This window comes from Biomphalaria glabrata, chromosome 5, assembly GCF_947242115.1.
Source record: "Biomphalaria glabrata chromosome 5, xgBioGlab47.1, whole genome shotgun sequence".
Classification (NCBI taxonomy): Eukaryota; Metazoa; Mollusca; class Gastropoda; family Planorbidae; genus Biomphalaria; species Biomphalaria glabrata.
The window spans coordinates 12,505,921-12,630,615 of NC_074715.1; the positions used below are offsets into that span (position 1 = coordinate 12,505,921).

General features: G+C 35.7%; 5 protein-coding genes across 9 annotated transcripts; 3 read left to right on the forward strand and 2 right to left on the reverse strand.

Moving 5' to 3' along the window:
* The first annotated feature begins 10,696 nt into the window (after positions 1-10,696).
* On the forward strand, positions 10,697-68,920 carry LOC106070870 (choline transporter-like protein 1). Its single transcript, XM_056029029.1, has 17 exons — positions 10,697-10,855; positions 19,087-19,488; positions 27,166-27,267; positions 55,995-56,143; positions 56,947-57,162; positions 57,710-57,888; positions 58,010-58,099; positions 58,469-58,614; positions 59,578-59,764; positions 59,924-60,089; positions 61,231-61,368; positions 62,163-62,272; positions 62,380-62,417; positions 62,870-62,998; positions 63,749-63,841; positions 64,004-64,099; positions 64,936-68,920. Exons 2-17 carry the CDS (start codon positions 19,444-19,446, stop codon positions 65,029-65,031), a joined length of 1,980 nt encoding a protein of 659 aa, XP_055885004.1. The 5' UTR covers positions 10,697-10,855; positions 19,087-19,443; the 3' UTR covers positions 65,032-68,920.
* Positions 68,921-70,282: 1,362 nt separating this feature from the next.
* LOC106070877 (UMP-CMP kinase-like) lies at positions 70,283-79,008 on the reverse strand. Of its 2 annotated transcripts, none has more exons than XM_056029030.1 (7): positions 78,880-79,008; positions 76,792-76,985; positions 75,393-75,539; positions 74,733-74,870; positions 72,738-72,814; positions 72,367-72,463; positions 70,283-72,009 (listed from the first exon to the last, which is right to left on the reverse strand). In XM_056029030.1, the coding sequence occupies exons 2-7, from the start codon at positions 76,876-76,878 to the stop codon at positions 71,968-71,970; spliced, it is 588 nt and encodes a 195-aa protein (XP_055885005.1). In that variant the 5' UTR covers positions 76,879-76,985; positions 78,880-79,008; the 3' UTR covers positions 70,283-71,967. The 2 variants fall into 2 exon arrangements, with proteins under 2 accessions (XP_055885005.1, XP_055885006.1); XM_056029031.1 differs by having other exon boundaries at positions 78,898-78,977.
* A 26-nt stretch (positions 79,009-79,034) lies between these two features.
* Positions 79,035-95,937, forward strand: LOC106070867 (SCL-interrupting locus protein-like). Of its 3 annotated transcripts, none has more exons than XM_056029027.1 (18): positions 79,035-79,150; positions 80,019-80,075; positions 80,328-80,432; positions 81,520-81,629; positions 81,899-81,996; positions 82,114-82,176; positions 82,715-82,962; positions 83,662-83,745; positions 84,066-84,152; positions 84,664-84,811; positions 87,062-87,171; positions 87,334-87,409; positions 88,246-89,779; positions 90,263-90,452; positions 91,132-91,189; positions 91,980-92,045; positions 92,460-92,557; positions 93,418-95,937. In XM_056029027.1, the coding sequence occupies exons 2-18, from the start codon at positions 80,056-80,058 to the stop codon at positions 94,178-94,180; spliced, it is 3,858 nt and encodes a 1,285-aa protein (XP_055885002.1). In that variant the 5' UTR covers positions 79,035-79,150; positions 80,019-80,055; the 3' UTR covers positions 94,181-95,937. The 3 variants fall into 3 exon arrangements, with proteins under 3 accessions (XP_055885002.1, XP_055885001.1, XP_055885003.1); XM_056029026.1 differs by having other exon boundaries at positions 80,022-80,075; XM_056029028.1 differs by having other exon boundaries at positions 80,022-80,075; positions 91,135-91,189.
* Positions 95,938-101,285: 5,348 nt separating this feature from the next.
* Positions 101,286-110,860, reverse strand: LOC106070876 (uncharacterized). Of its 2 annotated transcripts, none has more exons than XM_056028922.1 (4): positions 110,704-110,860; positions 109,211-109,285; positions 106,335-106,636; positions 101,286-103,445 (listed from the first exon to the last, which is right to left on the reverse strand). In XM_056028922.1, the coding sequence occupies exons 3-4, from the start codon at positions 106,630-106,632 to the stop codon at positions 101,527-101,529; spliced, it is 2,217 nt and encodes a 738-aa protein (XP_055884897.1). In that variant the 5' UTR covers positions 106,633-106,636; positions 109,211-109,285; positions 110,704-110,860; the 3' UTR covers positions 101,286-101,526. The 2 variants fall into 2 exon arrangements, with proteins under 2 accessions (XP_055884897.1, XP_055884898.1); XM_056028923.1 differs by lacking the exon at positions 110,704-110,860 and adding an exon at positions 110,355-110,377.
* A 181-nt stretch (positions 110,861-111,041) lies between these two features.
* LOC106070875 (mediator of RNA polymerase II transcription subunit 26-like) lies at positions 111,042-119,060 on the forward strand. Its single transcript, XM_013230856.2, has 3 exons — positions 111,042-111,269; positions 115,103-115,177; positions 115,610-119,060. The coding sequence occupies exons 1-3, from the start codon at positions 111,207-111,209 to the stop codon at positions 117,419-117,421; spliced, it is 1,950 nt and encodes a 649-aa protein (XP_013086310.2). The 5' UTR covers positions 111,042-111,206; the 3' UTR covers positions 117,422-119,060.
* Positions 119,061-124,695: the final 5,635 nt, after the last annotated feature.

Consider the following 124,695-nt stretch of genomic DNA (forward strand, 5'->3'; position numbering starts at 1 on the left):
ATCTATCTATCTATCTATCTATCTATCTGTCTATCTATTTATCTATCTATCTATCTATCTATCTATCTATCTATCTATCTATCTATCTATCTATCTATCTATCTATTCTTTTCTGCACTGATCTACTCTATTCTTATAATAATATTTTTAAGTTCATTTTAATTAAAGCATTTTGAAGCGGAAAGTTTTCTGAAGGACTTGGACACAAATCTTGCCCAGGGCCTCAACGTGGCTAAATCCGGCCCTGGTGATGTATAGGTATGAAGACGACGTAATGACGTATTGGACTAACGTGTTCGTGTACAACTCATTTGTTTTATTAAACCAGCAGAGAGAGAACAAAAATCTATTCCAGATGTTTTACATCCAGGTGTATAACATAAAGATGTATTATAACTAGGGGCAATAACATCCGGATGTAATATCTTTAGATTAATAACTCGGTACGCAGAAGGGGTTCTCAGTTTCTGGCTAGTGTCCCCATTAACGCAGTGCTAATAAAATAACATGAACAACAATAAGGGTGAAAAGAAGCTTCAAAGACTCAACGTCACACAAAGACATTGGTTTATATTCTCAATCTAATGAAGTATAAACATATTGTCACGTGATGTTCGCGGCAAGGTCTCAAGAGAAGTGTAAACAGAAAGTGTACTTACACTTTGGCTTCTCGAATATTTAAAATTCTGCACAGAGCAGTACAACATATTTAGGAGTCGATTAGAAATGAAATGATTTTATATAATTTCCGCTATGAGTAGTTTTGGAGGAGTCCAACTTGTTTCAGGGTCCAAAAAAAAATCAGTCTGTTCAGCTAATAAGTTACAAGATTCATGTTAAGTCTACTTTCGTGAGTTTGTGTATTTGAAATTAATCGGAATATGGATTGCAATGTGCATTATTGCTTGATATATAAGTGTTTGTTTAATCTTTTCGTGATATCTCCTTCAGGGTTAAAATTATTTAATCCGTAATGAGGAATTTTTTTATATATAAAGGCACATTTAAAAAAAAGTAAAATTCCCCTTTCAGAGTTTGTGATCTATGGGGCAGGTGGTGTAAAGGTCATCCGTTTCAGTGGTCCACGGTTAACGAAGGTGTCATGTGGCTAGCACAACGACCAACCACCTTTACTTCTGGGTAAATACGAAATACGAAATCCCGAAATACGAAAATCCCAGTCATCACCAGGATTCGAACCCGGAACTCTCGGTTCGGAAGCCAATCGCTTTACCATTCAGCCACCGCGCCTCCTCAGTTACATTGGGACATCAGATTTAACTGTTTAAGATACAATGTCATATTTACCAAACGATTCGAGTGTAACACTTATCAACAGCACAAAGTATTCAAATGAATAGTTTGGACTTTTATTTTAAAAGGTGGACTCCATTGTTGTCTGTTGACCAACTGAGAGATAAAGTCAGACACTGACTTGTTAGCAGAAGTTGTGAGTGTACCAGACGGTAATGACGTGTTGACACACCACAACAACAGTTTTGTGTAGAGATCAAAGTAAATAGCCAGACCTGGTTTTGTGGGGCGAACAAAAAAAAAAAGCAGAAGTCAGAGTTTGCGGATGTCCTACAAAGTCACCATTTATTTGATCGAGATTCGCTAATTGCTTTTAATGGAGGTCACTGTTTGATGTCACACTGGCTGCGTCGTCCCATTTTCATTCTCTGACTATTTCTCTCTCTGAGTATCTGTATCTGTCTCTGTATGTCGCTCTCTCCCTGTCTCTCTCTCCCTGCTCTCTATGTATCTCTCTCTATCTCTCTCTCTGTCTCTCTCTCTGTCTCTCTCTGTCTCTCTGTCTCTCTCTCAGCTTCTATCTTCATGCCTTTCTCTCCTCATTGTCAATAACCCAGTATCTGACTCTCTGTCTCTCTCTCTGTCTCTCTCTCTGTCTCTCTCTCTGTCTCTCTCTGTCTCTCTGTCTCTCTCTCAGCTTCTATCTTCATGCCTTTCTCTCCTCATTATCAATACCACAGTATCTGTCTCTCTCTGTCTCTCTCTGTCTCTCTCTCTCTGTCTCTCTCTCTGTCTCTCTGTCTCTCTCTCAGCTTCTATCTTCATGCCTTTCTCTCCTCATTGTCAATAACCCAGTATCTGACTCTCTATCTCTCTCTCTCTGTCTCTCTCTCAGTCTCTCTCAGCTTCTATCTTCATGCCTTTCTCTCCTCATTGTCAATACCACAGTATCTGTCTCTCTCTGTTTCTCTCTCTCTGTCTCTCTCTGTCTCTCTCTGTCTCTCTCTCTCTGTCTCTCTCTCAGCTTTTATCTTCATGCCTTTCTCTCCTCATTGCCAATACCTCAGTATCTGTCTCTCTCTGTCTCTCTCTCTCTCTGTGTCTCTCTGTCTCTCTCTCTCAGCTTCTATCTTCATGCCTTTCTCTCCTCATTGTCAATACCCCAGTATCTGTCTCTCTCTCTCTCTCTCTCTCTCTCTCTCTCTCTGTCTCTCTCAGCTTCTATCTTCATGCCTTTCTCTCCTCATTGTCAATACCACAGTAAACTCAGGTGTACCTCAAGGTACAGTCTTGGGTCCACTACTATTTTTAATTTACATAAATGATTTACCAAATTGCATTAGTTCAGGAACAAAAGTCAGATTATTTGCAGACGATTGCATAATATATAGAACAATAAAAACAACACAAGACACAGATATTTTACAAAGAGAATTAGATGAATTACAGAAATGGGAATCAAATTGGAGCATGTCTTTCCACCCAGAAAAATGTCAGTTGTTAAGAGTAACAAAAAAACTAAAACAAATTAATTCCACTTATCTTATTCATGGCAAACCAGTATCACAGACTAAAAACGCAAAATACCTAGGTGTTATAATAAATGAAAAACTATCATGGAATCCACATATTGATGAAACTACAAAAAAATCAAACAAAGCATTAGGATTTATTAAAAGAAATTTCTATAAATCAAATAAGAACATAAAACTAAAATGTTACTTAACCTTGGTTAGGCCAATAATAGAATATGCATCCTCCGTTTGGGACCCCTCAACTCAAGAAAACATTAAGAAACTGGAACAGACACAAAATAGAGCAGTGAGATTCATAACAAACGAATATTCACATTTGACTAGAGTAACACCTTTAGTAAAATCACTAAATTTAGAAAGCCTTCAGGACAGAAGGCTCAAAAGTAAAGTAGCAATCATACATAAAACACTGAACCATAATCTTCAAATACAAAAACAAAATTTAATAAAATACTCTGAAAGACACAAAGATAAAGGCACATTCCTCGTCCCATATGCTAGGACAAATTTGTACAAATACTCCTTCTTCCCTAGTGCTATTAGAGCATGGAATGGGTTGCCTGAGCTAGCCAGGAAAACCAGTGACTTGGCAGAATTTAAGTCATTGGTTAATATGCATGACTAAATGCATGACGCGTAGGACGTAATCATCTTCTTTTTTGAAGTAACGTCTGTATTATATAAGATAAGAAGATAAGTATCTGTCTCTCTCTGTTTCTCTCTCTCTGTCTCTCTCTGTCTCTCTCTCTCTGTCTCTCTCTCAGCTTTTATCTTCATGCCTTTCTCTCCTCATTGTCAATACCCCAGTATCTGTCTCTCTCTGTCTCTCTCTCTCTCTGTGTCTCTCTGTCTCTCTGTCTCTCTCTCTCAGCTTCTATCTTCATGCCTTTCTCTCCTCATTGTCAATACCCCAGTATCTGTCTCTCTCTGTCTCTCTCTCTCTGTCTCTCTCTCTCTCTCTCTCTGTCTCTCTCTCAGCTTCTATCTTCATGCCTTTCTCTCCTCATTGTCAATACCCCAGTATCTGTCTCTCTCTGTATCTCTGTCTGACGTCACCGTGGCTAGGCGAGACCATTCGTTATAGGAGGCCTCAACACTGACCTGCAACGTCACAACCTGTTGGCAGTTTAGACCAATAGCTAATTGACACGTCGTTCAGACCTGTGACATGGCAACGAGCTAGTGGTCTCTACTCTACTTAAGGATGTTTAGAATTTCGTATGTTTTTGCGAGGTCAGTTGTCACTATCCCCTCTATAATAACAAGGTATATAGTTTATTTTAGTTAGCTCCCTTGGTCTCTAAGCTTAGGTTTTCATATTTTTGTCAATAAAGAATAAAACTGGGCGATTAAAATCCACCCGTTGTCGGTTAAAATATTATTACGTGAAAAACGACCAAGTATTCATTCTCTGGCACTGCCAGGGGTCGAGCTTCGTTAAAGAGAAACAAAATTCATTGTAGTCCCTTTATCAGTGTCCACTGAGGAATTTTCTGTTGATGTCTGCAGCAGTACCGGCCTCTTACTGGCATCGAGAATCTTCTTAGGAATGTTATTGGCCTTGAAAGTATTATTATTATTATTATTTGTTTCATAAAAATTAGATATGAAATTTAAACACAAAGTTTGTAAAGAAAACAACCTTTCGATCTTGAACATTGTCCTTATTTGTTTTATCTCTACTCTGAAATACTAAATAGGCCAGTGCATAAACATAAGATACATTATCCGATACCGACTAAATAGAAACAAAAATAATCGCAAGAGACGATTCCCGGAAGTGCTTCGGGGGCGTGATTGCGCGCCATCTTACGTCTGCCGGCATGAAAAGATTTCTTTGCGGTATGTCTGTTCTCTCTCTCTCTCTCTCTCTGTCTCTCTCACTCTCTCCTTAACGTGTTTAAAGTCATTTATCTTACTCTCCAGACATTAGGACGAAGCCCTTATACGCCGTGTCACTGCTAACTGCTTTAATTGACAGCTTCAGATGGCACAGAAAAGAGAGCGGACATGTCAATGACAGCTTCAGATGTCGCACACATCCAAAAAAGAAAATGAAATGTCACAATAACAATGACGTTTAATTAAATGACACACATGACAAGTCTGAATGGCGTTGTGACATAGACATTTCGACAGTCCAAAAGCGCAATGAAATAAAGAGTGTGTGTGTGTGTCTGTGTGTTAGAGAGAGAGAGAGAGAGTGGGGGTTTAGCTCCTTTTGTTTCTTTAATTTCTTTAATTTTCCACCTCCTTTTACTAAAATTTAAACCCTTTTCGGAAAAACCCGATGACGTAATTGTCTAAAACTGCGTCATATATCTTTATTATTTTTATCTTCGCCTTGTCTTTATTGCTTAAGTCTGTACATTGTTTATATTTAGAAGTAGATGTTTTTCGGAGATATTAGTGGGTGGTTTGGGTTTCAGCTCAGTGGCGTAGCTAGGACGGAGGGAAAGGGGGGGGGTGTGTGTCCAAATTTGAAATGCCCCATGAGCCCCCTTTCAAGTGGGTGTCCGAATTTTTTTATTTTTTTTTACATTAAATATTATGCCATTATCTACAGTCATGATGTCGAATTTCAAAATGCAGGGGCCCCTAAAAAGCTAAGCCCCCCGAGCCCCCCAAATCCCTAGCTATGCCACTGGTCATAGTCGTTTTGTTTTAAATTATGGTTTAAGGTTAGAGTAGACCAAGAAGCAAAGATGGCAGGATGGACATGGACCCAGTTGCCAAGAAAAGAGTCTGATGTCAGAGTACAGTTGCGGCCCTAAGCTCCGCTGGGAGTAAAAAAAGACTAAGAAACTAGCGTTATGATTATCATTTGTATAGGCAAGGGAGATTATGTAAGAATTGTGACATTTTTTTAAAAAGTATTAGTTGGATCGAGACCAACCGTTCTAGTTGGCTCCACACTGACGTCGCAACCAGTGGGCAGCTTAGACCAATAGTTTATTGCCGCGTCACACGTGGTGACGTCAGACCTGTGACGTGGCAACGAGCTAGTGGTCTAAACTGCCCACACTTTGCATTCAGCGTTCTATAACGACTGGTCTCGGGTGGGATGCGTTAGCATATTGGTGATAGGCGGATTGCGTGTTGCTGTTTTGTTTTGTAATTTTTCTGTGTTTTTCTTTTTTTTTCAAATGCCCAAGAAAATTGAGTTTCATTAATCTCAAAGAAGGACTGCTAAGCTGTCAGAAACCTCTCTTCGCCTCTCTCTCTCTCTCTGTCTCGTCTCTTCTCTCTCTCTTTCTTTCTGCATCTCTCTCGTCTGTCTCTCTCTTTATTTTGCGGCAACATTTTCGCAGGTAAATAATACAATATTGTAACATGATTTCAAATTTTTAAAAATCTATGCCCTCAAGAATATGCCTAAATATTTGACAAGGCGTTTCCCATAATGCAGCTCTCGGTGCCGTCTGTAAAGTGAAACCTACTTTAAAATACACTTTAAACAGAATTTTTTTTATTTATTTAAACCCACGACACCTCTATCATTTTGACACCTTCCCCAAAGACCAATATGATAATTGACATATTAATAAAATCAAAATTAAACTGATGTATTGAAATAAGTCAATAACAAGTGTAGCCATGCAGACAGGGGACACAATCAATAGCACCTTATACAACTAAAATACACATTAAAGCAACGTCAACAGTCTCTCTTTCTTTCTTTCTCTCTTTCTTTTCTCTCTTTCTTTCTTTTCTCTCTCTCTTTCTTTTCTCTCTTTCTTTTCTCTCTCTCTTTCTTTTCTTTCTCTCTTTCTTTTCTCTCTTTCTTTCTTTTCTCTCTCTCTTTCTTTTCTCTCTTTCTTTTCTCTCTCTCTTTCTTTTCTCTCTCTCTTTCTTTTCTCTCTCTCTTTCTTTTCTCTCTTTCTTTCTTTTCTCTCTCTCTTTCTTTTCTCTCTTTCTTTCTCTCTCTCTTTCTCTCTCACTCTCTCTCATTTCTTTCTCTCTCTTTCTTTCTTTTCTCTCTTTCTTTCTCTCTCTCTTTCTCTCTCACTCTCTCTCATTTCTTTCTCTCTCTTTCTTTCTTTTCTCTCTCTCTTTCTTTTCTCTCTTTCTTTCTTTTCTCTCTCTCTTTCTTTTCTCTCTTTCTTTCTCTCTCTCTCTCTCACTCTCTCTCATTTCTTTCTCTCTCTCTCTTTCTTTTCTCTCTTTCTTTCTTTTCTCTCTCTCTTTCTTTTCTCTCTTTCTTTCTCTCTCTCTTTCTCTCTCACTCTCTCTCATTTCTTTCTCTCTCTTTCTTTCTTTTCTCTCTCTCTTTCTTTTCTCTCTTTCTTTTCTCTCTCTCTTTATCTCTCACTCTTTCTCTCTCATTTCTTTCTCATTTTCTCTCTTTCTCTGTCTCGCTCTATTTCTTTCTTTTTTTCCTCTCTTTGTTTGTCCCTCTTTCTTTCTTTTGCTTTTTCGTTCTTTCTCCTCTCTTTTTCTTTCTTTCATGTCCTAAACAAGAACAGCAAAAAGATTTAAATTAAATTAAAATTATTTGAATCCATTTATTATTCTATTATTTCATCCATCTCAGTGGCACTATAGCCCATGGAGGAGACCCGGCCTGCTTCAGCACATCTCTCCATCCTGATCTAGCCTGCTCGTTACGGCTTCAAGCCCGGACTACATCTGCCTTCATTTAATACCCGTCCTGCGCCCTCCCTTCCGCCACTGGCAAATACCAGTTCACATGTCAGACCTCCAAAATCGACCTGTCAAAACACGTGTACAACATCCATCCACACAAAAGACAGGACACACAAGTCACAAGTCAATATACAAGATGGCGAGATCACACGTCCCCTAAAATTAAACTCAACGGAACCAGGGCGGCAAATAATTTTAAAAAATTGCAATTTGATAAAAGCGTTTAGAGGCTAAATAAATAAAATAAAAAAAAAACGCGAGCAAATGACGTCATATTTAATGCCATACAATCAATAAATCTCTTCTTCCTTATTTTTGTACTCTCTAGCTCTAACAGTTTTTAAAAAAAGTCGAAACAAAAACGACACATCAAACAGACCCAACAAAATATTTGTCTTCGAGAGTAATTTGTTTCAATACGGGAAAGTAATCGGCTGTAAAAATGTGGTTCTAATTGCTACATTAAGAAACATCAATTGGTTAAAATCGTTCGTTCTATCTAGTCTATTAGTTACAAACGATTTGTCGGAAGGATATTTAAAGCAATTACATTTATGGCCTTGAATTTCACAAATCTGGGATAACCTTGGTAATTGTAATAATAACCAAAGAATGATTGCGAATGTTTAAATCTACTCAGAGTATATTAAATTCTAGATTGGTGATATAAACCCGACATGTCCGAGTATGTGTGTCTGCACTACATTAGTAAACTGGGTCTAGTCATATAGTATAGAAGATTCTTGTTTAGAAATAGGTCTATAAGATCCAGACTACGAAAACGGTGCGCAAAATGTTCCTGGACATCTATTTCATTAACTCTTTAATGAACACACGTGAATCCTGGTCTTCTAATTGTAGAACAAGAAAGGAAGATACCAGCCATGGGATGGAGATGTTAAACATGGATTCTAGGTATCACAAACACAGACCTTAATACAAACGTGGACATTCGAAACAGACTCACATCATCGACTGGGCCCCCATGATGACCACTGTGAAGCCATGCAGGTTAAGACTACGGCGATATAGTAAGATCTACAAGGGCTGTCATTGCAAAGACTTTTCTGCAGATAATAGTAGCAATAGTAGTGGTGAGAGTCAGAAAGAAAGAATTGATGGGAAGAACAAGGCAGGGAAGGGGCGTGGCTGTCAATGGAAGAGAGACTCTAATCCTGGCAAAACAGACATGGAGAGAGAGACATATACTTATACAATATGCATATAAATACATAAAACACTTAACCATAACTTACAAATAGAAAAACAAAACTTAATAAAATACTCAGAATGACAGAGTCACATTTCTTATTCCGTACGCTAGAACTAATTCTTACAAATGCTCCTTCTTCCCTAGTGCCGTTAGAGAATGGAATGGGTTGCCTGAAAAAGCCAGGAAAACCAAGGCATAGGCAGAGTTTAAGTCATTGATTAACATGCAAGACTAGATTGACACATGAAATGCGAAGGACGTAAATATCTTCTTGAAGTAACGTCTATTGACCTAATATATAAGATAAGATAAGATAAGACGGTCCATAGATCCACGGTCCAACACACTAAGAGACAAGGGAAGATGAAAGTGATGATTTTATGATTGAGTTTTGATTAATGAATAGTACCCTAAATGAAAACCTGGGAAAGATATAATGGTACTCGATGATAGCCCTGTTCAAACGTGTGCAATTAAAAAAAAAAAAAAATCCAGCGGGTCAGCACCCTGGGGCTGAACTCAGGTCGACCCACTGACCCTTCCAGACTCTAATCATCCCACTATTGTCTCTGACAGTAGCCATTAAACAAGGGAGATCAATAGTGAACAACACTATGGGTGATACCTATAATATAGTCTGATTAGAGCAGTAATGGAGGGTGATCATTTTCTGACCATTTATAATAGTCTAGGATATGAATTACAATTTTTTTTAAATATCAAGTCTGGATCTATCAGGACAGTTGACCCTTTGAGATTTGAGAACTGGGGAGGGGGGTTGCATCGGGAGTAACGTTCAGTGGGTCAAGGATGAATGAAAGTGATGTGTGGTCAGCACAACGACTACTCTCATTAAAATGTCAGGTACACTTTTGGCAGAGAATGTCTTTCGACGGCTGATAAATTATAATTAATTTTAAATGTTAATTTTCCCGAAGGAATTTTTTTTTTCAAATGTACTTTTATACAACCTCGATTTAAAAAGAGAAATCTCGGTACCTCTACTAAAATTTGAACCCTTGATCCTTGCATTAGTGTCAAGATACGGTACTCGACGTTTTGTCGCGGGCAGTTTAGTCGCGGATTTTTTGTCATGTGCTGTTTTAGCGCAGAAAGTTCTGATAATTTTTTGAAAAAAGTCCTTCCATTGCCTACGACTTTCACAATACTATATTATTTTGTAGACACCATAAATTGAATAAACACTTTTTTTTAGTTAACAAACCATTGCATAGATTTTTTTTCTATTAAAATTTTATTTTGTCTTTCGACAATATTAACCTCCCACACATACACGCACACACACAGCATTATGACGTTAAGTGACATGATAATAATTACACAACAAACATTAATCCGAAATGCAATGGGCAAATATAACTTTTGTTCTACACATGCAAATAACCACTGCGCCCGTGTTGAACCAGTGTACTCTCTGCTATGTACATATTCACTCATCATTCAGATTTTTAATAAAACAGAATATTGTGGCCTTGTGGAAGCTTACTTGTGACGAAAGATATTTTAGAAGGCATATCCCATGGATGATATGAAAGTTATCCAGGTAACTCTTGGACTTACTGTCAAAACAAAATTTATTTCTTTTGGTCAAACCTCAGATTTTTTTTTTGTGTTAGTTTAATAAAATATCAATCATTTTGCTGCTTTTGTCAAATCTGCCTATTGTTTCCCCTGATTTACTCTTAGTGTATTTAGAGACTACACCCAAGGGAGAGAATCGCGCCATCATTCGAAACGTTAAGTTTTTTTTTTTCATTTACACCCAGACTTCACGGCTGAAAACAGATGAAGTTCAAACTGTCAGATTCCCTCTAACAACAACAGGCACAATCTGTGCGCGTGTGTGTGTGCGCGCGCGCGTGTCTCTCTCACCGATGCTGTGAATGATGTATAGGGAGGATGATGGGGCGAAGGTGGAGCGCGAAGGAGAGAGGTGGTGAGCACGTCGCTGAGAACCCAGCCCCGCGCGAGTTCGTGAGAGAATCGTGACGACACCACGGCGGGTGCGGGGCTGCCTTGTGGAACCTTTTTGGCTTTATAGATAATACGCCTGACTGTCGGGGCCAGGAGTATTAGTCCTGTGTGTGTTTCCCCTCCTGATAAGACGTCATTCTACCGTTCTCTCTGGAGGATTCTTTCTGCTCATCTTCCTGGAGTTTGGAGGTGTACGCTTTCATATCATCTGGTAGGTAAATGGATGTATATCTTATCGTTACGTTTATACAAGCCTTGATTTGTCTAGATACTGTGTAAATAAACAGCTGCCACGGCTCCTCTTGCTAGAATTAACTCTTTGACTTGTGATAATCTGTTTGCTTAGAAGGAAAACAAAAAACAAATGGACTTATTTTATTTCAAATGGTAGTCGAAGAGTTAAATGAAGATAACTTAGGCGAGTTTAAGATATATCGCGTTAACCCATAACTTTCTAATGTGTGTATCTTACGCATCGCGTTGAAACAATTAAAGTTATTAGAGGTGAGGAGTTTAGGCAGGATAGAGTTAAGTACATACCGACTGAAAGAGATGATGGCTGGAATCGGGAGAAATGCCTCGTAAGTCGGAAAATAAAGTCGTCTTGACCAGTCTTGACCTAAGATTATGACATGACCAGTTCACACCCACATCTCCACAGCTATTTTCCCCCTCCCCTCCTGTTAGGATCGTTGAAGTAGAACTTGATCCTCCTCTTAGACACGAGAGTTCTAACTTCATTTTCCCTCAACATGAGACATGCCACTCACACTTGGCCACATCAGTCACGCAGACACGGCTCACGCGGTGACATTGGACATCATTAAATTGGCCTCACGAACGACCAATCTACAATGGATAAAGACCGATCTGATTTTGTCCATTAATAACACAACTTAAACATGTACTGGCCGTACTTGTCTTTGTATAAATAGTACTATACAAGTCTAGTTACTACGATGTTACATATTTTTACACATTCTTCTTAATTAGCCTAGTTACGACTATGTTTCATATTTGACTTTTTTTAAAAATTCCCTGTTTGAATCGAAATGGTACATCGGCACATGTAAATAGTTTCTGAACTCAACCTACATAGTAATAAAATGATATTGACTTCGAGTTTGTATATTTTAAAAAAAAGTGACAGTATGTTCCCTGGCTACACAGACTCACGTGTGACCTACACCATTGGTAACCTAGGGTGTATTTAGATCCTGGCTACACAGACTCACGTGTGACCTACACCATTGGTAACCTAGGGTGTATTTAGATCCTGGCTACACAGACTCACGTGTGACCTACACCATTGGTAACCTAGGGTGTATTTAGATCTAAGTTCTCTTTTCGCGGCCTGCGAATGTCCTCGGTGGTAGCTCTTTTTTTTGAGTCTACAATGTAGATTAATTACAAAATTAAAACAATTAACTTGAGTGTCATGATACTAACACAATGACCAACTGACTTTACTTCTCAAACGGATAGAGTTGGGTAGAGCTCTACATCATCTGCCACTATAGATCAAAAGGTCTGAAAGAGGTGCCGAGATAGATCTACATAGTAATGGAAACTTTTCTGAATTATTCGTAGATCTGGATCTATATAATAATGATCTTGAAATAAACGAAAGTTTCATAAGCATACTAAAACATATAGTAGAACTATGTTAGTGCCATGAATGGAAATGTGTTAAGAAGTTTTATATTAGTGTCGTGTTTAGTACGCCTGTGGTCTATAGAAATATTTGCAATGAGTTTTTTCAACGTTGCTTTTGAAAATTTAATTAGAAATAAGAAAACCAAATGTAAAACTTACTTCTGAAGAACTATTAAGTTGAATGTTATGTACTCGTGCCTGGCCGTGTGCCATGAGCTCATGCCTGGCCATGTATTATGTATTCATGCTTGGTTGTGGTGTATGCACGATTTGGAGTGTCATTTGGACTTCTTGACGGTCCCAGGTTCATATCCTGCCCGCTGCCACCCCCCGACATCTTGCGGGAGGTTTGGACTAGGAAGTGAATTATCTTCAACTCTGAAGAAACATCCGGAACATGTCAACTATTAAACAAACAATCCGATGCATGAAAATACAATAATATTAAAATATTCAACAATACTTCGCCACCCCACAGTGAGACTGGGGGCGCAGTGGCTAAGTGGTTAAGCGCTTGGCTTCCAAACCTGAGGTCATGAGTTCGAATCTTTGTGAAAACTGGGATTTTGAATTTCGGGCACCCCTGATTCCATCCAACTCTAATGGGTACCTGACTTTAATTTGGGAAAGTAAAGTCGGTTGTTCGTTGTACTGGCTACATGACACCATACTCATTTACCGTTGGCCAAAGAAACAGATGAACTTATCATAATCTACCCTATAAATCGCAATGTTTTGAAAGGAAACTTTTACTTTAATGTAGCCATAGCAACGTATTCTTTTACAATAAATAATTTTAAAAAAAAACAGCTTCTGAAAAAATATCTCATAAACGTTAAAAGTAAATAATTATACAAAACACTCAACACATTGCTATATTTGTTTTTTCAATGTTTGTTCTACTTATATTGATTCCAACTATAATGAAAGGTAAATAGATCTGTTTAGTGTGTGCTTTTCATAAACAGCTTCTTCGTGTTTGTATTTGTGAAAACTAAATAGAATTTTGAAACAAGCCCAAAGGGAAATGATGTATGCCCTGTTACTTGAGCAAACATACTTTTTTTTTAACTGTTTGTATCCTATGTCTTCATTAACCCTTTCCGGTCTGAGCCAAGCACGTGTTTCGGTAAATATTTATAGAGTTCGTATTTTTTTAATTGTCTGGCGTGAAATGGTGCTCTTAAGTATCGGGTATTCCCGCAGAGCACTTGAAACTGGTCCCGATTCAAGAATTAGAGTCTTATTTGTTGTATAAATAAGTTTGTTTGCGAAAGAGAGGAGGGGTGTTGTCATGGAGACGTCTTTGTTAACTCCTGAATATTTATATAACAGTTGTTGTTCTTTTTCCGTAGACATGCTTTGAAAAGAATAACATTTAACTAAAAAATGTAAAAGCTTTTAAAAATTTGCATACTAAATATGAACAAAGGAAGGCAATGAGATTATATATATATATTGGTACTCTAATATGTTATTACTCAATTAATTCATTCTATCATTTAAGGTCTACGAAAGACGATAGAGGAAGCTACAAAACTACTGTTTACCTCTATTAACTCCAAAAAGGTACTTGAAAATATAATAGCAAAAGTAGGTCTTCTGGTATTAAAATAAAAATATAAAAGGTCAATCTTCTAGTGAGTGTTCAGGTCACTGAGCTCTCCCCCCCCCCCCCACCTCCAAGTTTAATAAACCTATTTCTCCAACCTGTAAATTAAAACCTCATTTAAAAACTCAGAGCTCCTAATCCCAAGTGTGTAATCCTAGAAGTACAACGCTATCTATCAGATTTATCTCGACTTTAGAATCAAAGAAAATGAAACCTGAGTCAGGCCCTACAATTCTTATTTTCTTTTCGTCACAAAATATTGCATTATGTTTTTAAATATGCAGACTCGACGTTAAGTTACGAAGTCAGGGTGGGGGGATAATGAGAATAAACAAACGAGAGGCCACTTGTCTCGCCAGGTATTTGATTTTCTCTCTTTGAAACTTAAGTCCCTGGTCAAGTCTGGTGAGAATCTGAAGAAAAAAACAACACAGTAAACAGAGTGCCAGATGTGGATGTTGATACAGACAGACAGACAGACAGATAGATAGATAGATAGATAGATAGATAGATAGATAGATAGATAGATAGATAGATAGATAGATAGATAGATAGATAGATAGATAGATAGATAGATAAATAAATAGATAGATAGATAGATAGATAGATAGATAGATAGATAGATAGATAGATAGATAGATAGATAGATAGATAGATAGATAGATAGATAGATAGATAGGCTCCTAACAGCTACTACAACGACAACAATTCATACTACACATCTTTCTGGCACTCCAGCTTGTTATACCTTTTCACCCGTTCACTCCCATATCTATCACCTCACGCTGTGATTGACTTACTCGGGGTCACATTAGAAAGTAGTCAGCCACAGAATCCCAAATTCAAAATCCTAGTCCTCACCGAGATTCTAATCTGAGAGCTCTCGGTTCAAAGCCCTAGTGCTTTACTACACAACCTTCACGCCCCCCCCCCCAATAAAATTGGGGGATGTTAATTATGATAAAGACTGTTAATTGATTCTCTTCAAATCTGACTACATCAATAGCATTCGACAATCTTGATTGACATTACTCAATCATTATCTGACTACATTATAGCATTCGACAATCTTGATTGACATTACTGAATCATTATCTGACTACTTTATAGCATTCGACAATCTTGATTGACATTACTCAATTATTATCTGACTACATTATATTATACGACAATCTTGATTGACATTACTCAATCATTATTAATTATTACTTTTCATCAAATCAGCCCATCAATAAGATTGTCATTTTTTACTTCCGGTTTTTAAAGTTTCAATTCATCTCTAAATTTTAAAATCTCGGAGCATTTTTTTCCCCCTTAAAATCAGAATGTCTATTTCCTGCTGTCAATGATGTCATGAGAAAAAAAAATTATATTTCCTTTATTTTTTTCCCCATTTCTAGGACTACGGCCATCCCTGGGCTGTTTTGACCTTTTTTTTTCTCTCTCTCTCTCCATTTTTTTTTACCCTAGCCGTCATATCGATTTCAGCCTGTAGTTAGAGAGATATGCAGGACAGTGACAATATTGTTTCGGTCAACTGTTTTCCCAGAATTCCCGGCAACGGAGAACAATAAACATTGGACTTTGGAGGTTCTGGACACAAAAGGGAGAGAATGCGTTAGTTGAAAGAATTGTCCGCCCCTTGATTAGACCAGCTCTACACAGGGAAGGTGTTTTCATCAATAAGAGAGTTCTGCAGTGTTGGGTTTCTGGAATGAAGGTGGGGGGTGGGGGGGGGGTGTGATGGAAGATTAGATCACGAGAACTTTTAAACGGACAGGAAAATTGTGTTAATTAATCATTAGCAGTGCCACGTGGTTTGTTTTGTTTTTATAATTCGCGCGTCCGTGTTTTTAATTTACTGTGGGTCCTAGGTCGGGGCAGGGCCATTGGTGGAAGTTGGACGAATGAAAGTGTGCAATAATAAAAGTAGATGACATAACGATAAATAGATGGTTGAATAGATTTTAAAGTAAGATTGGCCGAAAGACTAACAGACAGCCAGACAGACAGATATATATATTGACGAGATAAGATAGATAGATAGATAGATAGATAGATAGATAGATAGATAGATAGATAGATAGATAGATAGATAGATAGATAGATAGATAGATAGATAGATAGATAGATAGACGGACGGACGGACAGACGGACGGACGGACGGTTGGACAGACGGACAGTCTGACGACAGATAGAGGGATGGATGAATAGATAGATGAATAGATAGATAGATAGATAGATAGATAGATAGATAGATAGATAGATAGATAGATAGATAGATAGATAGATAGATAGACAGACAGACACAGACAGACAGACTGACAGATAGATAGAAATATTGATGTCCCCGCAGACGTCAACACCTCGTCGTGACTTGCGCACACGTCTTTCTATTCTTACTCCCGTCAAAGATTTTTTCCTATTGACTCAGAGCCGACTCCCAAGACTCTACATTCCCTCAACCCCAGAACTCACTTAGAGCTGCAACTCTGCTAGAAACGTCGAAGAGAAACGTTCAATACCGCGCGCGTCCGTCCCCCAGCCCCCTCTCGTCCCCCCCCCTGCCAACTTCTTAAAGAAACATGTCAGCTTCTGCTGCTAGAGTCCTGTTAGATCCAATACATCTCTCTTATTAAGTCTATTTTTGCAAACAATTGAACGCAAACTGTTTTCGCTTGCAGTCGTGACGCTCTGCGAACGATCGAGCTTATTTTTAGCTGCTTTCGACAGATATAGTAACGCATGCATGTATTTTTAACGACATTTAACTCTGGCCTTGGTGTAAAATATATGTAGCGTGATTTGGCTCATCAATAAGTACGCACGTTGTCTTTGATACGCAGTTTGACGTGAACTAATACTTTAGGGCTCGGTACTCCTCTAGTAAAGCTTCACCTCGAGTCCGGAGATGAACGAGGTGTGCAGTATGTCACATTGTAAAACATTGCATTTCCTCCAGTGCTGGCGAATACCTCACTTTACACTTCTCTAAGACGTTAGTTACGACCATCTTCTGTTTTCTAACTCATTGGTTGTTCACACTAAACGAGGGGGGAAAACAAAATTCCTACTATATGAAACTGGTGACTGTTTCCAAAAAGTGAATATTTTACTCTTAATAACTGGTGAATGATAGATTTAATGTCGTCTGTTTCAAGATACAGGTGGCTTACTTTTAAGCGTGTTAATGATGCAGCCTTGACCCTGTTGTCACGATGCAACAGAGCGGGAAATTTTCCATGGAGTACTTTCTCTTCCAATGTGCTAATCTCATGACCTGCGTCACCTAAACCATTATTATTATTATGTTAGAAACGAATGAGTATTGACTGCCAGGGTCGAGTTTCGTTAAAGAGAAACAAAATTCATTGTAGTCCCTTGATCAGTCTGCAGCAGTACCGCCCTCTAACAGGCAACGAGAATCTTTTTAGGAATGTTAGCTTTTGATAAATTCCTGGAAGAGTTTTTGCCTATAACCTGGAAGAAGTTTATCATCACATTTATTGATACTGGGGAACGATTTGATAATGTCTATATTCATTTCTCTCGTCCATTTGATCCTTTTGGTTCCTCTTGTGCTACCACCAACAGCACCTCTCAGTTGTGTGGGGTGCGAGTCCGGGAGTTTGACCAATCTGGCCAACGAGCTAGTAATTCTTTTCCCAACCATATGCAATAACTGTCACATTTCTAGGAAACTTGTTGGAGCCGTCTTACAGATTTGTGTTTACTTTGATTTTAGGCAATTTAGCCCACCCAACCAAGAATTTTGGTTTTAGTTTCCAGGAATGTGCGAGTTGAGTAGAGGTATTGTAAAAAAAATAAATTCAGCGCGTTTAGTTGGGAGTTTGTTATATCAGAAAGTTTAAACTAACATTTATCTTTGCAAATATATTGCGTTCATTTTTTTACAAAATTGGGAGAGATGATGATTCTTTCAGTCATTTTTATCAAGAACTTGATTCTGAGCAGGCGTTTGTTTTTAGCTCACGGTTGTTACCGCCCCTTAATGGTTTCCATTAGAGAAAGCCAAAGGTTAAAGGTCGTGGTGTCATCGTCGCTACAAATGCGTCTGTAGGCACATCTTATCTCTCTCGTCATCAGTGGCGCCCTCTATCAACTCACTCTACCATTATCTCCCTACTCTTCAAACACACACACACATCTCTGCTCATCAGAATACTTCCGGTCGACAAGATAATTAACCTTATTTAGATCTATGCATGCGGCATAACTCACGTGGTGATTGGAGAAGGGGTGGGGCATGAATGGATGTGGGGGGCGTAGGTGGGGGGTGTTGTTTCGGGTCATCATTTTCAAGCCAGACACGTTAGGTATAATTGCCAGGTGATCAATACACCATTGACCAGTAAATCAAGCGATCTCAGGAGTGTGTCGATTGTGAGTAGAGGTCAAGGACCAGCCCATCTCAAACTGCCCAGTACAGACAATGTAAAAGTTGCAACTTTTTGTACAAAGTCTGTCTGTCTGGGTGGATTGTCTTACCCCGACTTCCCATTCTCGGATCAAGTTGAAATTTCTCACTATTATTCGTATTCGAAGGCAACAGATGAGCGTAGGCCTAAATCGTAGATTTTAAAGGAAATCTTTAGTTTGGGCGAAACCGTATGTAAAATAGTCCTAAAAAAATGACCAGTCTTTATGGTATTAATGTCAAATAGATCCAAGAGAAATCGATCAGCTTGAGCATGCTCCATTCACGTTATGGATATCTGATAAATCGACCATGTAAGACAATATGTTTGTTAAGCCGTAGATTCAAGAGAAGCGGGTCTGTTCTGGCAATTACTATGTCATAAACTAAGAAGAAGTCTGGGCAATGTTCTAACAGCATGGGCCAACATTTATTTCAGTGAGTGCAATTTGGATCACAGAGTCCTAAAAATCTGGCTTCCTTTAAAGCCTACTTTTAATTTTTCATATGCCCGAGGACCTATTTATTTTTAAGAGCCAAGATGACATAGGACCATGTCGTAGTAGGGTTCAAATCTGCCATGCACTCTGTGCCTGGTCATAGATTGATCTCTTGCTAAAAAATACATAGACATTTTCTGATTAATTTAAAAACAACTTTATAGTGTAGACAAAAAAAAAAGTTAATTTAAAAAAAAAATCTAAACTTTAATTCTTTGTATCTTTTTTTTTTCCAGACGACAAAAACACAGTTCGTTTGACTGAACAGCCAACAGCTCTTACAGCTTCCTGATTGAACAGCATTGAATACATTTATTGCTGTCCTGCTGTTGTTGCATAAATAATTCTCAAGTCTGTATCAACACGATCCAGAGAAGACACTCTACTGAATCACATACAGCTCAAGAGACTAAATAGTTACCTGTTAAGATTAAAACTAAACTGAGATTAAAATGGACTCAGATTAACATAGTTGGCAACACATCTCTCTCTTTTTTTGTTCTTGTTTATAATTCTTTTTTGAACGAGAGACTTAAACCAACCTTAAACAAAAAATTGCCAACTAAAAGTTTCAGTTCTCCTTTAGTTGTTGGATGAAACTCTCACTCGCCATGACGGGCTGCTGTTATCCCATTAAGGTGAGTTTTTGTGTGTGTCCAAATAAACGTTCTGCTTCCGTCTTTAAGGCAGCGTCTTAAAGCCAGATCACAGCCCCTGCCTTCTCCCCCTCTAAGCCTCCACACAGACGAATGTTTTCATTGGGCAAATGGCTTCTCCGGGATGGAACTTACCAGTAAAATCAATTCCAGAATTTGTAACCTTAAGTTTTGTTTTTTTGTCTCCCCTTCTTTCTTTCGTTTAAATAGAGAAGTGAAGAAAAAAAATATTCTCAGGCTAGAGGAGGGTTGGGGGTGGGGGGTGGGGGTGGAGGATAGACGCGGAATGATAAGGGGGAGGAAACCCAAGGGAGGAAAACAAGGGGAGTTCATGTCAGTATTGAGATTGTCACAATAAAGGGCAACCACTGTGTGTGTCAGCAAGTTGGAAGTAAGTAGGGCGGGAGGGGGGGGGGTTGTGAAGAGGGTGCCTCAAACACTGGGGAAAAAAAAATGTTTCAACACCGGTCCCGTTAATGTCCCTTGGCCTGATGAGCTCAGGTCAGCAAGACAATCACCGTCCAATAAATATTGACACCTAACTAGCCAGGCTGTCAGCTAGGCCATCGATCTATTGGTCCGTGCTACAAGGCTGTTTTAGAGCTGTGTTATCGGCCTTGGTGGTTGGGGGGGGGGGGGCGAGAAGACTCCACTAACAGTACACTAGCAGTTTTACAATTATTTTTTATTTGCACAGTTGAAAGCTAATGATATTTTAATTGTTTAAATAGTCTCACTCTATTTACACACTGATATGGGGCCGAATTTTTATTAGTCAAACATACTGGTCCAGTGATTTGGTGTTTGTATAGTTATGTAGTGCACCCATTAACTCTAAATAATAATGAGGTCTCCTGTTTCATTCATCATAATGCGGACATGTATAGGGTGAGGTGTAGACCGTGTAGCTATTGGACATTTTCATACATGGCGGGAAGCCTACTAACCAATACCTAAATATAGAGTTGAATCTAGGTGCTACAATACAAACTTGGTCCCTAGTGCTGCTATTCACTTATGTTTAATATTGTAATGAAACAACAACTACTAGTCTACCAATACCATGGCTTTATTCGACACAATTAGACTACAGTAAACAGTGAATGAAAACAGCACGTCTCACATAACACTGATGAAGTGCTATACACATACACACACTGAACATGAAACACACACACTTGGCATGACCTTCTGACACGCTGGACGCACGCAGAAATTCAACTCAGTTACACTACAAATGTATGTAGCCAATACCTAGCAAGCACTTTGGTGTTTACGGTGTACAAAATAGAGGCAGTGTTGATAAACCATGTATTATTTTTTTTTTTTTTTTTGCTCTGCGGAGTCAAATTTTTATTCGAAAATTTTATTTAAGTTGGTAAGTTTGAAGTTCATTCTAGCGGCCTTGACATTGTCAGTGCATTGCAAAGGCTGCCAACTATTTGTTCAAAGGACACAAATCTATTGAGAACTACAAGCATGTCCCCTTTTAATGTTTTGAAGTTCACAAAAGTCTGGTTGGCTTACAGAATCATGGGATACAAGTATACACAGGCATGTAGATGGAGGCCTAGAGCAGACTTTTTGTGATAGATAGATAGATAGATAGGTAGGTAGATAGGTAGGTAGATAGATAGATAGATAGATAGATAGATAGATAGATAGATAGGTAGATAGGTAGGTAGATAGGTAGGTAGATAGATAGATAGATAGGTAGATAGGTAGATAGATAGGTAGATATATAGATAGATAGATAGATAGATAGATAGATAGATAGATAGATAGATAGATAGATAGATAGATAGGTAGATAGATAGGTAGATAGATAGGTAGGTAGGTAGGTAGATAGATAGGTAGGTAGATAGATAGATAGATAGATAGGTAGATACGTAGATAGATAGGTAGATAGATAGGTAGATAGATAGGTAGATAGATAGGTAGATAGATAGGTAGATAGGTAGATAGATAGATAGATAGGTAGATAGATAGATAGTAGGTAGGTAAGGTAGGTTGGTCAGTAGGTAGGTAAGGTAGGTTGGTCAGTAGGTAGGTAAGGTAGGTAGATAGATAGACAGATAGATAGATAAACAGATAGATAGATAAATAGATAGATATATGATAGATAGATAGATAGATAGATAGATAGATAGATAGATAGATAGATAGATAGATAGGTCAGTAGGTATGTAAGGTAGGTAGGTCAGTAGGTAGGTAAGGTAGGTAGGTAGGTAGGTAGATAGATAGATAGATAGATAGATAGATAGATAGGTAGATAGATAGATAGATAGATAGATAGATAGATAGATAGATAGATAGATAGATAGATAGATAGATAGGTAGATAGACAGACAGACAGACAGACAGACAGACAGACAATGAATTTGTCTAGATAAACTACTGCAAGACAAGACGATTTTGAAATTGGACACCTTCGTGCATGTCTTGCCTTCCCTTAAATCCGGCCCTGTTTAGGCCGCTTGAGTCCTTTTGCTGTTGTCGAGGGTCGTACCAGCATCATTAATATGATGTTATAATAAGTCTCTAAAAGCCTTACTATGTCTTTAAAAAGCTTTACTTAAGCTAGAGAGGATCGATCTATTTATATTTACCATTCGAAGGCCTCATTAAGACTTCTTGTTCTGTTTGCAATACAAAGCCAATGAGAATATTTTAATTTCCAGACTTCTTTCCGCTCCATCGATTTTCCGAACCTCCCAACGCACGCTTTGACCAGTCGTGTAACTTGCTTGATCAACAATTTAAATGTGTTTTCCCAGCTTTTCCACTCTTAACCCCCCCCCCCCACACACACACGTTCCCCATCCCCCGCCTCTAAAAACCCTTTTTCGCTAATAACTTTTGGAATATCTCAAACCGGGGTGACCCACATGCTTAATGAACTGTAGTATCGGGCCGCAAGGTTCGTCAGCTCTCCGTAGAGTTTCTCTTTCTGCTCTGTAATTATTCCAGATTTCGCCTGAGGCTACAGCTCTTTTGCAAACTGGTCTGTGTCATGCCATTCTGTTTCTCCCTATTAAGCTATTTCAAGAGAGGTTCCAGATCTTGCAGTGGCTGTGTATCAATTTCTGATTAACTGTCGGCGTTTGCTCTAATGGAGAAATGACTTTGTTAATATTATTTACGACTTCTGTACTGGCGTATTCTTTTTATTCGTTTTTTAAACACCATTTTTGAAACTTATTTTTTACTTTTAAGTACTTACAAAAGTTTATTTTCTTTTTCTTAGTGTTTTGCCTCTCGTTGTTAAAATTCCGATAAAAAAAAAGACAAAGCCATTATTATATTTTTAGGTTAATCTCTTTTCAATTGTTTATGGTTTAATACTTGTGTATTATGATAACTTACAAATAAAAACTAATTTAAAAAAAAATTAAAAAAGCCCACAAAAGAGGCAAGATGGCCCATAAAAGAGGCACATAAAGCCCAAAAAAGAGGCAAAGAAAAGAGGCCTAAGGCCCAAGGATTCCTATGATGATAAAGCTAAAACTGAATAGCGCAAATTCTGAGGTTTTCTTTTTAAAAAAAAAGCTTAGAGAAAGAATAGAGGCTAATAAAAAACGGAAGCTTGAAAACCAAAGACGTTCAGAAAGTGTGCAGCCTATAAGAAATACTGCCAAAATCAAGAAAATGAAAAAGAAACATCTAAGAATGATTGAGACTCGGTGAATCTTATATTTTGTATATAGTGTGACTGAAGAGTGAATGACATGGGGATTAGACTTAACATTTGTCTGACTGATGTCGCGCTTTAAATAAAATCATTATCAAAAAAAAAAAAAAAAAATTTTAATCAGATTAAACAAATACCAATATTTGTTTCCTATATCATAGGGTATTATTCGACATTAATCTTTGGACTCGAAGACAAGCCGTATTATCATAAAACATAATTACGTCGTAAATGTATTCATGCGTTAATGTAGCCATACGAAATAAAAAAAAAAAAAAAAAGTAAAATTATTTTTTTAAAGGTTTTAGCACTTTCTAGCAAAGTAGAAACAATTTTTAAATTTTCTCCTTTTGTAGCACAAAATGATTTCAATATTGGAACCTCCTTAATGCCAACTATGTAATAATAAAAAAGAATATAGATAAATATATAATTTTAACAAGATCTCAATGCGTAGCGCTTGGTCAAATCGTCTTTATTTTAGTTGTCCATTTGTTTTTAAATAAGTTTTTTTTATGTCATAGATAGAGTAAAGGTCTAATGCTTCCTCTATATTGAAATTGAAATCGCTACAAATGGAATAAGCTGATAAAAGTTGATTCTGCAGTTTTAAAAATTGTGCTCGAAAAATGTTCATAGGTCATTATAAAAGTCTAGCGTATCAACACAACCTTTTATTTTGTACGCCAGTTACACCAAAAAAGTTTGCTATTTATAGCGTTTCCGCTATGCATGACAATCTGCAATTAAAGTAGCATTTTACTCTCTGACTTAGGACTTATTTGAACGCGAATGGGCAAACAACTAGCGGTGACAATATGGAATTGATACAAAGATCCACTTCTGAGATTATAGCTCTATGTCAGTACAGCTTAATTTAGTGTCCTTGACATTGTTTGGTTTGTGGTGAAAAAACCTCCAATACTGCAGAATTAGCAGCTATTAAGTGGCGTAGATAGAGTGGGGGAGGGGGTCCAAATTTGAAAATCCTCCCCCCCCCCGGGGCCCTCCACTTGAAGGGGTCCCCTAAATGAGTGTCCAAAAATTTGTTTTTACATTAAATGTTGCGCTATTATCTCATTTCATGATGTCGAATGTCGAAATTCAAGGGCCCCTAAAGAGTTCAAGACCCACCCACCCCGGTACCCCTAAAACCCTAGCTACGCCACTGTTCCAGCAAGGTACAAACACAACGGTTTCATACGATCCATGGCAATCTTCTTTGTAAACAATACAAGACTTTGCAACGCAGTACAAGAATTAATGCATAAGTCGCTGGCCATTAGTTTTTTTTCTGAAATAGAAGAGAACTTTGAGTTTAAGACCAATAAGAACTTTGAGTTTAAGACCATAAGAACTTTGAGTTTAAGACCATAAGAACTTTGAGTTTAAGACCATAAGAACTTTCAGTTTAAAACCGTAAGAAGTTTCAGTTTAAGACCATAAGAACTTTGAGTTTAAGACCATAAGAAGTTTGAGTTTAAGACCATAAGAACTTTGAGTTTAGAGACCATAACAACTTTGAGTTTAAGACCATAAGAACTTTGAGTTTAAGACCATAAGATCTTTGAGTTTAATACCAGAAGAACTTTGAGTTTAAGACCAATAAGAACTTTGAGTTTAAGACAATATGAACTTTGAGTTTAAGACCAGAAGAACTTTGAGTTTAAGACCATAAGAACTTTGAGTTAAAGACCATAAGAACTTTGAGTTTAAGACCATAAGATCTTTGAGTTTAAGACCAGAAGAACTTTGAGTTTAAGGCCATAAGAACTTTGAGTGTAATACCATAAGAACTTTCAGTTTAAGACCATAAGAACTTTTAGTTTAAGACCATAAGAACTTTGAGTTTAATACCATAAGAACTTTGAGTTTAAGACCATAAGAACTTTGAGTTTAAGACCAGAAGAACTTTGAGTTTAAGACCAATAAGAACTTTGAGTTTAAGACCATAAGAACTTTCAGTTTAAGACCAGAAGAACTTTGAGAAAGACAATACGGAACTTACGCTCACCATTAACCCTAATGTAAGATGCAGTCAGTAGATAGGCGGGTTTGTTCAGCCAAGTATAGTATTGAGTGTGTTTAAATCATTTTCCTTTCAATGTATTTTATTCTATTTCTACTAGTCACAATCCTATTTTTTTTCTTTTTTTATTCTATCTTCTGTTTGTGTTGCGAATGGTTCAATCTTTGTTTCGTTACTATGTAACTAATAAATTTGGTAGAGTTTTTTTTTCCCTTTCAACTCCATTTTATTCAATTAAATGTGCTTACCGGAATATTGTTTCGTTTCGTTTTTTTTTTATTCCTAAATTTGAAGAACTTCGCCTCTTTTTTTTTTCCCGCCACATCCGGCAGAGTCCCCCTTTGTAGCCTCGAGGAATCAAACTTTGGTTTATTTCTGCTAAGGGTTAACAGCGACAAGAGACCGGCTGAAGCAAGGGGGGGGGGGGGTGGGCAACAACAACAACAACAGAAGACAACTAAGTCTGCCTGGAACCGAGTTCATGTCTGGCCATATGAAAATTGTCTTTCTCGGCCTCTCTTAAATCTTCCTATTGAGGGAGAAAATTGCACAACAGGAAAAGGGAAGACACGGATAGGAAAAGAAACAGGGAGTTTGGAGAAAAAAAAATAGGGGAGGGGATGGAAGGAGGGACTTAGCAAGGAAAATTTGAGAGGATGAGATGATTTTCATATCTGGAGGGTAGAGGATTGGCTGGAATTTTAGATTCAAAGTAAACCGCCTGCTTCCGAGGAATAAAGATTTTATTATAAAAAACACAAATATTTGTGATAAGAAAACGAAACGAAACATTTTTTTTTCTATGCTCCATATATTTATTTATTTAATTTAAATGGTAAACGCACTCATCGATAGATAGATAGATAGATAGATAGATAGATAGATAGATAGATACATAGATACATAGATAGATACATAGATACATAGATAGACGTTTGAAATTCTTATTATAACACAACAAATTATCTTTTGTGTCTAGGAAGGGGGAGAGAGCGGGCAATGTATATGTTATATTTCATTTGTCATAATGTTTTGAAATTTAAGATCTAACCTCACATTCCTGTATCCATCATCTCGGTATTCGAAGAACAAGTCCGATTTTCCGGCCTTTCTTTAATTTTTTTGGCACTGTTTTTGAGGACCCCATGAGAAGAAACAAATGCCAAAAGTACTTAAAGTACCTTTAGTCCTGCCTAGACGCCCCACCAATAACAAGATATATTACATGGGCCGTGTCTCGATGGGCAAGATTGAACATAGAACCTCACTCTGCGTACAATTCAGAAAGCCTTAAAACATTAGACGCATGTGGTAGTTTAGACTCTAAGGCAGTCTAAGCACTAGCATTGTAAATCCATTTTGTAAAAAAGCTTAGCACTTTAAGGGTTAACAAATATGTAAGCCAAGAAGAGACCACATACTTATAGCTATCGATCCACACATCTTATTAAAACATTTAATGAACTAATTAAATTAGGGCCTCTAAACTTGATGAGCCGGCCCTGCCTTGCGTAGCATGCTGAGTTTGTACAGATGACCACATTCGACATTACACAGATCCCCTTGTATCATTTTGTGATTGTAGAAAGATTATCAAGAGATTATGACCACAAAAAAAAAAAAAAAGGATGATGATATTCTAAATCTGGCTTAGTGTTTCTGCTGTGATGCTTCAATCAATGCGGATCAAACAGAATCGCATGTCACGTGGTAATATTTGAACTAAAAATATGACAATTAATCCCCAGATGAACAACAAAAAAAAATGTTTACATTAAATAATTTGGGTATAAAATAAAGATTAGACATTTAAAAAAACAAAAAAAAAACAAACGTAATCTGATTTGTTTTTTCGTTTCATTTTATTCCCATGCTCCGTGTTTTGCCTGATGATGACCTTGATGACATTGCTGTCTGCTGCTACTTTGATAACGTCTAGGACGCCAAGGATCAAAAGGGACTTCTGAGCAAGCCCAGGCGGAATCGTGGATGTACTGATATCTTGGTGTTCCTGGTATTTGTATTCTTCATCTGTGGCTTGGTGAGTACCATTTGGTCCTGGTATCGGGGGGACATGCATTTAGTGGTATCTAGGCAACGCAGGCAGTGCTGTTATATAGAATAGATGCCATTCTTGTATCTGTACACTCACGTGTGCTTTAAATACTGTTTAGTTTCATGATTAGGTGGCTAGGTATTGTTGGATAGAGTTGTGAGCTAGCTTGGTAAGCTAATCTAATCTCACCATCTAGACACATGAATCTGAATAAAAGCTTGAATTTCTTATTTAAAAAACAACAACTAAAGATTTGTTACTAATTTATACAAGCCTTCCATACCAATATAGCATCATTGAAAATACAACTTTAAACTTATCCAAATCTATCGCCATGCACTCCTATATCTATTTTCCAGTCCTCACTTCCTGTATAATGTTGTGGGCTAATCTAATCTGTCTTCTGACTCTATCTCAATTATTACTTCACATTAGCCACAGAACATTACAAGTTAAAAACACACTTGATAACAACTTTCACTGTTATAAAATCACACCTTTATTTATCACTGGGAAATCCGTCTAGTCTTCATAAACGTCGCTATTTCTAACTAACATCCAAAACAAACTACTTCTATACTATCGCCATGTTGCTCTTTTGTCCGTCTAGTCTACTACGTCATTCGTTTGTCTTACTACGTCACTACTTTTACCGTCGCTAAAAAAAACAATACACAATATATTTGTCTAACAAAACTAACATACTCTCTAAACTATTACATAACACTAGTCCATGCAGGTGTTTTTTTTTCAACTAATCTGTACGTAATCCTTCATTCTCTAAGAATAGCATCTTAGTTCATATTATTACTGTTTACATCAGTTGAAAGACTTCATGTGACCTTTGTTTTTTTAAATACGGTAAGAAGTTCAATATTGACCTAGATCTATATTAAATAAAGATATTTTTTTTACAAACGTTATATTAGCTCTCTCCGTCTGTCCGTCTGTCTGTCTGTCAGGATTCTTGTACACTAGAATTACACTCCCATTCTCGGATCAAGTTCAAATTTTTGCACAATTATTCATATTCGAAGAGAATATATGAGTTACTAACAAATACAACATCAGTTAATTGATTAGTGGTAATTAATTAACTTTGTTGTTGTATACAGAAAAGGTGAGCTAAACCTCGCAGTATTGAAATGTATGGCAGTGATTGTGCCGTGTTTCTCTTTATATAAGTTTTTTTTTTTTTTTTAAGTATTTTAAATTTAGCTTGCTTGTTACTTCCGAAATTCATCGTATTTCGGGGTCGATTTGTTTAAAAAAAATAATTTTTTGACTTATCCCATTTCCCTTTAAAGTCAGAGTAACTGTTCAGGCGAGAACATTATAGCATTTATTATTTACAACGTATAGCGTTCGGGGGTTTTGGTGTGGTAAAATATGGAAAGTGTGAATTGTATTCTAAGTAACAGTGATTATAGAACTGTAGTTTCTTCTTTAACGCTGTCTGATTTTCGATGTCGTAATACTTTATCTCTGTTTTATATTTTTCGACATCATACTTAATTTTAGTGGTCGCCCAAGACACAACGTCCTGGAGTCTAATTTCATTGCTATCTTAGTCCTCACGTGACACAAAGCAATACATTTTATTTGCGTCTATTGGTCAGTTCGAAATAGCCCTGAATGGCATTGATACATACAGATTGCTGCTCAATTATTGTAATGTAATGTGCAGTTAAATAGCGATTATAATTTACCTTCTGGTTAAGCCCGGAGTTATTCACATTATGTATCTCTTGTTTCGATAAAAAAAAAAAAAAAAACATCCATGTAATATAAACAATTATTGGGTCCATGAGACTAGAACAAGTAACAAAAACAAAAGTTGTGTAAAGACAATTCCTTCTTTATGAATCTGATACACACACACACACACACACGAGAGTGATTACTTTGCTCTTAAAATCTAATGAATGAGAGAGAAAAAAAAAATTTGTAACCCCCCCCCCCCCGAACAAATATCCATTCGATTATTTGATTGGAAGACGATACTATTGGAATAGGATTATTAAATTATCATCTCAATGGAAACTATAGAAAATGGCTATATATCATAGAATTGCGTAAATATATAGGCCTGTGATTAAAATCCCCAAAATGGTATTACCCTATTTCTAAGCTTGAACAATAAAGATACTTTTCTAAGACAGAGAAGAGTGCTTTTCCAAGATACAAGGCGACTTCCCGTACAGCTTGAACAAGAGTTACGTACATAATGATCGGATAAGCTTTTGTTTCCGTTTTCCAGTCTAGGTATAATATAAATAGGATACAATGCCATTTTTATTCATATAATTATTTTTCTTAAACCATTCCTATCTCGAAATTCGATCATTCTTATTGTTAGGACAAAGAAATTCCTTTTCCTGTAAGGTTTTCTCTCCAACATTCACTAGTAATCTGAAATGCATTTCTATTGAGTCTATTCTGTATAACATTCATTTCCCCAAACATCTATCCCTCTAGCAGTCCTTCTATCCAACAGCCTTCCCTTTTGGCATTCATTCTAGCCAGTCAAACATTAATTAAGTCTGAAATATTCATATCATGCTCGGCTCTCACAAATATCAGATCCGTTTTGACACCGGCCTCATGCCTTGTAACTCGATTGACCTATTTCTATCATATATGCAGACATCAGGAGAGAAGAAGAGAGGGAGAGAGAGAGAGAATAAAAGACTGAATGAGACAGAGAGATGGAAACACAAAACCAAAGACCAAAAGAATGTAAGAAAGTAAAAGCAAGGGGTATGTAGGTAGAGAAAAGAGAGAGTGAGGAAAGAGCAAAGGAGTGAAAGAGAGAGAGAGAGAGACAGACAGACAGAGAGAGTGAGAGACAGAGAGACATGATTACTTTAGAAAACATGGCGATAGGAAATGGAAAAAGGAATGAAAGTTAAAGAAGAAAGAGAGAAATAAGAGAAAGAATTTTGAGAGAGAGAGATGAGTGGAAGAGAGAGAGAGACAGAGAGAGAGACATTTCGCCACCTAAAAAAAAAACATTAACTTCAAGTGGCGCCATCTACAATCTCAGCTCTAATTATGATGTACGAGAAATGTTGCCAGGTCCACAACGTTGTGAGTTTCTGTCTGAATTTAAAAAATTGATCCCAAAAAATATACTTTCTGCACCTTTTAAATACAATATATTAACAAGAAAAAACTTTAAATACGATCTAAATTTATAGGAAACATGATAATATAATATAATATAATATAATATAATATAATATAATATAATATAATATAATATAATATAATATAATATAATATAATATAATATAATATAATATAAAATGATTATGTATTCTAAAATATCCTATGTTTTAAGAAAACAAAAATTCATGGTAGATTTGTAGGCCTACATAGAACCAGATGTACATCAAAGAGGTCACGCTTAACAACGGGAGGAAGTAGTCTGTGCTATTTTGCGTCCCGAGAGATACATCTTCTCCCTTTACAACTTTTCGTATGACTAAAGAGGCCAATCCTTAATACGCAGCTGAGGTCACAGGCTGGGCATCTGTAATCACCAAGCACTGATTCACTTTCATACTTCTGTCTACTTCTAGTGTGTATGCCATCTGCAATCCAGCCACCCTTCTTTTATGTTCGCGCTCCATGTGGATCTATCCAGTGCCTCTTTTCCCCAACTGCTATTGTCGTTTCTGAAGAGCTTCATCCCGCGTTTGTATACATCAGTAAACCTTAAGAAGAAGTAGTACTAGAGTAAATAAAACACATACATATAGACACTTTGGAAATGAAAAAAAAACCCACGTAAATATTTAATGCCTCTGATTGTTCCGGGCAGTGTAAGCTGTTTGAGATCTGCGTGGTGGCTATTGGGAATTCAATCGTTTATCTCTAAGCATAACAACCAAAGTGTGGAGTGCAATGGCTATTGGGAATCGAGCTGTTTATTAATACAGTGATTTTTCGCGGTAGAGTGTTGCTCAACCATTTCTTTTTTTGAATGAGTTATAGATTGAAGCGTTGCAAAAAAAAATTAAAAAAAATTAATACGTTATTATTATTGCAAAGTAAAAGTGGAAGAAGAATTCTATGAGTGAACACGTTGCCAGATTTTCAGATGAAAGACAATGTAAGACAGATACGAGCAGTTATATCAGTAAATAATAAAGATAAAGTTCTGTTGAGGAAGTCGATGCAATAAACAAACCACCTTTTTAGGACATTAAATGACAAATATAACAAAAGGAGGAAAAAGAACGACCAAAGATGAACACCATACTGAAGGTGAAAAGATAACTGAAAAGAAAAGTAGATAAAACGAGTAACGAAAGGAAGAGTATGAGAAAGAGAGAATGAGAGAGAGAGAGAAAAAAAAAGAGAAAGAGAGTATGAAAGATAGAGAGGGAGAATGTGTGAGAGAGAGAAAGTTTGAGAGAAAGAGAGAGAGAGAGAGAGTAGGGGAGAATGAGAGAAAAATGAGACAGAAACGGCGAAAAAAAAAAAAAAAGTAGATAAAATAAGAAAGAGACGGAATCTGACTCTTTGGCGGGTACAAGTGGGAAACCGTTGTTGCCTCCCAAGTTCTCTGTTTGCTCAGGAGCGTAAAATGAAACAATGAACACAAATGCCGTAGTAAATGTATTGTCTCTACACTAAGAAACACTAAGGACCTTATAGTATAAGATCAGTTGTTGTATAGTTTGACTGGGCTGTACAGCGTATGGTAGAGAAGGGCTGTACAGAGTATGGTAGAGAAGGGCTGTACAGAGTATGGTAGAGAAGGGCTGTACAGCGTATGGTAGAGAAGGGCACAAATCTGAGACCAAAAATTAGCTAAAGGCAAACTTGAATCTACACCTCGGAAAGCAAATGTGTCGTATGTCGCAAAACATGTAGGTCACTGCCGGTTCTTCTTAGCCATGTAAAATATCGCATTCTTCCTTAATCTTCGAAATCTAAGAAAAAATATTTATTATTATTATTATTATAACGAATGACGCCCAAATACGTTTTAACTGTTCTGAGAAGCAAGACGTTATTAGAACTAAGAACCTCACTAAATAAGTGCACTGACTATAAAGTAATGGTGTAAAGAGCTATTTCACTTTCTCTCTCTCTCTCTCTCTCTCTCCTTTTCTTTCTCACTTTTTTCTCTCTCTCTCTCTCTTTCTAGCTTTCTATCTCCCTATGACTATCTCACTTACACCTCTGTTAACTCTTTCTCTCCCTCTCTCTCTCTCTCACACACTTTCTCTCTCACTCTTTTTCTCGCCGTTTCTGTCTCATTTTTCTCTCATTCTCCCCTACTCTCTCTCTCTCTCTCTTTCTCTCAAACTTTCTCTCTCTCACACATTCTCCCTCTCTATCTTTCATACTCTCTTTCTCTTTTTTTTTTCTCTCTCTCTCTCATTCTCTCTTTCTCATACTCTTCCTTTCGTTACTCGTGCATTGATTGATGCCCTCATTTTCCTATTTGTGGCAATGAGCGGAGTCGTTACCTACTCAATGTCGTAATAAACTCTAGTGTCGTAAAGTACTATCACCAGATGGTAGAGACATCGAGATCACGATCCGTGAAATGAATCTTTTGACTCAATCAACTCTTTTTTTGACTCAACTTTGCCATCGTCCTCTCGAAAACATTTAAAAACAGATTCTCTCGGATCAGATGTAAGAGAGAGAGAGAGAGAGAGAGAGAGAAAGAGAGAGAGCATGATATCAAGCTAACAAGCTCAACATCGCCCTAACTGTAATGAAGTCAGCGACAAGCTTGCGATGAAGTCAAAGAAAGTAGGACTGGTTTGTTTGTGTAACTAGCTCGGAAGAGTAAAAAAAAACCCACCTAAAACAAATCGTAAAATAAACCCAGAATAAACCATCTCTGTTTCACCATTAACCAGGTAGAAAACTGTGACAGAGAGATGATCTGTTTGTAAGAAGACGGAGACGGGGTGGGGGGGGGGGGGAGGATAAGAGTCTTGAAGCGTACGACTGTCTCATGTTTCAATAGTATATGGTCGTTTTTCGGAATGGTAGAAATGGATTTAAGTCCCTAAGCTTACGCAGAACTAAATAGGATTTTAAAATTCGCATAGAAAAGTAAAGCCTCTGTATCTATTACAGAATGCCATCGTAAATTAAGCTTACAGAAACAAGTAAAAATATCTTCTACCCAAAGTGAATATAGAGCCAAATTTTAAGTTTAGAACACTTTCCAGCACTAAAATCCTTAATAGATAGCATTAGCATATATAGTAGAGTCACTATTGCGGAGCAGGCATGTTTGCGGAACAGCTCGTCGAAATTAGTTAAAATCTATTTTATTTTGAAATTTTCTCCTAAACTACTGTAACGGTACTGCGCATGGTCCATTTCTCTACATTTCCAATATAAAAGTTTTCCTTTTACAGCAGAAAATTAATTTTGACTCCAGGTCAAAGTTGACAGGTGTGGAATCGTCCATTATTTTTCACGTACCAGGAGAACCGCATAGGCCATGGCTTAAGGCTTTTTAAAAATGATAATGACACATCACCTGCATGATACACATATTTTTCGGTTTATAAATGGATGAGGAAAAATTTCATATCATAGCTATCTACCAGGAATTCAATTTTTAAAAAATTAGGATGTTTTTATTCTTTTTTTACCTTTTTAAAGATAGTCACAATTGTGGAACACTATAGATGTTATTTATTTGACCTGCGCATTTACTATCATTTAGCTATTTACAAACTGATTTAGATATCGGAATTTAAATATGAGTTTGTATTAGTATACATAAATTTAAAAACATTTAGAGAATAATATTACATATAATATATAATTTATGATTACCATACGTCCAGCAAAAAGAAGACAAATCATAATACCATATATATATATATAATATTAATATAACAAAAAGAATAAAAGAATAGTGGGGAAAAAAACCTTGTAAGGAAAATCAGGGTAGTGTGACGTCAAATACAATTAAAGAAGAGGTAGAGAATCTAAAAGTGACAATGTGTTGTCTTAAGCTTTAATAAAATAAAATTAATGTAAAGGATAAGGAGTTCAAGTATTAGAGTAATAAAATATATGCTTTATATAGGCTTTGTTCCGACATTTTTACCGTGTTCTGCAATTGTGACTTCTTAAAAAATCCTGTTCCGTAATTGTGACTACCCATATCTCAGTCGAATTGAATGTAAAATTTAAATACCTGTTGAAAAACTAAACAAAGCGTCTATTTTTATCGGAAAATGGATGGGCAATGCCTAGATACTTTTAGTTTTTCCATAGGTCTAACCATTACGGAGCAAAAAATTGAAAACTAAAAGTAGCTGCAAACTGTTCCGCAATAGTGACTCTACTCTACTATAACTGAAAAAAAATCTCAATCGAATGAAATATCTAAACAGCATAATCTATTCGCCTTTTATGGTTACAGTGTAATTTAAAAAAAAAAAAAATTACGAATAATTAATTTTAAAAAAATCGCATCACTGATCTATGTTTTTATTTTAATCTCAGACATTTACCCTTTACGGTATATGACTTAGTCTTGAGTGTTTGAAAACTATTTCGAATTACATTTTTTAAAAGTTAATTAAAAGAAAAGATTGATTTATGTTTTATAACATAAGTTTAAAATATTGCACACGAATTTTATAATGTCGCCATCTCTAGTTTATGAAACCGGAACCAAACAGTCTTATTTATGGTCAATATGACTTCCTGGGGTCCTCTCGTGTTGTCTAGGTTCGGGACATCTCGTGGAATCCCGTTCTCGGCTTCGATTCTTCTCGTCCATATGTTACCGGCGAAGTAGAAAATCCGGCATGCTAAAGTATTCCTAGCGCTTTTAGGCAATTGTAGGAAATAGCTTCACCATTTCGTACTTCGCCTAGGTATTGTGTTTTGAGTAGCAATCCTATCGTATAGCATAGTAGTATCTCTTTATTTGCATGCTTGAATTCTATAATGTCAGCTGGAATGGATATTTCGTTCTAACGTATTGTTTTTAAATTTTATTTCTACCAAAATCAATATGATAATAATCTAAGATATACACGCTGAGTAGCTTTTCAAAATATGGCAAACACACACACAAAAAAAAATGGTTTTAATTAACTCATTAATCATTAATGTAAAGGTACCAGCTCGTTTTGAATGCTGAATGCTGTTGTGATAGTTGGAGAGTTAAAACTGGCAGGGCAACTCATTTCATACTGAATGTTAATCCAAAACATTGATTGCGTGTATGCATCAAACCCAGCAAATGAAATAATAACATTGCATGGAAAACTGCTTGATCTGGACAACACAGCGCAGTTTATCTCAGATATAGGACTTGTTATCTGAACCCCGAAACTTGATCATGAGAACAACAGCAACAAAAATAAAAGCCATAATAACAATGCTGTTTATTTAATTATAAATCAATTATGGCCCTTTTGTCATGCTTCTTCCATTTTTTTATATCTATACAGACAATTGAAATTTTAAATTACAATAGAAATGTTCACTTATATCTATACAGACAATAGATAGTATAACTTATATCAGTGTTTCCCAAACTGTGTTCCACGTAGCCCTGGTGTTCAGCGAGGCCTGAATAGGTGTTCACGAGCTACTGGAATAATTAACTAGTAGGCCATCACGTGAATCAATCTCTCTCTAAAAAAATAAATAAACAAAGTGTTCCAATAAATACCCAGAATGTGTGAAGTGTTCCGTTGAGATAAAAGTTTGGGAACCACTGACTTATATGATCCTTGTCCTTCTCAGTTATCAGTGCTGGAAATATCAAACAACTACCTAGACTGTCTTAGACTAATTAGGATCAACTGTTGAAGAAACGTTAAACCTTCTTTCTCTACGTCTGGCTGTGCTATAGAAGAACTTAAAAGAACGACAATATATTTACACTACATTATAAGTATGTTTACTGTAGCGAGCTGGATTTAACACTTCAAATAAATAACAATTTAAACAAATGAAAAGCGAAATATTAACGTTCCCATACCAACCGACGTAATCAGAAAAAGAAATCCAACCAGGCAAAATGTGCGTCAGCTCACCTTGCCTATAATAACAATTTTCATAAACAATAACGTTTGCCAGATTTTTTCTGACTACATACATATGCGAACGAGAATGAAAACCAAAAAAAAAAAAAAAAAAACAGGGAGAGAAAAGAAGATCACTGCTGATTATCAGAGATTATAGAGAGTATCCAATTGCTTCTTTTTTTCCCTTTATCAAACAATGTAAAAATAATATTTAAATATAAACAAAGCAAAACAAAAACAAATAATAAACACATTTTTGCTGACAAAGCCTATGTTTACCAGCTATGTTAAGAGACCCCAAATGACCCTGCCTATGTCAGTAGCGCTCTTACAACTTTTAGTTATTTTTGTGTGTGTGTTGTTGTTGTTGTTTTATTTAGAAAATAAAAGTATGATACCAAGATATTTGAAAAATAAAATTCCTCTTAAAAATATATGATGTAAATACTTTAAAAATAACCTCCCCAATTAATCAAAGCCTGCTATTAAACTTGTATTCATAGCTCTCCAAAATAGATCGAGATATTTTTAGAGACATGTACTCCGCTAATTAAAGGTGGTGTCAGAAATGGGAGTTTATTTATAGATACATTAATGAACATTGTCTACATGGCTAAATAAAATTACAGCATGGCGGGCTTATGTGATGGTATGGAGTGGAGCTAATGGTTTGTTTTTGTTGACATTGACATGAATCAGTGAGTCTCAAAGACTTTCCATTTAACGTAGGGATTAAAGCCACGAGTTTTCTAAAACGTTGTATGAACTGATTTAACGAAACAGGATAACGAGGGAGTGCTTGGACTCATTAAGCAAAGAAAAAAATGGATCTTCACCTGGACAAATTAATAATTAGAAACAAAGCTGTGTATGTGTTTTATGTGTGTGTATATATGTATGTGTGTGGTATAAACATTTCGCTAACAAATACAATGCTACGAATTGATGTAAAGAGGTCTAATATGTGAGTGGAATATTACGGGATGTTGTAGGGTGTAGCAGCTATGAGGGAAGCAGGTGGGGGAGATGGTAGAGGGACCTAAGTGGAGTAAGAAAGAGCCAAAGTGAATGAGAGAGAGAGAGAGAGAGAGACGGCACAGAGAGCTAGAGACAGAGAGGCCGAATAGTGGGAGAAAGTGTGAGTGCAAGAATAATAGAGACCTAAAGAGATAGCGAGAAAGAGACAAAAAAAGAGGGATAGAGGGAGAGAGAAAAAGAGTGGATTTAGAGAGAGATTGAAAGAGATAGAGAATGATAGTTAGAGTGATACATATTTTGAGAAAGAGAGAGAAAGAAAGGGAGAGAGAATGATAACAACACAGAGAGAGAGAGAGAGAGAGAAAGAGACAGAGAAAGGATTTAATGAGACAGAAAAATACAAGAATGCTAGAGAAGCATCAGGAAGAGAAGTGTTTGCGGGAAAAGAAAAAGAAAATTAGAAAGATTTAATGTGGCAGCAAAAAAAACAAACTAAAAATTTTGATAGTAAATATGATTATTGTTGGTTTTTTTAATTTAAAATTAAAGCTTTGTATTTGTAAAACTGTTTCTATGTCAGTGTATGTGCTACATATTGTTTCTTCCACCATTTTGTGCTTTCTTGTTCGCGTTTGTCCTGTTCCCTCCCCCCCCCCCCTCTCTCTCTCTCTCTCTCACACACACACACACAGACTATTGAATAGGCCTAAACCGAGACCAATCGTAACTGAAGGCCTGAAGACTGACCTGCAACGTCGCAACCAGGCCTTCTCGGCCTAATCCAATCGCCACTACAGATCACGTGATTAAATTGTCTTATCACACGAGACACGCGTAGACACACGTAGACACACAAGAGGAAAAAAAATACTATTTTAGAACAACAAAAAATATTAGAAACATTAATGTGTGTGTGTGTGCGCGCGAGTCTGTATAATCTGTCTGCCTAGAAAATCCTTGGATTCATTCTACGTCCCTCTACACTCCCACCCCCCACCCCACGTCTTCAAAAACTCTTGTTTTGTTTTTATCTCACCTCCCCCACCCCCAAACCACAGTGTTTCAATCTCCTTCTGTGATGGAAGCAAACATTCCAGAGAAAAACCCTTCTTATCTCCCCCCCCCTTTCCACTTTTTTTGTGTGTCCCCAGCCAAACTCGGACTCCTCCATTTTCTTTCCGGACGGCTTACACGCGGCTAAACATTTACGCAACAGACGCTTAACTCCGGAAACCCATAGGCGGGAAATCTCTCTAGGACAACATTCAGAAGTAATAAGGAAAAAAAAATTCTTTAAAAGAAAAAGAAAACCGGAATAAGAAACTCTCCACGTCTGCACCTCCTCCCTCTCCCCCCTTTTACTTAATTTTATTTTTCACACTCCATATTTCTTGTATTTAGAAAATGGATTATACTCTTTATAAACGGAAATTAATAATAAATATCTTTTCTTTAAATGTTAAAAAAAAAAATGAAGTTATTCTGTAATATTATTTTAAAAGTATAATCTGAAAATAGTATCATCAATGACGTCATACTTAAGTAAACAAACCAGCAGAAAAACTACACGGATTTCCCTCCCTTGCGCATCTATTTATTTCTATTGATTAAAAAGCTAGATGGCGAAAAAAAAAAAAAAAATAAAGCGTTAAATCCGATAATGGAATTTATTTTCTGTTTCTTCTCTTCATTAATGTCTCAGAGGGGAACCCTGAACTCGCTGGGATGTAGGACATGTTAGCGGGGAAACCACGGCTGAAAATAGCTTCAATTTTTGAGTTCTATCATTATAAATATATATATATGTATGGCAATTAATTGGCCATAAAAATCGTTGTTTTAACCAGTAGTTATAGATGCTTTGACATTTGGTAGATAAAAAAGCGATCCGGACGTGACGTCTTCTCGTCTGACAGTTGCCGTTTTAGGAATCAAGGGGCGATTAACTCTTGCTTATTTCGGAGTTTGTGGAAAATGGGTTATATGCCGCCATGGAAATCCTTTTTTTTTCCTTTGCCAACTGGATGTGGCGTGATGTCATATGATGTCATTTTATAAAAATATGATTTTTATTGAGCTGTTTGCATCCAGCGCTACGCTACTACGTTCAAGCGCGAACAAAGGGAAGACAAATCTGTACCGTACATTGCTGTTGGCAGACGTGATCAATGAAGCCACGGCAAGAAGAACATCCTTGCGCTTATCAGATTCGCAAACGCCTTCTTATTCTCCGCCAGCTTCACCCGGGACCGATGATTCTCAAACGATGAAGCTTGCTGTATGGGTATTGACTTGTTTATGGTTACATAAGAGTTCAAAAATAATAATAATGTGTTTGAGCTCTGCGTTCTTTAAGCGTATATACTCCAACCAGGGGTAGTAGGGACACTCAGCGAATCTGTTTGCGAGGAAGGGGAGGTGAAGGTATTCATAATGGGTTGAGGTAACGACAAATAATACTGTCATATATGTATGCATCTTGTTGAAACAATATTTCTAATGGGGGGCAGATCGGATAGGGTTACTCAGAAATCAAATCTTGCTTATTGTCAAATGAGGACAAAAAGACAAAAGAGTCTTAAATGAAGTTTCAGATTTGTGCACATATTGACGCAGAACGCCAAATGTTATGTATTTATTTATTTATTTGTTTTTGTTTTTTTTTGAGCTGGAAGTGGCGTAAGGCGTCACTCAAGCCTGTATGGGAGTCAATGGGAGATTAGGGTTAGGGTACAGAGACACACAGACACGTGTCTTGCCAGGTCACTATGAGGAGATGACGAGTAGCCCTGGGAGAGTTGATCTCCGAATGGCAATAGGATCTGATGGAGGTGACCCTTATGTCGTAAACACAATAGGAGTCTGACACTTATTTTTTAAATTGCCGGTGCTTTATTTTTACGACCATGAAATAAACATTGGGAAAGTACACATTTCAAACCTATCGATCTGTAGAGCATATGATATTAAGATCATCTATTTCTGTGGCCCACGGTTAACGAGGGTGTCAACTGGTCAGCACAATGACCAACCACCTTTATTTTTCCTCAACTAATGTCCGATTTTCATTAGATTTAGGTGAACTCAGAGGTGCCTTAAAAATCCTGAAATTCAAAATCACAGTTTTCGCTGTAATTCGAACCCGATGTCCAAGACCCTTCGGTTCTGAAACCAAGCACTTTATCACTCTGTCACCTCGCACCCAATGGTAAAGGAAAAACAAAGAAATAAAAAAAAAAACGACATTATTATTTTAGTTTGCGGTTACAATTAGTGTTTGAGAATCCCTGGTCATTTATAGTCATCACGAAGCCGTTGTCGTCAACATCCATATTACGTAATTCCATTTTTTCCCCCCTGCCATTGATTATTTTCCGACTCACCCCTGCACCTACTGTTCTTATTTTACTGCTTGTAATTACAAATCCAATTCTTGCCACAAGATATGTCGTGTGTCTATGTTTTGTGTTGTGTTTTTTTTCTTATGTACAAGTTTCAATCAATTCTTGTTTTTATCCTTCGTAAAGTTTACTCCTATTTTTAAATATAATTTAATATCGTCTGCTAGAGCTTTGCCGGAAGTCACAGAATGCCAGATTTTTTTGTTTGTTTCTTGCATTGAAAGTTTCTATGAAAAGATTGAAACGAAAAAAAAAATGCGTTTTCGCAATTTAATTAGATTGTTTGTTCTTTTTTTTTTGTCTCTCAATTAGATCTGATTATGTGTAAATCTGATACAATATTTATACGATATATTAAAATGTCCCTACGCCCAATGGCTTGTAAAGCGCCAATGAAGTCACTTGGGGCCACTAGCTTTGTGTCTAGCTAACACATTGAGTGAATCTTTGAAGATTTTTTTTTTTTATATTCTAGTCGAACAAAAACAAAAAAAAAAAGGTGGGGGGGGGGGCATTGTGAATTTCAACAATTGCGTGTGAGTGTCTCTATGTGATAGAGAAAGAATGAATGAGAAAGAAAGAAAGAAAGAAAGAAAGAAAGAAAAGAAAGAAAAAAAAGAAAGAAAGAAAGAAAAGAAAGAAAGAAAGAAAAGAAAGAAAGAAAGAAAAGAAAAGAAAGAAAAGAGAGAAAGAAAGAAAAGAAAGAAAGAAAAGAAAAGAAAGAAAAGAAAGAAAGAAAGAAAGAAAAGAAAGAAAAGAAAGAAATAAAGAAAAGAAAGAAAGAAAGAAAAGAAAGAAAGAAAGAAAAGAAAGAAAAGAAAGAAAAGAAAGAAAGATGTGAATGCCTTATGGACGTAATTATCTTCATACTGAAGAAACGTCCCTAATTGATAGGATAAGACAGAGAGAGAGAGAGAGAGATGGAAATGAAGGGGATTAAATAAGAGAAAGACTGTGATGGAAGGAGAGATAAACCTAGAGATGGGAGGAGGAAGAGAAAAACTACGAGAGTTTCTAAGAGGGTAAGAGAGAGAGGGGGGGGGGAATGAAGAATTGGTCTCCTTCTACTTTCGATGTTTTATGATCTCTTGTAAGGATTACAGCACACACCTTAACACATGTCTGAATAGACTATCGGTCCTAATGTACTAACACGTTTCATTGAATGCCTGGCTGTGAGGCAATAGCCGCTTGGCTGCCTATGAAGAGGGCATGAGTTCGAAACTCGAGCTGAGCTGTGTTTGCAGAGCACCTAAAAGGCAGCACGAAAGACTTCTCCCATTCTTCCCCTCCTCCACACGAAAAAAAAAAAAAGATTGGACAATTGAGCATGCTATAAACAGGAAGGATATACTGGACAAATTAAAGACATTCATTATAAGCCTTTCTAGTTTCGAACAAGTTTGGAATAGGCCTAAGTGTTTACATGGAACGCATAGTTGTATATTTGTCTCAACTTATAAAGAAACCAAAATGTTAATTTATTCTTATGTTTTTTTTTTGTTTTTTTTTTTGTTTTGTTTTGTTTTGTCACTTCATTCCGCATAGGGCTTGTGGAAGAGGAAATAATACCTGTTTTTTTTTTTAAATCGCATGAACTTTAGGCAGACGAGAGCATCACCATCGGTCCTTCATTATGGAACGAGTAAAAGCTAATGATGGAATTTGTTGCAGATTTAATCATAATTATCGGCCCTTTTTTTCGTAGGCCTACCAATACTTTTGCCCTCGTAATAACAAATGTAAGTTATCTGTTAGCATTGCAATTTAGATTCCACCAACGGGTTTTTAATGTGCTATATAACCCTGTACATATTGCCTCAATTGTTTGTATAATTCTTAAGCTTAAAAAAACGAGCAGACTCTATTTCCGTCTTAGCAGAAGACAAACATGCTTAGATTTAAAGTAGGAACACAAAACTCTAATAGAAAATCTATAACAGTTTTGTCAATTCAGAAGCTTAGCAGCCAGGGGTAGATAACTGCAGAAATTAGTGTAGTGACGCAACAGAGAGGAGACATTACGACAGTGTACATATTGATCTAACAATTTTGTTTCCTTAAAGTCCCACCCGTAGCCTCCCCAACCAGAGATATTTTTTTACTAGCTTTCCTATGGCAGTATTTTGTTTGGTTGTCTCTGAACGCTGTCAATAGTTTTTCTTCTATTCAAAGACACTAAAGTTCTTCGTGTCTTGTTTGGGAAAAAAAAAATTAGCGTGTCAGGATGGGAGAAAGTCATTAAATGACGTCACAGAGAAAAAAAAACGGGTGCTTTGAGCATTGCTTCATAGATCTAGACCAAAAAAAAAAATGATGCGGTGTTGAGTTTCTATGTTTACAGGGCATGAAAGAACCATTAATTAATAATGTTTATTGTAACCCTGCCTGGCACTATTAGACAAGGACAGGAAGACGCAGGGATAGAGTTAAAAAACAGGGCATCAAGTGATTAGAAAGTGCCGGAATTGTTGGAAACTAAGGAGCCGTCTTGTGTGCTGCCCGAAGATTGGAATAGGACCTGAAGCGAGCCGGGAAGGCTGTCGTTGGTCCGTATTCAGGTTTGCTGGGGAAAGGACTGTTAGAATTAGAAACAAGACTCTTGGAATGTAGAAGGCTGTTATGTGTTTGTCCTGGTGAATAAACACACGTATTTATTTACTGTCGAACTTTGTTGAGTTGCCTGTCTTAGATTTACTACAGTATTATATAACCCCTCAAATAAAGACAAATACAAATTCTACCATTAGGCCTGTATATTGAAGAAGTACCAGTCTGTACCACCCTAATATTGCCTACTTTGATCACACTCATAGACATACAAATTATCAAAATACTGCAACTGGAAATTAGTTATTATATAGTAAAATTCCCTTTTCAGACCTTGTGGTCTATGGGGCAGATCTGTTTCTGTGACCTACGGTTAACGAGTGTGTCATGTGACCACCACAACGACCAACCGCCTTAACTTTCCGCCAACTAATGTCTGCTACCCATTAGACTCATAGGCGCCCAAAGATCCCGAAATTAAAAATCAAAGTATTCACCAGGATTCGAACCTGGGTCCCCCGCTAAGCGCTTTACCACTCAGCCTCTGCGTCTCCACAGTTATCATATGAGTTTAAAAACTCTACACCCTTGCCTAAGACAATTAAACTAAATCAGGGAAAGGGTTAACTCTGATACATGATATTATATATCTATAACAAGAATATTTCAGACTAGCATATATTTTTCCAAATCCGCTCATGTTAAATCTGGTGTAAAGTTAGTCAACTGTTTGGAAACACTTAATCTACACATTTACACCCAAAATAAACATTGCAATATACAGAAAGACTTTTAAAAATAAAAGGGGGGGGGGTATAAAATTAACATGCCTGTCGGTCAGTTATTGGGGAAATATTATGTCAGTTTACAGGACACATTAGTTTATAATTCAGGTGGTGCCTGTTGCCTGGTCCTCGCGAGTGGATCTTTTGCTAGCGACTGTTGCCTGGTCCTCGCGAGTGGATCTTTTGCTAGCGACTGTTGCCTGGTCCTCGCGAGTAGATCTTTTGCTAGCGAAACAGACAAAACAATGTTTTACGAAGCTTAAGACATGACTAGAATAACTATCACCCCATAACTCCTTCAGGCCTCATTTTATGACTAGATAGAATATCTATAACATCCGAACTCCTACAGGCCTCATTTTATGACTAGAATATCTGTAACATCCGAACTCCTTCAGGCCTCATTTTATGACTAGAATATCTGTAACATCCGAACTCCTTCAGGCCTCATTTTATGACTAGAATATCTGTAACATCCGAACTCCTACAGGCCTCATTTTATGACTAGAATATCTGTAACATCCGAACTCCTACAGGCCTCATTTTATGACTAGAATATCTGTAACATCCGAACTCCTACAGGCCTCTAATTGTGAATAAACAACTATCAACCCCAAACTCGCAGTGGGCCCCACACTTTAGTCGGCCCCGCGCTAACGCTAGGTGTAAATTATTAAATTAAACCATTATAAATTATATATAATAACAGGGTTTCCGCTATCTCCTGATTTTCCAGAGCCTCCTGGAAATCTCCTGTAATTGCAAAATATATCAAGAAATCCTGAGAATCTACTGAAATTATTAAAATCTCCAGAAAATCATAAAAATCTAAATCTAAATTGTTATTATGTTGTGCTAATCCTACACGCGATAAACAAAACGTCATTGTCATCTTTCATTTAATAAAAAAATTAATGCATAACAAATGTAATTTCTAATACAAAATCTTAATTTTGACGTTATTCTAATCCCTACCCAGACTGGTCCTCGCGCAATCCATTTCGCATAGGACTCCGCAATTGTTAGTGCCGGCCCTGATAGCACCATAACAAATTAGTCTAATTTGTAAACAAGAGATATTTGTTTCGTTGCTAATTCTTCTTTTTTTTATAATTACAGATCTGCTTTCACACACACACACGAAATTACACATTTCTTGAAATAGATTGCGGACATGTTGAAAGCTAATAACATTTCTTTAATGCCAATTGCTTTTATACATGGAAATCAGATTCAACAAAAAATATTTTTAAAAATAGGCTTGGAAAAAAACATATTTTTAGATTTCTAAAGAAATGTTGGTTGGCCATCGAGATAGTGACGCAATAGTCTTTTAAATTATTGTTTACAAAAGTGGGAAGTGAATACTTCACTTAATTTAGAGAACATTCAATAAAGCTGAATTTTTGTATTGTCTTTTTTTCATTCTAATTACACAGTTCTTGAGTAGATAGATAGATAGATAGATAGATAGATAGATAGATAGATAGATAGATAGATAGATAGATAGATAGATAGACAGACAGACAGACAGACAGACAGACAGACAGACAGACAGACAGACAGACAGATAGATAGATAGATAGATAGATAGATAGATAGATAGATAGATAGATAGATAGATAGTTAGCGCTTTGAGTTAGGAGACTTTCAATGATCCTCCTAATGATAGACCGATACCCATTGTCTCCAGACAGAGTGAATCACGTCTTGTAAGCCAGTCGCCTATTTGTTAGTCAACTACCATCGTTCTAAAAATACATGAATATGGCTAAACAATTACCTTGGGTTGGATCATTTTCGTTGCCATGGTAATCAGGAGCTGTCGAACCAGGGTAGTAATTATTTCAATAGCAAAAAAAAAAAAAAGTGACTACGTAAGAGAACGCCTGCTTGCCGATACTTTGTTACTACTTTTGGAGCCACAGGTCTATGTATATGTGTTAGCGCTCGCGCCGAAAAAAGTATGTTTTAAAATAGGTGTAGGCCTAGAGATTACTATTGCTGTTTTAATAGACGGATTGGACAAACAGAGCATTGTGTGTAATAAATTTTAAAAGTAAAAAGAAAAACAAATATAACGAAACAAAAACAAAATTAAATGACAAAATTAACAAAACAAATATAAAAAACAAAAAACAAACAAAACACACATAAAAATAAAACAACAGCGAAACAAAAAGAAAGACAACGCAAAAAAACAAAAAAAAAACAACAACAAAAAAAAACAAAGATAACAAAACAAAGGTAACGTGCTATTAAAACAGATGTATTGTTGTCAGCTATCATCAGTGAAGTCTCTCTGCTTTACTGCATCCTGTATTCCTCTTTCCAGTATTTAGAAATCCTGCAAAGTTTTCTTTCATATTGCGTAGGGGAAAGAAGAAAGGAGTGGGGGGGGGGAGGTCCAGATTTTCAACAAACATTTTGAACACATTTTGTAACATTTCTTTTGTATGTCTCATCTTATAATGTTATGGTACGCTCAAGTGCACTGTGGTCAAATGTGGTCCTATCTCTTTTATGGTCATGTGTGGGAAGGTGGTAGGGATTCGAACTTGTGACTCCCCCCCCCTTTTGTTAGGTATCCAAGCGGCTTATTCCACTCAGTCCAACATCCCAGCGCTTTATGTTATGACATATATAGGTCTGTGAGTCCATTCTTGTCGTCTGGTGTGTCCTACATTCTCTATAACTTAATTATGGATTTACAGCAGTGTAGATTCAGAAACCCCATTGGCAGCGAAAAGCATGCTGGGAATTACTCCCTTAGAGCACGTGAGAGGAAGCAAGCAGTGAGTTTTAAGGTTGCCTTGTCCCCGTACAAGGACAGCCTTTGTGTCGTACATGTACCAGTTATCTCTGTATCAAATCCTTGTCCCAATCGCCTTTCGTGCAGAACTCTGCATTCGTAAAGAATGTGTTCTATTGTCTCATCGTCCTCCATGCAATGGCGACACCGTGTGTCGTAGTTCTCCTTCCATCGTCCGAGGTAAGCACCAATTGGACAATGGCCGACCCGGAACTGGGCTAGGACCGCCTGTTCCGCACGATTCAGTTGCCACCATGCATCTCTTTTGTCTGGTCTCCTCATTGCCCTGTAAAGCTCACGTCCCTTGTCCGAAGAATCCCAGCCATCGTACCAAAGTGCCAACAAACGTTTGTCGGCTAGGGCTTGTACACTTTGGTAAGTGCACGGCTCATCATGCTCGAGCGCCGTTGCGACCGCGGTTTTTGCGAGGTGGTCAGCCAAGTCGTGGCTGGCCACTCCACAATGGGCGGACACCCATTGCAAAGTAATGCTCACACAGCAGTGTAGAAGACAGTGCAGCCGCATAAGACCCCCCACCCTCTTAGTAGGATCCTCACCCTCTACGTGGGACCCCCACCCTCTAAGTGGGACCTCCACAAACAAACAAACCAAATCAAGAACATGTTAGAGCATGACTACTAACTTGTACTAAGTAATGATAACAAGAAGAAAATGACATAAATAAATGTCTTACAGTGACATGAATATTAATTTTTGACAATTCTAGCACTAATTAAGATCAGTTTCATTAAAGCCCTAAAAAAAAAAGGACAGGGGCCTCCACAATCAGATTCAGCCTTGTTTTAACGTATACGAATCCACTTTTATTGAAAACAATGCAGTTCGGTCGAAAAAAAAAGGAATGAAAAAATTATAAATGAAAACGTTCATTTAAACGACGGATTTATTTCGATCTGACATTTAGACGTAACTGTTGCTGCGTCATTGAAACGTCATTTCCCCCTGGACACACCCACACGCACTACCACTGGAATATGAAAAAAAGATATCCTGTCTCCAAAGAAACAAAACAAAAAATAAAATTTCTAATCTCCTTTAATCTCCTCACAATCCTTCTCTCTCAAGATTCACGTAGCAAAAGGCTGGAAGAAGAAGAAACAGTAAGAACCACAACTCGTCCGGTCCCAAAACAAACCGGTCAGCTTACACAGAAATAGCCTCCCCTTGCGCACCAAGTCCCCCCCCTCGTTTTCCCATTAACATGTTAATGTTCGGTAAAGAGCACTAGACGCTGCCCCCCTCCTCCCCACCCCTCTCAATTGATTAATTTCCACAGTACACGATTCTTGTAGTTCAAACTAATGTGGCAGTGTGCGGGGTTTGCTAGGGGAACGTGGTGGCAGTTGACTTCAGCCAAGACAATGCGCTGGTACTCTTTTGAGTACTGGGGCACTTCAAAAGATGGACCTAGAAAGACAGGCTAGAAAAAAAATTAAAAAAAAGAGAATGCGCAACGAAACAAATCAATATCGAACGACTTGTGCTTAATGGAGAAGAGAAAACGAAAGAAACATAAAAACAAAAACAGAACCACGACACGAAACAAAATTACTCCATTGTAGATTTGTGAATGGAAGCATAAACTGTATTTTTAGCATCTGGGAACACAATTTATAGTTGCAATAATTGCGATAATAAAACTACTCCACAATGGCCATAAAAACGATGAGAGAGATTGTAGATTTTTTAAACTCTTATTTTGTTCCGCAATAAATGAAACAAAAAGTGTAATTTTTTTTTAAATCGTTGAGCCCGGTTTGTTTTTCATTCAGATACGAACGTAAACTATTTACTCTGAGCTGTGCACTATAGATGTGTGTCTGCGGAGGAGCTGTGCACTATAGATGTGTGTCTGCGGAGGAGCTGTGCACTATAGATGTGTGTCTGCGGAGGAGCTGTGCACTATAGATGTGTGTCTGCGGAGGAGCTGTGCACTATAGATGTGTGTCTGCGGAGGAGCTGTGCACTATAGATGTGTGTCTGCGGAGGAGCTGTGCACTATAGATGTGTGTCTGCGGAGGAGCTGTGCACTATAGATGTGTGTCTGCGGAGGAGCTGTGCACTATAGATGTGTGTCTGCGGAGGAGCTGTGCGCTATAGATGTGTGTCTGCGGAGGAGCTGTGCACTATAGATGTGTGTCTGCGGAGGAGCTGTGCACTATAGATGTGTGTCTGCGGAGGAGCTGTGCACTATAGATGTGTGTCTGCGGAGGAGCTGTGCACTATAGATGTGTGTCTGCGGAGGAGCTGTGCGCTATATATGTGTGTCTGCGGAGGAGCCGTGCACTATAGATGTGTGTCTGCGGAGGAGCCGTGCACTATAGATGTGTGTCTGCGGAGGAGCTGTGCACTATAGATGTGTGTCTGCGGAGGAGCTGTGCACTATAGATGTGTGTCTGCGGAGGAGCTGTGCACTATAGATGTGTGTCTGCAGAGGAGCTGTGCACTATAGATGTGTGTCTGCGGAGGAGCTGTGCACTATAGATGTGTGTCTGCGGAGGAGCTGTGCACTATAGATGTGTGTCTGCGGAGGAGCTGTGCACTATAGATGTGTGTCTGCGGAGGAGCTCTATTTGATTTTGAACTAGAACATAAGTTTGTTTTACATGTTTCGGATGCTCCTTCAGAATTAAAGATGATTCAGAGGTGTAGCTAGGGTGGGGGAGGGAGGGGAGAATTTGAAAATCCCCCCGGCCCCCCACTTGAGGGGGCCCCTAAATTAGTGGGTTTTTTTTTACATTAAATATTAAGTATTACGCAAAATGCCGGGGCCCCCCAAAAGGTCAAGCCCCCTGGGCCCCCAAATGATTGCAAATTATTAGCTACGCCACTGAGATGATTACATCGTTGCTCAAACCAAACCTCACGTAGGGTGACGGCGGGTAGAGTTCGAACCACGGACTATTAAGACGACAGGCCAGAGCGCATACCGCACGACCGGGCTATAGTGGTGATATTACTGGTTGGGATTTATAATTTATAACTATATTACTCTTAATATTTTCAAAAATGTTTCATAATGACAATATACCGTGTAGACTCATATCAGTCATCATGTTCACTGCTTCTTCTCTCAGACTTTTTTTCAGGTTTCCTATATACATATATTTATACCATTTCAAAGTTAAAGAATTAGAAAATGTATATTTATATCGTATTCATGTAAATTACTATTGGGGTTCTTAAAAATGAAATATATTTTTTTCTTATAAGTGTTCTCATTTCATGATAGAAATATATAATAAAAAGGTACATACTGTGGGTAAATATCTATTTATGGTGCTTACTGTAGGGTCGGTGTAGTCGGGAAAAAATAATGAACTCGTCCTTAATTCCCGGTTCCAAAGACAGTCGCCTTTTTCTTTTTAATGTTTACAGGCTTAAGTATTTTTAGTATATCAATGAGCCTTCATTTAAATCAAGGAAAGATAACAATGTAACAAATTGATGCCAGATTATTTCCTCCTAAGAAAACTGACTTTAAAAACGAGCAAAATGCTTTAAAAATATATGTCTCTTAACAATGTAGAAGCTATTTCCATTATTTGACATTAAACAAGAAGATAATAACAAGTAATTAATTGACTAATTGGTTGTATTGATTCATATCTTGTCTATACCAATGATTAATTCTGGACTGTGCAAAGTTTCCACTTGCTCCGAGAATGGGTGTCTGACAAATAATGTGCAAAACGTTTTACCAGACAGACAGACAGACAGACAGAGGGAGTTGATACAAGCTTTGTAAAAAAAAAAAGGTTTACTGTCAATCTATCCACTCTACACTCCTGGTCCAGTGTTCTGTGACTCTACGTCTGATGCTGTTAGTATCATTAAGATCAACCCACGACTTTTTGGTTGTTTTAAGCTAGTATAGTTCGTGCAAGAAATAAAAAATGTTCCCTTGGGGATGACTTCCACCCACTCTCTCCCACTTCTACGTGGTTCGCCTGCATCCATTTCTGTCGCCAAACATCGAAAAGACTTGCCACTGTTGAAAGTAGGGGTAAATTGGCAGACATCAGCTGGTAGCTAAACCTTCAGTTCGTCTTAAGATCAAACACAGCTGACATTTTGGGGAGTTCAAGATGGAGATAGAGAAAAAAAAAAAAGAAAACAAAACAACAACAAAAAGAACTTGAAAAAAAAACATATTCGAACGCCAACGTGGCACTAGCCCATCATCATAAGTCCAGGACTTGTTGAGTGCGACTAATGGGGGACGGCCATTTTATATTCAACTCAGTTCCACCCTGCTTGTTGCATTAACGTAAATTGGCCACCACTCTTCACAAGTTATTGAGTGTCTGTGAGTGTGGGCGTGTGAGTGCTCAAGCCGAGTCCGCATGAGCGTGCCTGTGTGTGTATGTGTGTAGTGTTATAGTCTTAAAAAAGCTAATCAACTCGTGAACGCTACAAATGTCTTGGCATTCTTTATACAGTTCCTGGCCACGCAAGAGTTGATGATGTCATTGTGTGAAAAGGTCATCAATTTTTCGAAACTCTCTACTCACTTTGGGAATTTTTAATGACATTGCTAGCGACTCATAACAAAAGAAAATATTTAGTTAACACATGCGAATGGGCCAGAATAATCTTGTATGTACCTAATAATTGTAGCTTTTTAAAAATACAACAAAAACATTTTTCTTGTTTCCCAAGCAATCTCCCACCGGTGACATTTTTTTTAACGCAGTAATATTTAAGAAAATCTCTTATACTAGATCTAAACTAAGGTAGTTGTAATAGGTGGATTTTAAAGTGTATTGTATCCAACAATAGAATCTATATTTTTAAGATGATTTATATTATAAGATATTCTTGTTTAAAATCCTTATCAATTGTTGTCTGGGTTCGTTGTCTCTTTAAGCTTTAAATATTTTTTAAAGATGGTTTTTAATACGTGCAAGATTTTTTCACGAAAACCTGGACAAAGGTTGATCAAGATTTAGATCTTAGTTGATAGGGAAAAAACACAGACCTATATATAATATATATCTTATATGTAGGTCTGTGGGGAAAAAAACATTTCTGTGACATATTTTGAACATAAAATTAATCGATTCCTTCCTGCTTGCATGTACCGGATGTTCCTTCAGAATATAACATTATTACATCCTAGCCCTTACCTCCTACAGGGAATAGGGTTTAAACCCTGGACCATCAAGATAAAAGTACAGAGCGCATAACATACGACGAGGTAGCCATCCAGGCACCGCTTCCTTTGTCATCTACGTCAGCATATGAACCTAATATTGTCATTGTTTCCGTGGAAACACTACCTTGATCAAATATTGGCTAATTAAATGGCCAATATCTTATTTAGATCTAACATTGACTGCTAATGACTTTTTTTTTTTTAGACCGCACTGTGTAATGTATTCCTATAAGTTTGTTCGTGTTTTACTGACTTGTTAAAGATGCACACTCTTTACAGATAAGAGAGGGTGAACAGCGTTACTGCGGAGAACACTAGATGGCGTTTCGGTATTTTGATTTAGCTCCAAGTAAACTAGGACTTAATGAAATCTGACACAGACTCCACCTTGCCCCTCACTCCAAGACAGGTTGCATGCACAGTGTGTTAGATAGACATTCCCTTTGTGGCCATGGAAACCAAAGAAATACTCAAAACACAAAGTAGGCCTATACATATTATAGCAAGTTCTACGCCACAGTGCTTCTTAATAATTATTGCGAGAGTTTCCTGCATATTTCCTCATACAGTACGTGGACAGAACTTTTCTTTCTTTTGAAACGCCATTGAAAGTGGATATTGTCATAACCTTACTTTGTAACCATGACAATAGCCTAATGCCCGGGCTGGGTGGTATTATTAATTCATGCTGCATTTTAAATCAGCTGCATACATGCTTGTTCCTTCATTATTATCTTGATCAACATATCGTTTTGTTGTTATCAGTGGGGAAAAAAAGGGAGCTCATCATCTTGGAAGATGGTCACGGATTTTAATCACATATTATACGATATTCATTTTTAGCTAAGTCAAAAAATGTCTCTTATTTGTTAATATAAATAGTGGGTTTTTTTTTTTTTTTTAGGGAGCCACTGAAAATAAAGAAATGTACAATGTATATAAATAATTGATCCATAATGGAAGACTTTATAATGTTCCTTGTCTGCTGCCCTTTACGGCCTATGTTATTTAATAGTCATACTAAATCAAATACATTGCACAATGTTCAATACTACAAGTCTATATCATACAAATTGCGTTTGTTCCAATCCTCTGCAGTGAATGGTGAGAGCTAGGTTTAAACCACTAACACACTGAAAAAAAAAGAAATATGACATATCCATTATGAAATATGACATCCCATTTATGATATATGACATCTCCTTTATGATATATGACATCTCCTTTATGATATATGACATCTCCTTTATGGTGTTTGGCATCCCTTTTATGAAATATACATCTCCTCCAGGAAATATGGTATCTCCTTTAAGACATTTGACATCTCCTTTAAGAACTATGACATCTCGTATAATAATTTAATATTTTAAAACATTGGTATTTCGATATTGATCGAGTTTCTTCCTCTAAATTTAAATATGAACCCTTAAAGACAGTGCATCTACAACAGAATAAGAACCCCTTAAAACCCCTTAAAAACAAATACGCCCACCCCCTTTCGCACTTGCCTATAGATTCAGATACGTTGAAATAATAAGATCGCAAGCCAAGAGATTATGGGGGAGGGGAATGAATCGAGATACTGGGCTGTGGGCATGGTCAGTGGATAAGAGCTTCACCTAGTAACAGAGTGAAGAGCTAATAAAAGCCTCCCGTGCTTCTGTACTCCGCCCAGACCATGAGAAACAAAAAAAACTTGCTTGTGATTTGACGTCTGGTGTTAGTTAATGAATTACACCTCTTATCTAGATCCTACGACTTCATTGATAACCCTACTTTATTGTTAGTTATCTCGGGCATAGTTTGGCCTAGAATTCTGTTGCCTACCCAGCGTACTTGTAAAACATTTCTTTGATGTAAAAGGTAAACATCAAAGATTTATGTGACAAAAGTCAATGATTATAAATGTAAATCAAGTTTTTAAAAAAAAAAAGCTTATATCAGTGGAAAAACCGAACAATTACAGTGAATTACTGCCACATCTATCAATAGTGCAAGATTTATCTCCATTTTCTATATAAACAAAATTATTTCCTAACACTAATTGTTTAATTAGCTGGTTTTCTTTACTTTCGTTATCGTGTCTTATCATCGTCAATAAATAATTTTACAAAATTTCACTTTGATCCAAGTGGGAGAAATAACGTGTACACGATTTGTAGGGGCCTACCAGACAGACACACATACAGAGTGACTTGATAAAAAGACCCTGTTCCGATTAGAAAAAAAAATCACAAACATTTTGTTTTTACTGTAAGAGCACGTCTATACATGGGCGTGTGGTTAGCGCTTGGGGCTGTCGTGTCGATGGTCCAGAGTTTGAACTCATCTGCTTCCATCCACTGCCATCTTCCTGCCCGTCGTTTGGACTATTAGTAATCTTCATTGCAACGTCTGAAACTTAGGAAACAACACACAAAAGCATAAACAACACCTAACAAACTAATAACACAACTTTACATATTTCACTGTTTAATTAGTTGTTGGTTTATAAAAATGTAAACGAACATATACTGGTCGAAGATAGGGATTAGGGGATCCGGGGGGGGGGGGCTTGATCTCGTTAGATCCCCTGCATTCTGACATTCGACTTCATGACATGAGATAATGTCATGACATGAGATAATGACATGACATGAGATAATGACATAATATTTAATGTAAAAACAAATTTCGGACACTCATTTAGTGGCCCCAAATTTTCTAATTTGGACCCCCCTCCCCACCCTAGCTATGCCACTGTGCGATGCATCCATGTTGTAAAAAAAAAAAAAAGAAAAAAAAATTCCCCTAGACCTTTAATTTTTTTAAGTAAAAAAAATACATGAGAATAATAGGTGCTGTCAGTAATTGACTGCTAATTGCTGTTTTTCCAATACACACACAATTCTTAAAGACAATGGGCACCCTTTAAACCACAGTTACATTACATCTGGACGAAGTGGTTTGGTTCCATTGTCTAAAACTTTCATTCATGTTGTTTCAAGGTCACTTGTCACCTCTGAAGTACATAGAAGCCTAATTCATAAAGCACCTGTCGTTAGAGTGTGTGCGTGTGTAAGTTATGTATATAAATGTTGTTCATGTTTACATCTATATACATAATGATTGTTGCTATAGTAGTAATGCTGAGGTGGACAATTAATGTCAAACCTTGGTTAGGCCAATAATAGAATATGCATCCTCTGTTTGGGACCCCTCAACTCAAGAAAACATTAAGAAACTAGAACAGACACAAAATAGAGCAGTGCGATTCATAACAAACGAATATTCACATTTGACTAGAGTAACACCTTTAGTAAAATCACTAAATTTAGAAAGCCTTCAGGACAGAAGGCTCAAAAGTAAAGTAGCAATAATACATAAAACACTGAACCATAATCTTCAAATACAAAAACAAAATTTAATAAAATACTCTGAAAGACACAAAGATAAAGGCACATTCCTCGTCCCATATGCTAGGACAAATTTGTACAAATACTCCTTCTTCCCTAGTGCTATTAGAGCATGGAATGGGTTGCCTGAGCTAGCCAGGAAAACCAGTGACTTGGCAGAATTTAAGTCATTGGTTAATATGCATGACTAAATGCATGACGCGTAGGACGTAATCATCTTCTTTTTTGAAGTAACGTCTGTATTATATAAGATAAGATAACTGAATTTCCATTTTTTTCTTTGAGTCAATTTGGACCAATAAAATTATTTTATCTTAAAAGACAGTGTGAATATATTGCAGCTTAAATTTGTTGTTTTTTTTCCCTTACTTTTCTATTAGGCTATGCTTTTTTTTTCATTGCATATCTGATGATCATAATCATTTTTTCCCTAGCTTCTAAACCTATACTCTAAGTCTTAGTAGCTCTAATAACTCTAGATCTACTAGATCTAATTAGTAATCATTAGATCAACGCCATACAAGTTGATATTTTGAAAACGAAATCTGTATCTTCTATTCCAATTCAGATTTTCTTAGGAGCTTTTTCAATCAGCAAAGGTGATCCATTTAGACTGGTGTACGGCACAGACAGCTTTGGAAATACTTGTGATGAAGATAACTCAAAGAGGGCTATCACTGGAGTCAGTTATTCTGGGAGAAATCTCAAAGGAAGACCGTAAGTAGAGAATCATGTTCAAATTCTTCTAGGATTTGAAGAGACAAAAATTTAGATTTGAGACTGTCTTGGTCTAAATCTCAAACTTGCTCTATATTTAGATAACATTTAATTTATGGAGTTAGTGTATTTTATGAAACCGACTTCACATATCCATTAGCTTTTTAGACCATTGGGGCACCACACAAGATTTGTCGACCGTCTGTCTCCATTCCTCTCCGTCTTTTACCTTGGATAGAACCTCTTTAAATGTCAGGCCAGTCCATTCCTTTATGTTGTCTTCCCATCGCTTTCTCTGTCTGCCTCTTCCTTTTTCCTGGTACTGTTCCCTGAAGGAAGATCTTTGCAAGCCCCAAAGACCTTGTAATATGGCCATAGAGTTTTAGTTTGCATTTTCTTTTACAATAGTTCACACCTATCGTGGGTCAATGTGAATTGTGTCTATATAACAATCTTTAGTTTTGGATGTTAGTTCTCCTTCCATCAGTAACGCTCTTCAGTAAAAAAAAAATGCTTCGTGCCGACTTCGTGGTTCACCATATAAGTCATTAGAAGGCTAGCATTTAGAAGTCAGCTTAGGTCTAGATTAATGTAGGCTTCTTGGGTAATATTATCTTACTATATCTATTAATGGGTTAGCAGCCACAGGAAAGTCTTCATTTTCTTTGATAACTTAATTAGGCTAGTACGGCTAGTTAATAAGTTTTCTTATATAAAATAAAAAGTAGTAGTAGTAGTAGTAGTAGACCGTTGTAGTGCTTTTAAATGTTTTTAGTTGCATCATTTTACTTTTCACTTTTCAGATACTTGTTCTTCATGAATATTAAAGAGCCAGACTCCTCCATGAGAATCTGTGTGAACAAATGTCCTGAGAACGATATTCTGACACCAAGAGAGCTTTACGACTTCTCCCAGCAAACTGGTTCTCTCCTGTGTAGATATGACCTTGACCTAAGTGTCTACGTCACTGCTAATGGAAGTCTGCAGGGTCCCTGCCCAGTTTTACCTATTCACAAAAGGTACTACAAGAAATAGATCTTGTTAATTGAAATGCTTTTTTTTTTTTTTTGTTCTGAGGGGTTCAAATTATCTGACAATTATAATATTAAAACAAAAGATCATCAACTAGATAAGCATACACTTTAATATGTATAGGGCAAATAATGGAAAGTTATTGCTATGTGACTAATGCTAAACAAGGGTGTCAACTGTGCAATAACATACAGCTTAGTTGTTTCAAAACAGCCATATAAACCAAATTACATAATTCAGCCTCCACTTTAGTGGGATTTCTATTTTATCATATCTACAAAAAAAATTATTGTAGCCAGTATAAAAATATTGCATTTATTTTTTTTACTCATATATATATATATATATGTGATAATATTTTATTATAAAGAAGAATAAATGTATGTTCAGAAATGACCTACATATTATTTACGATCATAGTAATTGAACTTTTTAGAAGTACTATATAGAGGCCTTACTTTAACCACATGAACATTATATAAACAGAATTTCTCCATTTTTGCTTTAACATGTTGGATAATAACTATCTTACAGTGAGTCCCTGTTAAACTGGTGCATCCCGCGAGACATGGTTGAGATTGATGGCTGGCAGGAAAACAACATCGCCAACAACGTGATAGCATACATCAACAAGAGCAATGTATTTCAGAAAGTTCTTCGGGACCTGTACGCCAGCTGGACTGTGCTAACAGCTCTCTGCTTCCTGGCAGTCGGTGAGTCCAGATATGAACATTATCTACGTCACATCTTCAATTTCACTACACTAAGATAACTCTTGATTAATTAAATCACTTTTAATTAATGTTGTTTTTTTCCCCCATAATTTTTTTTCAGCATTCTCCATTCTGATGGTTCTTCTGATACGGTTTTTGGCTTCAGTTATCATTTGGCTTATTTTGACTCTAGCGGTTCTAGCCAGCATGGGTAAGCTATCTATCAAATCTCCTGCATTAACCGTAGAACCATACATGTTAATGGTCCTTGACTAAAGTGTTTAATGTGTTGTGCTTTTTATTGATTTTCACCCCTTAATAACTCTTCTTGGTTTGAAAAAAAAAAGGAAGAAATTATTTCAATTGACGCTATCAGCAATGCAATTAATCAAGAGAAATGCAATACATAATGATATTTTCAGTGCATGTTATTAAATCAATTAACTTAATTCAAAATAGCTGATGGAGAAAAAAAAACATGCTATTAAATCATTTATTATTAAATTTTATTTCATTAACAGAAAAATGTGAATTGAAATAATGAAATTTTTGAATGATGGAAACTGGCTTTCTGTTTCAGCTGGCTCTGCTTTTATTTGGTGGACATTCATTAGCAATAAAAACAAACTGGACATGGAGGAGACTCTCAGAGTTCCGCTACTAGAAGTGGATATAAACAGCGAAAATTCTTTTCTCCTATTCTCTGTAGTGTCCACAGTTCTAACGGTAAATATAATTAAAATCATTATTTATTCATTATTCTAGATGTTGAATAATAATAGTACAGTGTAAACAAAAGGGGGTCTAATGTAAATGAAGCAGTGAAGAGGAATATGTTCAATATACTAAAATATGATTTAATGGATGATTCGTAAAATCTTCATATTGTTTTAGATTCTTCGAAACTTAGACAAGTCAAATACTGCCTGTAATATATTAATACTTGGTATTTGAGTGAGATGTGGTTGAGTGAGATGTGGTTGAGTGGTCAGCAATTTATTGGTTATTTTAAGGTTGAGTCTGGATAAAGTCATTAGAAATAATATTTGACATTGGAGGCCTGAATTAAAGTCCCTTAGTGCAGCCAGTTCCTAAATAAGTAGGCTACCTGGTTTCTTTTAGCAAGAGTAAAAAAAAACTTGGTCTTGTTGGGAATATGTTAACTTGCTGTAGACAGGGCCGGATTTAAGGGTCAGGCAGCCCAGGGTCCTCCACAAAAGAGAAAAAATCTATATTTCGATGGGTCAGACAGAAACTTTACATTTTTTTCCCACATTTTTACCAACAATACCATACTTTTAATCATATAGTAGGCAACACTGTCATGTCTAAAAAGTGTCTGCTTATAGTGTGCTCATATTCTAATGATATACTTTGGCTAAACCAATAACATTGCTTAAACTCTAAAATTTTAGTTGTTGTTTTTTTTTTACTAAAATATGCATATTAAATAATTATATATTTTTTTAATGAGGGAAGAATAATATTAATTTACAATTACTTTCTTTTATAATATGGCATGCTTTTATATATCAATATTTTTAAAATTAATAATAAGTGGATTTGTATTAAAGTTACAAATTGAAAAGGGGCCCTTGGGCCTCCACATACCTAAATCCGGCCCTGGGTTGTTGGTATCATCCAGTAAGAATTGTATGAACTAGTGTTTACTTTTCCTACTGTCATCAGATCATCCTGCTGTTGATTTTGGTTGCTATGAGAAAGAGGATCTCCCACGTGGTGCTCCTGCTCAAAGAGGCTGGCTCTTGTGTCTCTGAACTGCCGCTACTGCTGCTTCAGCCTCTGTGGACTCTGTTGTTGCTGATTATGTTTTTTGTGTACTGGGTCACAGTCCTGGCTTACCTCTCCACATCAGGCATGTATATATATATATCAACATATATTTTTGTGTTTTTCTGAAGCCTTACAGAAATATTTTTATGAAAAGAACATTTTGTTCTTAAACATGTTATATTTCATTATCACAGTTTTAAAAAAATGTGTCCTGTTAAAGTTTGTGTTTGAATTTGTTCAGAAACACCTACAGTGAATGAGCACAGCTATGTGATGTTCACGAAACATGAGACCATCACTTACTTCTGGTGGTACCATCTGGTTGGTCTGATCTGGGTCAGCGAGTACATTATTAATTGCCAGTCATTTGTCATCTCAGGAGCAGTAGCTAGATGGTATTTTACAAGGTGAGCATATTTTGTGTTTTAAAATGTAACATTCTGAAATAAGAGATTAACTAGGTTCTATATTTTATTTGGATATCTTATTTTTCACTTATTTTATTTGGATATCTTATTTTTCTCTTATCTTCTTATCTTTTATGTTACAGTCGTTACTTCAAAAAAGAAGATAATTATGTCCTACGAATTTCATGTGTCAATCTAGTCATGCATGTTAATCAATGACTTAAACTCGCAAAGTTGTTGGTTTTCCTGGCTGATTAAGGCAACCCATTTTATTTTCTAATGACACGCTAGGAAAGGAGCACTTGACGCATTTTCTCTAGCTTATGGAATAAGAAATGTGCCTCTTTCTTTGTATCTTTCTGAGTATTTCATTAGGTTTTGTTTTTATCTTTTCTTGTCTTATATATTTTTATATTTGTAAATTATGGTTTAGTGTTTTTCTTGGGTTTGAATTAATCACTAATGTATTTACAGTAGAATTTCAAGTTAAATCTTGTCAGCATTCAATTTTTACAGTCTCATTAACTTTTTGTTACACTTTCTTCCCTTCACTTTCCAGTCGAGCAATTACCATTAACAATGTGTCCTGCTATTAAATTCTTTCTTATTTTCTACCTTGCTACCCAACAGTTACCAATGAGTTTATTTCCTCTTTGATTTCAAATGCACCTGGAGTTTTTTCTTCTTTTCTAAATGTTGAAAGGTTTCAAAAGTCTAAAATACATTCAATTAAAGTTTAATATTAGTTTTATAATTGTTTCTTTTCAATTATATCTTATTGTTTTGGCTGATTATTTTTCAAAATCCTTGCCAGTACTGTTTATTTTTTGTGAATTGCTAATTGTAGCAGCTTGGAAATTTTTATTAGATATGAAACTCCTACATTTAGAAAAAGTACTTTAAAGTCATAAGGTTCATATGTTTATAGATACATTTTTATCGAATAGCACTTGAAGTTCAGTCACAAAGAAAGGTTTGACCCTTGGAAACAAGGCATGCATTTGTATATTGACCAGGGATATAGTTAGTGAAATAACCATGTCAAGTATTGAACACTTCATTGTAGCCTTGCCCTGCATCAATATCCAGCCCTCAATGTTTAGACTAATCAATGTTTCCTCTCTTTTTTTTTCTTTATCAGAGACAAAAGCCAGTTGGGATTTCCCATATTGGGAACTATTGGCAGATTGATTGTGTTCCACCAGGGCTCTGTGGCCTTTGGTTCCTTACTAACTCTGGTGAAACTCCCCAAAATGATGCTTTTGTTCATTACAAAAAAGTGAGTACACATATCATCATTTTGTTTCGCCTGCAAACATGTGTTTATTTTTTTAAATTTTTACATCACTATTTCTTAATGTAATATAATGAATTCAAAATCTCAGCCTATGTGATCTAGTAAAACCTGGTGTCTGTACAGTACTTTATAACCAGTTATGATTGAAATAGGGAATGAAAGGAAAAATAAGAATGGACCTTTATCTGTGCCAAAGAGGTGCGGTGGCTGAGCAATAAAGTGCTTGGTTTCCAAACTGGGGTCACGGGTTTGAATGCTGGTGAAGACTGGTATTTTTAATTTCTGGATCTTTGTGTGCCTCTTGGTCTACCTAGCTCTAAATGGGTACCTGACAGCTGGGGAAAAGTAAATGTGGTTGGTCATTGTGCTGGCCACATGACACCCTCGTTAAACGTAGGCCACAGAAACTGATTAACTTTTTTTTTTTATCTGTGCCAAACTTGGGTTATCTAGACAATGAAAGACCTAGGGTTTGATTTATGATGTTATGGGTCAGTGTTTTTGCTAAGAATTGAAAAGGACTGTCAGTTCCCTTGTAACTATAAAGTTTGTGTATTGTAAATCATTCTTTTGCTCTAGATTAAAACTCACATAAAGTGTTGTTACTTGTCTTTCCCTAGATTTGAAAAAAAGTTTTTATGTTTAAAGTGTTGGCCACTTGTCTTGCCCTAGGTTAAAAAGTTGACTTAATGTTTTAAATGTTGCCCACTTGCCTTGCCCTAGGTTAAAATGGGTTGAGTTAATGCTTAAAGTGTTGTCCACTTGTCTTTCCCTAGGTTAAAAAGTTGTGACAACTGTTGTGCCCAAGGATGTGCCCAGGGCTGCTGTTGCTGGTGTGTAGAGAAGTGCCTCAGATACATTAACACCTATGCCTACTGTGTAGTTGGTAAGTTCAATACTAGTTTTGATTTGAATGTGCACAGATTTAGTCTCAATTATATTAGCAAGTAATGGATCTGTAAATAATTCTTATAAAACTTTTTTTTTCTTTAGCTATCAGTGGGAAAAACTTTTGCACATCAGCTAAAAAGGTAAGAAATGTTAAATTTTACTTTCTTCTTCTTCTTCTTCTTCCTCATTCTCAATTTTTTATAGGAGCCTTTCTATTGGTGTGTTTTGGGGCCAGTGTCTTGTTCAGGCCTCTTGGTAAAGAGAGCAGTTTTGAAGGACAAGGTCAGCATACTCTGGTGACACTCCACTTAGGCAGATTTCACTGGTTCCAATTTTCAGCTTCCGGAACATATGTTGTCTCATTCTGTTGTGTTCAGTCCTGGATCAAAAGATTAGACATTGATCTTATCGGAAGAAAGACTTTAAAAAAAATAAATTATTATTTAAAATGCACCTTTATAGTTTAAATTATAAAATCATAGTTAAAAAATATAATTTACTCTTGTTTCAAACATTATCACAGCTAGTTTTATTTTTAAAGTGAAAGTACCTAAATTTCTGGATTATTAAGTGTACATTTTTTTCTCCCCAGAGTTACTACATCTTAGTTAGCAACACATTTAAACTGTCTGCCATGAACAGTGTCTGCCATTTGGTAATGCTCATTACAAAAGTAGCAGTCATGGCAGCCACAACAGCAGTTAGTGTGATTTGGTTCAAGGTGAGTGTACATTGTATACTTCACCACAACATGCACGGCACAGTATACATTTCACAAATTATTGTGATAACTTTATTACTTACAAAGCCAATATTATATTTTACTATGCATGGAAGATCAATTGACTTTCTGGAGTGCTGAAATTTGTAGTGATTCATTCTATAGATTTCTGAACAGTTTCCACAACATAGGTTGCAGTGGCCTAAGACCGGCCAAGGCAGTAACAGTTGCGAATAGCATGTTTTAGTGGGGAATCAATGATGCAATAACTTAATTGATCATACCCTAAGGCTGCCTGGTTGTGTGGTATGTCCTCTGGCCTGTTGCTTGATGGTCACAATGGTCCTGCCTGCTGCCATCCCCAACCGTCCCTGTAGGAGGTTCAGGCTAGGATGTAATTATCTTCAAATCTGGAGGACACCAAAAACATGAAAAACTTTTTTAAAAAAATGTGTGTTGAAAGTCTTGGGCTCTAACGTCATAGCTGCCGGCAGTAAAAGTCAGGACATAAAGTAACAGCTAAATCACTGTACTCCTTAGCCTTGTTGGTTGGGGGGGGGGGATGGGGGGGTAGATAGTCTAGTCCAATCCTTATTAGCATTTAATCCTTTCCTTTGTTGGAGGGTACCTTTTATATAAAATGTTGATCTTAACATTGTGAACATTTGTATTTGATGTGACTTAGATACATGCTGTTGGAATCTGCTAAAACTATTCAATCAACTAAACTGTACTTGATTCCCTCCACAGAGTCAGGAAGACCTTCACTTCTACGCCATTCCTGTGCTGGTGGTAGCTGTATTCTCTTATTACATTGCTCATTGTTTCTTATCTGTTTATCAGGTGAGTGCAACATTTCTAGTCCTAGATTTTGTTTTTCTGTATTCTTCATAGATTTGCAGGAATTATATGAGCTTCTAAAAGTGCATTTGATCCTTTCAATGATTTGATATTTAGTTTGAGTCTTGAAAAACTGTGTACTAACAACTGTTTTTTTTTCATCAGTTAATTATTGATGCCTTGATGTTGTGTTACTGTGAAGATAGAGATATGAATGATGGTTCTTTGGAGAGACCTTTCTGTGGCAGCAAAGGCTTTATGGTAAGCTTCTCTAAGGTTCTTTTTCATTACATTTTGATTTAGCTATTGGGAAAAGAACATTATTTCACAGACTTAGGCCCTAAAGTAATTTTAAAAAGAGATGTTCAGATACTAAAGTTGAAAAAGTTTTGTTTTTAAATCCTTTCTTGTCATTCTCTAAATGATTTGATAGTATTATCTAATAATGCTTAACAAATGCTTTAAAGTTTTAAGGGTTGGGATGAAGGGTCTTGATATGCCAAAAACATGATTTCGTTATCCTGCTTTTTGAAAATACAATACAATCCAATCATATTTACTTGCTATACAATCTACACAGCCAAAAAAGAAACCTAAGTGTAGGTTAAATAAATTCTAATTCACATCTTTTGGGCATGTGTCTGTCATAAAGCGCTTATAATTCTTTCTTACAGCCTTAACACCTTCACCTCATATTCACATGTCCTTTAGTCTGTAGGACCGTTGTGGCACCACACAAGATCTGTTGGCCATCCTTCTCCATTCCTCTCTGTCTTTTGCCTTGGACAGAATCTCCCTCTATGTCAGGCCCACCCATTACTTTATGTTTTCTTTCTCTGTCTGCCTCTTCTTCTTTTTTCCTGGTACTGAGGACCTTGTAATTTGGCCATAGTTTTTAGTTTTTAATTCTATGGCTATATTACAATAGCCAGAACAACTGCTAATCAATTTACTTTAAAGCTGAATGGAAGTTCTTAAATTAAGGTCTAAAACACTAGTCTTCAATTGTATGAACATAATTAATGGAAATATTTGTTAAATTATTTCCTTGCTGTTTACTGAAAATGATGTTTATTATTTTTTTACTTTTTTTTTAGATTCACATGGCTGAGTGCAGTCAAGCCTTTAATGACCTCGTTAGAAGCCAGCAGAGGTCAAGTTCAGAGCCAGAATCAGAACCCGCCCAGGTCTGACCCTAGGCTCAGAGCTACTAGTGTGTCTGGATGTGCAAGAAAAAATGTGTAATTCTGTGTAGAGATGTGTTGCTGCTGTTTTGATGGATGGACACACACAAAAGTGTGTAGTGTGTTATGTAAATAGTGGAACCATGATTGTTACCTTACCCCCTCCATTTCAACTGTGCACATTCTGATGTGATGCTTGTAGACATTAGTGGAAGCTTATGTGTAGTGCACCTTGTACAACGTATCTGGGAAGGATAAGATTTGACAGATGAACTTTGTTGGCTGGATAAGTACATACACTGTGATGGTGAAAAGATAATTGTAGCTTTTCTCAAGTCAGGAGGACATGCTGACAAACTTAGTTTCAGAGCAGAACTTTAAGATGAACCGCAGGGAAAGATGTGAATGTGCACTATTCAAATAATTGGACAATTATTATTTAGATTGTTTTGTTTTTTTTAATTGTTTTTTTTTTTAGTTGTTTTCAGTTGTTGTCATTACATAAAGTGTTAGTAGTTTTAATAGTGGAGGTGTAAAAATTTTTTGTGGAAAACAGAAAAGGAATAATCCTAACTATAATTATATGAATATAGAAATACTAGAGAATGCCATTTTCAGAAAGTAAAGGGTAATTCCTCCTTTCTTAAAAATCCTGTTTATTGACAGAAGCCAAAACTTTTACAATATCTTTATTTTTGTATCAGCTAGAATTTTTTATCACAAAATAGCTGAAGATTTAATCATGATGTTGTTTTTATTTGATGTAAGATGATCCGCAGAAGGGTACAAATTTGAGAAAACTGTGATATTGTGGGGAACTATTTCGTGTGATCTTTTAAGTTGGTCAAAACTAATTAGTTTAAAAGATTTGTAATTGTATATTATGTGGCAAAATTAGTTTACAATAATCAGTATTTAAAAAATGTTGATGAGATTCACCTTTTAAAGTAAATACTAAAAAGCTTTTAATTTTTGGAAATCCATTATTAGATGGTAAAGTTAATTATTTTAAAAAATCTTGTCCCTTTTTATTAAAAATAGAATAGGCATTTTTTGCATCCAGCTTAAAAGCTGTAGACATTAGAGCTAACTTATGTATCATTCTTAATTCAACAACAGCTTATTCTCATCTTGTGTGTAAAAAAAAGAACTGTGATAAATTAATAGTACAATTTATTAACATTTTCTTGTTGGAACTTGAGGTAAATGAGGCTGATAATGTTCACCTGTTTTCTTGGTTAATTTTTCAAAAAGGTGTAGTATGCCAGCTCAGTGAGAAATAAGTACCTTTGTTTACCACATCAAATACCAAGTGCAATCTCTCAAATCTAAGGGGTTCAAAGGATGTGATTAGGATAGTGGATTTTTGTTTCTTTACTCTAAGTTGAGCATAATTTTAGTTTTATAACTACATGATAGAACTGAGAAATATTAGTGACAATATTATTACTTTCAACTTGTCAATGTTATGAAGGAAAAGACTTTATTGTTGTAACTGTACAGCTTTGTAAATATTGTGCATAGACGTTCTATTTTGTTTTCTTTAATGTTCTATGTATGTTGTCCTAGACCTGATTAGAATTTATTACATTCAAATTCACATGTATTGGTGCTGGTCGCCAATGGTTATTGATGATGATTCAGTATTTCCTTAATGTGAATGTTTACTCATTACCAAGCTGCATGCATAATTAATTGATGTAATATTGTTGACAGTTTATATGCATAAAATAACTAAGTTTCTCTTAGTTGCATTCTTATAGCTATGCCAGTTTTCACTTTGATTGGGTTCTATACTGTAGTGGACTTCATATTGTTAAGTTTGTAATGTACTTTCAAAACTAATGTTCCCAAGGCAATGCTGTGTTTCTTTTCACATCATTTAAGGAGGTTCAAAGTTTTTCTGACCAATAGTTTACATGAGCATTATGTGGCAAGCCACAGGCTTTCCCCCAGCAAAGGAGAGGTCACTCCATCTCTATGTGGCAAGCATATGTCAGATACCCATTTGGATGAATTAAGCATTGACCTCAAAACCTGTGTTATCAAGCCCTGGTTCTTTGGCTCATGGGTTGGCCAAAATGTCTTATCTAGCTGTGCTGTGGTCAACAAGTCATGTAAACTAGAACTGTGATCTATAGGGCAGATGATGTTACGGTCATCTGTTTCTTTGGACTAGGGTTAACAAGCAAGGTATCATGTGACCAGCACACTGACCAACTGCCTTTACTTTCCCCAACTAAAGTTAGATACCCATTAGAATTCAAAACCCCAGTCTTTATAAAGATTTGAGCCCAGGGCCCCAGGTTTGGAAGCCGAACGTTTAACCACTCAGCCACAGCACCCCCATGAACATACCATTATCAGCTCTTTAGACCAACCTATAGCAATAATAAATCTTGCGTTATATTTTATTAGATTTTATGTACTACCCTTTTAGTGTCTGTGATTGTTACTAGGTTCCCAAACGTTGTTACTCATGTCAATGTATTGAACTGTACATTTGATGATTTCTACATTCAGTGCAATAGCTTAATGTCTCCATTCTGCCATCATTTCAATGGCTCAAACCAGTCAGCCAAAATTTCTTCATTTGCTAAAACACTGCGCTCAATGCTGTACAGAGAGATGTGTGTTTGATTTATATTGAACTCTCTGTTGTTGTGTGAATCATCTTGGTGCCAGCTCTGGGGACCACTGGACTACATTTATGTGCAAACAAAATATATTTATTTTTATACTTGTTTGAAGTGGACATTGACTTGTATCTAAAGCAACTCTTGAGTGAGAGACAATATTTATCATACTATTTTCTGAGTTTTAATTTTGGCTTTTCTATATTAACTGTAATTATTTAGTTTTTAATAGCAATAAGACTTTCAATTTGTTACAAATATTTTTTTTTATTCTTACAATTTTTTTTTTCTTTCAAAATATTCTATCACACCTTATGAGTGTCTTTTCGGTAGCCACCTCAGAGTTTGTGTGAAAACACAGACTCTCTTTGTTTTTAAATTTAGAATTTCAGCTGTTTTCTTTTTATACTAATTATCATGCTTTTTTTCTTGCTCGATTTTTATGTTTAAGATTCCTATAAAGTTTTTTTTTTTAGTTTTTATTGTGAAGAGCTGCCTACAAGAAAGAAAGTTGAACCTTGACCTTGTAAATATTGTAAATGGTAAACTAAAAATAAATTTTTTATTTAAGAAAAGAGAAATATTTATTGAATGCAAATTGAACGATGTTTTAGCTTTTGTTAAATTATATATCTAAAATATAATCTTATACACTTATGCAATGTGAGCAGTAGGGATGGCTGTGAGATAAGAGGACTGTGATTTAAGTTTGTGCAACTGTGATGTGAAGTTCTTAGTCGTTTCTATTAGTATAATAGCATTGATCTTAAAAAAACTTAGTATGCTGGACATAAAACTTTATTGCTGATGTCTTCTCCTTTAAATTTTTGTTTGTTGGGCAGTTACCAAGATTCACTAATTTAGCCGGTTTAAATTATGAGTGAATCTATATATCTTCTTAACAAAACAAAATCTGCTTTGAAATATAGGCCAACTTGAAACATATATAGTGTTTCTTTTTTGGTGTGAAATGGGTTTAGTGTGGGTCTACTGGTTATTTTTGTTTTCAGAGTTATCTTTAAAATTATTTGATGATTGTAAGAACAAAAAAAGTCAAGAAGTCCTTGGTGACTATGAATGGTGTAAATATTATTTTAGAATGAAAAGAGTGAAACTGATGAATGCACTGTTTTCCCATTGCTTCTGTTACTTGATCAGATGTTTTGTTATACATGTGGTTGACTTCAACATTCAAATATCGCAAAATATATTTGTGTTCCTGGATCACATGAATGAAATTAAACATATTTTTAAAAGCTTAATTTGAAGGTTTTGTCTTCTTTTAAATACCTGCCAAGTGTTGTATACATTTTTAATGTCCTATGTTACCATCAAAAGATTAAATGGAAACAGTAAGCTAAAGGGAGAAAAAAAAAATTTAAATATGGATGTACATATTCCCAAAAATTCTCAAATACTGAAAATAATAGAAACAAGGTTACAAAGTTTGTGTGTAAAGTTAACGAGATCTAAATGGGACGGACAGACAGACCACTCAAAACTAATAGCGTCTTTTCCCTTTCGGAGCCGCTAATAAATCTGTCTCTTTCCTTTGTTATCCAGATTTTAAAAGAGAAATGAATATACTTCTGGTTAATAGGACCACATTTTGGACTTATTAACAAGCTGGTCTGATTACACAAACAGGTCTACAAAACAAGCTGGTCCAATAAAACGGGTAACAAGCTGGTCTGATTAAACAAGCATGTCTGTGTAACTAGCTGGTCTGATTACACAAACAGGTTGTGTAACAAGGTGCTTACTGTAGTTAACAATTTTGTAATTTGTCCAGATCTTTCAACTGGATTCAATCATATTGTAGTCAGAATTCTGCATTACCAATTTTTTATCTTTCGTACAACCCGTCCCCCTTTTTTTTAATTTCAAAGAATATTAAAAAAGAAACTTAGAAGTTTAAAATGAGACAATACAGTGTTCACAGTCTTGTATGATTAAATCATGTACACAAGTCTTTTGTGGGAATCACAAGAATCAACTGCTTCAGTTTTTCCCATACGTCAAATGCACAAAGTATGAAAGTACTAAGTGAAGTATTTTTATAAACAGTATCACTTTTAAGCACTGTAGAAACATATTTCTAATCCCATTCCTCGTTTTAAAGTAAAGTCCTTTTTTTATTACATAGTTTGCAAAATGGTGAATATTTCCAAATCTCTCCTCTTTTCATTTGGTTACATTTTTTTTTAGGTTCAATTATACCAAGACCACATTTCTTCATATCCCTTTCTCTTCTTTATCTCTATGCTGAATTTTATTCCTTAAAGAAGGAAATCAAATTTCAAAAATTCAACAAAAAGCAGATTTCTGTGATTAACTTTTAGTGTGAGAAATCCCCAAATAAGACTAAGACTGCTCCATTGGAAATGTGATTCTAGCATTAAAAAGATGAAGATAACTTGATGAAGAGCCTTAAATCTAGATGAAAATAGACAAACCACAGTGAATAGAACTCAGGAACTTCCAATCAAAGCAATTTGTCAGTTGGTCACTAACTCCCATTATATTTAGTAACACAAGTTTAAAAAGCTTTATATTGATATGGAATCAAAATTCCTTACAAATTCCTAATGGTCATAGTTGAAAAGACAAATAAAAAAACAATGTAAAACTTGCCTCATAGATTTATTGATTTGAATAAAACACACCATGATATAAATATTAGTAGCCCACAGAGATTGTTACACAGAGATATACAACAAGATGGGAAGTAATTCACATCCAATATACAGAGTTATCTGATGAAATCATGTCACAACAAGATATGAACCAGTGCTGTACACCTGAGCTCATACTGAAATATCCTTAGAGAATTAAACAAACCCAACATGATAAACATTTTTAAAAAAAAAAAAGGTCACCAGCAACAGTCAACAATATCTCAATGCTAAGCTAAAAAGGTACAATTCTTTTCAAACACAATACATTAATAACAAACATTTAGTTTACACCAAAATGTTTCCCAAACCCTTTTCCTTAATAGAACACTTCCCACATTCAGAGTATTGAATGGAGCATCTTTAAAAAATTTTATATTCAAATATTTTACATGTGTCGTATGTTCCTTCAGAATTGAAGATAATTTACTTCCTAGTCCGAACCTCCTGCAGGACGACCAGGCAGCCATCCAGAGAGAATTAGAGAGATTAATTCACGTGGTGGCCAACTAGTAATTATTGCAATTATTGGAACACCTATTCAGGCCACGCAGAACACTAGGGTCCGCAGAACACTAGGGGTCATCGGAACACACTTTGGGAAACACTGGTTTACAGCAAGGCTTTGGGTTGTAAATGTACATGTTCCCCAATTGAATAAAAACAAATTTGAATAAAAAAACATATTTCCTTATGCAGCAGACATTAAAGACAATTCAAGGTAAAAATATTAATTACTTTCTTAAAAGAGGAAAAAAACAAATCTAAGAAATCTTTTATTTTTTTAAATTGAATTAAAAATTTTTTTTAGTTTTTTTTTTTTTTTAAAGAATTTTCGGTTTGTGTTCTATAAGGTGCTGATGACAAACGTTAAGTATATTTGGCAAAGTAAATCATTTCATCGATAGTAAACACTGTATTCATTTTTACCATTATATAATTTAGAAAACCTTAGTATAAATAAGAAATGTTCACTTTTAATTAACATTCAAAGGTATCAGTACAAACAATCACACGCACACACACTTACTTATAATGTGCATTAAACCAAGAGCATATTCAAATAGGAATTATCTATAAAACATAATACCAAGTAACCAAAAAAAAAAAAAAATTCAATAAATAAACGCAAGAGTAAAACTTTTAAATTGTTGAGCATGATTTTAGAAATGAAGTTTTTAAATAAGTTTTACCAGAATTGATGATGTTAAAAAACATACATATGCGAAGAACAAAGTAATGAAAAAAAAACAAAAAACTAGCTAAATAGTTGAGAACACAAAATGTGATAACTCACCAAGCATGATCAACACACTATGAATCAACATTGTAAAAATAATTAAAAAAAAAATGTTTTTCTCTGCTTTTTACCCTTTCTTTTTGTTAACTCAACAAACGTCAATACCTAAATCACAAATAGACTCAAAAACATTGGTCGTTGCTTAGAAAAGTAAAATGATTTCATTCAAAACTCTGTTAAAGTCAATTTTTATTTTACTAGTAACTTGTTTATAATGTACAGCAAAAAGAACATGTGAACACTAATCCATTCTTAAAATTAAATTAAATTTCATTATAAAAAATAGGCACTAACTAGGTCAAGACTTTCCATTCTGCTAGCTGTATAAGTGAAATTATTTAAGAGACGCAAATACTTTCTTCACATCCTCGAAAACCTAAATAAAGAAATAAAACAAAAATGTTTCAAAAATACAATGCCAATAAAATGTTACGTATTTTGTGTACATAAATATTCCTGGTGAAGACTGGGATTTTTAATTTCAGAATCTTTGGGCACCTCTGAGTCCACCCAGCTCTAATGATTACCTGACATTAGTTGGAGAAAAGTAAAAGTGGTGGGTCATTATGCTGGCCACATGACACCCTCGTTAACAGTAGGCCACAGAAACAGATGGCCGTTACATCATCTGCCCACCAGGTCCGAAAGGGGAACTTACTTTTTTTTTTTTTTACAATAAATATAATCTGAGTTTTTTCTAGGTTCACTAGCTATGTGACGTCTAATCTCTCACCTCATTGGGTGACCTATCACCTTGGATCTCTGAGACTAAATTCAGCTTACGGAAATGATCAACAATAGGCATTGTCGAGTCTCTGTAGGTTTGAATTCTGAAATAAAAGAAATACAAAATAGTAAGGCATTTATTCTATACAATCACATATATCTTTTCAACGAGAAAGTTTAAAATTTGAAACAAAGAAATTAATGAGCCCTGACTAGAATAAATTTTATATTTTTATATATATTTTAGAAAATATATTGTTCAATATCAGCTCAACAATTCTAGACAAAAAAAAAAATGTCTACTCCTAGTATACACATATATTGTTCCTCTAGATTCTAGATATTTACATGATACAATGATATGCATAATATATATACCTCTTTTTCAAGCTTTCAGCATTATCATCAGTTCTGCCACTAGTAAGACCTCTGCTTAGACATCTTTCCACACAGATCTGTCATTAAAAAAAAAACAACACAAAAATTAGTGATAATTTATAATTAGCAGGAAGAGATGATTGGAAGCTGAGACTGAAAGAACAATCCAAGCCTTTGAGAGTAAATACATCAGAAATCTGCTGGGTATCATGTCAGGAATAGTTAGCAAACATGTTTTGAAAGTCAACACTGTCGTCAGCAAAAAAGAAATACTTCTAAATACTGTGAAGAGATAAAAGCTGAGCATGTTCAGTCATGCACAACTTCATACCAAATGAAATCCTTTCAGGTACTGTGGAAGGAGCACAAAGAAAGGGTTGTCTAAAGAAAATCTGGTGGACAACATACAAAACAGACCAGCCTCTCACCAGATATTCTGCTGCTGACCAGAAGAGTGAAGGGACTTTATACGAACTGTCACAGCACCCATATAACACAAGTCCAGGGACTGATCAACAGGATTTGAAGTTCATTCATCTAGTTTCTGATGTGTCTTAGCTTAGGGTGGTGAAAGTTACATCAGTCAGCTAAGTGTGACAACATTTTGATGGTATGATGCGTTGTCATGCCGGGGATTTTACTTGAATTCAATAGTTAACAAGATTGACGATCTAGACTCACAAATTAACGATTCTTTGATAAAACAAAACTCTGGAACTTTATTTAAATACAACGTAAGTACAGTTTATGTACAAATTACAAATCAATGAGCAAGTAACACAGTGCAAAGGCTTTTCAAACGGAGCTCTTAGAAACGTGACTGACTACAAGGACCTTATTTTATCGACTCCTTTACTTTCTTACTACCGCCAATTCTCTGGCGCTAACTCTTTTCAAAAATGTCTTTTTTTAAATTCAAATCAACCAATAGATTTTAAACATACTAATTACGTCCCTTGGGTAAATCCTGACTTGAATGTCAAGTGTCTAAATTTGAGGATTAAATCCCGAGACTCATGTCGAGGGCTTATATTTCTTTCAAATAAGAAATGTACACACAATTCTATAATGTGATCTGTGACACTAAGTATAGTACAGGTGGGCATCTTGCCATTCTCCACAATGTGTTATATCTGCGGTCAACATTTGAGTTGCATAAAGGTAAAGTAAAATATTATTCTCATACCCAGGTAGCTGTGATCTGGTCAAATGTTAACTCCACCATACATTGAGACAACTTTTCTGGGAATTTCCTTCAAATAAATGCCTATTCGTGAATGTGTTTACATTGAATAGGTGTGGATTTATGTGAAAGATTTGTGAAAATTCCTAATAAACATGAACCTGGCATGTTTATGGTGGATCTAGGCTTGTAATACACCTAAACTTGATTGAAGTATTAGTTGATTTAGACACTCAGTAGATTAAATTTTATTGCACTACAAAAATTATAGAAAAGAGGGACTTTAAAATACCAGTCTTCACAATCATAAATGTTTCTATTTAGACAAATTTTTCTAGAAACAAAAATGCAAGAAGATTCACACAAGTACCCTATTGGAGATGACAGACATTAAAACATAAGATAAGCAAGGTTAAAAAGGCAAGTCTGAAAAAAAAAAAGTGGTCACTGAAGAATTTATGGTGAAAATTTTGAAAAAAAAAAAATCAAAATTACTCTAAAATGTCACAATTTTATCATTATTCTAGTCAAATGGAAGCAATTAACTATCAGAAGACCAAGCAGTTGTAATGAATGACACTGGATTTAGAGAGAAAAGCAACTGTGGCTTGTGACAATTGAATCTGCTCTTGTCATCTCAATATTAGAATTCTTACACGGATGCTTAACTGTAAGCTACATATCCTTAAGCTATACTATCCTGATATCAGCTACACAACCTTGTATCCTTAAGCTATACCATCCAGATATCAGATACGCATCCTCAAGCTAACCTATCCTGAGTTAAGGCAAATACAAGACTGACAACTTACATCATCAGGGCAATTGAAGAATAAAACTCTTTGCACTCTAGCCACACCCTCTGTTTCCTTGTTCCAGCCTTCCAGATTGTCTTGATTCCTTGGGAAACCATCCACTAGAAAGTTGTTCTTGGAGCTGTTCCTCATCTCCTGCCAAGTCAAAAAAAAAGTGCCGGGAAGCAGATGAAGAAAGCTGAAAGTCAGAACTGAATTTGGTGGGGTGTGGTATGGAGGCACTAGGGGGATCACCAGAATAAACTATGTAAAGTAGGGGAGGTAACTTGTGCTGCCTGTAAAGTATCCATAGATTTTGGTTTTAGTTAAAGAAAAAAAAAAAAAAAAAAAAAAGAAATTGGAAAGTGAGAACTGAGTTTGGTGGTGAGTTTTGGTGACGGGCCCATGCTACAGTGGGGGATCACCAGAATAAAGTAAGTAAAGTAGGGCAGGTAACTTGAGCTGCCTGTAAAGTATCCATAGATTTTGGTTTTAGTTAAAGAAAAAAAAAAAAAAAGAAATCTGAAACTGAGTTTGACGGTGAGGTTTGGTGGTGGGCACAAATAAAGTAAGTAAAGTAGGGGAGGTAACTTGTGTTGCATGTAAAGTATCCATAGATTTTGTTTTTATATTGGAGAAGAAAAAAAAAAGATTTTTACAATTTTGATTGAAGCTTACCCGCAGCAAAAGAGAGCATGTAATTGAAACAGGGACTATGCTTCCGTCTTTTATATGTTTGTCTATTTCCTCACCATACTGAGATCCTGGAGCTAGTCTTTCCTGGCGTAGAAGTTCTCCAGCTGACAAATGCTGGTATCCAAATGTCTGTTCATAATAAATAATCATAATGAACAAATCTGTATTATATAATATCGGAAATTTCAATATGTTCATCAAATTTTATTTACTGATTAAAATGTCTGGTAGTGTGATATGCCTGCTGGATTATTGTTCGGTTGTCTCGATGGCCCAGGGTTCATGCCCTTCCCACGTTTGGACTTGGAAGTAAATTATCTTAAACTCTGAAGGAACATCCGAAACATATAAAACATTTTACAATTATTCAAACAAAATTTTATAATTATACAAGCATCATTACCTTTAAGATGTTAGATTTCCAACTTTTTAAAAAATAACTGCAATTTAAAAAATACACTCCAATCTGACTGAATCTATACACTCCAATCTGACTGAATCTATACACTCCAATCTGACTGAATCTATACACTCCAATCTGACTGAATCTATACACTCCAATCTGACTGAATCTATGGCTAAAAAATTTCAGAGGGTCCTTCAAAAATAAAAATTATTATTTAATAGCCCAAACCTCAATAAGGATAGCAAGAGGTTGGATGTTAGCAACATCATGATGACAGTTGGAAGCACATTTCATATGACTATTCAGACACTTTAATCTAACAAGATTATTTCAAAGTTGTTGTTTTATTTTAGCCAAGATTTATGGTGGGATTTAATTTTAAAGAATGAAGTTAATTTGAGAAATGTTTTTTTTTTAATCTAGCACACAGAAAATGTAGATTAAAACCAAGTTCAAGATAAAGGAATTTGTAAGAGGCAGCAAGTTGACAGATGTACATTACTATTAAGTGGCTCGTTGTGATCACATTAATTTCATTAGAATGTGATTGGGCTCTATTAAGTTCAATAAAAAAATGTTTTATAAGGCTTTATTAATTCTAATAGAATGAGTTTGGGATTTATAATTTATCTGAAAGTAAACAAATAATCGGGGGCGCTGTGGCTGAGTGGTTAAGTGCTTAGCCTCCTAAAATGGGGTCCTGGGTTCAAATCTCGGTGAAGACTGTGATTTTGAATTTTGGGATTTTTAGGGCACCCCTGAGTCCACCCTACTCTAATGGGTACCTGACTTTAGTTGGGGAAAGTAAAGGCAGTTGGTCTTTGTGCCGGCCACATAACACACTGCTCGTTAACCGTTGACCACAGAAACAGATGACCTTAACATCATCTGCCTTAAAGATCCAAAGGTCTGAAAGGGGAAACTTTACTTTACTTTTAAACAAATAATCAGAAAAGAGAAAAAAAAAAAGCTTACTTCTTGAATCTTTTCACACTGTGTTCCTTTACCAGCTCCAGGTCCTCCCAATACAAAGACAACATTAAACAGCTTTTTACTAGACATGGTCCTAGGCAACAACTGCTGAACTTGCTTGAGAAACAGTGATTTGAAATGATGGCTTGCACAAGAGCAGAGAACAGCTCTTTTCAGAAATGTGGAATTCAGATTGGCTAATTCAAACATATAAATAGAATTTTATAGTTATTACATCTTGAGTTAGTTGTACATTTCTAGATCTAAGGTAATAGTATGAAACATTTATATATATGAAATTTCCATAATTTTTTTTTGGTTAAAAGAATGCTCTGGGGCCAAAACTTACAATAGAATATAGGTATATAAATATATACACTAATATCATGGTTACAGTTATTATATGTCAACGGAAGTTAGCCAAGCTAAACTTAAAAAAGAGTTTATTGTGGTCATTTAGAATTACCTTAACTCTTATCTAATAAATTCCATATGTTCCTTCTTAACAGCTGATACCTGCGTTTTGCTCAATTTTAAATAATTTGTATTAATGTTTTATTTTGCTCAGAACACTCTAAAATCCATCAATAAAGTGGACACACCCCCAAAACAGTTTTCTAGCCCTCATATTTTATGTCTTTTTTATGTGTGTCTCCTCCTTCCTACAAACGAAGGATCCTATTATAGAGTATATACATACAAATACTTCTTAGGCCATAGAGTAGCCTTCCATCTCCCTGCACTATAATGCCCCTTTCCGCAGAACAATTTGAAAGAAGAAAAATCACTATTCGCAACTTAGTTCACTCTTTACATATATATATAATATTTATTTTTATTTTGTCAGTCAAAGATCTCAATAGGCCCCTTACTTAGAAAAGCCTTTCTTTACAAACCATATTATACAACCTGCAAAACACATACACACAATCACACTTTTAATTGTTGCTTTAGAAAAGAGGCCAACTTGTAGATCTAGATATAGTTTTAAAATTGTTCAACACATTATCATTATCTACAGTCTTTATATTTTAAATTGTAGTAATTTTCTCCATATACACACCCACTTTCATACAGATGTAAAAACACATTTGATAATCACAATGATCTACAGATCATTCTGACAATTATCTACTAGACATTTAAGATCTAGATCTGTGAAGAAACATACATAAGTATAAAAAATGGAAAGAAAGAAAGTTACACACCAAAAAAGTGTTAACAAGTGCTTAAGGCAGCAGGAATATTGTTTTATACTTCAGACATTAAAATGTCAGCTTTCAAATACATAGTTGGTAGACATTGCTAACCAAAAAACTTTTTAGGTATATGTAACCGCTGCAGTTTTGATCTTGAAAATGGCTTAGTTGTCCCAGGCTTAAGATTAGTAAGACTCTAATAGGTTAAATTTGATTATAAACAGCAAGTGAAAGAATTAGTGCTTATGACTTAGGAGTGAATGAATGAGTGGTCAGGACTAAGAATTGTATATTGTTAGATAGATCTAGAAAATCTGTAAGACTGCATGATAAATATGTAATAGTTAATAATATGTTGTCAAGTTCTATCTTAAATTTACCTAACTGCAGTTAGTATTTTTAAGTTTAGTATCTAATCTAGATCTAAATAGATGATGATGATTATAATTGACATAATCATAATGTTGAAGATCACCATCACCGCCATCAATGAATCAAATGAATGATGATGACACCGATTGAGTCAATAAATCATTGTTGATCTAATTTGATCACTAACAATCTATGATGATAGAGAATTGATTGATTTATTCCGAATCAATGTGACTTCACCGACTCAGTCACAATGAGTCAATGTCCGACAATGAGTTCAATGACCAATTTTTTACCAATCATGAATCAAATCAATTCAATGATTATCAATGACTCTGAACTGATCGACTGACTTCACCTTCTCATTCAAGTTACATTTACAATAAATTTTATAAGAGAAAATATAGAATCTAGAGCTAGAGTTATCAAAATAAAACTGATAAATAATTATCGAAAACTAAAAACGACATAGTGTTGTATTTACACTATGTAAATCAAAATATTTTATGAAAATATTTACAAAAATAAAACTTGATACCGGAGTTGTTGACACACGGTAACAGGTAGCCAGGAGTACTGCTGAAATCGAGGCGATTATGATTTCCGGTATGCGCGATACTTTTCTATCAATGAGTTAGTTTTTGTGTAGATCAGGCGCTTGTTTCAACAATACGTTATTTTATGCATGCTGAAACACAACATTGTCAACATTGACTGACAGAATACACAGACCGTCTAGTGACCTACTCTAGATTAAATGGAGACTCTTGACCAGATCTTGATCTAGTTCTGTATGTAAATCTATTTTTTATAGATATCATAATAAATAAGCTAAGCCTAAGCCTTAGGTTTAAAAAAGTGTTGTTTCTTCCAAAATTATAAGATCTATCTAAATCTATGCTAGACTAGAGATTTACGCAAGTGACATTTTTAAGTTTTGTCAGTTTTTCTGAGCCTGAGGATCGGCGTCCGTATCAACCATTTTAATTTAAATTCCAAGATTCTAGATCTAGATAGAGTATGATAGACAGATTAATAGATCTAGAGATCTAGATCTAAATTTAAAACATGGTCTTGTCGTTTCTTGTTAACAAAAAGTGACAATGAATGTAAAATTTTACACAATCTAGAATTCTAGTAGAATCTAGACTAGATTCTGGTTAATATAAAACTAATCTAGACTAGATTCTAGAGCTAGATCTTCTAGAAATCTAGATCTATCTTGTTACAATCTTGTAGAATCTGATTTCTGATCTAGACTCTACTCTAGTGTCGTGACTCTACTCTAGTCTTAGACGTCTTAGTCGTCTAGATTCTAGACTCAGACTAATAAATTAATTGAAACAAATATAATAAGGATTGACCTCATATAGGACCAAAGCTAAGACTTGTATAAGATATTAATAGTTAACATGGGAATATCATAATTGAATGACATTGATATTGTAAAATATTGTTGTAATTCTGCCCAGTGCACTGTCATTCTTAGTTCTACAATTTTTAGTGCTGGACATGAACAGATCCAAGTCTATTACTATTAGTTTTTCTTTACTATTTAATATTACACTTCTGTTATTGCTACACTTTTTAAAATATTATTTGAATGTTTTGTAATTTTTTAAGGATGAACATGTTGTTTTTTTCTAACTATTTGGCAAGCAGGTAAAAACAGATGACTTGAATCAGTGACAAAAAAATGATTTCTGAAGCAATGAGGTTAGTTGTTTTTGTTTTTTTAAGATTGAAATATGTGAACATGCTGGCTATCAAGTTTATTCTAGAAATTGAAATATCTAGCTATGTTATAATTATAATTTATAAATAACAAGACTTAGAAGGTTTTTTTTTTTTGTTAAGATTCATTTTATTCAAAATGTGAAGTGTGTTTGTATGTTCTTGTTTGTTTGTTTCTTTCTTTTTTAAGTCTTAAATTTATGTTTTGTTGTTGTTTTTTTTCATGTACACCAGTGCTTCAGAGATAAAAAATGTCAACAGTTTTCCAAAAACAAAGCACTCTCTTTGGGATAAAACTGTTGTGGGGCAGACCACTTTTCTTCACATTGCTCACTACAGGTGAAATTTAGTGATTGATATTTTTTTAGTCTTTTTTTTTTTGTATAATCCTAAGATTTTAGGTTAGGTAGTTTCCTTATTTATTTGTATATTCCATGTAAAAATGTGCTATGATTGCTGGGGTTAGTGTTAAAACTGTTTGCTAACAGGGCATACAGACATAATTGACATTTATATCCTTTTTAGTAGAGCCACTCTACATCAAGGCTGTGTGGATCCTTTCCAGAGCCACTCCATGTATTGCTAGCTTTGATTCTCAACATTCATCACCCAAGTACATCCTGATCCAAGATGAAAATAATATATATATATATTTTTTTTTATTTTTTTTTCATTTTCTTTGCAGTCCATAGTTTGAGGATTGGTGCTCATATTACCACCAATCAGAGTATGGAATACAGTTTTGCTTCAGTCTGTATTTTAAACTAGTGTTGGGTCAAGTTTTATATTTGTTGATATACTTACCAATTCTTAGATGTAGTTGAAACGTTGCACAATTATTCATTGGCTTCTAGACAAGACATTAATCAATACAAAAAAAAACAATTGGTCATTTAAGTACTGGTATTTTTATTTATTTTGTTTGATACCATCAAGGGTAACTAATCCTCCGCTATAGGGTTAATCATTTCCTTAGATAATTGAGTCTGTTATTTCTTCCACACCCATTCTCGGGTCAAGTTGAAACTTTTAGCAATCATTTATTGTAACTAACAAAACATGAATCCAGTTTAAAAAAATTATTCAATTAATTATTGCTATGAATTATTTTGTTTGAGATTGAATAAATGAAATAACTTCTATGTTATTGAGAGATATAGTTGTGGAGTGGAGTTCTTTCCCTTAGATAAGCTTTGTTTTGTTTTTTTTTAAATATATTTTGCTTGTTCTTTGTTTGCCACTCATTTCTAAAGTTCCCTGAGTGGCACTAAGACCTTAATTAAGAACTGCTGACCTTTGATTAGCAACCTAACATACTATGCTACTGTGTATTCCTCCCCTCTTCTATATATTAACTGGTAAATATATGTTATTTTTGGTGTCCCTGAGCTTATTTCACTCTAAGTATTTTTGTTCTGATAACCAGGAAGCCGAGAGTGTGTATACCAGAGAAAATATTGAGGCTGATACAACATCAGTGTGAACACTTTGATCAGGTGACACACCAACTGATTGGCAGTCTGGTTGTTGAAGCTGGTGAGTTTGAACAATGGCACAACTGTCATGCTAAAAATTGTTTCTGAAATAATGGGAGACTAGTTTTTATAAAATCCACTGCTTAACTGTTAGTTTTTTTGTTATAATTGAATCATCATCTATTCTAAGCATGAAATAGCTTAGCAAACATTCGTTAAATATGAAATAATTGAAATAGATCACAACTGAAAGATCATCTGTTTCTGTGGCCCATTTTGAAGCCCCAATAACATGTCTACAAATCACGTACTATTTTCTATTTATTATAGATGGGGAAGGTGTACGCATTCATATTGATAGATTAGATACACGTACCAGTGTACTGAAAGAAAACTGCGTTCCAGGAGAATTATTAATTCCATTGAAGGTGAGTGCAGGCACCAACATTCCTTTGAGCTCAATGGCTTGGATTAGCATTTAGTTTTTTAATACTACTTTGAACAAAGAAAGTTTGCTTACATTTATATTATGTCTTTTGTACCAGGTAGCTAACAATGCAGTCAAGGATACCCAAGCCACAGTGACTGAATACATCAATGCCTTTCAAGTGAGAAAATGTTCTGATAATTGTCTTGTAGTCCCATAGATAGTTGGCTGACTTTTTAACTCTTGGTTTGCTAATATAAGCTTTGTTGGTGTTTTTTTTTTCCTTTTTAAAGAAACTATTCTCTTTCTCCTGCGCTTACAGCTTTCTGTAATGTTTACAGATTTCTACTAAATCTATAGTTCTCTAGAAACTACCTTAGTTTCTCTCCTAGTAATTACAAAATACTTAAAAACTCGATCAAAACACAGAAACTCTATTATACTTTTATGACACATGTCACACACTGGCCTCTCTCCTGTCTAAAAACAAGCACACTTCCGGTCATTTGGGCATGACATATATTAGTAAAAATAGATTTCACACACACAGACATTCATCTGTGACATGTAATATGGACTTAGCTAGTTGTATTTGTTTACTTGCCTCATTGCCCACTCAGCTTTAGCCACTTGTGCTAAAAATCAACTAATAAACACACACACACTAAAGTATTATGATGATAGACTAAGCATTGTTATTGTTTTTTTTTTTGCTGTAGACTTTACAAGAAAGGTGCTGTAGTAAATCAAGTATTGAGCTGTCCAACTTCCTGACCTGTGAAGGTTTTGCCACATTTTATAGTAACACTCAGACATCTGTGGTCCACCTGGACCTGGACATGATCAGTGTTGAAACAGTATTTAAAGTAACTCCGATACCAGCCATTCCCATCGTCCTAACTGCCCTGTCGAAAAATTTGGCGGGTCCAAGGAGTCTGAGCAAAGTTCAAGGTGTCCCAAAAACAGGGTGAGCATTTGATACATAATAAATATATATTTTTCTGTTGCGCCACATGTAGCTAGATTTATGTAGCTATATGAAGCACTGCATTTCGTCTTAGTCTCTAGATTTGAAGATATTAATGTCTGTATTATTTTTAACTTTTCTTTCTTTTTTTTTTAATAGCAATTATTTTTTTTTACCTTAAAAGGAGAATAAATATGCACTTATTGTTTAGTGTCACTATTTAGATATGTTCCTTCAGAATGGAAGACCATTACATCCAACATTTATTGATGAGTTAATCTTGTCATTCATACTAAAGATTTAAACTGTAGGCTATTAAGCCATTGTATTTCCTGGCTGATTCAGGCAATCTTTTCCATTCTTCCTATCATGTGGGAGAAGTTGTTTTTTTGTTGTTGTTGTTGTCTACTTTCAAATAAACCAAATTCATTCTCAGGGTGTGCTAATGGGTTAGATGTCTGTGTTTGTTGGTTGTGCCAGCTGCAAGACACCATTGCTAACTTTAACACCCTTCCTGAGAATGAAGTGAACTTCATATGACATGGATACAAAAAGATGTACATCTTGAACTGTCAATAGCTAATTTCACTATGTTGTATGGCTTTTTAAAAGAATCAATTGTTGGTTGTTGTTGTTTTCTTTGAATGGGAAGGTTCTATTTACCAAATTTTATTTTAAAATTTTTAATTTATTTTGCAGTTACCTAACTATGGACCACACCCGAAAGCTTCTGTTAGTCTTAGAATCAGATCCCAAGGCTTCTAGTTTACCTCTAGTCGGCATGTATGTGAATTAATTATGTACCTCTTTAAATTATTGATTAATCTCTGACTTAGTTGTAAGGACTGCTAGGTTGCTAAGATTTGAATTTTATTCTGGTGTTCAAAAATGTTAGCAAATATAAACAGTTAAGCTGTTACTGTCATACTTTCTTTAGCAATTTAATCTAAAGTTAGTTTATCACCCATTAACTAAAATCTAAAAAGATGGAGTTAAAGCAACTCCATTGCATGGTTATCATGAGCCAACATATAATATCAATTGTAATTACTTTTTTTTTTTTTTTTTATTTTTCATTTTGGCCACAATTATTTTTGTTTCAGTTGGATTTCTGGTGTTGAATTTGTGCAACATCCATTTGTTTGGGCTTCATGTCTCCGTTACATTCACAATGCTTTTCTACAAGATAGGTAACTCTCATGTATTTTCATTACATACTGTAGAATATGTAAGATTCTCAGTGTGCACTTTAGGCTATGTGTAATTGTTAGTTAAAAAAAAAAAAGTAAAGGGCAGATGATGAAAAGGTCATTTGTTTATCTGGCTATTGGTAAATTAAGATACATGTGAGTGACACAATGACAAACCGCCTTTCCCTAACTAATGTCAGGTATCTATAAGGTTTGGATTGACCCAGGGGCATCCTAAACATATTTAACTTCACAACTCAGTTTTTACAGAGATTTGAACCAGAGACACTTTGGTTCAGAAGCCTAGTGCTTATAACTGTTCAACCACCATGATCCTTATATGTGTTATTGTTAGCATGAACTGTAAAATTTGTGTGATTGTTAAGTATATACTGTTAAAGAGAGTGTGATTATCAGTACATACTCACTATAGAGTATCTGTACATCCGAGATTTGTAATACATATCATGATGTTATGTTAGTTTTCATGTCCCTGTACATATATTTACAGAATCAATCTACCTCCAGAGGACTTTCTTCTGGTTTTCTACACCACCCTGCACTCAAAGCCAGAATTCTACCAGTGCAATACAGTGTCTGGCACCAGAGATCTCAGCTTTAAACTTTACTCAGGACATGAAGTCACACACATCACCAAAGTAAATCTTGCTGAATATTAACACTAGTAATGTTTTAGTATAATCCCGTTGCTTTTTTTTTTTTTTTTTGTGAATTTTATGTTTTGTTACCATAGTGGCATATGGGTTGTGTAGACCCCATGCAGAGAACATTAATTTATTTTTAGACCTTGAGACTTGGTTTATGTTCAGGGCAAAGACTTTCATAGTAACTCCATTATCACTGTTAGGAAATATGGGGGGAGGGACAATCTTGTATCATTAAATTTTGTTTGTCTGCTAGCTTAAAATGTCGCAGCTCTTGCTGAGACCTATTCACATTGAAGTTATCAAAATAATTTCATTGGGACCAGGTGTCTTGTCTTTCTGGACCAGCTCTGACATAATTGTAAAATATAAATTGTGCTATTTAAAATGCTTAGGTACCTTCAGCTTCTTATCTTCATCATTCTGTTAGATGCATGCAATGATAAGTTTGTCTCTGTCTTGAGTAGCCAACATTTGGTGTTGAATATAACTAGAATTGCTGTAATTGTTAACTTCTTTTTTTCATGTGACTAACTCTTGGTACATTTTCTTAATGCCTATAGGCAAAAACTCAATTTATTTTTAATTGAATAATTAGTTTTTGAGAAACATTTTTGCTGAAGATAAAGTCCCTATATTTTTGCAACTAGAAATTGAAAAATAATTGGTTTCTTTTGAATTGAAAACATTAAAACAAAATATGTAAATAATAGTTAGGAATGAAATTAGAAATTAGACACATTTATCCAACAGAAAAGTTTCCCTAGTCAGCACAGGTGTTTTTAATCTTTTAATAGTTTGTATTATGCAAGGTTCATGTTTATAGTATTTTATTCATTATAAGCAGAGGAGTCTGTCGCCTATTTAAAATTGTACTGCAATGCAAAAGCTTAGCACTATTTTTAACTTTGTTTATGATGCATAATGAATTTATCTAATAGTGACGATATCATAATTTCCTCCTTTGTTGCAGACCTGCCTACCAAAAAAAGTCCAAATGCGTAACGCTGATGGTCAAAATGCGTATTTTGGCACCACAATGCGTAACACTTACGCGAACCACTATTTTGTCATATATATATATATATATATATATATATATATAATATATAATATTAGATCTAGATGTCATGATTAGATCTACAATCTAAATCAATACGACAATAGAGATGATATCTAGACTAGATTTGGATCTATGTCTATATAATGAATATAATCTACTCTAGATCTGGGCTCAAGAGTGTTACCGATGCCGTGAATCCGCTACAAACGTAGGTCTACTCCAAACTTTCGTAAGCCTACCTTCATCCTTGATCTATTCTATACTATGACTAAGAATTTAATCTAGACTAGATCTAGACTAGATGGTAGTAGATGTTATCGATCTAGACAATCTAAATCATACTGCAACTAAATTGGATCTAGATTGTAGAGTAATGTAGAGACTCATGACATAGCGTAATCATCAATCGTAATGTCGTAATGTCTAGCTAGATCTATTCCTGTATAACAAGTTATCTAGATTCTAGATCTAGAATCCAGATCTAGATCTAGACTAGATATCTACAATGTCACCCAATGTGTTTTGAATCGATAGCACTTCGATATTTTTTTCTATACAAATGAATACGGGAATCAGGGATTCTACCAATCAACCAATGAACTTACAAAAAAAAAAAAAGTCACGTTGGTGTATCAGCTAACTGACGGTACCAACCCGCCACTCCCTCACTCTCGCGTTCTTCATTTTTAGACTAAATCTAATTGCTTTTAAGAACCAATCAACGTATAGATCTGGACACAATGTGTTCCCCCACCTTTTCTTCCCCCCCCCCCCTCCCCCCCCCCCCCCCCGGCCAACAAAACAAAACGGCTTAGCGTGACCTCCGTGACCGCTCGTAAGCTAGTCAAGAGAGGGGGGGAAAAAAGGATACAAAAAGCGTAACGCGACGGGTTCAATGCGTATTTGCGTACTGACGGTAATTTTTGGGAGATTTTGCGTAACGGTAGGCAGGTCTGTTTGTTGGGTGCCATTTTTCTCATAATGGGCCTCTACTGAAGGTAACCATACGCAGCTTGGCTGCCAGGTCTTCACTGGTTAGAACTAGGTCTAGGACATTGTTTTCAATACTTAACAATTTATTAGATTAAATTAGAAGCAAGTTTGAGTTCAAGAAAGAAATGTTTGTGCAATTGAATTGAATATCTTCAACATTTCACTTCATAACTGTTATTATTGACCAGGCTTTTTCTAGACCATGTGATAGCATGACTGAAGTTGAAATGGGGTCTACTCACAGTCAGAGTAAACAAGAAATATTTGACATGGCCAGAACAAGACACAAACAGCAAATGTAAATGGAGTTTTTATTTCATTCCGTTAAGTTAGAATTTTTATAACGTTGCCTGGACATATTACAATGTTTGTCAGTGTTTTTATGTTAACTAGTATAGGTTAACTTGTCTTTTTAACTGACCTAGTTCTTTGCCAATACATTTACACTTGATCTATCAAGGGTGACTGGTAACACATTCAAGGCTATTTCAGAAGATATTGAGCCAAGATCTGCTCCCATACCTCACATGGAGAAAGTTTGTACTTTTTTTTTTTTATCTTATAACACTGAAAGACAGTGGTTTAATTAAATATGGACTAAAAAACCAGCCACTAATTGTAGGACTAGGCCCACTAAGCCAGGGGTGGCCAACCTGTGGAACATTGCCAAATTCAAATCCTCTTCCTGAACTCGCAACTGTCAGATTCCAATTAGAACTGTCTGTAGAGTTCATTTACGAATTGAACTCCTGATATTACAGATTTGGTGAAAGAAAAGTCTCATTGAAACTAGTGATGTTATCTTGACTGTATGAGATATTATTTTTTTTATTTACAACTGCTAACAGTGTTCATATATTATTAGCAGACAATGACATTATGAGAAATAATCAATTAAAATTACCAAATTCTTTTAAGGACTGACATAGGGTAAAAATGTGTATGGTGCATGTGAATTAGAAGTGAATAAAATTGGCGCAAGGAAGCAAAAAAGTTGGCCACCCCTGCTCTAAGCAGACATTTATTTTACTTTAATCTAAATTTTTTATTGAAAGAAAACAGCATTTGTTAGGTTTATATTTTATTTTTAGAAAACATTCTAACATATGCACTGATTGGATGGCTGCCTGGTCGTGCGGTTTGCACGCTGGACTGTCGTTCAGATTTATCGATGGTCCCGGGTTCAAACCCTGCCCGCTCCCATCCACGGTCGTCCTGCGGGAGGTTTGGACTAGGAAGTAATTATCTTCAACTCTGAAGGAACATCCGAAACATGTAAAACAAACGAAAACACTGATTAACAGAAACGTTTGTTGTTTAATGTGTTTGTTGTTAAATGTTTCTGTTTACATAAATCTTGTTTATCATACAGGTTCCAATATTTCAACCAGTTGTGCCAGACGTTTCTGTGTTGTGGACAGATTCTCCTGTAGCATCCCCTCAGAGGAGCACCATGAACAACACACCATCATATTCTGTGTTCCCTCATACAAGCCCTGTGGCCAGGCCTACAGTTCAGCAACTGCAGAGATGTCCGCAGATACCCTTAGCACAGCAGTACTCTCCAGCTTACCACATGGGGTTCATCCACCCGGCTTTTAGCCCTTCATCTCACACTGCAGAGACTTCGACAATAAACAGTCACGTTTCTGTGAGTTCACAGGGGAAAAAGCCTTATCCAGTTTCTCAGGACAATCCTACAGTATTGCCAAGTCTTGCTGGATATCCATCACCTCAGTATATGCTCAGCAATAGTGATCAGTATGGACCTGTTTCTGCATATACATCTAATAGATATCCATTAGAAATTACGGGTAGACATGAGTTAGACCCTGCACCCACTGCTGGTCCATTCAGTGGTGCATCAAATTCTATACAATATTTTGGTAGGGCTGACAAGGTCATGCCAAGTTTACCAGATCAGGTAGCTGTTTCTCAAAATGTGAATCGAACTCGTTTTGTTCCGCCTTGTGCACTAAAAACTGTTGTTGAGGAATCTGTCAGCAACCCTACAGATGTGTCTTCCCAGGACAGAATGCTGGGTCTGAGTTCGGATGGCAGTGCGTCAGAAGACAGCGGGCTCAGCACAACGCCAGACAAAAACTCATCTCAACAGAAGCAAGCTGCAGGCAGCACAGCAGCTGGTGAGACTCAGGTCTCGGACAAACTCTCTTGGGAACAGCTTCCTGCAGACATCCGGTCGCTACTTATCCAGCAGAATGAACAGATCAAACTTCTACAGCAACAGATACAAATACTTTTGCAGCAGCAGGCTAAGCAGAACATAAGCACTCAACAAGCATGCAGCCATCACGATACGCTTCACAGTGATGGTGGGATGTCTCATGCTGACCAAACGTCTCTCCCTTTGCTCACACAGAACAAACAAATGTCCCCACAAGGTAGCCTGTCACAAGGTCATGCTGTGGTGAATGTTACTCAGACTAACCAGGTTATATCTAACACCACACCTCAGAGCATTCAAGATGTGGAGAAGACATTGCTTCAGAATTACTCAAGCCCTGCTCAACATTCTTCACAAAGTAGAGAATCCATGTCCTCAACTACTTTACAAAGTAGAGAACCCATGTCCTCAACTGGTTTACAAAGTAGAGAACCCATGTCCTCAACTGCTTTACAGAGTAGAGAACCCATGTCCTCGACTGGTTTACAAAGTAGAGAACCCATGTCCTCAACTGCTTTACAGAGTAGAGAACCCATGTCCTCGACTGGTTTACAAAGTAGAGAACCCATGTCCTCAACTGCTTTACAGAGTAGAGAACCCATGTCCTCGACTGGTTTACAGAGTAGAGAACCCATGTCATTGGATGTTTTAAAAAATAGAGAGCACTTGTCCTCAACTGCGTTACAGAGTCGAGAACTTTTGTCCTCTACAGCTTTACAAAGTAAGTTTAAATTGGATTTCTGTTTTGTTTGTTATACAACAATCTGTGCTGTATGTCCATCGATTAAAAAAAAGTTCCCCTTTCAGACCTTGTGGTCTATAGGGCAGATAATGTTAAGTTCATCTGTTTTTCTGGCCCATGGTTAACACGGGTGTCATGTAGCCAGCACAACGACCAACCTCCTTTACTTTTCCCCAACTAAAGTCAGGTACCCATTAGAGGTGGGTTGACTCATTGGGTAAGATCTAAATAAATCACCTCAAAGTGTTAAAGATCCTCCAAAAATGCACTTGTTTGTTGTTGTTTTTTTTATACTTAATTTTGCATTTGGAAATTTGTTCAACAAGTTTGAAAGACAGTTTCTGTTAATATTAGGGGTTGTAGGTGTGAGTGTTTGTAACATGTGTGAGTACAACTGGACCCCCTGGGACCATCAGGCTTTGTTATTGTCTGATGCTATAATTTTAAGCCCTTTCTCTTCAGATAGCAATCTTTCTGACAAGACTAAACAAGTGGTGGAGGTTTCCAGTAAACAGACTCTACCATTCCCAGAATCCAATATGAAACCTCAACAGGAACTAAACTCTTCAGTTAAGGCGACCTTTACTAGCAGCAGACAGATTGTCAACTCTCCAGTTTCAGAGATAGTTAATGATTCTTCATATTTTGACAGGTGATAATTCTTCTGCATTTTACTTTTAGTATATGCCACGTTATTTATGAAAGATTCTTTGGACTACATGAGTCTTCGAGTTCTTGAGATTCTATTGCTGCCCTCTTGGTATGAATAAAACATATGCCATATGTAAAGCACAACAGTATTGACTGTTGATTTGACATAGGGGATCAGGCTACAATTCTCATACTCATGAATCACTTAGCCTGCTTTTCTGTCAAATCTAGTCTATCAACAGTAATATTGAGGCTTGCTTTAAACACCTTTAAAAATTCTTTGCATAGCTAAGCAAACACATCTTGTAAGTTTTTAAGCTGAATACGTTTGGTGGCTTTGTTTGGTTGACTTTCGGTTTACGCGATCTGACCCTGGGCGCTATTTAGTGAAAAGATTACTTGTTCTCTCACATTCTTTTTGTTTTTCTAGGCCATACTCTGTGGCCACAAAAGTTACGTGGGGTAACTCTAGTCCAACTTGAAGAAATAAAGTTATCTTTCCATGAATTTTTCATTGAGAGTTAGAGAGTCGGCGTGCATTGCGTCTTGTCACGCATGGTTGGGCAACATAGAAAATTATATATGCAGATAAACATTTGCTCTAAATTTGCCACTTTGTGATATTGTATTTATCATGTTTTTTTTTAACTAATATAAATAAATGATTTTTGCATTTTCAGCAGATCTCAACTTGACCAAAGTCCTATCAGCGTCAGCCAGTACTCCTGTATTGACCAGGTAAATATATACAATAATTCATGCTTCTGTTTATGTCATCTCCATTCAGAACTGAAACATTATTCATTTAGAATACATATATTATAAACTATATCTATATCAGTGTCATCTCCTGTTTTGAGAAACTTTGCCTATAGAAATATACTTTGTGTTACTTAGCATTCAGTGGCTATTTGATTATTTTATTTTCACAGTCACTTGATAAGGCTGCAACGAGACAATACTAATTCTAATAAATGCTACTACAGCCCTTTCAAGTTTGTTGCTTTACTTCTATTCACATTTGCATTGTGGTATTTTTTACAAATTGCTTTTATTAAGCGCATCTTTCATACTTTGTGCTATGGTCCAATCTCTTTTGTTGGGGGAGGGAGGCTATCCGGGAAAAGGTTTTTCTACCACAACCTCAACATAACCAACACCCGGTAGGTAGCCAACTGGTTTATGCTTCTCAGCTCACATTTAATGATGTGTGGGACAAATCAGTTTGTATAATTTATTATAGTAAAACTAATACTGAATCAAGTTGATTCCTTTCCATTAAAATGCGTTCTTAATCTTCTACCCTTGCTGAGTATTTACCAATCCAGGCTTATTTTATTTGAAGGTAATAACTTAAAGTGTGTGGGGAATACAGTCAGCACTTCTTTGTAAAGACACTGATGCACCAGTGTACCAAGCACCAGAAAAAATATCTTACGCAGCTCCTAAAAATCTAGATCTTTGAGACTGGAAATATTGTTCATTATTTTTTTTTTATGAATCTATTTTTATTGTTTGTTTTCGACAGGATGAGTCTAATTCAACCTTTGCTGAAGATGCCACAGATCCTAAGCAATATTATGACCAGCTGATGGTAAGACTGATAAGTTGTTATCACAACTCCGAATATTTTCATTTTATTACAATTATCATCATCTGTGTTGAAGGCTTGAGAGGGTCTTATCCCGAAACAGTTTGTGCATACAAGTTAAGAGCAAGAGCTTCCTAGCCTGTCAAATCAGAATTCAGCAAGTCTGGGACAGATGTGAAGAACGGGAGTGTCAGTTTCATTCCTTCTCCATGCAATGGGGGTCTCTCATTTCTTAGTGTCTTAAGTCTCTATACAATATTATTCACCAAATGTCACACACATTTTTTCATGTTTCATTTTTTTTTTGTGTCATAAATATTTAAGTTGGCCGTTGCATTGGCCTAGTTAATTACTCATTGTACTTTTTGTTGTTGCTGTTATTGTGTAAATGTTCAGTCCATTGATTTCTTTTCTCAGAACAACATTCAAATGTTTCTGTCCAACACACCAAAAAGTGAGCCTAACAGTGAGGCAGAGACCTGCCTAGAGAAAACTGTCGAGATTCCAACAACAGTGTTAGTGCAATACTAGTTTTTATGCTTTTTTTTTTTGTCAAGCTATTTATAAAAGTAACTCGTATTTCTGATTTAACTTAGTCAATTTTATGCTGTACTTTTCTCAAAGTCTTTGTATGCCCACTCCAAAAAACAATTAAGAAAAGTATAAACTTAATTGGCCTGAAAATGTAAAACATTAGTCTAATGTATATGGCTGAAAAATGGTATATTGAGCTAAGTATATGCCTTGGTTGCTGTCAGGTCGTGCTGTGCTTTGGACTTACGATGTTCCTAAGTTTAAAACCAGTTAGCTATCATCTACTACTGCACCGCAGAAGATTTATTAAAAATATATTTTGTCTAAGCTAGTATCCATCATCTTCCTAAATAATAAAGCATCAATAATTCTTATGGATCACAAGTTCTGAAAGGGGAACTTTACTTTTTTTTTTTTAGGAATTCTTCTCTTAGTTTGCTTTTCACTACTGAGTTGAAGAGTTCTTGAGCAATTTAGTTAGCTGAAGATTTTCTCCCAATATTTTTTTTTTAATATCAAAATGCATTTCAAATTTTTTGTGTAATTCTCCGCCATTTGTAAAAAATGGAAGTTGTTGCAAATGGGGCGAGGGGAGCGAATGTTGACTGCTTTTGGTTTAAGATGGGCTTATTTCATAGTTCATTCTGTACTGAGCTCTAAATGTAGTGTTTATTGTGCCTACTGCATAACGTAAAATTCAGTTATTCATGCTGTGCTTTGTTACAAAAGATATCTATCACTTAAAAAAAAAATAAAGTTGTGTGTGTTTGGGCATCAAATTTATTTATTTTGGCACATTTCAATTTAACAAAATAAAATCTTTCATATGTTTCTTTCACAGAGCCAACAGCTCCCTGGCCCAACAGCTCAGTTATGTCTCCATGCTGTTAGGCTGCGGAGGAGATGTGGGACAGTCTATGGAGATCAATGCCATGGCCATGAAATATCTTAACGATGAGCAGCTGACCCAAATGGCAAGGCTGTGGAAAGATACTGGCTATTCTACCAGTCAGTCGAATAAAGTTCTTCAGAAAGTGTTTTCAGGGGCCCTGTCAGCACAAGACATGTCTATGTGGGGGTCTTCGCCTAATATGACCATGGGCACTCAGATGTACCTGGCCAGACACGGGCTGTTAGGCAACGACTCTATCATGTTGACATCCTCTAACACTGACCAGGTGTCTATGCTGGAGAAATTTCAGCTGAAGACCGACTTTAGCACTGTCACCATAGGAAGTCAAGACATGGGCAGAAAACTATCATGTGAGGTATCAGGCTTTGAGACTAACAAAAGAATAAGGGACCCATTGACCCCAATTAGAACCCCCCAGGAAATAGCAAGTGCTCAAAGGTATGCCCATTCTCCAACGAGTAATATAAACTGCCTTCCTTTTAATTTGAAACCTGGCGGACTTAATCCTGACAACGGTGCCTCCCCATATCTTGGAGGTAAAGATTACCGAGAACCCAATCTTCGAAATGTTCCACAGGAAGGCAGGCGGCAGGATTCCTCGAGGAAAAAGCTTCCTATGGCTTCAACACTTAGTGACGATGAAAATTTGTTAGATATTGCCAAGTTGAAACAGTTGCCCAAGTTATTGTAGTTTAAAATTTAATTTATTCTCTTAATTTATTTCACTGTATAAATTATAAATATGTTCTGTTGTTGTCATGCTCTTACTTGTACAGTCTTTACTGAGTTAATGTTCTTGTTAACAAGTTGACCTCTGACAAATGTAGAATCATTCTCTTGTTTCTCTGGGCATCTAGCACGTTTAGTGTTGTTAATGGTGTGAGGTGGTAGACTGTCAGGCTGCTAAGTGCTTTGAATCCGTGTCTGTACATCTTTAATTTTAAGATTGCATCAATAGAAATGATCTTGAAATGATACAAATATTCACAGCATTCTCAACATTGTGATATTTTTCTGCTCACTTTTTATTTTTGTTAATAATAAAATTATATTTAGATTGTTGAAGACAGGGGCAGAAGTGGGGAATAAAGCGGACAACAGCTTTGCCTGCATCAGATGTGGGAAAATATGCAGGTCGCAACTGGATTTGCATAGTCATGTGAAACGCTGCACTGATCCTTACTTAATCTTCAGATTTGAAGACATTGCCATTATTATATTCAGTTGAAATAATTTGGTACCTCAAACTGCATTGCACCTCCTCCACCAAGAAATAACTTGATTTAACTAATCTAGTTCTTGTAGAATTTATTTTTGAAATTGATTCTTATATTGATGGAAAAAGTAGAAACTCTTTTGCAATTTGTGTATTTTATTTAGCCGGTATCAAAAAAAAGTTAACAAAACAGTGATTTTTAGGAAAATCTTGAGTTTAACTTTTTTACCTCAGACTGACAATTTCCTTAGCAACTGTACATTTAATTTGAAACTTTTGGATCTGTTTCCCTTTTTAATAGCCTTTTGCTCAATAAATCAGAAGCACAATAAGAGGTTCTTGTGTAATAGGACCCCCTTTGTTTTTTAAATGAAGGGTTATTATTAAACTGCTGGTTTGGGTCTATGAGTTTCTCTACATTGACCAAAACAAAAACACTAAATGTTTTGTTTGTGGATCTCTTTCATTTTAAAATCTCCATGACCTTCACTTGGTGGAACCGAAACATTAAATGTCATTAGCCACATCCAAGAACATTCCAAATCTTTTCATACAGAAAACAGCTGCTTCAATGGTTCCCCCTCAGCAATATTTTATTTCAATAGAATGGACACTCTTAACTTAGTTACTTACCCTGTTTGCTTTGATTTTAAGGTTGGCAAGTGTTTTCAATGACATATTTTGTTTTACAATGGATCATAACTTCAAAACTCTGAAATGCTTTTTTTTTTTTCTATTTATTGATTTTTTTTGTCTTGGTATAACTTAAAGACCATGTTTTAATTTTTTCTTTGGCAAAATCAAAAGAGTCATGGCCATGTTGGAACTTCATTATCCGTCCCTATAATCTAAAGCAGTGGTTCCCAAACTTTTTTCTTTAATGAAACTCTTTGCACATTCTGAGTACTTAGCGGAACACTTATTTTTTTTTTAGAGAGGTTAAGTCACAGCGTGGCCTACTAGCTAATTATTCCAGTAGTTCTTGGAACACCTATTTTTCAGGCCTGATGGAACACAGTTTGGGAAACACTGATCTAAACTATTCATATGTAGTTGACATTGGAATGTTAAGAATTCATTTTGTTAACAAAATACTTTTTGATTAACTCTGGTGTTTATGTTCTTGTAAGACCAGGTTCATACTTTATACAAATTATTTACACTGTGAAATGATTGTAGGCTATGCACTACATTAAAAAAATGTACTTATTTCAATAAATTATTCTATCATGTATGATTTGTTGTTGACTTTGTAACCAAGTTAATTTGAATACCATTTTCCCACATAGTCCTTGATTTGATCAACAGTATGATCCTCTGTATGTGAAGTGGTGGCTGAGGGATAAAGCATCTACTGCCTGACAGAAAGGATAGGATTCAAGTCCTGATCTGGTCTGAAATTATTCAGAATTTAAGTTGGCCCAACTTTTATTGACACCTGACATGTTTGTGAGATTAAAGGAAGCTTGTTTTTGTTGTGATAACTTCGGCAATAGTACTTAATAATTGCACCAGCCCGTAAGAACAGGTACACCATACAATCTACAGGACTGGACTCAATCCCTGATAGACCTTTGGATTTCTACTTTAGGTTTAATCTGGAACTTAGGATTTCTACTTAAGGTTTAAAGTGGAAGTTACACATTGCCAGCTTCTCTAGCTGAAGAAAGTAATTGTGATGACCACACAATACCATTGCATTGGGAAAAAAACTGTCTACAAAATTTAATGTCATTTTTAGCAGCCCCCGAAAGGGGAAAAGACGCTATTTTTGTATGGCTTGTCTGTCCATCCATCCCTTTTAGAGCTTGTAAACTAGAATAGATATTGAAAATCCGACAGCATAGTATTGTAGACCATTCAAAATTCTGATGCAATGGCTACTTTTTTCTTTTCTGAAAGCGAAATATCAAATTTTTTAAATCAATTATGTAAGCAGTTTTTTTCATAAAAATACACCATTTTTACAACTATTCACTTCGAGAAAGACCACCATGATTTATTGGCATCATTGAAAACAGCAATCTAGACCCAATCTCAAGAACTGTTTAATACACTAGAAGTGACTAAAATATTTAAACAAGTAAACACTACCAAAGCCTTGGGACCCGACAAATTAAATGGAAAACTTGTAAAGCTATGTGCGGAACAACTGGCTTGTATTTTTTGTGCTATATTCAACAAGTCCTGGCAAACGCACAAAATACCTTCCATTTGGAAAACATCTGAAATAATTCCAGTACCCAAAAAGAAGATCATTGCTTCCAACAACGACCTACGTCCCGTAGCACTGACATCAATTCCAATGAAGTGCTTGGAGAAAATGATTTTAAAACATCTATTGAAAGAAGCCGAAACACGTCTTGACCCGCACCAGTTCGCTTACAAACCGTCAAGAAGTACAGAAGATGCAATACTATTCATGCTGAATTGCCTATATACAATCATCTTGATACTCAGAGACACTACGCCAGAATATTATTCGTAGATCTTTCATCCGCATTCAACACCATCCAACCACATCGCATGATACAAAAACTATCTGAATTGAACGTTAGCAAAAACATATTAGCAAGGATTCTAAACTTTCTTATCAAACGCCCACAATATGTAAAAGTGAACGGGCATGTGTCAGGCATGTGTGCCGCAGGGGTGCGTCCTGTCACCAGTATTGTATACCATATACACAAATGACATTCAGAGCCTATCAGGTGATACTCCCATCATAAAAACTGTTGATGGCACAGCAATCATTGGCCTTATTGCAGGTGACGAAAATCTGTACCATTCACTCATTAACACCTTTTACCAATGGTGTATAGATAACTTTTTTATTTTAAATTTTCAGAAAACCAAAGAAATGATTATTGACTTTAGGAAAGGCCATATTGCAGAAATTCAGATAAACACCAAACCGTAGAACAAGTATAAGAATATAAATACCTAGGTATAACCATCAAACTGAAACGGAATGAATACTGTCAAAACCTTTACACAAAAATTCACCAACGACTCTACTATCTCAGAAAGCTAAGAAAATTTTACATCGACAAAACAATTAATCAAAGTTTTCTATACAGCAACCATCAGCAGTCTAAGTAACTTTGCCATCACCTGCTGGTATGGTAATACTTCACTGGCACAAAGACTAAGACTAAATAGACTAATTAAAAAAGCATCGTATATCACTCGAACACAGCTACCATCTCTTGAAGAGCTTTTTCATGAAAGATGCCTTTCCAAAACACTATCGATTCTTAAGGACAACCTGCACCCATTAAACCACTGATCTGAACGTAGTGATCGTCTCCTTTCCATTAGGACTAAAACAGAAAGATTTTAAAACTCCTTTATCCCACTTTCGGTCAGAGTGTTACAAGATCAGCTGTCGTCACCGAGAAGTACATAGAAGTCAAATTCATAAAGAGCTTGTGAATTTTTATGTGTTTCGTGTGTGAATGTTGTTCAAATTTTTCATCTATATTGTTATTGTACAGTAGTTACGCTGAGGTTGCCAATTGTAATCAAACTGAGTTTCCATTTGATTGGATCAATAAAAAGTATCTTATCTATCTCTTATCTTATTAATAAGTAACTAACACTTTTGAACACAATAATGCAAATGGTTTTAGATTATTTTAGCGGCCCCCGAAAGGGGGAAAGACGCTATTAGTTTTGTATGAAATGTCAGTCCGTCTGTCCGTGCCGTTTAGATCTCGTAAACTAAGGTAGTGAAAATCCGACATCATAATATTTTAGTCCATTCAAAGCTCTGATGCAACGGCTACTTTTTTCTTTTATAAAAACGAAAAATCTAGTTTTTTAAATCACTTATGCAGGCATTTTTTTCATAAAAATACACCACTTTTACAACTATTCACTATTAATAGTAACAAACACTGGAGGGGAGAGGACAATTTACCACATTTTGAACACATTTTTGCAAACGATTTTTAATTTTTTGTAAAAGAATTTTTTTTTACATTTGTATTGCTAAGTAAAGTAAGTTCTGTCATACCAACTACTACAATTACACGAAAAAAAATGTTTATTATTTTTTAAAGAGAAAAAATCTATTTAGTATGCATATAAGTTAGACAAAATTTAAAACAACAATTAATAAGGAATTTTTCATATTATCGCGTAAACGGCAATGCTGCGACGCAATCACAGAACACTGAACTAAAGGAATTTTTTTGATTAATTAGAGATTGACATTTACAAAACAATTAGATAGTCATTATAAGACATAAGTTAGGCCAGGTTCACATTTAACTTCACATTCACCTATCCTTTGGTCTACTGGACCGCTGGGGCACCACACAAGATCTGTCAACCTTCTTTCTCCATACTTCTCTGTCATTTGTCTTTGATCGAATTTAATTCTGATGTTCTTTCTGAAAATACTGATACCTGCCTTTTTACCTGCCTGGGTGGACCACTTCGGGGGCCCATTTTTGAGTTTGTGTTTCCACACAAACTGTTTTTGTAATATATATATATATATATATATATATATATATATTTACCTTTGCTGTTTTTTTTTTTTTTTGTTAACTAATTTGACTAGCTGGGGCTTGGGAGAAGTGAATATATTGAGTCATTGTATCATTAGTTAGGGTTTATGGGTCATGATTTTAAATCTTATTCTATTTTTCTGCCCTTCAATGGGTGGTTGAAACAAAAGGACTTTTTTAAAATAACTTTTACCTCCAATGTGGTGATAGCATTATTAGATATCTAATTATATATTAGATATGTAGTGAAATATATAATAGCTGTCCTGTTTGGCTAGGATATAGATTTTCTTCAACTCTGAAGGGACATCAGAAACATAAGACTAAGACTAAGACTAAGACTGCTTTATTGATCCTTACGGAAATTTGTTGTGATTACAAGGACTCGTTTCTCATATAAAGACAACACAACAGAAAAATACACATAAATACAACAGACAACATAAAGAGTTCATTCAGCGACTACACACAGGTATCTTGGTGCATTTCATGTTCCCTGATCAATGAGTGGCGGTGATAGAGTCTGACCGAGTGAGGTACGAACGAGTTTTTGTACCGCTCCGTTCTTGTTTTGATTGACAGCAGTCGCCCACTTCGCGACGACCTGGCGTAGTTCTGATGGAGCGGGTGGCCGTTGTCTTCCAAGATTTTTTCGATTTTTCTTAGGCACGTTTGTTCAAAAAGTTCCTTTAAATGTGGTAATGTTGTGAGTGTAATTTTTGATGCTTTTTTAATGATGTTTTCTAGACGTTGCAACAGTTTAGATGAGGCGTTGCCTTGCCAACAACTTATTCCGTATGTTAGCAGATTTTGTACTGTCGCGCCGTAAAATGTCTCAAGGATCTTCTTGTTTAATTTAAAACTGTTGAGTTTGTATAGAAAAAAGAGTCGCTGGGCTGTTTTCTTTGTCAGAGTTCCAAGGTGGTCTTCCCATGAAAGCTTGTTGATGATAATGCCTAGATATTTATATGCCTTTACTTGTTCTATAGATGTAGTGTTTATTTGCAGTTCACGTATAGTTTGTTTTTTCTTTCTAAAATCTATTATAAGTTCTTTAGTTTTTGTTACATTCAGTTCTAGAAAGTTGTCGGTGCACCAGTTTGTAAACTCTTCTATCGAGCTTCGATACTGAGTTTCGTCTCCTGAAATAAGACCGACTATGGCAGTATCATCAGCGAATTTAATGAGTTTAACTGAGTCATAGATGCTTCTTATGTCATTAGTGTAAAGAGTGTATAGCACAGGAGAAAGTACACAACCTTGTGGAGCACCCGTACATAGTACTCGAGTTGACGATTTGGTGTTGTTGACTTTAACATACTGGGGCCGTTGGGTTAAAAAGTTTAGAACCCATGCTTGCAAGTAAGGGCTTACATTTAAGTTACTCAGTTTGTTTATCATTAGATGTGGCTGTATGGTATTGAAAGCCGAGGAGAAATCTACGAAGAGGACTCGTGCATATGTTTTGGGTATATCGAGATGCTTATAAAGCTGGTCCAAAAGCAATAGAATGGCATCCTCAGTTCCTCTAGCTGCTTTGTATGCAAATTGGTGAGGGTCTAGGCTGTTATTAACTTTTGCTACAAGTTGTTTAAGAATATATTTTTCAAAACATTTCATAACAATAGGTGTTAGTGCTACTGGGCGGAAATCATTTAAGCAATCTATTTTTGGTTTCTTAGGCACTGGTATGATTTCTGAAGTTTTCCAGATGTTTGGAATTACGCACGTTTGCAATGACTGGTTAAAGATATGACAGAAGATAGAAACATGTCAAACAAACATTCTACAAGTACTAATTCTTATTTGAGGCAACATTATTAGTCAGAGATATCAGTACATTATAACGACTATGTCTTTGAACACAAAATTGACTTTATTAAACTAAAATCATAAAGTTAAGGTGACATTAACTGATTAAGAGAATGAACACGCTCCATTTAGAATAAGACCTTGAATGACACTCTAGTGAAATAATTTAAAGCAGAATTATTTAAAGAAAAATTCTAATACAACTTTGGGAATAAACCAGAGAAGAAAAAAAAAAGACAAAACAGCTGATGGCATATTACACATTTTTAATTGCCCTATTAGACAACGATTTGCTTTAAAAAAAAAAGGTTAATACTTATGTAAATAAATTTATCAAAAAATCAATCAATAAATAAATTTCTTGAAATATGATTTAAATTAAAATAATAATTCAATGAGTTGAAAGAAATTGTATTTCTTTGAAGGGGAAAACTGAGCCATTTGTTTCTGAGTTGGACATCCTCTTCAAAGCACACACAAGCATAGTTTGAGCTAGAGAACTGCTTCTCCTTTGATTTCATCGCAGGCCTTATCACTGACTTCAATAACTTCTCTCCGAGTGTATTTAGTGTTGTCCGGGGCACAGAACTTGTCTTTGCTCACTGTATTGAGGCACAGTATGGACGGAGACTTGGGAGAGTCTGCTTCCTTCTTCTTAGTGTAGCACAGTGGGTTTGTTGTACAAGGGGAAAGGCTCTTGTCGGAGGGGTTCTCACTTTTATCCACAGTGGACATGTCCATGTCAATGTCCTCAGCACTGACTTCACATTGTCTGATTTTGGGCTCAGATTCTCTGGCTGTAACCCCATTATTTTCGTCACAGTTGTTTTGACTTATATTGAGGTTCACTGCATTGTCTGCATTTTCAGTTATTGCAGTGGGACCACTGCTAATGGCATTATTATCATCATTGTTCTGGCTCGTGCTCAGGGAAGCTAATTTGTTCGCTGTCAAGTCTGCATTTTCAGATACCTCAGAGGGATCAGTGCTATTTTTAATCTCTTCATCATTGTTCTGGTGCATGTTTAAAGTTGTTAAAAAGTTCACCGCTGGGCCTGTGTTCTCCAATAATGTGGTTGGGCCAGCATTGGCATTCTGCTGATTGCTCTGGCACATAGTCAACAATGATATATCATTGACTGCTGTTTGTGCATTTCCACCGGCTGTGTGAACAATGTTCAGCTGTGACCTTTTTTTGATAGGGTAGCCTCCATCATTTTCGGAATCTTGCTTCTGCTCCTTAGTTAGACACGCTTCGGCTGTCTTTGGGTCCTGACTTACAACTTGAGCATTCTCCAAAAGAGCAATGCTGTATTTGTCTTTTGATGGCTTTTCTGGTGAGCTAAGTCTGATTAGTCTCTTGGCCTTGTTTGCCACCTTGGAATCAACTTTTCGCTTGGAGTCTCTGCAAGGCAAAATTGTAGGCTTACAGACCTCTTTGTCATTATTTGATTCAGAAGATTGTTTTATGGAAGGCTCAACATTTTCATCCACCACTTCTTTACATGGCTGAGTCTCATATTTGACCTCATTCGCTGCATCTCCACTATTTAGTATATTGCAGCTTGGTGTAGGCTGAGAGCATGGGTTTTGATTATCATTCTGCAGAGAAGTTACCTCAATTTCATTATTCACATCCTTGCAAGGTGAGGATTTCAAACAGGGCATTTTATTTGATGCTGTTTCTTCAGATTTTCGCTCATCACAACAGGGTGAAGATTTTAAGCATGGTCTTTGGGAGTCCTTTTCAGGAACTGTTTCTTCACATTTCTGTACATCTCGGCAGGGTCTTTGGGAGTTCTCTTCAGGAGCTGTTTCTTCACACTTGCCTACATCTCGGCAAGGTCTTTGGGAATCCTCTTTTATTTCCTCTGCTTCACAGTTGACCACATCTCTGCATGGTAATCTAGAGCATGGAGTTGAATCAGCTTTCTGTGATGAATTATCTTCACATTCCTTTTTAAACTTTTCTGCTGGTGATCTACGGCAAGGGAACTGAGACTCACTCCTCTCCTTCATTGTAGGTGTTGCTTTATTCAAAGCCTGAGAATCTTTGCGATGCGGGGTAATACAGTAAGGAAATTTAGCATCCCTGTGCTCTGCAGCGCTTTCAGTTGGTTTGTACATCACTTTGCAAATGTTTGTGCTGTGATGGTTCTTCTCGGGTGTCGCATCGCCACCTTCTCTTTCCTGGGCAACACTGTTACCTGTTGCCATCAACAAATGCTTACTCGGATTGTTCATCTCTTCCTGGTGAATTTTCAGCATGATAGAATCTTTATCCGCATCCATGGCAGTGGCACACTTCTGCCTGCTATTTCTCCTAATCAGATATAACATTAGGAGTGATGCCAAGGAAATGGGCACAAGGTTCCGCCACTCAGATTTTTTAAGATTCCGCACAGATTCACCTAGTTAAAAAAAGAAAATCAGAAGCGATTTGGTGAAGTCAAAAAAAAAAAAAAAATCTTACACATGAAACGAAATAAAACCATGAATTTTTGTTTTCCTTTTAAATTTCAAAATAGACAAAACTATAAAATATTGAATTGTGTCCCTTTAACCTTTTTTTTTATTTGAAAAAACTTGGATCATTTAGATTTATCTGGCAAACAGAGGAAAGGACAAATATAACCATCTAAAGATACAAATTAATTATTCAATAAAAACAAAAATTAACAATAAAGATTTTCTTAAAAGTTACATCTATCATCCATATCATTTTTAATTTTCATTAGTATTGAATTGAAATATTGAATTCGCTATCCTCGTTCCAATTTAGGAGATAAAAAAAATTATAATCACTGATTGTGCAAAATGAATTGCCATGTGTGATTTAAAAACTTTCTTCTTGGTAGGCTGTAAATATATTTCTGTACATATATTTTTCATTGTGAAATGTTTTGTTCTTTACTTAGTAGACTTATTATGAAAACAAACATGGTACATGCTAGGCATGTTAGTAGACTTTGTTTCATTTTTTATTATAAATCTTTTTATAATTTTTAAATGAAAGAATGATTTTATGCTGCTTGCGCTGACTAATTAAAGCTAAATACAAAATGTTTTGTATAGACCAGCAAGACCAACTGCCTTTTTTTTTTTATCCAAAACAATAAGTCCAAAGTGAAACCCCAGTCTCCAACAATATTTAAACAAAGACCCTTTGTTCAGCAAAACAAAAAAACAAAAAGTTAAATTGTTCTAGGTCACTAAAAGTTAAATCAATTTAAAAAGATTTGTGTCAACAAATTTAAATCTTTAATTTTTTAAAGATAAAATAAATGAACTATTGTATAAATTTTAAGCACTTTCTATCACATAGTAACAGTGTTAAGAATGTACAAACAAGTACAAATGCAATTATTTTAATAACAGACTATTTAAAATCTATCAATTAGTTATTTACAAACATGATTAATGAATCAAGACTCTAAATAGCAAAAATAAAATCCCAGCTGATGTATAAAACAGTCATTCCTTATAAATCATTAGAGGAAGTTAATGTAATTGAGATCAATCATTAAAGAAGGCCTCAACACTGTCCTGAGATGTCACAACCTGTGGGCAGTTTAGACCTATTTGCTAATTCCCATGTCACAAGTCATGACCTTTAACCCAGCAAAGAGCAATTACCTATGAAGGGGGCTCAAGGTTCGACACCCGACTCAAGCAGAGTTGTGTTAACTGAGCGCCTAAAAGCAGCACTGAAAACCTTCTCCTAGATACCCCCTCCCCCACTGGTCCACAAATGAGATTGGACCATAGCACTCTGAGCATGATCTTAGCATGAAAGTAGTGTTATATAAAAGCTATAATGTATTTATTTATTTACTTTATTCAAATAAACGTGTGATATCCGCAATATTTAATCTAAATCATAGTATTTCATTTTTTTTTTGTTTAGGCCAAAATAAAAATTTAAAAAAAAAAAAAAGAATAGTAAAAAATACTAGCACACGCATAAGTGTACCAGTTTCTTTTCTATTTCACTTGCAGCTGACATCTTTAAAAAAAAAAGGTATAAGAATTCATGAATATTGCCTTTTAATTAATTACCAGTTCATTGATTGGGATAAAAATGTATAAGGTGTCCAGACATTAGATTCATTTGTGGAAAAACTGATTGGGATAGACTTTTATTTGTTGTCCCTCTGCATGTTCAATATACAATATTGTTTTTATTTACATTATTTACTCACAGATTCAAGTGATAGGACTAAAACCAAAGAATGTACAAATTGCACTGTAGTATGTGAAAATTGTTATATTTATGACATGCTATAATAGCCACATTTTTACTGTTTCAATACTCTTAACACTTGCTCAGTACTTAACTGACTATTAATAAACAAACAAAAAACAAAGGAAAACACAACATGTGAATCTAAATTAATAATCAATGCAAACTCTAAACAATTATCTAAGATTAAACCAACAACCAAAAGAAAAATTGGAAATAAAAATTACAATGCTGTTTTACTTCAAAAAAGGAGAGTGTATGTATGTAAATATACAGCACAAATATTACTAAAAACAGGTAGAAATAAATAAGCTTAAAATAATTAACACCATATTATTTTTTAAATTTACAAATTAATATTCCATCCTACGTTTCTAAGTTAACTCTTTAAAAAAAGTTAAATTAATTATTTAAATGAAATATTTAACAAAATTGGAAATAACTAGATTTCTTCACAGTTTAGCAAAGATTTAAAAACAAAGCAACATTATAACTAAATCTTTATCAATTTACTCCTGAGCCCCTGAACTGTCTTCTTCGTGCTTAACCTTTTTCACAGTTTTTGAATGCATTGTCCAAGAAAATATAAGGGTTGTAGTCAGGGCTGACGCCACTAAAGTACTTAGCAGAAACCTGAGGTTTATAAACCACTTGGGATACTTTGGGTTCAGAACATCCCTGAATCCTGCGTAAGAAACACCACAGATCATTATAAGAAAACTAATGGAGTTCGGGTACAGTAACACTGCAGGCCATGCTATTAAGGGCAAGGCTATGCTGTAGCTAAGAGATGACAAGGTCACTTTGTTTGCACTGCCCATTTCATGACCCCATGACACACCTCCAAGAAAGGATAAAATGCAAGCACCATAAGCCAACTGGCAATGTGCTAGGCAGGAGCAGTAGCTGCCGGACAAGTACATGTAAGCAGGTACTGAAAGAAATGGTATCAAACCGGAAACACCGTAAATCATGAAAGGATAAGGCGTCGAAAACAAACTTTTCAAACTCAGAAACTTCAACACTGAAACATTGGAAGTAGTTGCTGGAACGTTACCTATACTCCTCATCTGATGCTCTAAAGAGTCCAAGTTAGCAGTGGAAAGGCCTAATTTTTTGGCAAGATGCCTCATAGGCCCACTGCTAAACTGTCCGGCATGAAGTTTTTCTAGTTTCTGGCTGGTTAACAAAGTCTGACCACCACACAACGGCTTGTATAGTAAAGATCCCAAACATCGTTTATGTAATGTTGTTACTTGCGTTCCGCTGAAAAACAAGTATTTGTTGCTGTGAGTCCAGAAGCACTGAAGTCCTGGGTGTTTGGAAGCTGTTAGCGTGATATATTTTGCAGCCATTACTCTGGGAAAAAAAAAACAGAAACAAAAATGATTTGAAAACTTTAGATAATTTATTTCTATTCTTCTGCACGCTCTGAGTTTTACATGTGAGTGTTTGTTTGTTTTTTCCGAGTGAAATTAAGAGGACAAAAACAAAACAAAACATGAAAGACTTTAACAAAATGTATTCTGTCAAAATAAATTCTTAGAAGAGTTCCAAAGGTGATTTTTTCCTACCAGATCTGGGAACAAAAATCTCTTTCCCTGTTGGTGCTTACTGATAACTGATATAATAAAACATTGAAGACAGGAACGCTGGCAACCTACAGGTTATTTATATGAAGCAAAAGTGAACGCTAAAGCCCATAGCCCAAGATACCAAAAAAACGAAAGTGGAGCTGCATAAGACAAACCCTGCGAAAACCAGCTACCAATGTTGCAAGGCAGGCACTTGATTGGAATCCGCAAGGAAGAGGAAAGTGGGCAGGCCCAAGCAAACCTGGAAGAGGTCAGTCATCAGTGAAGCTGAGGACACAGGAAAGAGATGGGAGAAGATGAAGAAAGCTGCTCAGAAGCAAGTTGGATGGAAAGGTGTGGTTGCGGCCCTATGCTCCCCTGGGAGTGCACAGGATTAAGTCAAGTCAAAAGTGAAATCATCAGAAATAGAGCTTGATAAACAAAAATGCAAACTATCAAAAATGTGATGAATATTACACAGATACAAACTAACTAGAATTCAAAGTCTGGTTTCTAAAAAACAATTTAACTTTCATGCTTAAGCTTGTAGGTCAAGTCTAGTCACAAGAATGTGACATCACATGATCAGATTATGAGTGCAAATCCAAGTGCATGACTTAAGTTAGGTGACAAAAGGCGGGGGAAGGCTGAAGATAGCGTTAGCATTGACGGAAGGTTATAGCGTTTTAGGGAATGAGAATAGAGGGAAGGTAGTTGAAGTTTGGCTAGTCAGTTTTAGACAGTTGCAGCTAGAGTTAGGACTCAGAGAGTGAGAGCTAGAAGTCCCTAGTTTAAATTAAATAAGCATTTCGTCTATTTCATATTTTTCTAATATTATAATATCCTGTATCTGAATTGTATTTTATCTATATTTATTGTTTCAAGTTTGAGTTTAAAGGAAATAAACTAAAAAAAAAATTATATCTACACATGTCATTTATGGCATCTTAGAAGTGTTTCTTTTGTATGCATATATATCAACAGCACCTGCGAATCTGCATGTCAGATAAAGTATGAAGAAGATGCGACACAAGTCTATCTCTTCAACTGACGTCGTGACATAAACCATTTAGTTGAAATACTTTTAGCCACTGTGGTGTAAATGCAATATTTGAACAGAGTAATTATTATGATTATTAAAAACTAAACATTATGGAAGATTATTTAAATTGTTTATTCCAATGCGTCCCATATTTTGTGTTCTTCAAGGCTTACATTCAAAGCAAAAGTATAAACTTGTAAATTGGTTGTTGTCCCTAGCCACCAACTGTAATGGACCAGAGTATTTCTGTTCATGTCTTGATTGACTACATTACACTAGTAGTTGGCAGGTTGCTGCTCAAAGTCTAATGTGATCGTTTGATAAATCGATGTTTTTATGTTTTGGATGGAACTCCTGGCCCATCAGTTACTTGTCCTGAAGACAATTTGTGAAATTATTTTGTCTGAAACTATTAGCTTTGACAGCTTTTTGATGAAGCTACTAAAATGATAAGAGGGCACTTGTGAGGGCACTTTCTATGAAGAAAAAGGTCGGGACTTCTGCATCCATGAATGTTTCAGTCTTTGGTCCAGTCAACTTCTATTCTGATTCACATTATTATGTTTCTGCTTCTGCCTAATTCAGGATTTGTCAATGTCTATGCTTTTCAAACACTTCCTATTATACCAGCACTTCATTTGAATTCTAAGGTGTAGGACAATGTTACAATTTCCACTTCAACTTTCATCCATGATGCCAATAAGGCCACAAACTGGGTATCACTGATTGGCATAACAAAGAAATTGGGCAAAGGAAGGAAATAGCACTACATGAAATTGAATAGCTGCAGCTCAATCTCCCATCTTAATTTTCTTTCAACCACATCCATGTCCTAAAGGGTTGAGCTTACATTTGAGGGAATATGGTGCATTAAAGAAACGATTATAACACATTTCAGAACCACACTGCTAGCACCCATGTTCCCTCTTCCCCTATCACTTATTTAGTGACTTAGTCACATTCCTTGTTCACTTATTTAGTGACTTAGTCACCTTCCTTGTGTATTTACTTGGTGACTTAGTCAACTTCCCTTTGCAAATTACTTCGTCCCATTCCTTGTGCACTTACTTAGTGACTTAGTCACCTTCCTTGTGCATTTACTTGGTGACTTAGTCACCTTCCCTTTGCACTTACTTAGTCACATTCCTTGTGCACTTACTTAGTGACTTAGTCACCTTCCTTGTGCACTTACTTAGTGATTTAGTCACCTTCCTTGTGCATTCGCTGTTAGAATCAACATTAAATTCAGTCTGTAAACATTGTCAATGCTATAACCAACAATCCAAACTTTCTCTCATGCTATAACATTGCACTTACCTGTTTATTTGTTCTGAGAAATGACTCTGAGAATTCAAATTTTTTACTGCAACATTAGATTTTATTTCAGCCCACCTGTGAAGAAAATTAATTGTCTTAAGAATTAACTTTTAAAATGTCTGAAAAGAATAAAATACAATAATGTATGATAATTAATATATGATCATTTAATATTTTAATAAATGAGTTTCCATAGCCCATGGCTAGTCAGCACTAGGGTCTGTCTGATTTATATGATAAATTACTCTCTTCTAGGCTAAACTAATCAGGGCCTACAACTAGATCTAGCCAGTTCGGCAAAGACCTGTGCTGTAAATATCACACTCGTAAGTCACGGCGAATGTAATCAAGCAAGTGGTCAAGCAACGTTCCATGCATTTCTAGCAGGCCAGTAGAGACCCTATAAAAGAGCGAGTGTGTCAGAATCACTTCACGCTACTTCACAATATGACCAGTACGAGGGAGAACCAGCACGGTGTGTGAAGTCAGGTGGAACAAGACTAGGTTTTTGTAAAGACAGTGTTAATGTTGTTGCCAATTGTAATGTATTTGAAATTAAACTGACTGATACTTTGGAGCCCTGAGTTGTGAGGTTCTTTAAGTCTGTTGTGTCGTGTGGTGCAGTTTGAAGAAAGCCTGGATAGTAGGAGAGACGTAAAAATACTTTATGAATGGACAGTAGATCTATATCTAGATCTCATATAGATCTAAATCTAGTCTTCTAGAAGTTAGTAGATGCTAGATCTACTTATCTACAGGTCTCAGTAGATTATTAGATTAAATCTATCTATCTAGAATCTATAGAAAGTAGACACACAGAATGGTGATAGAATCATGAAAGATGACATGATCATGATTGTTACTGCACATGTAGACTGTAGTACTGTAACTGTACAGTCACAGTGAGTACAGTGTACAGAAGGCAGGATAGGGTAAACTGGTAGTGTATCGGTATATATACTATATACTCTACTGACTACTCTAGTGGGTAGACTATACCCCAGTGAGTGTAAATAGAATTGATTGATTGATTTGAGATTAAATTTTTTACGAGATCGATGAACGGAACAATCATTGTCAATAGACTTTGACTTTACTTTTTACTTTTACAGCAACATTTATTATTCAATTAACCTCACTGGACCTCAGTTATTCTTCACTAGCTAGATCTTGCATGTGATTAATTAGATCCATCAGATCAATCATTAGTTCATTACTCTAGGTTCAAATTTGGAACTCTGGACAAATGATGACAAAATTGAAAATATGATTTTAATATTATATTATTATATGTCTGTCTTCAGACTGTCTTGAGTCTTGACTCTTGGCGTCTTGGTTAACAGCTAATGGCTAAATCAAATATTGATTTAAAAAATTAGATCTAGACTCTTATATTTATATTAAGTTATATCTAGATCTAGACTAGAGTCTACAATACTCTACAATAGTCTACATCTAATCTAGTCTAGACCTAGACTCTATGACTCGATCACCTGTTGCTCGATTATGTTGCCAATGCCCTTGAATCTTTGTCAACTGTTGGGGTACACACAATAATGTTTATATTACATAATTTCGGAGTGGCTTCCCTTGTATGCTAAGTTTAGGAAATTTCGCATTGCCTGATCTAAGAATAACAAAAAAAAATATATAGACTCTATAAATATCGAGGCCTAGGCCTAGGGTCAATAGTAACATAGGGCCTATCAAACCAATGAAAACGAAACATAATTCCAATTTAATAACATCGACCAATCGCAGTTTGTGTGAAAGGTTACACGTCTAATTTGCATAGCCTCGTCGCCCAACAAGCATGCGGGATTTTGTGCCACTGCTTCTTCGGCATTTGACGTCATGTCGGTGGAGAGACTTCCCAGATGCCTGTGCGTCGACGGAAAAACTTTCAATACATGGACGACGACCGCCATTCCTGTAGCAAAACGTCGTTTCTCGAGCGGGCAAAAAAAGGCGAATTCGGGTGATTTTGGCTAGTCTGATGCCCCTAACTCCTTCTCAAATTAAAGATAAGCTTATAAATGCACTCGACAACGATAAAAATGTAAGTTTTAGGCAAAATATAAATGAAAAATAAATAAAAATGTAAAAATCATCTTGGTCCTATTTTTTTTGTTAAAAGTTAAGCTAACTCAGTAACTGGGTTAGTGTTAATGTATGATGTATGGCACTAGATCTACTCTAGACTAGTTTTAAACAACTTTACGCAGGCTATACATTATAATTTAGTTTACTGTTAAACAAGCATACAACTAATGCAAGTATTTAGAATCATCTAGATCTTAAAAACATCTTTTGATCAAGTATATTTAATTCATAACCCAAAACCACACTTCTGACTTCATTAAGTTCATATTCTAGATTAGATCTCTATTTATATTATATTCAGTGTCACGGAGTATCATCATGATCATAGTGAATCAAGAGTTCTCTAAGTGTTTGTCTCACTTCACTCATCTCAAATTCTTAGTCAGGCCCTCATTTTTGGATGGCAAGCCCATCCTTATTTAATGTTGCTTTTATATTATCTAGACTAGATATAAATCTAGCTACTCTTGATTTTAAGAATAAGATATCAAATCAAGTATATAGAATCTAGATCTGTCAATCTATGACTGTATGACTATGTAGACTAACTACTAGATTAGATCTAAGTCTAGCATCTTAATCTTGCACACTAGGGCGACTAGGCCCTACTCATTGTCAGTGAACAGTCAGTGCTAGTCTAGAATCTATTCTAGATCTAAATCTAGCAGAGTAGACACAAGACAATCACTAAGTTTTAAGAGTCGAGTGACTAGAGTTTAGGAGTCTTGTAATCCTAATGTCCTTGTCTAGATCTAAAATCTATTCCTTAAAAACTAGATCTAGTGACTAATAAAATCTAGCCAATGTAGCAAATTATAGATCAAGATCTACTCTTACGTTTAATGTAGTAGACTAAATTCTTCATATGGACAATATGGAGATCTAGATTCTAGATTCACATTTATTTTAAGACCAAGACTGTAAAAAAATGTTTGTTTGTTTGACTGCCATATTGATCCTTATTATAAGTAGTTATTATGCCAGGCTTATTTATTGGAAATGTGTTAGTGTTGGGATTACAATACAAGGACTTTTTCAATTAATAAATAATTTTAAAATAACATTCCACGACGAAGGGAACCTAGACAACGTAAAAGATATATTTATAATATATTTAATATTAATACAGTATAATAAAGTACTGGTTTAGATTGTAGGAATGAAGTCTAGGCTATAATATAATTGATCGGGACTTGTAAAAATGTGTGCAAGCTTTGCAATGGAACATTGTACCCACAATAAATGACTTACACATTGGCAACAAAAATAAAACAACAAAAAGTAACTTAATGACAATATTCATTGTTGTTGATGTGCTAATAAAGTTACCTAAATTGACCCAATATTATGTAGTAGAAGTATATCTGCTTTCTAAAACTATCATATTTTGTTTTTAATAAAGTTATTGTTGTCTCTTTTAATGCTGGTAGTATAAATGTTTTCACTCAAAAATACAATACCTTTAGTCTGTAAGGAACTATGTCTTAATTAGTATAATGTATGTGAAAATGCATAATAATGCATTTTTTGTGTGTTTTGTGCATCTTATCAAATGTGTCCATATACTAAAACAACTCCCCTTTTATGTATCAGGCAAAGAAGGATGGATCTAATTTATAGAAGCACAAGATTTAATAAAAAAAAAGGCACACATAGAATTATGAGAAAAGGGGTTGTTATCATTTTTGTTTTGAAACAGGTATAGATATCCATTGTACTAGTCACTAGTGATTAAATGATTTTTTAAAAAATGCATGGAAAAGCTATATAATAATGTCTAGTATAGAGCCATCCATGTTTAGCATGGTGAGGCTAAGGAAGTCTTTATGTGGCCGATCTCTAGAGAGTGCTTGCCATCATCCCATGTGTCAAACAATGTAGGAGGATCTATGTCTAAGTAAGCTTGTATCACATTGTAAACCATTTAGTGTGATTTCACTAGCGCAGCTGTCTTGTTCGCTATTGAAAAGGTAATGAGGAAAGCTTTGTATTTCTTTGGTTTGCAATATAATCACTTCAGAGTTCAGAGAGAGTAATATGACAATTCTGTGAATAAATGAAGGCTTTTCTCTAGTTTAGAAACAATAACCTATTGTGTTTTTTTTTAGTTTTTATTTTGTTTTTTTTTAACCATATGAATACTTGTGGTTACTGCAGTTTTAAGCATTTATGTAAAAAATTATGTATTTTTTAAAATAATTATGGTATGGTCTTCTTCGTTCTCATTCTCAATTTACTTGTCGGAAAGTTCAGGTCAGTAATCCTATATCTGAGATGAACTGCACAGTGGTTTCCAGGTCAGGCAGTTCTCCAAATAGTTTTTGCTTTACAGGAGGGTTTTCAAGTTTTGCGTCCAGAGTCTTAATATATCTTAATTGATATAGTGTGCAGCTTTGAAGGACATGGTCAGCATTCTCTGGTGATGCTCCACAAGAGCTGGTTTCGCTCGTCCTGACTTCAAGCTTCCGGAACATAAGTTGTCTCATTCTGTTGTGTCTGGTTCTGAATTGAAATATTATAAATGTGTTGGTCATGTCGAGATAGCTTATAATAGGCGTCCTTTTTCTTGTAATTGGGATGTGAGCTGGTCTAATTCTCATTTATTCTACATTCTATTATTTTCATTTCTTCTGGGTAGAGGGGAATTTTCATTTGTTTGTTAATTCTTCCATCTTTGGCCAGTATATTTGCTTTTTCATTCAATGTGTGCTGGAATCCATTGAAGAAGTTTCCTTGCTGTTAAGGTTTACAAGAGCTGTCCTGAGTTGCTTTATATAGGAAGTATCCAAGTTTTTCAGGCTTTGAAGGACTATTTTGGCATTGGTCAGTAAGACAATTTGGCTGTTTGGTGTACATGGGGAGTTTATTAGTGTGGTAGCTGCTAGTTCCAGTGCTTGCCTTTCTGCTTCTATGTCCAAGAGATCGCCAGTTGCAGATGACTTTTCCAGTCTTTCTCCATTGGGCCATTCAATTAGTATGTCAGCTTCTCCATTTGTGTTGGATTTTTGTGAGGATCCATCTTTGTAGACTCTGACCCATTGGTTGTTAGGGTAATGGGTTTTTAGAAAAGAGTTCACTAATTCCTTGAGCTCTGTTTGGTTGTGATATATATTTTTTTTTACACTTTCGATGCTGTCTCTGATATGAGGGAGGGGCATCTGGTCCCAGGGATGAAAAGCAAAATGCTGCGCCTTTAACTCAATAGTTACATTTTATAAGTGGCATTTCTTTTTAATGTTCTGTGATTCCTGATCAAAATGAGTTCTTTTTAGTCGTTTTGGGTGTCTGTGTAAGGATTCTATTTTGGTGAATTGGAAAAGTTTTTTTTTTTTCTCTTCTTTCATCCAAAGAGACCAGGGCAGCAATTTCCTCCATGGCTCTAATGGGTGTTGTTTTTATAGCCCCTGTCATAATCCTAAGGCCTATATTTTGTACCTTGTCTATTTTCTGTAAGTTGGTTTTGGCTGCTGAGCCCCAAGCAAATAAACTAAGGCCTCTCTCTAGTTTAGAAACAACAACCTTTTTTTTTATATTTTATTTTCGCTTGTGGTTGCTGTAGTTTTAAGCATGTATGTAAAGAATTATATATTTTTTATATAATTATGTTAAGTAATAGTAATTTTTTAAAATAAAGTGTCAGTCTCGTTTCCTTTTTTTTTTATTTGACTTTTTAAAAAAAAAATTTTTGTGGGGGAACAGGTTAGTTGTTATTTCCTTTCTTGTTAATGGACATCGACTATCTAACATTTTTAGATTACAGTTTAAACATTTCATTATTCATTGTTACAGATCATTGATGAGAAAGCAGTTGAAGAAGTTATTACACTTTTGGAGGCCAGTAACATCACGAAGGAAATTTTAGAGGTTTGGCCTGAACTTGTAATATTTTTTATGAAGAAAATAATTTCATTGTCTTTTCCTCCAGCTTATTTTTGCTTTTACCAGCTACCCGTTCGTAATTATGTCAAAGTATCGTTTGATAAAGCCTCCAAGCCATGTTACCTTTTCCAGTTATTGTTACATTCTAAAGGACACGTGTATTTATTTTTTTCACTTTGTATTCATCAAATCTCACACTTAGCTTATTACTTTGCCATTTCAATTATGGATTGCTTAAATCTCCATTATATCAAAATTTCATAAGCTATGCTATCCTGTATTGACTTAAAATTCATCATAAATAAAAAGGAATAATTTTATAAATTTTTTATTTTGTTTTCTTTTTCTCTATTATAGTAGTTTAATATGTAAACATACAGTATTTTATTATTTTTAATAAATTTTTTTTTTTAATAGCAAACACGCTTGGGACGAGACATCAATGATATTCGCAAAACAAGCAAAAATCCAGTGATAGCCAAACGAGCTAAAAATCTGGTGAAATCATGGAAAAAATTAATAACACCAGTTGCCAATGGTCAACATCCTGCTCAGAAAATAAGCCCTGGTCTTTCTCCGGCTGTCAGTATCAGCAATGCCACAGCCAAAAATCTGCCCTCTCCTGCTTTGATAAATGTACGTCAGCAGGCCTTAAAAGCTGCTGGGCCAGTGAGAAGCCCAATTGTACAGCCCAAAGCCAACCAGCAAGTATTGCCTACTTCAAAGTTAGCGCAGCCAGAGGCCAAACTAAAGCAAGGCACAGACAAAAAATCACCCATGCCTGCTGCAATAAGACAATCTCAAAGACATGGGAATAATTGTGTAAATGATGATTCTAACTTTAGTTGGCCTGGGACTCCTCCCTCTACCATCAGTGACAGCAGCCAAGACCGTCTTATTGGTGATCGTGAGAATCAAGATTCTTCATCGGCAGGAAATAGGGGTCAAAGGACAGTGCCAGACAAACGTAATTTCAATTTCGATAACAGTCATTTGGTTCATTCCGCTGAGTCCACAGCAAAGTCATTAAATAGGGCATCAGATCAAAGAGAAGTGTCAAAAACTAACATAGCCAATCGTAAAAGAGCACGACCCAGTGAGTTTGATGATTCTAATGATTCATCAGTTTATATACCATCGTCTAAACAGCCCCATCTTGTTTCTTCATCTCCAAGTCTTTCAACTTTTAACAGAAATGATGTGATAAATGGTACAGTTAAAAAAAAAAGTATAAAATCTCCAGGGGTCAATGCTCGTGATAATGTGGCCACTGATTTTAAAACTATGGTATCTTCCTCTTCTAGAAACAGCCTCAATGACCAATCAGATGCTTCCATGTCATTTAATCGCAGTCAACAAAAATTTGCAGCTTTACGGCAGGACAGTGTTGACTCCAGGGTCTCTGTTCAGTCATCTGATTCTAGGAGGATTAAGGAAAAACATAGCAAGGTCAAAACAACTGAACAACTTCTTGAAGATATGCAGAAAAGGTTGGCAACTACAGTGGATACTAATGTCATTGCTCAACTTAGGACTAACCAAATGAAAAAAGATACAGACACACAGAAAATTGTTCTTCCATCTGGTTCCAAACATAGAGGTCGTAAAAAGAAACAGGATCGGGGTCTCCCAGACACAGAATCTGCATCAGACGGTCGCAAATTGGCACAAACAAAAAATGAATACATTGAAAGATTTCTTCTAACTTCAGTTGCTCCTGTTCCTGGAGAGGATGCTTTTGAACATTCATTGCCTTCAAGGCAAGACTCTCTGGATGAGCATCATATAAATTTAGGTGGATGTAGTTCGTCGTTTTCTCAATCTGTTTATGACCCTGGCTTTTCTTACTCAGGACGCCAGGATAAGCCAGATTCAGGGCCTTCTGCCAGCCCACCTGAAGCCAGAGACATTTCTGAAGTTATGGGTTCATTACCTTCTACATCAGCATCACTAGAATCTTCTGTTCGCCTTTCAGAAGAACAAGTTCTAGCTCGTCTCCCTCCCATTGATTATGGTAATATAGATTGGACAATGCATGACTATCCTGCTCCTCAGGAGCTACCAGTGACTGCTGGACTTGTGGATAGGTTACACAAAGATAATATTCCTGGTCTAAATGGGACATATGACTTTGTAGGACAGTTCAAGAAATGGCATGAAACGCTTACTTTGGATACTGTAAATGGTGAACCACTCTACATTCTGCCCTATGTGATCCCTAATGACTGAGTGCTGAGCGTTATTTGGTTGTGATTGTTGCTGTATCTGATCTGGCTGCTGTTATTCCTCTTGCTGAACTCTAGTTAATGAGATGCTATTGGCACATTTGTGCACACCAGCGTGGCTTCAAGGCCATATGCTGTTTGTGTGTAGTTGATGTTGGCTGCTCGGACACATTCCTCAGGAGCATGCGTGTCAACTGAACCACCCCATTTTTTTTTCCTTTTTTTTTTTTTAATGGGGTTTAAATCTTCGGTTTGATTAACAGAATGTTTTGTGATTGATGCAACCTGGTTCATTTTGTTTTTCAAACATGAATACACATCTAGCTAGAGTTAATTAGATCTTTTAAGTAATTTGTGTTGATTTTTATGATTCCTAAACACATTTTCAACTATTTTTTAGCCACTGTGCTAAATTAGAGTAATTACTTGTACCCAAAGTTAATTAAAAAAAAAATTGTTATGAATTTAACAAAATGCTGTGTGCTGAAAGAATTATTAATTTCAAAAAAATTTTTGTCTTTTTATTTAAATTTCCTGCTGTAATACAAATACATTTTTTCTCATATTAGAAGTCACTTATTTTAGGACGCAAAGTAAGTGAAGAATTACTTAAAGGAATACAAAATCTACAAAAGATACAATGATAACTAGATCTCCCAGTGTCACTGTTAATTTTGTGCCTTTGAACAAGTCAAAAGAACAGCTAGAATAGTAATTAAACAAAAAATTTCTATGCAACCGATTGTGATAAGTGTATATCTTCTCATTATATATAATAACTTATTGGCTTTGAACAGCAAAAATTTAAATTGGATAAGGAAAAATTAATTACAATTTGTTGTAATGATCATATATATATATTATTTTACTAATAGTGATACAGTTAAATGGTTTTAATGTCTGTTACAAACTTCAGATTATTTCCTCAGTGGTGCATCTTTTTGTTTTAAAGATTCTCCTTTTGTAATGGAAGTAAGACATTATTTCTGTGTAAATTTGTCTTTTTCCTCCCCATTTTTTTCTATATGAATGTAATTTATTTAAGAAAAAATAAAACCTGACCTTCTGCATTACATATATAACAAGCAATAAATAAAGAAGAAATAATTACAGTTATCTTTAATGAGAATCTAAGAGGCCATTATTGTGTACAGTGTTGTTACAGAGATATGTAACTTGTTAAATAGTTAGGGACTTAGCATCCTCTGCTGGGTATAGTTTCAGATGATTTTGTTAGAGTTCCCCCCCCCCCCTCCACCCTGTTTCATTAGCAGTATTTGTTTTTCAGATTGCATGTAAATAGTTATCTCCCTAATGTGTTATGTTTGAGGATGTTGCTTTGTACTGCCTGAGAAGTATGACACCTTTCAGTATAATAATCATTGTAACCTTTCATGTCTGTGATGGAAACTTTCTCCAGTGGGTTAGTTGTATTTTTTCATGATGTGAATGGAATGTCTGTGAGGTGGAAGGGTTTTGGGTTAGGGTTTATTTTGTTCATGCATATTTTTTTATATATTGAGATCAGAAAACCTTTTGCCATACAAAGAAAGGGAGGGGACAGTGCTGTGTAACTCAAAGTGTTAATGTAAAAGCAAATTCCCTGACCTAAAGGACACAAAATAAATAAATCTATACATATCTTTTTGTCTTTGTTTTACATTTAGTCTATGTTGATCATACGTTTTATTGCCATTTAATGTTGTTAATGCATTTATTTAATGAGCCAAAGAACATAGTCAATTGGGAAGGGGTAGGAGTTTTGGTCAAGCTAATTTTTTGTTCAATTAAATCAGTACTGGTGCACTACTTATGGTTACCAGTACATTATTTTTAGCAATACTTTTTTTTTTTTTTATAGTACTTGGTATAGCATAGTTAAGTATGAAACTTAAAAGTGCCAGTTTAAATCAGTGACCAACTAAAGGTACTATATCAAGTCATAACCCTTTTATCTTAGGTAATGATTTGAGATGATCAATGTGATAAATTTTGTACTGGTGATTTACAATTCAAAGAAGAGGGTAATGTCATACAAAATATTTGAAACTGTAGGCGCTGTGGCTGAGTGGTAAAGTGCATGGCTTCTGAACCAGGGGTCTCAGTCTCAAATCCTGGTGAAGACTGGGATTTTTTAATTTTGGGATCTTTAAGCCCCTCTTGAGTTCACTCAGCTCTAATGGGGACCTGACAGTCTGGGAGAAGTAAATGTGGTTAGTTGTTGTGCTGGCCACATGACACCCTTGTTAGCCAGGGGCCACAGAAAGATGACCTTTACATCATCTGCCCCTTAGATCGCAAGGGCTGATAGGGGAACTATACTGTAATTGAAACTGAAATTGTAAAATAAGTGTCTTTGTTAACATTTAAAATAATTATCTGATCTTAACTTGACCAAAATATGTAGCATGGAAAATGCCAGTTACTATTGCTCTGTGGAGCTACTAACCAACGACCGAGCTTTAGCACACAACTTTCATACTAACTCAATACGCTATGGTACGCTTTATTTGTGTGGACCCTGTTGGTGGGACCAGGGTATCAGTGAGAAGGATTTCGTGCTGCCTTTCGGCAGCTCAGCTCAAGTCACAATGTCAACTCGAGCCAAGAGGTTTATGCGACACATCCCATTTCGAAAAAAAAAAAAAAGGGGGGGGGGGCAGTCTACAATAATGTTAAAATAGCCCTTTTAGCAAATATAAAAACTGAATAGTGTAGTCTGTCAGTTTGTTCAAAACTAAACACCATTAAACGTAGATTTCATACATGGATGCTAAGCTTTAAATAGCAACTTTTTTTTTTTTTATTTTTGGTGTATCCGGTGTACAGACTAGGGAAATAGATACGTGAAGTACAGAGACCTATTTGTCACTTGCCAGCACTACACCGATGTTTATCGTATTATGTTTTAAATACTTTCAACAAGCTGGAACAAACTTTTTGATGCAAAAAAAAAATTGAACTTTTATTAGCGATTTACACAGATTACATTTGAAAGTAGCCAAAAAACAAAATTAAAACAAGATACAACTCACTACGAATACTTATCCTTTCTGTCTCTCGATGAACCCCCCCACCTCTCTTCAACTATCACAGACGGCACACGTGACTTCTAACAACACAATCTCGTGGCTTCATCGGAAAAAAAAAACTTAGCCTAAAACACCCCTTTCCTCGTCGTTTCCATGGAAACACACACATACAGTCCATAACAATGCGCGAATCATAAAGCAGTTGTTTTCTTTTTTTAAATCTCGGCTTAATTAACTTGTTCTATAAGTTGTGACATGTCTGGGAAACCAAACATGGTAATTGAATAGAATGGCAGCATAGACCCTCGTGTACTGCGCATTGCCGCGCGGGGTAGAGAACATTTTAGCCTGTCCAGCCTTCACTCACATCAGAGGCAGCCCTAACGTCTGACAGGCATTCGCCTAAAATGTGAAGATGTCCGATTTGTTTCTCTGTTGTGTGCTGTAATAATGGCATATAATCTATATATCTAATGTTATACGGTACCTAATGTCTTCTGATTTAGACATTAAAAAAAAGTTTCCTTAACATAGAAAGGTCAAAAGAAGTAAGGCTGTGTTGATTTGTATTGTAGGTATTTGATAGTGACTCATACAGGGGCGTAACTAGGGATTTGGGGCCCCGGGTGGATTGACCTCTTTGGGGGCCCCTTGCATTTTGACATTCGACATATGACATGAGATAATGTACGCAAAAATATACAAGTCCAAAATAAATTGGTTCAGTATATCAGTAAACTTAACAAAAAATATTCATTAAGACTTTTAATGAATAATACCGTTGTTTATTAGTTAAATAATGCACAAGTGACAAATCTCAATTGATATCGCTTCACGTCGTGCATTATGTGCAGCAAAGAAATCTATAACATAATCTACATCGATACTTTCTAGTATTTGTGATTTCACTGACATTAAAGCCATGATAAGCCTTTATTACGTCATTGTGCTCTTGAGATAGTTTTTGATGAACTTGAGCTTTGAGAATGATCTCTCACATGACGTAATGGAAGTGGCCTGAGTTAGCGATATTCGGAGGAGGTTGCAAGGTTTGAGCACACGTAATTACCATATGAAGCCTGTTTCCTCAATATGTCTATTGGTGATTGTATTACTGGTTTGTTGATGAAAAGTGCTCGTGCATCAATGACATCATTGAAAAAGCGATTTGCCATTTATTTCATCATACAAACAGGAAAAATAGCACAGTTTGTCATAAGCGTGTCTTCATCTAACAGGTGTCTTGGTTCAAGAAGAAACCCAAAGGTATCCATTTTCTTTCCAGCCTTGGAATCTGCCCTTCATCTCCATATGAAATCTGTCCAGCACTTCTGTCGCAACACGTTTGAATTGCAGTTCTATTGACAGTCCTACATTAGAACTCAACTTCCCATCAAGTCTTTTTCTTCTGGTTATTTTGATTACAGGGAATCCATAGTATTCACTACCTTCTTTTGCCTTTTCGATGGATTGGGTTTTTGTCAGTTTCTCATCATTTTGCAGAAAGCATGAAAGGGTACTAATTTCTTCAGCAGCTTCCCGTATATGCAGTCCAGACTTTTGTAGTTTCTTCTGAACTATATTAATTGGGCGCAGGAGCTTTGACCAGAATTCAAGATAGGCAAAAAATTCTTAATTTTCCACTGCATGAAGAAGATTCTGTGCTAATATTATATGGTATTACGTCATTGTTAGTTGTTTATGTTTTGTGCGAAAGCAAAAGTATTCAAAGCATACAAAAGTGGGAAAGATCCATATCTCGTTATGCTCGAGTATTGAAATACTCCGATAAGCGGACTGCCGTATTCACCATCACAACTGCTGACGAGTAGAGGACTCAGGGAATTATTCCAACTGATCCCAAACTATTGAAACCATCGGTATCTGAAAATGCAGAGATATTACTCAACGAACGACAGATGAAAAGCAAAGTGAAATACGATGCAAAAGCAAGACTACCTAAAGATTATTCTGTCGGAGGAGAGTTCGTCTAGGTCAAACATGGCAGAAAGCAGTTGTCATAAAAAAAAAATTCAGCACCCAACTCTTACATCATAAAGACAAACGATGGAAAAACATACAGAAGAAATCAACGCTTTTTGAATAAGAGTTTCGATGAAGATATCTCTAGGTACTATGGTACCGATGAAGACAATGAACTGCAAACTGTTGGAACAAACGAAACAGACAGTTATAGACCAACGTCTAGATAACTTCTTGTGCCAGTCAAGACAACCAGAAGTGGAGGAATTGTTAAAATTCCTAGTAGATATCACTCTTAAGAACTTCAAAAGGAAGGATGTGTCGTTGTTTGTTGTTTATGTTTTGTGCGAAAGCAAAAGGATTAGATGGAAATAAAAAGAGTTTCCATTGGATTGAGGAAAGATGAATAGAGGGGTAATAACTCGAGTGTGAAGTTTAATTCTGAAATTATGGACTATTCTAGCATTATTAAGAATAACTTTTGGATCTGTTGTACTCGATTCTGTAAACTTTGATTCAATGTTAATTAGTGTAGCCATAAAATATTCGCCATTTAGATCTATTATTAGTAAAGGTAACAAGATACCTGGAATTCGCTGCATATCATGCAGTTTTACTCGTGGAAACAAAGTTTAAAATGTAAAACTAACTTTTAAAAAACTTTGATCTCTGTGGGAAAAATATTTTTTAAATGTCAACAGTCAACGTACTGATAGACCTAGATCTAGGTTTAGTCTTTGTTATAAATTTAATCCATAAATGTTGAAAAAAAAAAGACACCCGTTGACACTATTTGTCAATCAAATATATTAATTTATGTATTAACAAATACATTTCGGACACCCATTTGGGCCCGGCCTGGGGGGTCTTAAAATTCTACGCCCTACCCTCCCTTAGGTACGCCACTGGATGTAGCCTAATACTTGATATTGGGAGAAGAGCATGCATGGGAAGCAAAAAATTTAGGGGGGGGGGGAGCAATCTGAAATGAAAAATATTGACATTACAATTTCCAAGAAGCGGTGAATTATTTCCAAAATGGCTACAACTAAAAAAGAATCAGAGTGAAATAAAAATAAACTATGACACATAGACTTATATAATATATATACGTCTATGCTATGACAGTTATCTAGATCTAGATGTGTAGTTATAAAATCTAGATAGAAATGAAACAATTATACTGAAAAATGAAGAAAAGAAAATACCATGATAATTCAGAAAACGGTGTATTTTGGTATCGAATTATTGCTCTTTTTACACAAAACAAATTAAAGTTTATAAATCCGAAGATCAATTTAGTTAAATGGGTTCAAATCAATGTTGGCATCGTTAATTAGGAGAGAAAGAGTTAATAAGCTTTTTCTTGAATAATGGTGTTTGTATGAACAAAGCCGTTTTAATTAAACTTGTTACTCAGATTTTCTTCAAATTTGTGAATTTTTTACCCGGTATTCCCGGGTATAATGCCAATGCCGATAGAGTATTTTCGCTGATAAACGCACATTGCACAAAAGAGAGAAATAAACTATGCCTTTGCCTTGACTCCGTGAGAGGTATTCTTCTCATAAAATACAATTTGAAGAAAATGCCCCGCATAGAGTTCCACGCGTAAATAGCAGGAATGATGGTCATGATATGTAATGAAGCTGTATTATATATATTATATCCTATGATTTTCTATATGTTTCATCAAATAAATAATGCTCCTTCTGAATCTTCCCTAGTGCTATTAGAGCATGGAATGGGTTGTCTCGGTCAGCCAGGAAATCTAAGACTTTGCAGGATTTAAGTCATTGGTTAACATGAATGACTAAATTCATGAATTAACGTCTTTATTATAGGCCTATAAGATGATAATAAAAAAAAAATCATTTTTTTTTTAAAGTTAACTTTTGTTGTCCATCGTTGTAAGGCTTTGTCCTTCTTTTTGTCCTCCTTACCTATTTGCAGGGATTATGTTACGCTAACCAAGCTTCTATCTAAAATTTAATCTAGCCGTCAGAGCTGAGAAATAGAGTTCCAAATTTACCAATTGTTCAGTCTTTTTTTTTTCTCTTTCGGTTAATGGTAACCCTATAATTGGAGCTTTTGAAACTTTGAAATCGGATGTACAGCTCAGTACATTACATCGCTAGTAAAAAAATAATATATATATACATATATATATATATATATATATATATATATATATATATATATATATATACATATATATATATATATATATAATACATCAATATTCTCACTCTCTGTATTGATA

Coding starts and splice junctions, on each gene's coding strand:
- LOC106070870 (XM_056029029.1), top strand. CDS start 19,444: ATGAAACTCTCACTCGCCATGACGGGCTGCTGTTATCCCATTAAG. Junction 62,999..63,748: donor TTAGTGTGATTTGGTTCAAG/GTGAGTGTACAT, acceptor TTCCCTCCACAG/AGTCAGGAAGACCTTCACTT. Junction 63,842..64,003: donor GTTTCTTATCTGTTTATCAG/GTGAGTGCAACA, acceptor TTTTTTCATCAG/TTAATTATTGATGCCTTGAT.
- LOC106070877 (XM_056029030.1), bottom strand. CDS start 76,878: ATGTCTAGTAAAAAGCTGTTTAATGTTGTCTTTGTATTGGGAGGACCT. Junction 72,815..74,732: donor TCTTCAATTGCCCTGATGAT/GTAAGTTGTCAG, acceptor TTTTAATGACAG/ATCTGTGTGGAAAGATGTCT. Junction 72,010..72,366: donor GTGATAGGTCACCCAATGAG/GTGAGAGATTAG, acceptor TTCTTTATTTAG/GTTTTCGAGGATGTGAAGAA.
- LOC106070867 (XM_056029027.1), top strand. CDS start 80,056: ATGATTTCTGAAGCAATGAG. Junction 83,746..84,065: donor AGTTTACCTCTAGTCGGCAT/GTATGTGAATTA, acceptor TTTTTGTTTCAG/TTGGATTTCTGGTGTTGAAT. Junction 87,172..87,333: donor ACAAGACACAAACAGCAAAT/GTAAATGGAGTT, acceptor TGATCTATCAAG/GGTGACTGGTAACACATTCA.
- LOC106070876 (XM_056028922.1), bottom strand. CDS start 106,632: ATGGCTGCAAAATATATCACGCTAACAGCTTCCAAACACCCAGGACTT. Junction 103,446..106,334: donor GCATCAGATGAGGAGTATAG/GTAACGTTCCAG, acceptor TTTTTTAACTAG/GTGAATCTGTGCGGAATCTT.
- LOC106070875 (XM_013230856.2), top strand. CDS start 111,207: ATGCCCCTAACTCCTTCTCAAATTAAAGATAAGCTTATAAATGCACTC. Junction 111,270..115,102: donor CACTCGACAACGATAAAAAT/GTAAGTTTTAGG, acceptor TCATTGTTACAG/ATCATTGATGAGAAAGCAGT. Junction 115,178..115,609: donor TCACGAAGGAAATTTTAGAG/GTTTGGCCTGAA, acceptor TTTTTTTAATAG/CAAACACGCTTGGGACGAGA.